This window comes from Talpa occidentalis, unplaced genomic scaffold, assembly GCF_014898055.3.
Source record: "Talpa occidentalis isolate TD23 unplaced genomic scaffold, MPIMG_talOcc4v2.1 talOcc4.11, whole genome shotgun sequence".
Lineage (NCBI taxonomy): Eukaryota > Metazoa > Chordata > Mammalia > Eulipotyphla > Talpidae > Talpa > Talpa occidentalis.
In genome coordinates, this window is record NW_023601104.1 from 22,470,388 (window position 1) to 22,606,521 (window position 136,134).

The 136,134-nt window shown below is 36.6% G+C and overlaps 1 protein-coding gene and 1 pseudogene across 4 annotated transcripts; both read right to left on the reverse strand.

Moving 5' to 3' along the window:
* Positions 1-598: 598 nt before the first annotated feature.
* NEDD4 (NEDD4 E3 ubiquitin protein ligase) lies at positions 599-106,032 on the reverse strand. Of its 4 annotated transcripts, XM_037502538.2 has the most exons (29): positions 105,879-106,032; positions 93,130-93,203; positions 91,613-91,691; positions 91,477-91,515; positions 74,109-74,162; positions 41,772-41,822; positions 40,401-40,462; positions 37,578-37,680; positions 33,184-33,350; positions 31,293-31,410; positions 31,035-31,202; positions 28,300-28,365; positions 25,328-25,447; positions 22,701-22,904; positions 19,837-19,917; positions 19,086-19,140; positions 18,931-18,989; positions 17,140-17,205; positions 13,291-13,520; positions 12,407-12,528; positions 12,239-12,309; positions 10,843-10,938; positions 10,460-10,533; positions 10,114-10,174; positions 7,531-7,590; positions 7,341-7,448; positions 6,620-6,716; positions 3,834-3,906; positions 599-3,349 (listed from the first exon to the last, which is right to left on the reverse strand). In XM_037502538.2, the coding sequence occupies exons 1-29, from the start codon at positions 105,921-105,923 to the stop codon at positions 3,247-3,249; spliced, it is 2,706 nt and encodes a 901-aa protein (XP_037358435.1). In that variant the 5' UTR covers positions 105,924-106,032; the 3' UTR covers positions 599-3,246. The 4 variants fall into 4 exon arrangements, with proteins under 4 accessions (XP_037358435.1, XP_037358439.1, XP_037358438.1 ...); XM_037502542.2 differs by lacking the exons at positions 74,109-74,162; positions 91,477-91,515; positions 91,613-91,691; positions 93,130-93,203; positions 105,879-106,032 and adding an exon at positions 64,778-66,526; XM_037502541.2 differs by lacking the exons at positions 74,109-74,162; positions 91,477-91,515; positions 91,613-91,691; positions 93,130-93,203; positions 105,879-106,032 and adding an exon at positions 51,574-51,602.
* Positions 68,760-69,626, reverse strand: LOC119238655 (60S ribosomal protein L19-like; annotated as a pseudogene).
* Positions 106,033-136,134: the final 30,102 nt, after the last annotated feature.

Consider the following 136,134-nt stretch of genomic DNA (forward strand, 5'->3'; position numbering starts at 1 on the left):
TAGGTTTGGGTGGGTTCCCTTCTAACTGGGAAACTTCCAGGTGCCTAAGAAGAAGGAGGAAAAAGTATTTAGTTAGTTCTGAATTAATACTTGGAACTCATTTTCTCATGAAAACAATGTTATAAACAGTGGTTAGTTTATAAGGCTGGCCTCCTCAATGAGCAATAATGTGCCTGAAATGCAGTCCATTTGTTAACTTTATGACTATTTTGCTATCTGGATTTTTCACTAACAGCCAGGCTTTTGGAACATGACCTGTTTGTAAAGTGGAGATTATCTGTGGTGAATGGTTCATAACTGTGGTTAAGGGTTTATGCTAGTTCATCAGATACACATTCAAGATTGTCTTGAGAATTCCGTAAGTTACTACAGACGACCAACCAGAAAACATCACCCGGAATACTGGCTTGGAAACTTTTCTATTTAAAAATGAAGCAGGTTTTATTTTTTAAATTAGAATAGAACTTTATTTGTGGCATCAAATTTTTAAACAATGATTTTATATTTTAAAGCATATAATAAATTTTAATACATTAATTTTGATATATATTTTACCATATCAGAAGATATTAAAAACAATGTAAAATAGTTGAAAACAAATTGTGGTTAACTTGATAATGATATGGAATAATTTCAGCCTTATAAATAAAAAATGAAACCAAATATTTAAATTTGAGATAGGATGAAATGCCTTTGTAATACAATTTGATATCGTTAAAATTTGATTAGAGAAAATATATAAAATTATATGCTTATAATTTCTAGAAAAATATTTTGTCTTTGCTTTTTGACCCTACTTACTCTCCAGCAAAATGCATTTGAGATACTGTGCTTTCTAGGGTAAGGGGTTATGTTGCTTAACAGAGGTTTCTTCTGGACAGTCAGCCCACAACCTGGGCAATGAGGGGGTGATGGTCTGTACTGAGGGCTGATAGAGTGAGTGTGGTCTCATTAAAGCCCTGTTTTATCTGAGTATTGGGACCATCCAGATATCAGCCAGCTGAAAAGCACGCTTTGTATTTCCTCAAGCTCTGATATTTCACATACGTGATATTTAAACAATCATGGTAAAAATTCTGTTTTAACAAAAACAGTTTTCATCTTCAGTTCTACATGATGAGGACATTCCAAAATGCATTGGCCCATATTAATATTACTTTGTTGATGTAGAGAAAATAAATTCTGATGTGTCCATGTATCTTTATCTTCTTTAACATCAGTGATCTTCCTACTTCCTGGTCTAGTAGCAGTCATTTTATTTTTAGAGGAAGAGATTCTTCTTTGGGAGTGTAGTTAGAGTGCACACTTGATTTGAAAAAACCTGGTGTTCAGTACAAAGCATCTTCTGATCGTCTGATACTTCGCAAAGGATCTCTGGAACTTACAACAATCTTACATGACAACAAGAGTGGGAACAAGTAATTTCACTTGACAGATGAAGATACCAGAGCCCAGAGAGGTTAAGTAAGTTGCTTCAGTTTAAACAGGTGGTAAGTGACAAAATTAGATTATACCTGGTGGTCTTGCCTGAATGAAGGTTAACACAGGTAAAGATACAATAGAATGCATTGATCTGTGAACTGTTTTCCTTAAACTGAACTGTTGATGTGGTACTTAGAAAATGGTTTTGTTATTGTCATAGTTGAGTCCTTTACCAGTACTGACAGGTATCCATGAGGTTTTACCCCAACCAATTTAACCAACTGTCAGAAGCACATTTTACAACTCTTGAGTATATACATACATACATATATATGCATTCAAGGACTGTAACATGTATTTACAATCATTCCCCAGTTACTAAGATACCATATTGAGAAATAGGTTTGATGTTTTGCACGAGTATTTTCTATATAACCATCCCAATACAGTTATGAAACATGGAAATGCAGTCTTGGCACACATTACTTTTACAGGTACACTGGAACACTTTTCCTTTTGCCTTATTCTGCTCACCGCTACTTCTGATTGTTTACAAATTCATTTACACATTTGTAAGTTCTTTGAGAATAAGAACTGAGCTATGTTTCTTCGAAGCTGTCAATTCTTAGACCTAGCACAGGCATTTAGTAAACATCTGTTAAATGTATGCACGTGGTTTTCCTGTATTTCCATTTGGTTAAAGTAGGATTCTACCTGCAGCATGTTACCTAAAGATATTTGGATTTATAGCAAAACATGTTTTTCATAGTAAACGGTATTTTTAAAAAGCATAAGAAACATGGTAATAAATTTAATACAAATTATGCATTATAACTATTCTTTGGTTATTTTTAACAAATTATTTGGTTTTATGACTAAAGTGAAATACTAAAAATATAAAAATGCAACTACAGAATTTAACTTGATCTGTAAACATAATCCCATAAACATATACTTACTACTTAATTGTGTGAGTGTAAAGAATGACTATAAAGGCATGTACTGTACATTTAACTTAATCCTTCAAGGCATATTTAGAAATACTGCTTTGTGGAACTTTAATGTTTGAAAGAGAAAATTTTTTAACTAAACTAAACATGAATAATGGCAATACCAATGAACCATAAGGATACACTGGCAAGAGGAAGGCATTAATACTTTCACCCTTTGCAAATTTGAATTGCTTCACATGTCTATGAACCACCTTATTTGGTAAAACTATATAGTAAGAAGAGTCCAATACTTTTGAAATGAAGTAAACAAGTGTTTGCAAGTAAGCCAGTTGACCAAAAATATAGGTAACATACTTTCCAAGGTTCTTCAAAAAAAATCTGGGCAGTAAGGTACATAAGGCAGGTCTTAAAAGTAAATAAATAGCTGCAGGCAGCACTAAAAATAGTGAAGTTTACTCAATATTAAAGTATTCTCTTCCAAATTTTAGTTTTCTTTTTCAAAAAGCATCATACTTTTCACACATGACACTTAGTACATATTTCACAGTTATAATTTCAGTAGTTTAAGAGAAAACTGCCTGGCAGATACTGTAAAAAGAGGTAATTGTTAAGGACAAAACCCACTATTTCAGGCACACAGGATTTATATCCTGTAGTATGAACTCTAAAGACAGAATGACTTAGGTGTGTAAATGCAACACATGATTTAAAAGTGAATGACATAATGGTGAAGTTGTCATACTATTTCTTCCAATGCTTTTACATGATCTTCTGGGAAGAAGCCATGGCCAAGTTTAGTAGTTCCTTGGAAAGTTTTAAGTTAATTGCTTATAAAAAAGTGGCAGTAAAACATGTCGATCAATATTTTAATCTAATCAACCCCATCAAAACCCTGAGTGTTCTCAATTGCCATCTGAAGTTTATCCCATAATTCTTCAAATGATTCATAGGGTGGTAAGTCCAAGCGATTAAAGCTGAAAGAGTAGAGAAGAACTCTTGTTATAAAAGACACGGACAAAGCAAGCGTCATCACAGCAAACACAGTAACCCTGCTATTCACGAGTATGTTCCAACAACACTAAATGACAGTTTGTCGACAATAGATAAGGATGATAAGGATTGGCATGAACTATTCCCATGACTTCTCAGTGGAGCGCTTTTAACCCTACCTTGACCTCCAAATGTCTGGGTTCTTCAATCATTCTAACCTCCACAAGAGAATGTTCTAGAGCTTCTCGGATTGGCCCATTATTTATGAGCTGGAGGCAACATATGGTCAAGCAGTTCAGATGGACTGCTTCAGTGTTTAGCTACCTGGACTTCAAGCCAAGGCCTGCCTGATAAAGAAACACCTGGGTTGGTGTTGCTACCTCCTCCTCCTCTTCCACCAAGGGTGCTAGAGCTTCTGTGCCTGCATTCTCAGAGACCTATCTTCTTAGGGTCTAAGAGCTCACTTACCACGTATGGGCTCTGGGCAGCTTTTCAGGGGTACCCCACTGTTCAACTGTAAATGACTGGGGTCCATTTGAGCCTGCAAGAAATAAGAGATGCTTTGGTTTCATGCACTCCTTACAGGAGTCCCTAGCCCTTTCAAAAGTCACTTTTTGTAAAGTTAAATATACAGGGAACTAATCTAGTTTCTTGGAAAGCTTGATGGCTTCATTGGCCAGCCACAAAATGAGGATTCCTCTTCTATCAGTTCATTTGTGACCATGATATCTGCCCCCGGGGGGTGGCACATCTGATGGTACTTTTACTGTTTCCTAGTCCTAGATACAGTCACATTTCCATATCCCATATGGAATATGATATCCCATCAAAGGAACACAAAAAAACAAGTCTTTTCTTTCTTTTTAAAGTCCCACTAAAAAAATAGCTTTATTTTTTTCTTATTGTATAACCTCACTGCAAAAAATTAGAATTAAAAAAACTATGCGAAATTCCAGTTTCTCAAAGTAGTAAAAATGAATCTATCATATAACTCAACAATTCTACTCCAGGTATCTATCCGATGTATATAAAAATATTGATACGAAAGGAAATATGCAGTCCTATGTTCACTGCAGCATTATTTACAAATAGACAAGCTAAAGAAATAACCTAAGTGCCCAATGACAGATGAGTGGATCAGGAAGATGTGATACATAAACAGAACGGAATACTACTCGGCTATTAAAAAAGATAAACTCTTGGGCCTCCCTGGTGGCGCAGGAGTTAAAGTTAGTGCTGTCAAGCTATCACCGGGCACTGCAGCATAAGTTCGATCCCCAGCCAGGGAGCTAACCCACATGATGCAGCAAACCTCTCTTGTCTCACCCACTGCTCCCCTCAGCAGTGTATATCGGTAGATCCGTCTGTTCTGTTCTCCACTCTGTCACTGGTGAATAGTTTCACCACCACCCCCAACACTTCTGGCCTGCACCCCAGTTGTTGTATGCATAAATAAATAAACCTTAAAAAAAAAGATAAACTCTTGTCATTTGTGACAACATGGACAGAACTGGAGGGGATTATGCTAAGTGAAATGTCCTACAAACATATCCAACTATGTGTGTGAGTATAACTGTCAGAAGCAGCACCAATAATATTTAACATTCATAAAGTGTTCTCAAAAAAAGGTTTAGTTTTCACACATCACCCCTCACAATTATGTCCACAGTTCAAATTTCAGTATTTTTGTCATTGTTTTCTATAACATGGAATCATATATATTTCCTTGCCTCTTTTCTCTCTATCAAACAATCCATTGCCAAAATTCCCTCAAGTCAACTGACATAAACTCAACATACTTTTCATTGGCTAGGTAACACTGCATTGTAATATTAACATTTGCAAGCAACTTCTACTTGTTTTTTTGCAGGTCAAGATTTTGAGTTTATATTCGAACACTGACAACTCTGGCTCTGTGTGCGATATTTCCCTTAAAGTTCAAACAGTTCAAGGAATCTGTGGATGGCTGCAGGTCTGGACTGTATGAAAGAGGGAAGTGGAGCTCGAGGGGGAAGGAGTATTTGTTGTCTCTGCCTTGATTTCTCTACTAAGTAACTGAAGAAGAGAAGGGGAGTCAGATGAAACCACCAAAAGGACAAATATTAAGAAACCCAAATAGGTAAGGATGAGCTTACTGCTTAGCTGCAAAGCTCCGGTCCCATTCTACTCAGTTAATTCTGGGTGGAGAAATTGACAAGTTCTGCAAATACAAATGAAGCTGAACAAGGAGACCGGGTTTGTCAAGGAGGAGATAGCAGGGCCTAGCAATCCATCAGATAGCAGCAGTTTTTATTGGCATGAAAAATTCAGCTTAGCAACGACCTATGCAGCAGTCCCTGACTTCTACTTTTCACAACAATTTTCACCTTCTTTGTTGCTCTGATTAGGGCACTCTGTTCTTCCTGGGATCTTTTAAAGCAAGTAAAGTCATTCCAATAAACAGAATATTAACTGACTGGAGAAAGCAGTTTTGCTCTACATCAGAAACAGTATTTTAAATCAAATACCCCTTTAGTATTATTAGATAAATCAACTATAAAATAGCTAGATAGGATCACAGAATTTTACTTTAGAGAAAATTACATTAATAGTAACTATACTGTTCACAAAATAAGTATTAATTTTAGGCTGTCCATTAAAAATAAACATGATGGATGTGACAAATAAAAAAAATAGTAACTATACTGAATATCAAGAGATATTTGCGGTCTGATTTCTACTCTTGTCATTTCCCATGAGGCTGAGGAAGAGTAGTCTAATGAGTTTTTCCACCCTCCAACTACCACCCCACCACCCACAGATTCCATGAGTAATTTTTGAAAACCACTTTTTCCCATAGCAACTCCCAAAGAAATCAGTTTAACTTTAGTCCACTATTTTGTCAAATGTATTCTATCATGATTTTTTTCTATTGTATGCATATTAACATTCTGTGGAACTTTACATGCTAAACTTTACATCCTAGCTAACACACTACAGGCAATGCTTTTTCTGCACTGGAATGCATAGTGGAAATCAAATTTAAGAATGGAAAGTAACTCAAGTCCTTTCTTGTTTCCAGTTTTCTCTTTTGCTATCTAATTAGGGATCATATATTTTGGCATACTTTAGTGTATCTAATTATATCATTTAAGCCTTAATTCTTTTTTATTATGCTAAATGTTCATATAAATGTTAGAAGCTTGAACACTAATCAGACATGAAAAAGACAACTGGCTAACTCTGTTTTTAAAGGATCTATGGAAAATCCTTACCATACAATTCAGCAAAACCATTCATAGGCACCCGGGATGTGCCAGTGACAAACTGAAGCAACCTTATTCTCTTCTCTGAATCCATCATTAAAACAGCCTGAATAAGTAAAAAAATATCATTTAAGAATATCATTGGAAAAATTTGCTATGAAAAATATGCTATCAGAATTTCGTTAGTTCATTAATGATCACTTATTAAATTTGCATGTTTCTTTTAATGAAATTTGTATTCATAGTTGTTTACAAACTTCTTGAAAACTTACAATGGGATTATAACTTAATAAAGTGACAGAAATTTTTTCTCAGATGTGAGAAATTAAAATTTCTTTAAAAAGTATAAAATATGTATTGATATTATTTTAACAATTATATTTGATATTATTGAATAGCACACACATTTCTCTATAGCATGGAAACTCACATCTAAAGGAGCCACGCAGGAGTCTCAGAAAATGCACAGCAGGTTATTATGAGTTCTCTTGAAGTGTCCCTACTGTGGTCAGGAACTAAGTGCCGATCTCAGCTGTCACTGCTGTTTACTACATTCTAAACATCTGTAAATACACATGGAGGTGGGACCATACCCAGAATGTAGACATATACAGTACAAAACCAAAGATTTTTTGCTGGATTATATATTTTTGTTTATCTTTGTTTAATACAATAGTATAGTTAAATATCCATCCAAAATGAATTTATGAAAATAGAAGTTTCCAATTACCTTCCAAAACCACTGTATGACTTGATGATTTACACTGTAGCCATTTTTATACTTTGTGTGTTCTCTCCAGTCATTCACATCCACATCTCCCAATCCACACATGAGAAGCTAAATAAGAAATGTCAAACTGTAAATAAGAAAAATGATGGGTACAAAAATCCTGTCTTAAAATAAAAGTGGTATTTCTTACCTCTAGTTCATTTTCATCAAAAATTTTGATGAGATCTTGTGGTATGAGTTCAAAAAATCCCTAGTAGAAAGAACATATTTTAGAACCAGTAAGTAGGGTCAACTTACTGAGTGCTGCTAGAGAAATTCCACATCCGCATAGATGACCTCAGCTGAGACTTCAATGCTGGCAAGAAAATGCATGAGCCCATAGTCTGTTCTTTCTCCCTGATATCTCAAAGTGATTTAAAATTTATAACTACCCTATAGGGCCTCCCCGGTGGCGCAGCAGTTGAGCGTTGGGTTGCGAAGCTGCCCGTGGCCTTTGTGGTGCCAGTTCAATCCCCCGCTGCTCCCCGGCCACCAGAGGAGGGTCCCACATGGTGCTCAGACCTCTCCTGCCGCCCGCTGCTCCCCTCAGCAGTGTGCTTCGGTCCTTCTGCCTGCTCTGCTCCCCGCTCTGGCTCTGGTGAATTCTCTCACCCTCCCGCGCTTCTGACTGTACCCAGTGCATGTATAAACAAAACAAACAAACAAATAAATAAAAATAAAAAAAAACATGCCTCTATTAAAAAAAATGTTAAAAAAAATAAAAAAAATAAAACTACCCTATATTCCTCTAGCTTCCTCCTCTTCATGTCTCCCCATTCTTTACAGCAGGTAATTTCTATTGAGAGGCAGAACAGAGGTAACTATGCAGGACAGAATTCACTCAACCTTCTGAATTTCTCACTATTCATCCAGGCCTCCTTCCTATGGCCTCGGAAGAGAGGTACCACAGCCACTCCTCTCCTCTTCTCCATTGAACCTCATTCTCTTTATCAGCTCACTCATAATGCATTTGAACTCATTAAAGTCATTTCTACCCCAAAACAAAAGAAACCCCTCTTTTTCCTTCTCTTTATGGCCAAGTTCTTGATAGTTCTGTATATCACCAAATTCACTTGTTCAGTTCCTATCTATCCCTCAAATGATTATAATCTGCCCCCTAAGCTGCTGCTTCTCTGAATCTGTGCTGGAAAAGTTGAAGACAGCTTTACAGCTAAATCTGAAAACTGTTTTCTATTTCTGTATCTTATTTGACTTCTCTGCAGTATGATAATGTTGAAAACATCTCTGTTCTTAAAATTTTTTCTGTTGTTGATGGTTTTCCTCTATGCCTGGCTGCCTTTGCTAATATCCTTTGAAGTCTCCTTTTGCACCATCCATTATTTCAATGTTGGTATCCCTTATCTCCATATGTGGTCATCCACTTTCACTATCTTATCATTCTTTGAATTTTCTATCTTATCTAGTCTACTGCTCCCCTCTACAAATACAGATGATCCCCAAATCCATACTGCAAATCCAGACCTCTATTCCTGAAGTCATCCTATAGCACACTACAGATCTCCTTTCCTGAATATCATTCAAACACACACACGGCTCTGTCTCACAATCATCATCTTAGTACTCGTCTGCACTATTTTCAGTCTGCATCACTCAGTACATTTCAACTGGCCTCTGCTGTTAGCCTTGCCCAACTCTAATTCACTACATATGACTTCCAGAATGATCTGACTAAAATGCAGATTGAATCCTGGCTTTTTATTGCTTAATAGCCTTGAATACCATTTTCCTCCCCTCACTGGACTTCAAAGAAAACTCCAATCAGGCCCTTCAGAATCTGGTTCTGTACAGCTCTCCAGGCTACTTTCCTGCTTGCCTCCTTTTATCAAGTATTTGAATAGCATGTATTTTCTCTAACATGTGCGCATTCTGTTTTACTGCCAGACATCACACATGCTGCTTCCTCTGCTTGGAATTGCATTTCCTTCTTCTCTGTGGCTGACCAATCCCTCCTGTCTCTTTTCTGGTCCTTTCTTCCACCTTCCTCTGCTCTGACTTCCACCTCTTCCGTGCTTACCTACCACATCAGGTCTGCCTCTGCCCATTGCACCCTTTGTAGTCTCTGCTCCTTGACAGAGTCAAATATCTTTTTGCTTCATTTACAACACCAGACACATGGTGTTTGGTACTGATATAATGAAAAGGTATGTGGTATTTAACAGAAGGCTTTAGGTTAGTTAAAAAATGAGTGCCCCAGTAAGAACCTAAATGTTTACCAACTGAGAAGTTTAAATAACTTATGAATTCATATAATGAATAAAATGAAGCAAAAAAGAAAGGTAGCTACATTATCTCCTGACATGTAAAGCTCGCCAATAATTATTTGATTAGAGGAGAAAACAAGTCACAGACCAACATATATAGTGTGATTCATTTAGGATAAGAAACAAATGGGGAATTCCACATTTGCTGTAGTACTTTGTGTCCTTTGCTCACCAGAGTTATGTATGGAGAGGGAGTGGCCTAGGAGAAGGGCAGGGGCAGTGACAATGTGAAGGGGGCCACCAATGCCTACTGGATGGGCTCACGGAATGATTGGACTTTAAAAGTGAATATCTACTCACCGAATGATATTACTATAAAAGTATAATGAAAACATTTTAAAAAGCAAGTCATATGCTAATTTTCTCAGATGTGATGAGCCCAGTGTTAGAAACTTACAGATAATATTCTGAAATTATTTAAAATAGCAGAACAAACGAAAGAAAGTGAATACCTCTTTAAAAGCAGCCATTTGCTTCTGGACTCGATTTACAAATCGCCATTGTATGACAAGACTATAAGAAACAAAACATTTCATTTTTTTTTTTACATGCACCAAGAAAAAAAAAATTAAGAAATATTTATTCCAGTTAGAAACAACAACAAAAAAGATTACCTAAGCCCAAGGAAAAACTGAATGTGAATGGTTAATGCAGCATTGTTATAAAAGGAGAAAAAGAACATTGAGACTCCAACAAAGAGGGAAAAGAAAGAGAGGAAGAGTCTTCCTGGAAAGAAATAACAAAATTCTCCCAATAAAGTATTTATTAAATATAGTAAAATACTAAGAAAATACTTACTAAATATATTCCTTTTTGTTCTTATTGGTGACAACTATTTCGGATCCACTATTTTTTAACTCGTGTTGATGTGTCTAAAACAAGATACCATGATATGTTATTTTAGTGACAAAAGTAAAGTATAATTATAAGTTATACCAGGATCTGGTGTTTTAGATTAAATCCATTCAAAAGCTATGAAAATTTATATTAGTTTTACTATAAGAAACATGAAAGGAGCTGAATGTCAAAGAAAGCATATATTTGTGCTGAGAGACATCTTGTGTTACTGGAAAATTTAAAAATAGAGCACAGAAATGGGTTGAAGATATGCATTAACATATAAACTTAAGTTATAATATGTTTCATAATTTATGTCATTTTAATTAATGAAAGTAACAAACCTGTCCAAAAAGTTCTTCATCTATGACAAACCTGAGGTCCAATTCTGTTGGATCATTTTCAAGAATCCATCTTAATGAATTATAATATTCACTATCCTAGATATAGGAAAAATTGCATATTAAAAATGCGTATATGTAAAGAAGATACCTGAATCTGCAAAGAAAGTACACTGAGGTCTGATTAACTGATCAAAAGATGAAAAGATAGTTGAATACTTTTTATGTACACATACAATATAATAAAAAGAGATGGATGACCAGTGATGTGAGTAAAAACACATCAAACAATAGAGCTGTGTCTGCTTAAAAGTGTAGAAATGCATCTCTTTTTGGAAGCAATGGAGATTCACATGTTATTACCCAATTAAAGGATTAAATATAGCTGTTTTCATATAGACTTAACTTCCATGGGTGCCAGGAGGACCTGATACCATTTTCATGTAGTCTAAGAAATATTTAGGTAACTATAAGGAGGTTATTTATACTTGGTTCAACTTAAAGTAATATCTCAAATGCAGAACTGCAATAAACCAACTCAAATAACTATAATCTTATGAATTGAGGCTACAAAAAGAGGGAGAGTACAGAGTGGGGAGCAAAGAGGGCTCGAGACCAATGGACTACTGTAGATGATTTCCGGGCTTTGGTGGTGGGTGTGGTATAGCAACACACGTTTGAAGACATGTGAATCTATACTTCTAGATCATATACAGTGTTGTAGACCAATGTTAGCACAATAAAAATTCATATAATTAAAAAAATTATGCTGTTCATACTGAAAATGTATCATAAGAAAGGAATTTAAAAAACATATTGGTACCAAGGAAGAGATCTTGAAATCCATGTGTTCACACATTGTATTCAGTAGAGGCAGCAACGTGATTAAAGTCAGGGATTTAATCCTCTAATTTCTGTTTCTTTCTATTATCTAACCTTAAGAATGTGCCTTTTGACTGCCATTTGGAAAACATACATCATTCATGATAAAAGATTACAATTCAAGTACTGATGCAAGAGATACATCAAATGCTGCACAGCTTATTGAAATACTCAGGGAGAAGCATAGGGATATCTGCAACTTATATTGAAATGCATCAAAAAACCAGATGGTCTGACGGGCAGAGATGAACAGGAGATAAATATGTGATAAGGTAATTATTAAAAAAAGTCAATTGTGGAATCTGGGTGGTAGATTTGCTTTATATGTCCACTATAAGATTTTTTTCAACCTTATTATATGTTAGAAATTTTCCTAATAAAATGTTGAGGAAAATGTTCATTTGTATTTTGGAATACTGAAATCTATTAATTTCTATATCATTCAAAGTTGACCTGCAAAACATTCCGTTTCCTGTTAAATTATGCTTCCTTTATTTTATAAGTGAAAACGACATACCACTGACTCCATATCATGAAGTGTTATTGGTTTGTGCAGCATCATCTTGTAAAAAGGGCGAATGAAAAAACCTTGCAAAAAATCAAATACATTTACAATGAATACCAAGTGAAAGAAATCAGATAATTACATTAAAAAAAAAAAAACTAGCTTCAAGCTGATACTAACCATCCAACAGTTTGCCATGATAAACTGCCATGCCAGCTACCCGGCCAATAAACTTGAAATAAGAGAGGTGATCTTCATTACATAATCCAGAGTTTGGATTTATCTGTAGAGTGTAATTATCCCTGAAAAGACAACCACATTTAAATGTTCCTCTCTATATTTCATATAAAAATTTTAATATGATATGTCATTATATATTACATTCCCCTTTTTGAGTTGTTTCCTTTTATTAGAACCACATTAGACTGCTGGATTTAATGGTTTAAAAAATATTTATTTCTGTCAAAGATGGAAACAACCCAAATGTCTGCTGACAGGTAAACAAAATGTGGTAATGGATAAACTGTGTACTGATGGATAAACAAAATGTGGTAAAATGGAGTATAATTCAGCCTTAAAAAAGGGAAGGAAATTCTGACACATGGATGTACTTGAATGACATTATGTTAAGTGAAAGAAATCAGTCACAGAAGGACAAATATTACATGATTCCACTTGTATGAGGTATACTCCGAGTACTCAAATTCAGAGAGACAGAAATTGGAATGATGCTTGCCAGGGAATGGGGAAGTCAGTGTTAAATGGGTACAGAACTTCAGTTAGGAATGCTGGAAAATTCTGGAGACGGATGATGATAGTAGTGAAAGTGAATGTACTTGGAATGTGAATGGACTTAATGCTACTGAACTGTATACTTACAGTGGTAAATTTTATATTAGATATATATTATCACAATTAAAAATTGTTATTTCTGAATTCCATCAACTAAAATCTCCCTTTTCTGGCACATTGTAAGATATATTTTCCTTATATCATACAACTCTGTTACTTTCAAAATACAGTGATTTTTTTTTTCTATATACAGTCATTGTAAAGGTACTTACGTGGCAGAATATTCAAACAACCCATAATAAGGGTTAAACATTTCCTTTGAGATGAGGAAGAACCACTCTCTGGCGACTCCTCCGTAATCTAATCCTTTCTCACCATCAAACTCGATCCACAGTCGAGCCTTAAGGAAGTCTGCTCTCTTGACCCCCATGATTCTTCTGTAAGAATCCTCAAGGACAGTTGCACGGCGAAGTTTCATTTCAAATTTGTTTGGAATGTCATTCTGAAAACCCAGAGAAGAGAGACTTAAGTTTTAAATCAATTCAATGTGATGGCAAATTTATCTACTGTGAAAGTTACAAAATTCACTGTACTTTACCTTGTGCCCAAAACCCTTTATTAGAGAAAACATGACTAGGCATATTGTCTGTATTTCCTCTAGGACATGAAATAATTTGTGCATTTTCTTTAATCATTTAATAGTACAGACTTATGATTTATTTCATATCTGAATAAGAACCTTTTAATGGTGATAAATAATGCTCATGAACAGTTTTTTCCATAGTAAATGCCAGTGAAGACCATAGTAACTTACAGTTAAGCCACTGCATACTGCCTGTTGGTCCAAATTTTTTTCCTTGAAAAAGCTTGAAACTTTTTTCAAGTTTCAAATACCCAAGAGAGGTCTTCCCTCTTAGGAACTTATCCTGGTTCATTCATTAATATGCATTAACAAATTCACAGGCAGTGCCATATACTGTTCCAAGCATTTTAATGGGTTAAGTAAGGTACTCCTCCAAACAACACTATGACGAAACTACTATTATCATTTCTAATTTATGGGATGATGAAAGTGAAGATAGAAGTTAAAAAAGTCTTAGCTCCAGAGTCTTTGCTCTTAACTCATGAGTTACATTGTCTCACTAATCTACTGTATGATCTTTGCAGATGTGACAAATGTGGATAACTATGCTTTTAAGCAGAATTTATTATAAATTTTATAAACAGATATATGAATATTCTTGAATGTTTCATATTTAACATTCAAGTGAACCAGTTAAGAGAAACCACCTTATCATTAATTTTTCACTTCAAGAAAGAGAAAAGAGGGTTAACTCTAGGGGGAAAAAATATCAATTCCACTCTCTACATTTAGGAAAAATGGAAAGCCCTAGAGAAACAGGATATAAGGAGTTTATATATGCTATATAAGCAGTTTTTGTTGCTGCTTATGCAAAATTTTAAAAAAAAGAGGCAAGATTAGAGAAAACCAATTTTAGACTAGACATGAGGCAAGCAGCATAGGTAAGTTACAAAGCATTCACTGAAGCCTGCTCTGGGCCAGGCCCCATGCTAGTTAGGCACTATGGTGGGGCTAGGGATATGAGGAGAGGGGAATAAAAACACCGCATAAGATATGGTCATGTCCTCAAGGAGCTGATGTGGATTTGAGAAACATTTGTAAACATGACTAATTCTGAGACTTTAAAGACCAGGAAAATTGCTCATACTAGAGATGTAAGCAATGCTTTGTGGGGAATAAAAACTGAGCTATTAGTTGCAAGTGGGGCAGTCAAGAGTTTTCAGGAGAAAGAAGTCCTGATAAGAGGGGAAGGCAGGCTAAGAAAACTAGCACCCAAGAGAGGTCTAACCTATTTAACAGCTAGAGAGAATAGAAGGAAGAGAGGAAGGGAAAGAGGAAGGAAGAGAGGAAGGGATTTTAGTGAGAGAAGAAAATGGAGAAAAGGACTCTGGGACCAGTACAGCAAGTGTGAATGTTGGCTAGAAAGAGAGTGGCTTTGTGGATCTGCGCAGACTGCTGTGCTCTCAGACACTGATGGGGAGTACAAAGGGTAGTTTTAAGCAGGAGAGACAAAAGACATGCTGGTAAGTTAAAAACCCCTGAAATAGACTGTGTAAGAGCAGATGAATGGATCTATGAGTGAGCAACAGCAATGGGAGGAAAACAATGGAGGGACAACTTTCACATTTGCACTGAGTAATGAAGCAAGGCAGGCATGGACTTTGGAGTCCAGTGGCTTTATGCTCAAATTCCAGCTCTATCTCACACATCTTTTCTGAGGCTTAGCTTTCTCATAAACACTATAGGGGAGTAACAATATCTACCCTCATAGAGCTGTTTCAGGAATTACTAGGAAATGTGTTTCATGCTTTACATGCCACATTGTTAAGTCATCATTATTCCTACCTAGTGAGATGTTGAGAATAAGGCAGAGGAAAAGGTTAGAAACAGTTTCAGCCTTTATTTATAGCACTGGTTTTAATTTTTTATCCATGTATTGGTGTTCTACTCTTTGTTGTGATATGTCTAGATATGGATTTAATTTTTTAAGATTGGGACTTTTTTTTAAACAGAAGATTTAGATTTTCAGCCTCTTTGACAGGCATTTGAGTCTCCAAATGAAATCCCTGTCTCTTAACCTTCCTTTACTATTTTTATTGAAAGATGCCTTTGTTGCATTCTGGATTACTTCCTCACAAATTGTCTCTCTTAATCATCAATATGACATGTAATGTTGGTTAAGAGTGTGGACTCTGAAGCTAGAGCACTTGGTTTGAACCTGGTCTAACCATTAGTAACCAAGGGACTTGACCACATTACCTAATGTCCTGTGCCTCAGTTTTCTCACCTGTAAAATGTCAGAGTAACAGTCCCTTTCTTTTAGTTATTGCAGAGATTACACAAATAATACATGCAATTTACCAAGAATGTTGGGATGTTCCAAGAGCTCAATAAAGATTATTTCTTTCATTATGATTTTTTTGTGTTCTGCAACCTGTTTATAAAGGCCTTGCTCCATATCGCCTGCCATTTGAAGATATCAGTAATTAGATATTGTAAAGTGTATGTATGTGTCCAGAGTGGCAAGTGAGGAAGCTAGAGTTTCTATTCCACCAGCACATTTTCATTAAGAATAAAAATGTTTACCAGAAAATTAATCAACAAAGATTTAAAATCCTAAAGCATGGAAACAGATGAACAAATCTCCAGAGCAATGTTGCCATAGTTATTTAAGATGAATTTAAGATGTTGCTGATATTTTAGAACGTCATTAAGGCATAAAATAATTGACAAAAACAACTACATTATTTCATTTTTGTTAAATTTTGGATGAAAACATATGTGCAGCAAACCCACCATCTTGAATCTTTGGAAAAGCAGGCATCCTGCTTAAAAGGCAAGAAAGTGTAACCCAATATAGCCACCTAGTGGTAACATTCCCAAACTACAGGGAAAGCATGAGCAATTAAGGCATTAAAAACAGCCTTCAAAAACAGAAATGAAATGCATGGGCAGAAGGTAAATTTCATTCCAAACCTTGAATTTGTGTTGTTGGAATAACCTGCAATGAACATATCTGATAAAAAAAAGACAAGTAAAAAGTACACTGTTTTGATCATTATTGTATTTCTTAATTATGCAGATATGTTATATTTGAAGCTGTAGAGAAAGAATGACTTGGTGGAAATGAGCAATTAAAGTAGAAAAGGAACCTAGAGAGTCCTCTTACACAAAGACTAGACAGAAAATAATCTCCTGAGTTACTTGCTCAGACTGTACAAAGCCCACACCCACAGATCTCATTAGGAAACTAGGTTAGAACTCTTAAAGGAAAACAATGCTACTTACATATATATATATATATATATATATATATATATATATATATATAAACAAGGTATCTTAAAAAATAAAGACATAAACTAATTGTGGTCTCCAATGACATAACAAATACCCAAAAGATAAGCATCCTTTTCCTGTAAGAAATGATACAACATTGTCATAAATATAGAAATCATTCTCTATTTTTAAAATGCATTTTCCATTCCTTTCAGTCTAAGTAACAATCATTCTAAGTACTTATTGTAGTATCACTGACCTGCTTCTTCAACTTTCTTCGGAAGAACTCATACTTTCTTTTGTAATCCCTGGAGTAGGGCACTGCCTTGAGTTGAAATTTTTGGAAAAATAAATAAGGTTTAGGTTGTTTTTACTCTGGAACAATTTAAAAAGTTCCCCTCTGTGTATTTTATGAACATAAGTTAAAGGCATTAAGAGAAACTATTTGGAAAGAAAAGTTCAATTTGAAGAAAAACAAATGCAAAACTTTAAAAATTATAATTTCTCTATTTAAGATAAATTTGTATCCAGCAATTCCTATGGCTGTAATTTTCATCACACAATATTCTTGAAATGCAAAATGCCAGAAACAGAAAATTTCTTCCAAGTAGAGAAATATTAGAAATGAAAATTTCCATTTCTAAAGAGACTTTCAAAGCGATTTCTCCATTATGGGAACAATTTGAAAAATGTACTTTTTCCGTGAACTTTAAAGGAGTAGCCTTTTTTATCCATTATTTAAAAAAAACTAGACATCGACACTAAAGAAAATCTAAAACTATACCTTCAATTTTACCTATTCTTGTGAATTAGAAATCAATTAAAATTTAGAAAGCTCACATAACAAAAAAACAAGCAACAACAAATGTTGATGAGCATGTGGTGAAAAAGGAACTCTCCTACATTGCTGGTGGGAGTGCAAACTGGTCCAATCTCTGGGGAAAGCTGTCTGGAGGTTCCTCAGTCTACTAAAAATGGAGCTACCACATGATGTGGCAATTCCATTACTAGGGATCTACCCAAAGGACACAAAAACAGTGATTCAAAAGAGCACCTGTACCCCTATGTTTATTGCAGCACTATTTACAATAGGTAAAACCTGAAAACAACACAAATGCCCAAAAATAGATGAATGGATCAAGAAGATGTGGTACATATACACAATGGAATATTATTCAGCAATCAAAAAAAAGATAAACTCATGCCATTCGCAGCAATGTGGATGGAGCTAGAAGGAATTATGCTCAGTGAAATAAGCCAGAAGGAAAAATAAAAATATTGAATGGTTTCACTCATAACAGGAATATAGGAGAACCAAATAAGACATCAGTATAAAAAAATAATAATAACAGTAAAAAAACACAACAAAGCAAAAACAGACAATTATAAATCAGAGACATACTGCAGGGGAAGAGGAGGGAGAGGGATCAGAGGAAGGGAGGGAGGAGCACAGGGGACTGTGGTGATGGTGCATGGATGCTTTGGGAAGGAAATTCTATGGGGACTCAATCTGAGGGGGTGGGGGAAAGCAAATATTGTCTAAAAAAATTTTTAAAATGATAAATGTTAAAAAAACAAATTTAGAAAGCTAAAAATGGGAAAAGTAGCTATGTAAATAAGAATGTTTTCCCTATCACTAACCTGACTCAAGAGTAGTGTAAATATCATACATGGCAATATTTATACTCATTACCAGTCATTTACACTAACTGCTAAGAAGTTCAAGACATGACCCTTATGCTTGATAGGGCACTGTCTGCTTCCTGACCAGATACACCCTTGGCTCCCCTCTGATCTGTTAAGGACTGCAAAGATCTTTTCAAACAATGGCAAGTACCAGGAGGAGGAGAGGGGGTAGCTGACTGGCCCACTATTACATAGGGTTAAGATAACTTCATATAATACTTTTCAAATTACTGGGGTGTGGGAGGGGAGAGACTTGCGAATGTGCTTTCCTCTCAATGACTGCAGGGTTATGCCCTTGACCATTCACCACTGAAGAGACACATGAGAGACAATTCCATCAGAGAAGACATACTAAGAGACTTACTGGTCCAGTTATTGCAACATTCTGCAAACGAGGATCTTCCCATTGTGTTCTTTTTATGTCTGGAAAGAGAGAGAAAGAGAAACTGATTCTTTATTCTCATGCACAATATTCAATATTGCAAAAAAATTGTGTAATGAAAATTCATATTCACATACTGTGATTTATGTAGAAGATTCTTCCATCTGTGTGAGTTCTCTCTTCCCACCCTGGCTATAATGAAGAAAGTATTTCAATTATTTTAGAAAAGGGTTCTAGAAGTATGGGTAGAAAAATGACATTGGTTATATGCCATTTTTAATTTGCAAAAATGCATAATTAAATTTGCAAGTTCCATTCTTTATAGAAGGTATCAACACAAATATTATAGTTTTAAAGAACTCGTGTTCTCACTGGAATACACAGCAATCAAAATAAGATAAACTCATGTCATTTGCAGCCACATGGAATGAGCTGGAAGGATTATGCTAAGTGGAATAAGCCAGAAAGAGAAAGACAAATATTGATGGTATTTACTTATTTATTTATTTGTACTGGTCACTTACATGTGGAATATAGAGAAATCAAAGGGTCAGACAAAGACAAACATTAAAACAAACTATTGAAAGAAGACCATAGATCTCAGATATCCAGAGGGATAAGAATGGAGGTGGGGGGGAGTGGAGGTTAGGTGGGGGAGAGGGAGGGAGGAGAGCACAAAGGACTACGGTGGAGGACTAAGGGTGCTTTGGTGGAGGAGTGCTATGGTGACAACACCTAAGGGGGGAAATCCTATACTATCAAAATACTAACAAGGATGTAAAATGATGGTTTCAGCCAAAAAAAAAAAAAGAACTAGTTTTTTTTTATTCCAAAATGCAAAATGTTTGAGATAGTCAAGTTAAATCACTATCCATTATATAAACTTACAGGTAATGGCCCTAGATCATTGGAAGTATCAAGCGATGTCTTTCCTCTCAGATGAACTGGAATTTTTAGTCTTGGATCTTCCTTTTTTTGTAGGAAAAAAAATTAAGAAAACAACATATACATTTTATCAGAAAGTCAGTATATTTTTTAATATGATAGCTATTTAAAATATTCTATTTCAAAAGTCCATTTTTATTTCATTTGCTTCATCTGTGAAATGCTAATTTCTTCTTCTGAAATCTATCATTTTCAGGCTATAAAATTCAGTTCTCAGTTTTCAGAGTAAGATCAGAATAACTTAATCTCTTTCACAGAAACCATTTACAGTATTTGCCCCACTCATTAGGGACTGAATTACTATATGAGGTTCTCCTACTCTAAATAAATACTGGTGAAAGAATGGGACATAAACTGGATCAAATGTTATTTCTGAGTTCATGAACATGCTTTCTGACACTTATCTATCAGAATGCTGATTTATTAATATTCTAAAAGAACTGTCAGGGGAAAAGTTTGGCCTGAATGAACTCCACAAACACAGGTTTGTGGAATCCACCCCCATCCCAGAGCAATGAGATCCTAGACACCAAGGACTACAAATCCCATAATGTCAACATCACCACCAAAGGGAGGACTGCTGTGTACTGAGGGTGAAGCTAAGCAGCCAGGCTTGGTATATAACCCAAGCATGTGGGCCTTGGGGGTGGCGCTTGGTTTTTTGCCAGCTTTCAGTGTGCTACTGGGATTCCAGTTTAGCAGAACTGGTAGGTACATTCACCAATTTATCTTTCTCTCTCTTTCTCCCTGAGTTATTCCTGTCTTCATTTCCCCTTTTTGTAAATAAACCCTTTATTAATCTTTTTGTGTGTGCCTGCAGTTGAGTCTCATTTTAAGTCCCTTTAAAGCCTATGCGGTTGGAGCAAAGAAAGTTTGTTCAATAAATGGTGTTTGGAAAACTGGTTTGCTACATGCAAAAGAATGAAGCTTGACCACTACCTCACCCCATACAAAAAAATCAACTCAAAATGGATTAAAGAACTAGACATAAGACCTGAAACCATAAAATACATAGAAGGAAATATAGGCAAAACACTACATGATATGCACCTCAAAGACATCTTTACAGACACATCACCCAAAGCAGTGATAGTGACGGCAAAGATCAACAGCTGGGACTACATCAAATTAAAGAGCTTCTGCACAGCAAAAGAGACAATAACAAAAACAAAGAGAAACCCCACCAACTGGGAGAACATTTTTGCACACAACACTAATGATAAAGGACTGATCACAAAAATCTGCAAAGAGCTGATGAGACTCAACAACAACAAAGAAAATAATCCTGTCAAAAAATGGGTAGAAGAGCTAAAAAGAAACTTCTTTGAAGAGGAAATGCAAATGGCCAACAGGCATATGAAAAAAATGTTCAACATCACTTGTCATCAGGGAAATGCAAATCAAAACTACCATGAGATACCATCTTACACCAGTGAGAATGGCACACATTAAAAAAACTAGCAACAACAAATGTTGGCGAGGATGTGGAGAAAAAGGAACTCTTCTACACTGTTGGTGGGAGTGCAAACTGGTCCAACCACTATGGAGAGCTGTGTGGAGATTTCTGGACCTACTAAACATAGAGCTTCCATATGACCCAGCAATTCCACTCCTAGGTATTTACCCAAAGGACACAGAAACATCAATGCCAAAGAGCACCTGCACCCCTATGTTTATAGCAGCAATGTTTACAATAGCTAAGCTTTGGAAACAACCCAAATGCCCCAAAATAGATGACTGGATCAAGAAGATGTGGTACATATACACCATGGAATATTACTCAGCATTCAAAAAAGATAAACACATGCCATTTGCAGCAACATGGATGGCACTGGAAGGGATCATGCTCAGCGAAATAAGCCAGAAAGAAAAAGAAAAATACCCGATGGTCTCACTCATAGCAGGACTCTAGAAAACTTAAATAAGGGACCAGGAAAATGAATAACTATAAGAAAGCGAAAATCAAAATCAACAAACAACTATGAACCAGAGACACTCTATGGGGGGTGGGGGGCGGGGAGGGGAGGGATTGGGGTTAAAATAAGGGGGTTGCAATTGTATGGGGAATATAAAAATAAAACTTATTTAAAAACAAAAAAATAAAACCTATGGAAAAAAAAATAAATAAAGCCTATGCGGGTAAGGATCCAAAGTCTGGCCAACCCATTTCACATTGGGGTTGCCCTACAACAGAATGAGAAGCTTAAAAAGGTTACTAAAGTCATTTCAAATTATTGAAAAAGAGAACAAAATTCAATTTATTTGGATTAAATTCCATGCCTAGTTACATTTTATTTTACTAAACTTTTTATTTAGGCATGCAGATCATTAAGTAATTAACTAAAATCTATTCATCTGCTGCTGATTTCAGTAATTCTTGAATTAATGATGAACCAACCATTAAATAATTTTAAGCCTTGTCTTGAAATAGAATTCTTATTCTGCCTAGTCTCACCAGGTTTTTTGGGGATTAAATGAGGTATGGACTCAAATGCGTTTTGAAATTATAAAGCCGAAGGAACTGCAAAGGATTATTACTAAATATCTTCTGAAGCAGTTATATTATGGAACTAGAAATAAGTAGTAAATGTGTCTCCATGACAATCACCCAAATTACTAAAAAATGACTAAACCATTTGAATAGAAATTATACTATTAAGAATTCAACATCTTTAAATGAGTATCAGGAAACACAAGCATGCTAATGTAGACTTTACATTTACATTTTTTTAAGATTATAAAAAACTACACAGAAGAGATTATTGAAGTTGTTTCTATAAATATAAACGGGAGAGTATTAAAATTACCCAGGTCGTGGTTTTAGTGTTGTGGTCAATAAAGAAAGGCCTCCCGTTTGGAGCATGCCGGACTTCCCAGCCACGAGGAAGGAAGCCTTGCTCGATTTCCGCTAGCTGGGCCACCAGCTGTGCTGAGTCCTTTATGGGGCCTTGTGGTTGATGGTGGGCAGAAGAGCTCTGGTTAGATGGTGGTGGATTGGTCTCCATCGCAGCCTATCAGGGTAAGCATGAAACCAAGTTGTAATGTTTGAGAGAGAACACACAAAGAGCTGTGGCCACATGTTAAGTTAACCTGAAAAAAGGAGGTATACTTATAACCAGGCCTAAACATTGAGGCTTCATTTTTCAAGAAACTGTTTTGTTAGACTTTGTTTTAAAAATAATTTAAGAAACAAACGAAACAGGCATGAGTCCTGACCAGTCGCACCAACCACCTCTTTGGGATTCCTCTGCAGGTGAGTGATTACAACTGGCAGCAGAAGAATATTGTGGTCATTATCTCTGTGCCTCTCTGAGGTGTCTGTGTTTCAGAGGCCCCGTTCTATTTTGTGTGGCAACTACCCAAAGGTCAACTGTCCATTTTTATTTGAGGTGCTGTGGTGTGTGAGACCCTTTCTGTGTCAGAGATGATGCAAAGAAAAGAATCTACAAGGACAAGTAAGTGCAAAAGAAGCAAAGGAAGCAAAAGCTGCTGCAAAGTGGGAAGACCAAAAATACTCATTCAATGTCATGATGAAGATTGAAGAAGAAAGGCAAAAGATAAAAGATATGAAATAAAATGAACTGATAAAAGCAACTAACAAATTGGAAGCCTGGAAGGAACATCAAAAAGAAGCTGAAAAGCAAAAAGAATAGTGAAAGGAAGAGGAATTTGTCTACAAGAAAAGCAAATTGAAGAATAGAAAAAATAATTGAAACAAAAATTTTACTAGATATTCAGCATCTAGAAATTTTGCCACAAAAGGTACAGTGATTGATATAGTCTAGAAAAGTGAGTCTTTCATTGGTGAAGAATATATATGTCGTTATTTTGGGTTTTTTTTTTGTAAATTATTTAAAATTTAGGTCATGGTTTTGTATATGGAGAATACAAATATAATACAAAGCTGAAACAAAAAAAAATGACTTATAATTTCTCAAGCAACTCTATAGTGGTTACAGTGGTAAGTCTGTGGTGGATACATGAGATTGAGGAAGCAGGTCAGGAGAACACTGTATCCCAGTTGCAAATGAAACTGTAACACCTACTAGAGGAGGAGAGAATGAGTTCAAATGCTAGGGAGACAAAATAAATAGCAAATATCCATTATGGAAACAGATGACTGAAATGTACCATGTTCAAATATGATGCTGTATTAGTACTTAAAAAAGATATCGTTAGGGCCTCCCCAGTGGCAGAGCGGTTGAGTGCTGGGTTGCGAAGCTGCCCACAGCCTCTGCAGCGCCGGTTCGATCCCTGGCTGCCGGGTGAGGGTCCCACATGGCGCGCAGACCTCTCCTGCCACCCGCTGCTCCCCTCAGCCGTGTACTTCATCACTCTGCCTGCTCTGCTCTCCCCTCTAGCTCTGGTGAATTCTCTCACCCTCCCGTGCTTCTGACTGTACCCAGTGCTTGTATAAATAAATAAATAAATAAATAAATAAATAATGATTAAAAAAAAAAAGATATCGTTATACAGCATAACATCTTTGCAAAACTTGAAACACAGATCTAAGCAATATTTTGTACTTTTTAGTTCTCTGTAAGTATAAAATCTAGGCTGGAAGAATACACAACAAATTTGAGATGGTGGGTCCCTCTGGGGAGTGGAACCAAGAGCTAGATTAAAAGGAGTATAGAATGAATATTTTAATTTCTTAATGGTGGTAAATTCTGAGTGTTAAGAAAATGGGTGGTTTGCTGCATTATTCCCTGCACTTTTCAGTGTTAAAAGAAATCTTTTTGGCAAGAGAAATGATGATAAGATAAAATAAACATTTTCCTAAACACAAGGAAATATTACAAAAGGCACTCACTGTTGGCCAGGGACATGTCATCACCACAAATTCTTTGATACTAATTACTCAGATTATCTTTTAGCAAAAAAATGACGCTGTTTTTTTTTTAAGATTTTATTTATTTATTTTTGCATAGAAGAACTAGGGTGTAGGCCAGAGGTGCAGGGGGAAAGAGGATTCACCAGAAATAGAATAGAGAGCAGAAGAGGTGGATCCACTGAAATACACTGCTGAGGGGAGCAGCAGGTGAGACAGGAGAGGTCTGCTGCACCATGTGGGTTAGGTCCCTGGCTGGGGATTGAACTCAGGTTGGGGCAGTAGAAACCCTGAGACTTAACCCCTAGGCCACCAGGGAGGCACCCAAAATAATAATCTTAACCATTTAAATTACAAAATCACTTAGTGGACCAGATAATTTTGCTCTCTGATTCCCATCTGAATTTATTTTATTTAATGAAAAGTAGAAATTCATGTGTATTAATGGTAACGATCTAATAGTAGATATTTAGCACCAATGTCAGAAAATGATTAGGTGAGAGAAGCATTCGGTGTATACTACAAGGTGATATAATTGCTTCCAAAGGGATGTGATGGTTTAAATACCAAGAGAAAATAATTTAATGGGTAGATTGTGGGTACCTGTACAATGGGCTTTGTCCAGGTAGTGGTTCTGGAATTGTGATCTACATAATATGATCTTCCTCTTTCATCTTGTTTTTCTTCCCAACCTGGTGGTAATCCAGATGAAGTAGGCAAAAGCTAAAGTAAAGAGTAAGAGAATTAAATGTTAGTAAGATAGACTCTTTTTAAAAGGACTATGCCATCCCTTCTTCACTACTAGCTCTCTTTAAAATGAATCATATTTGAAATCATTTAAAGAATACAGCTTTTCACTTTAAAAAAAAAACAGTAGAACAGACAATACTGATGAAGAGTAATAATGCTAATAAAACATGACAGTAGTAACAACTATATACTCTGTGCTTTAACATGGATCATGTCCTTTAACCCCCAACACAAATCTTAATGAGATAATTGCTTTATTTGTCCATTTTACTTTCAAGCAAACTGAAGTTTAAAAAGTTGCAGTTAATTTCCTATCAGATATGAAGCTAGTATGGAGCTAAGATATGAACCCAGGTAATCTAATTATAGAAATTATCACCCATATGTGCTGAATCAAAAATTGCCCCTGTATTCTTTCTGTGAGAGCTGAGAGGTACTGTTTATTCTAGCTTATTACTAATAAACCAAGAGGCCTAATTATTTCCAGGTTTACTTAAAATAGTCCAGAGCTGGCTTTCCTTTTGTTTTTTGAACCAGACACTTCAAGGTTAGGCTGGGTTCCCTAATGTGCCTTCCACATAAAGAGCACCACCATTAGTCTGTTCCCTGGCTAGACTGTTCCCTAGAAACACAGGCGGTAAATGTGCATTGCTGACAGTAATGGCAAGTTGTTAGTGTATAAAATAAAGGAGTTCAAAATTGCCCAGTTTGACAAATTTCTACCAGCTGATGGATAAATGGATAAACACAACATAGTATAAGTCTACAGAAAGGGCTATCATGATCTGAGACATGCAAAAATGAGGCTACATCTCAAAATCATCATATTGAGGGAAAGAGATGGAACACAAAGGCTATATATTGTATGATTCCATACATATGAAATTTCTTAAAAGTGCAGCAACAGAAAACAGCTGAACAAGGCTATCTGGGCTAACAGGAGGTGCTGGGATTAAGGAAATTTTGGGGGGGTGCTGGAAGGGTGCTTAAATTTGATTGTTGTGAAGTTTGTATGACTGTATAAATTTATTAAATTCACATTTATGTTTACTTAAAAGTCGATGGATTTCATGGTGTGTCGGTTAAACCTCAAGAAAGCTGTTTAAAAAAAAAAAAATCCCTAATCAAAATATTGAGAAGAAAAAGGATAGAAACAGCTTTTCAAGTACATAAAATATGAAAAATTCCTAGATTCTGCTGCTTTTCTTGTGCACTTAAACTTGTTTCTTAAGTGAATGTCAGTCAATCAGAAATTCAACATTCTCATTGTATGGAGGATGTAACAAGATGAGAGGAAGAAATACACCATCTTGGTAAGCAGGCTCCAGTCCAAGAAGAAGGGAAGACAAGTGACAGTAAGTGTAAGGAAGGCTGGTAGGGGTACATCTTCCAGTGGCATCTACCATCCTGATGATGTCAACAGTGACTGGGCCAACTGCATAAGTGGGTGTCCCCTCCTTCCTCAGCACAGGATCCGTGTTCTTCCTTTTTAGATCAGTGAGCTGCTTTGGATTAAGGAATTGTGAACCCCTGCATTCTTATGCTGGAACTTCCATAAGGACAAAAATCCCATAATCTACATTTTTCAAAATTAATATAGACTACCATTCACAGTTGCAAATAGTTGGTGAAACAAAATGAAAGGGCCAATCCAAGTGGGACATGGAAGGTTCACAGACCCAGGAGAGGGGGGAGAATTAGGACATGGGAGCAGCCTGCTAGAAGAGCAGAGAGAAGGACAAAAGCAGCATGGGATTACGATGGGTGGGTAAGGAGAAGGGGAGGTTAAAGGGGCAGGGAGTCTGGGAGTTTCCATTTCATTTGGAAAAAAAAAAAACAAGTGGGGAGCCAGGGAAGGGAAACTTGGAGTAATAGGAATTGAAACAGGAGGAAGACAGGAGATGAGGACAGGAAAGACAGGAAGTTTCTAAGGCCTAAGTTCTCAAGGCTGCAAATGCTGGGCTGCCTGGTAGACGCAACTGAAGGGAAGGCAAAGGGGGCTAATAAACTCCAACTGAACTAGCTGACAGCCATGCACACATGACTGAGTGACAGAACCCTGAGGTGACACTTCATCTATAGTGAAGGGTAGCTAGACTCCACAAGGACGATATGGAGCTGAGACTGCCAGGCACCACACCAGGAAGTGTGAGAGTAAGGTTGTCTGCAGCAGCTCACCTCTGGCAGCACAGCACTTCAACTGACAAGCCCAACTATCTGCTGTCCACAGTCACCAGTTCTCAGGACACTTTCTTATGATGGGAAAGCCAGATCTCCCTCTTTTATCTTAAAAGGGACTACAATGATATAAGGAAAAAATATATATCTATAGTATATCACATTCTTGGGTGTTCATTTTTAATTTAGGCTAACAATCTAACTTTGTCTAAGTGGTTGTTTTTAAAATATGAATAATGTTTAATCTTTTAAAAGTTCCAGATTAATGAATTCTGTCCTTGATTGCTTACTAGAAAAAAGTGGACCCTTCCCATACTCCATCATAGTGATTGTATAGAGGTTTCTGGTGGCCAGACTTGAGAGATTTTAGCAGATTCCAGAGGGGAGAGTGATGCTGGTATTAGGCCTGAAGAGCAGGCAACATAATATAGTGAACTGTGGTAAAGATACTGAACATGGACTAAATTTTTTAAAAAAATGAAAAAACAATTAAAAAGGATCTATTTAACATATTTCTTCTCATCACCCTTAAACCTCATCCAGTACAACCTATATTCTGTACTAGAATCAGTTCCCTGGTAAGCAAATTACAATACTCAGTGTTCCCAAGAAAGTTGTGGTGATTGAGGGGAGAGATTAAAACTTACCACAGGAAGGGCAGGCTGTTCCTCAAACGTATAGGTCACTAAGCTGCCTCTTCTGCTGGAATGATTCTTTTAGAGAAAGAAAGATAAGGTGCCCTTAATAACTTAAGGTTTGTATTTGTCTTTGAATGGCAGGTAAAGTAGTAGGGGCAAATATGACGGGGGAGAAGAAAGAACCCTGGCTGGGAAGTGGCTGTTGAAACCGCATGTGAAGGCACTTGGCCACTCTAAAAACCACCATCCTTGAGTCAGGGCCATGCTAGGAAAGTCATTTTCTTCTGTATAGCACACAACTCTGTAACAGAGAACACTGCTCAGTGAGCTTCATTTCCAGGCTCTTCCTGAGGTTCCAGTCACTTCCTGCCTCTCAATCTACCCTCTGGATAGTCCACATAACTTCTTTCCTGGAGATCACACATTCCTTCTTTTCTTGTGTTTTTATGTGCATGCTGTTGTTACTATCTGAAATAATTTGTTATTTGATGTCATCAAAATCTATACTATACATATAGATTAAGTTAGAATATCCACTATAGTACTATTTATAGTAACAAAGAACTAAACAATAAGACTGGTGAAATAACTTCACCATTAACTTGCACAATGGGTTGATTTTTTTTCTTTTTTGTTTCTGTTGTTGGTTTTATTTTTTTTTTTTATTTTTTTTATTTTTTTTAATAGAGGCATGTTTGTTTATTTATTTATTTATTTGTTTGTTTGTTTGTTTTGTTTATACATGCACTGGGTACAGTCAGAAGCGCGGGAGGGTGAGAGAATTCACCAGAGCCAGAGCGGGGAGCAGAGCAGGCAGAAGGACCGAAGTACACTGCTGAGGGGAGCAGCGGGCGGCAGGAGAGGTCTGCGCGCCATGTGGGACCCTCCTCCGGTGGCCGGGGAGCAGCCGGGGATCGAACCGGCGCCGCAGAGGCTGCGGGCAGCTTCGCAACCCAGCTCTCAACCGCTGCGCCACCGGGGAGGCCCTGTTGTTGGTTTTAAAAGAAGTACATTCCATGTCTATGTTGTAGTGAAAAGTATAAACAGGTGTATAAGGTGACCTTGGGTTAAAAAATGACATACAAATACATGTTCATTTTTCCAGAGCCCAGCAATGTTATCATTTCCTGTTTCAACTTCAAGAAATATCACACACATATTTGTTCTCCAGCATTTAAATAATTTACATAAAGAGTGTGGCATATCAACCACACTGTCCTGTTCTCATGGACCAGTACTCTTAGGGATTGTTCCACATAACATGTACATCCAAAGTCACTTTATTCTGTTCAGTGACTGCAGAGTTTGGATGCATTTCAACGCATAGGTGCCATACACTGCTCTTATAATTAAAAAAAAATAGTAACAGGATGAAAGGGAATAGAATCTTGTATTATTTATCATCAGAAAATCAATATAGTGTATCCTTTAAGTATTTAACAACTTTTCCTACTCCTTTGATAAAAAAAATATATAAAATAAATGGAAGACAGAATAGACAGATGGAGAAAGAAGGGGAAGGGGCAGGCAGGTACATCTGTTCTTGGAGAGTCACATAGTTATTTACATAGAACTATCTACATCTAAGCTTCTTGCAGAAGGTACTAGGACAGAAGTGAGTAAACTTTTTCTGGTAAGATGCTGATAGTAAGTATTTTTTGTGGGCCACATAGTCTCGGTTATAATTACTCAACTCTGTCAACATAGTGGGTATTCAGTCATCAGCAATCTTTAAACCAATGGCTGTATCCCAGTGACACTTTAACTATCATATAGTGCCTTGCACATAGTCAATCCTCGGTCAATATTTACTACAATGAAAAACAGGGTAACTCCAACTGGAAATGGCCTACCCTCCTTAGAATAAACTCTGTCGTCCACAGAAAGCTTTCCATTGATGACACAGGTTAAAAGCCAGTTCCACCTCCACATGGTAAGGTAGACTGGAATACTTCCTTCTGCACTCCAAAGATAGCAATTGTCATAAAGGTTGCTGGTATGAGAATGTCATCTACCTTTTTGCTTGGTAAGAACATATCAGTTTTCATTTCAGATATATCAGTTTTCATTTCAGATGGTATAAATGAGCAGGAGAAAAGCAACCCCTGGTTACCCGGCCTGGTACTCTTAGGTAGAATCAAGAAAAAATCAAGACCAGTAATCATGGCTGAACACAGACAAAACGTAAATATTGTCCAAGTCAAAAAATACCAAATAATCTCCCTATGCTGGCAAATATAAGTGACTGCTGCTTTTTGTTTAATTATAGTTTTTGTCTCTCCACAGATGAGAGATGAGATACCCAATCACAGCATGGCCCTTTGCACAGCATTTAATGCAGAGCAAAGATCCACTTCCTTCAGTACTCCTCAAACCTCCTTTAAGGAGCCCAAATCCTTTATGTCTTTTCTAACATACTCTGAGTCTCTCATCGTGTGTGTGCCCCTTGCTGAAATAATAACTCCAACTTTTTCAATTACAGATGAGTTTCTGGTGGTCTTTTGCTAGAGGACATTGACTTACACAATGGACATTTAGACTCCAGTGTCCACTTGGATTATCCACAATTTTGTTCCATATTAATCGCTGAAAAATCATCATGCTATAAATGTAAAGTCTTAAAGTCCCCAACACATTATTACATGCCACTTTGGACACAATTTTATGTAAAAATTAGTAATTGAATGGAACAATATGTGTAATATAAAATTCTGAAGCTACAGCAAAATCTAAGAGCATCTTACTGAGCTGGATACTGGTTGGCCAGTGGTTGAATTTCCACAAATAGTGAGTCTGGCATTTAATTCGTCTGTAAGGTAAGTCTGAACATCCAAGTTATTTGATGGTGGAGGTGATAGGAAGGCCTGATTACTAAACATGGTAGCTTCGTCTTCTCTTATAATCTCCCAGTTCTGAAATGAACAGAAAAGTTTAAGTCACACATACTTTAATCTCTTGCTATAACATGTATCTTTCAACAAGAACAATAAAAGCATTTCTACCTCAGAAGATTCTCGGTTGTCAGTACTTTCAGTTTCCTCAGATATCTGTCGCCTGGTGGTAAATGCACGTTGTGCTTGCAACTGAATGTTACCATTCTCGGCATCTGTTAGGTTGTCCCTGTATTAGGAGTGTTAAGAGTCATCACCCATGTCTGAAGGCAGTTAAAATAATAGTCAATGGTTCTGTGATCATTTGAAAAAATACCTACTTTAGATCAGATTTTACTGTCTTGAGCCAAGGGTTACTTCGGATGCATAGATTAAGCTGCAGTCACACTGACTGGTACTTTCAGAATACCTTATGCAGTTGAAAGCTTTGTGAAAATGTGATGTTTTAGTTCATCATTATTCCAAAGATAATGTCTGACATGTTTGGGCTCTCAAAAAATGTTTGCTGAATGAGTGAACATCTGAGAGTTTCATAAATAATTCCATTATTATTTTGCCTTTTTTTCTACAATAGTAAAATATAGAGTAGCACTAGAAAGATCATGAAAATTTTACTTATACATTTTCATGAATCAGTAACATTTCTAGAATTGGTCTTTACCCAGGAGTAGAGTTCCCCATACATGAATATACAAGACAGAATATTTTAATGATTATTGATTAAAGGACAAAAATATTTTAATGACTAATGATTAAATGGTATCTGCTTTTAAACATTTACAGTAATGGGCCTGGTCTAAGAAAGGATAATAATACAAAGGGGATACCTGAGTTTAGAAAAGGTACAATACGTCAGATTGAACATACTGCACAAGTCAAGTCTGTTACTCTAGCTATTTGTATTTAATATACTCAAACCTACAGATCAAAAATTTCATAAAAATATTTAATAACAAGGGATTGCTTCAGATTTTCCTCCTGTTCCAAACATTTGATTATGGCAAGCTGACAATAACCACCACCATGGTGAAAGAAAATGTGATTTGCTTAAATCAAGCTTGCCATACAGGTTAACAATAGTAATACTAAGGGATGGAATACTACTAGTAATACTACTAGTAACACTAATGCACGAATAGGGCAACTCTAGAATTTTAGTGTCTGCATGTTATTCTATAGTGATGAATGCTTCTGTGCCTTGTAGAACCTGGACCACTGATTTTCTCTGAAAGAATCAGAACTGAAAATATCTATGGAAGTACTTGGGCTATATTGGACACAAAATACAAAAGCCAAACATACAAGGTAATGAGAAAATAAGAAAAATTTGATGACTGTATCAAATGGCAGAAAACTTGAGAATGACTTATAGGCTACATGGTAGGAGAAGTGGAAGGAGATTTGGTAATAAATATAAATAATGGGAGAATTTGTTACTGTATGTACAGTCTGATGATAATAAAAGAAAAATGTCATTGAGAAGCTGTAATTAGAGTTCTAAAGTCATTCTGTCTTTGACTGGTACATACTGGAGGTTACCTGTATACATTGACCAGACTGGCAAACGATTATTTAACACAGACCTTTGTATTGAGTCATTTATATTTTAAAAATAGTATACTTTCAACATTAACATTTTAAAAATATTAATAATGAACTATAAATAATCTCTAAGCTTTCTAAAGCAATCTAAAGAGACTAATGTACCTCTGTGCTGCATGACAATTAAAAGCATAAATAATTGATAATTTATTGAAATAAAAAACCAATTAGAAGGGTGGTATTTGTGAGTGAAATAATTTTGAATATTTATCAAATCTTTTTTTAAAAGACAGCTAAATTAGCATTTTTTAAGTCAGGTATAAAAATGCTGGTATTCATTAGTTTATGGCTCCCTCTATTATTATGAATCCATAATAGATCTATTTGAAATATGATTTCAAAGTAAAAATTAATGATCAAAATATATTCAGGTAACAAGTGTGAAGCCATTAGCACATACTGGGGAGTTGGTCTTTTCCACTGCGTTCTTCTAGATTCATGGTTTACATAGTAGGTCCTTCCAAGAATATCCTGCCTCTCTTCCCATCCTGGAGGTAGAGGAGAAGGTTCTTGTTGCTGTTGCAAATGGCAAGCAGCATCTGGTTGGTCCAAAACAACCCAGCCAGGCTGAAAAGCAGAACAGTAACACTTAAGTTTAAGCTTGATTTATTAACCTTATAAATAATGCTATAGGAAATTTTGAAAGAGATTTAGTGTATCTAGGTGCAGAAATTACACAAAGGCAGAATTAGCACATCAACTTTTAAGACCATAATATAAATATTTTATGATAATGAAAACTTCTTTTTGCAAAATGATAACATTTAAATTTTGTTTGAAACTTTTCAAAATTTTCAAAAAAGGTCTAAACATATTGAAAAGAAACAAAGAGGGCAGAAAAAAAATTTAAGCAATGATGGAAAGCACTGAAAAACTAAGAAGCAAGTTTAAACTAGTATAAAAATAGGTTATTTTCTAAATTATAAATTAATGTAGGAAGGGTGGGGGTCTTATCAGCAGTTTTCTCTCCCAAAGAGAAAGTAGCTTGTACATGGAAATCAGTAACTATTTGAGACCTGAAAAAAAATCATTAGATGAAGATCAAATATTCACGAGGATCTTGATAAGAGATGGCAAATAATTTAGAAATAATTGCTATGGTAATCTCTCTAGTGACTGCAAGTCATGATGATTCTCTGGCTTGACTTTTCCTTCTCTTCTGGACCAATTAAGGGCATTTTGGTCAAGTGATAAAATAACCAAAGAAAGAGGTTTTGTTTTGTTTATAGTGCCAAGAAGGCACTGAAAATTTGGTTCCTCTGAGACTAGTGAGGGATAAATATACACAGACTTAGCTGGGGTGGTTAGAGCAAGGAATTAATTGAAAAGAGTAGCAACAGTTAATGGTACAAGAAACCTCATAACAGAAAATAGGTATAGTTAGGAAAGCAAGGTAAACTAATGAAAACTTTATAATTCTCTTAAAGGGACACCAAAGAAGACCTGAATGAATGAAAATACCTCTTGGCTAGGAACAGTCAATCTCACAAAGCTGTCCATTGCCCAGATTAAATTATAAAGTTGGTGAGATTTTGATAAAACTACATTATGGATTTTAAAAAATAAGACAATTCTCAAGTTAAAACAGAAACACATACAAGCAAGGATAATCAGCAAAATTCTATAAAACAACAACAAATGAAGTTTAACTCTACCAGATAAAATATATTACAAACCAAAATAATTAAGCTTTGTAGCACCAGTGCATGCATAGACAGGCAGTTTAATAGAAGGCCAGGAACATTAAGTTTACAGGAATTTAGTTTATGAAAAAGATATTTCCAATTTGTGGGGAAACAGGCAAATTACTTAGAAAGCAGGAAAGAAATTTGATTTGGATCACGACTTCATACCTTATACAGAATATATCACAGATTAAGCAATATTTAAATGTTAAAAAGTAAAAACTAAACTGTATTTATTCAGCTTTTTCTAGGTACTAGTATTCAGAGCTGAAGCACTATGGTGTGGCAGCCATGGATAGCTTAGAAGAGGGAAGAGATTTGGCCTATGGATCTGAAAATGAGGGGTCAGGGAGAAGAGCAGGAAGGACAGGAATGTTTTCTGGTAGCAGAAAGAAACAGAGGTGTCTACAGTAAGGTGGGTTTTTTCTGGCTAGTCCTGGTGGAAGGGTTATAGACTAAGGCAGAACAGAAGGTGAGGGTTAGGGAAAGAAGACAAAACTATTTTTGGGAAAAGGATCTGGAAAGGAAGCAAAACTGACTCCCTTTCTTTCTTGCTTTTGTTTTTCTTTTTTACCTCTTCTACGTGAACTGACATTTCATTTTTATTGCCCAACTTCCTTTTTTCTCTCTCCATTCACTTCCAGAATACAGGATCTAGCATACCTCAAAATTAGTCTTATGTATATTAAATCAGATTTTATTTCTCTGGCCTCAATCTCAAAAGCAAGTGAGTTAAGTTTTTATATTTAACTCTCTTGAAAAAAAGATTAACTTTTTTTGTTGTTTCTTAATGTGGTTATTGATTTTTTTTCCCTGAAGGTTAATGAAATTTACTAATAAAAGGGTCCTTACTACTGCTATCAAGGATTGCAGAAATATTCGGAGGTAAGAAAATGCTACTAACAAAATCTTTAAAAAAAAAAATCTTAAAGATTTCTCTCAAATCTTTAAGAGCAATCTTAATGGTTTCTCTCTCAAAGGTCTGCTTATTAAATTTATACAATCCAAATAAACTTGAGGAGGGAAAAAAAACTAAGGGCTTTTAAAAAGCAGTTTTAAGTTTGAGAAAAGAATGGTATATTTGAACATTATTTAGAAAGTATATTTTTATGTAGAATGCCTCTCTATAAAACATGTACCAATATTTATCACAAAATAATTCCAAGTACTAATGAATGTTACTTAATTCCTGCAACCAACAAATATAATATTATATGTTAATTTTTTAAAATACATACTACTAAGTCCAGAGTTGCAAAGGTTACAAAGATCAAATGTTTATCTAGTACACCCACTCTTTATTATACTAAGGACTACAAACTGCCTAACAGTGAGCCTTTTTTTGAAAGTTACAATTGTTTTCTTTAAATAGTAGAATTTTATATATTTAGTCACAAACTAGATGTCAAACTACTCACAAACTAGACTTCTCTAGTCATTAGCTACACAGAAGATAAACAGGCAAAGATTCATGTGTTTGAATTCCTTGGGCCTTTCATAAATAAACTCCTACATACCTACATCTACTGAAATTATAAGGTGCAATTCTGAGGGAATTCAAACATAGAGACATGAAACCACGAAATGAAGTGAAGCAGTTCTACCCACAGGAACTGAATTGTGAATAAGGTACCTGTGATAGACGCGTGTGGGCAAACCTTAGAACCTTATAACAAGTTTCTATATAATGAAGTGCTGTTAATTTTAAGATACTAAATAAAGAATTTTCTTTCTTTACAGTAGAAATACTTAACTTTAAACACAATTTCATTATGCAAGATACCCTGTGCACCAAAACACCAAATAGGAAGACTGTGACTTAATAAATACCTAAAGCTTTACTATATGTCAAATCAGAGAAAAATTAAAAAGTAACAAGACGATCAAATACAAAGTTAAGATACCAAGTTCTCTGTCACACTCTTAACTATATACTGTGATTTAAAGAAAAACATTCTTTCCATTATTACAGAGTCCCCTGCAAAGTAAAGTCTCATCAGAGCATTTAAAAATTCCCCAAAAGTTTTGTTGCTAAAGCACTGCTTCTTCCTGATTCTTCTTTCTCAATGCAAGTGTGTATGTGAGGTAGAGTCCAGCTGACGGGAGGTCCCCAAACTTAAAATTCTGGAGACCTACAAGACTATCAGTCCCAGAGGAGTGGCTTCAGAGGACAGCACACACCCAAGCCCTCCAAAGCAAAGTGGTGACAATACACTGTGTGGTCTCAGCACATGTTGAATGCTCTTGATGGTCCTTCAATGAAACTTCAAGGGCAGGTTTTTTTATCCCCACTTGAATCATGACTTTCTCTGTTGGAAGAAAATCAATAGGCCATCTGGTACAACCAGGTCACTATGCAAATGAAGAACCTATGGTTTAACAACACACATGACCATTCAGCTGGTTAGTAGCAGAGTTAGCAACTAGAGTTGCAGTCTCCAAATTCCTGTCCACTTCTATTTCAAATACATGCTTGCAGCCTCCCCTTTACTCAATGCAGATGCATGTGGCTTTGCCCAAATACTTGATTTGGGCTTCCTCTTTTCCTGTCATCCATGAAAATTGTTAAACTCTATTTGCCCCAAATAAGTGTGGCTTTTTATTAAATTACTTAACTTCTCTCTCCCCGTCTCATCCTCTCCTTTCTTATGAGGCCCCTTCCATCCCAACCTTAATAATAGGAAAACTAACAGAAACGACATTTCATGAAAGAGTTACTAATTAGTAGAGTTTCTGTATATTCAAATGACAAATATTAAATTGTGGTCTTACTTTAATGGAGGGGAACATAACATGGTTTTAGAAAACTTAAAAACTAGAAAGAGTTAATGACTTAATTACAACCAACATGTTCATTTGTCAACATTATATTCCCTATTAATAGCCTCACCTTTAAGAATGCCATCAGTGATGACCATTCATTCTACAGAAATACTGCTGAAGGAAAGAAATGGTTAATGAACTCTTGGATGAATAAACAAATGCCCAGGTAAATAATTTTTACTGTGCACATTAACTTCATTGAACAGTTGTTTTTTTCGTTCAGACCGGCAAAATAAGGAATTAGATCTTTCCTTTTTAGTCTAACCAAATATTTATAAAATCTCACCTCTAATTCCTCAGCCTGTTCTGTGTTATCTTCTTCTGAGCCGCTGGTTTTAGGTAGATAAGTCATTTTTAATCTCAGATAACCTTTAACTCTTGATTTGTGACTGCAGAAAAGAAAATAATTATTCACAAAACTTTAACACTAGGAAGAAAAGTATTCATTTAATGAGTCTATTGAACACTGACTAGTTAGTAGATGATACTCAAGGGCAAGTTCCAGTGCTGAGGATATTTAGGAAAGGAATAAATGGTAGAAAAAATAAGCATATGTAATAAATGTTATGAGATAAATAAGATACCAGGAGAATTTAAGTGAAAGATCAGAGATCTGGAATGAGAAGTTGGCATTTGAGTTGAGACTAGAAGACTGAGGAGGATTTTGATCTATGGCAATGAAGGTTACTTAAGGTCACTTAATGTATATAACTAAAGAGAAGGGCAAGAATGATTAAGTCAAAGGAAACCTGGGGTGCAATTAATTAAGGAAATAGCACAAGTTGAGTATAGGCTGTGTAAAGGAAGTAGGGATGTTCCAGATGATGAGGTCGATGTGAAATTAGAGAATTTACATTTTATTTTGCACATGCTGTGAGCAAGAGAATTTTTTTGGATAGGGAAAGATTCTCACAGGTGTGTTTTTTTTTTTCTTTAAATATTTTATTTTATGTAATTCTTACATCTTTTTTCATCTTTGCACAATGTATGCATTTTCATTTTGGTTATACTCCCCATACAATTGCACCTCCCCCCTTATTTTGACTCTAGGACTCTAGTTCTTCCTTTCCCCGCCCCTCCCTCCCTTCTTCCCCCTGTAGTGTGTCTCTGGTTTATAGTTGCTTGTTGATTTTGATTTTTACTTTGTATTGATTAGTCTTTTTCCTGGTCTCTTATTCAGGTTCTCTAAATTCCTGCTATGAGTGAGACCATCTGGTATTTTTCTTTTTCTTTCTGACTTATTTCGATGAGTATGATCCCTTCTAGCTCCATCCATGTTGCTGCAAACTGCATGTGTTTATCTTTTTTGATTGCTGAGTAATATTCCATTGTGTATATGTACCACATCTTCTTGATCCAGTCATCTATTTTTGGGCATTTGGGTTGCTTCCATAGCTTAGCTATTGTAAATAGTGCTGCTATAAACATAGGGGTGCAGGTGCCCTTTGGAATTAACTGTTTCCTCACAGGTGTGTTTTAAGGATACTAATCTAACCATGTCATACAGAATGACAGAAAAGTGGAGAGCAAGGATTGATGGATGTCTGAAACCCTACCATCTTTCTTTGGCAGCTTTTGGACCTGTCATATGGTAATTTACTTGATCTATTTTCACAGTGTATCACCTTTTTCAATGAGTTGTCTAAACTAAAGGTTGCTCCTTGTTGTATTAATAACACAAAAAATTTAAACCTATCTTTCTTAAGCTTCTAACTTAAGATTTAAATTTGTCTCTTGCCTCCACCAATTCTAGCAACCTACATAGTGTTGAAATTCTTGCTTATTCTCACTTTGTATATAGATGTCTCAGTGATTTTTATAGGTATTAGTTAAGTAACCAATTACCCTTTGGCTTTATAGACACACACAAAAAAGTCCTAATCGTTTTATTCTGTTTCACCCTATCCCAGGCCTTCGTCTGAATGTGGCCTGCGTCTGAATGTGGCCTGCATCTCCATATATGAGTGGGTGAATTCTCTGACTTGTTGCTTTAAAAAAGGGATACAGACACCTTGTTCAGATAATTTTTTATGAAGTAGTTTCTCTACAGTGATAAGTTTTATGTCTTTCTGACTAGATAATAAGCCAATGATTTTGGACTTAATGGTACTCCAAAAAAAACTAGAAATATAGTACACTATACATTTGAATAAAGTTCTTTCTGCACTTGCAATAATATCCAGGGCAGATGGAAGGTGTAAAATGCTGTATTTTTAAAAAATAAAGTTATTAGAAAGAATTTGACAAATTGATAAGTAGGTTTATTAGAGCAATCAAAGCAAAGAAAAACTGGTTACTTATTCTTGGGATGCATGTCACAATCATTTTAGAATTAAAGGAGGAAAAGAGATTTATATTCCAAGACGTCTGCAGAAATTAAATATGTGGTTTCTCTTACACAGAGTAAACATTAACACAAAGAGCACTGTCCTTTTGTTTTCTTGTTTGTATTTCAGAGTAATTAAATTTTTGTTAAATTAACAAATTTATTAAACTTCCATAGTATATTTTTCAAATCCATTTTCTATTTTTAAAAACAAGACAAATAATGTTGTTTTCACAGCTGTCCTTCCTCTGTTATACTTTGACCTTTTTGACAGTATATCCACACATAAATGTCTTGACTAGATTTTACTTGACTATGTGGTACAGAGATCATAGGAATATAATCTACAGCTTAAACTTAAATATTTTGATAAAAATCAAGTAACTTAGATTAGGAAATGGAATTATGAACATGTACTTTGGTTTTTAAATTCCAGTATTTGTTCATGTTATTGTCTCTAAGTATCTGAGTTGCATATTTTAAAATATGAAACATTTAGTTAGATTTTTCTGAAAGTGGTTGTGTGCATAGCAAATTGGATACTGATTTTACATGGTGATTTTTGTGAATTTTTTAAGGCTTATGTGACAAAATTTACATATCCTTTAAGATACAAGATAAACATAAATATAAAAAATGACAAATTTCAGCCTTCTAGTGTGATAAATATGGGGACAATGACTGAAACTTTGAATTTCCAAAGAGGCTACACAAAGAATTTCCAAAGAGCTATAACAAAGAATTTTGAAAAACTCAATATGTTATCATTTTATGTTTACTGACCTTCTTGGATGAAGAACAAAATCCTTAAAAGTATATGGTCTCTCCATTCTTGGATTTTCTGTCTAGAATAAAAGAGTGGGTTTTCAAGTTATATCTATAACACCAAAAAATATAGACTTTTCAAGAATATTCATGAACTATGTATGACCTTAGGCAAAGAAAAAAAGTAGCTTTAGTTTATTAAATGGTTACAGTTGGTAACTTGACAGTGCTTTCACTCTCTGCACCAGAGGAGTTGCAGCTGGCATCACAACTTAGTGTGAAACTCGCTGAGCAGGTATGTTGTGGAGCCAAAAGGAGGGTAGAAGTGCAACAGTAGAGTGGTTAGTATGTTGACACCCCAAATGGATATGGAATATGTACAATGTCAGCAAGGTAGCATGGTTAGAGCATTGAGACAATTCTAGCAGAACAAAAAGTATACAGCCTGGAAAATGAGACTGAGTTAAATCTATTATTATAAACTTGTGATCTCTAAAGACTAGAGGAAGCCAATAAAAATCTTAAAAGATAGCGATAAAACTATCACTTCCCTTTCTTATCAAGTTTAGCAGCCCTCTGTTATATTATCCTTTACTTTCTCACCTGCATTTTGTATTAACTACCCATTTAGTCCTGAAATGTTTTTGTAAATTCTCATGACATTATTTTACTTGGTTCTTTTCCTCTCTGTCTGTTCTTTCTCTTCTGACAGGTCTACACCAACTAAGGTTCAGTGTTTACCCTTCAATGCTCTCATTTCTTCTCTTCTTCTCTACATAATATATTTTCATATCTTTGTCAGCTGCCCACTCTAAGCTTTGATTTTTTCTGTTTTCTACTGAAATTCAATATGGTCAGGAATAAACTTATCATATTTCAAAACAAAAAGATTTTTTTTTTAACTTTTTTATTTGGGACACCAATTCTATCTCCCAAATTCAATGTTGCATTTTTACTTTTGCCCTACTGTTGTTTTCAACTTCCATGTCAGAAACCTGGTTCAATGATGATTTATTATAAGATATTTCCTGAGTCTGTCTTTCTCTACTGCCATAATCTTGGTTCAGATTCAGTTTCATGTCTATGTAGCAAACTAACATAGTTTCCTTCTTTCCTATCTTCAGTAGACTCTTTCTAACCAGTCTCCCTCAAACAATGCTTTCATGATTTCAACAAATAATGGTTCTATTTGTTACTAGAGTTTTTGTAATCTTGGAGACAAAATGGAAAATTAAGATAAGTTTTCAGAAAATAATGTGCTCAAAAATAATAGCAGTATATGTTTTATAAATCAACATTTATACTACCAATATTGTATAATTACAGTATTTATTAAATTAAAAAGAATAAATACAAAAAGTAAGTAAAATCATGGGCATCTATACCAACCGGTAATGGATAAAGAGGAACATCCACTTGACCTAGGAAATCATCTCTTGTCTATAAGAGAAAAAAGAAAAAAAATAAGATTTATAAGATGCTCAGTCATTTTAAGAGATTTTGATAACCTATTACCATCATTCGCAAAAATGTAGTTCTTTTTCCTAACCTATGCAATATCAGTATATTAATATTAAAAATCTATGGACAATAAATAAGGTAATATGGTACAATTTCTAATAATGGCAGAATTGATTACATTAGATTATTTGCAGATAACAGCAACATACTCTGAAAGAAATATAAAAAGCAACTATTTGAAAACACTATGTGACCAAAAGCAAGTAGAAACTGGACAGAACCCCAACTGTTGAAAGAAGGAACTATATTCAGTAAGATTCATATTTATATGGCTTTGCCTCTGGTACTACTGCACAATTCATATGGTGGAGTGATTAACACTTAAGCATAAATCTGAAATCATATTTATTTAGGAGTGTAACTCCTAGTTAGAGGTTAAAAGAATAACTGAAAAATGAAGAGGACAATCCTTGAAATGAACAAGTCACAAGAGTTACTACAAATCTCTATAAACTCTACCCAAATTCCTAGCTGATCTCTGAACTACACATATGAAAGATAATAGCTGAGAGGCTGAAAAGACAGCGCACAGATTTCAGTGGATGTTTACCTGAAGAGAGAGCATTTGGAACTCAGATAAATTAACTTGCTACAACAAAAATCAATACTCTTCAGGAAAAGATAACAAAATTTGTTGCTACAGACTTTTCAATAGAATATTTTCAGTATTTTCAGTAGAAGTATTCATTGCTCCATCATGTACTAAACATACTGCCCAATGTACAATAAAAATTTACTAAATGTGTATGCTTGGGAGAAAAATATTATAAAATTAATGTTTGTGCTCTTCTCAGAGCATTATATCTGAAGGCAATAAAGACTAGAGCCAAATATTATAGAGTGTTAAGAACCACTAAATATTTGATAAAAGTATATAACATGAAAAACAGAAACCTAATCCAAAAAACAAACTGAAAGAAGTTGGATGAGGCCTCCCCTGGTGGTGCAGGTGGTTGAGAGCAGTGCTGTGAAGCTGTCCGCAGCCTCTGCAGCATGGGTTCCATCCCAGCCAGATGGTGAGAATCCCACATTGCGCAGCAGACCTCTCCTGTCTCGCCTGCTACTCCCCTCAGCAGTGTATTTCAGTCTGCCTGTTCTGTTCCCTGCTGTCTCTGGTGAATCCTCTCACCCTCCCACGCATCTTGCCTGTACCCCAGTTATTGTATGCATGAATAAATAAATCTTTAAAAAAAAGAAGTTGGATGAATAAGAATCAAGTCATATTTCAGGAGAAGTAGTTCAGAAAAACTATAATATTCTCAGAGATAGCAGAAGATGAAACATTTGGCATATAGAATGAGGCTATAAAAAGAAACAATTAGAAAGCTATTTTAAATTTAAAATATAATTTAAATTAAAAGTAAGATAGAGTTAAATTCCTGAGAAAGTAGAACTGAAAGCAAAAGGAAAAGACTAGGATTTCCCTAAATAAGGAAACTAAAAAGTAAATTTTAAAACTGAACAACTAAATAATAGATAATCCATTCCTTTCAGCCTTTTGGCTAAGATAAAGTATAACAGACAATCCAGAAAGCAAAAAAAAAATGGAAGGAATTATCAGAGAACATTTTAAGAAACTTTCACTGAACTCAAGAAAATGAATTTTGAGAGTGAATGGATGCCACTGAGTATTAGGCAAATACATGAAAAAAAAAAAAAAAAGACTGACAGTAAGGCACATCACCATGATACTCAGCAGCCAGGAAAAAATCTGTAAGACTTGAGAGGCACAAAAGAGATCATACACAAAACTGAAATACATGACAGTAATGGCTCATGTAAATAAAATTGTGATAGAAAAATATTTCCTATATAGAATTCTATACCCAGTCAAACTATCTTTTCAATCATGAAGATAGAATGACACTTTCAGATAGTGGCATTCTTAGGAAGGTAACGAAGGCATACTTCTTCAAAGAGTAGGAGCGTAACACTGTAAGGGAAGATGCAGGGGGTTGAAGACAGGAGAGAAACCAAGATGATTCCCAGAATGAGGAAGGGAACTCTCAGAATGCTACAGTGCCAAAGCCATAGAGGAACCAGTGCATACTGGAGCAAGACTACAACAGGGATGCTTCCAGAAGAAGAGGAATAAGAATATCTTCTTCATAGGGTTTCTGAGAATTAAATGAGACAATATACATGAAGTGCTTTGCAATATACTCTTCATACAGTGAAAATTCAATAAATGTTAGCTACTGTTAACATGTGAAATGTTGGCATCTATAATGAAAGACGTACCCCCTTTCCTTTGGATTATCTGTGGACATTTCATACAGGTATGTTCAAAAATGAATTCCTTTTTATTGTGTCAAAGTCTAGTAAATTTGCATAGTTCCTATTCCTGAACATGAGTTCATAAAAATTGTGAAATGGACCAAACTGTGCTATGGTGTAGTACATAATTCCTGCTTTTGTTACATGATTTTCTACTCCATACATCTTATTTTTAAGAAGCTCTAAGTAAAATGCAACAAAATACAGTGAAATCTCAACTAGGAGAACTAAGGAATAAATATTTTAGTTAATCAATTATTCAATTTAGGTTTAACCAGATAAAGAAATAAAACTTATTTTGGGGGGAGCAGTTCAGTCTTACTGAATAGCCTTGCTCTTTTTAATTGAATACACTGAATATCTTTTTGATGATTCATGACCTTGCAGTGCTTAAAAAAATATGGCCATAATCAATTATCACGAGAGAAACACAAGTATGTAACAGGATTTCTCAACTTGAGAACTACTGTCAATTTGAGCCAGACATTTTGTTGTTGTTGAGGGGACTGTCTCATGCATGGAAGGATGTTTAGCAATATCCCTAGGCTTTGCCCACTAGATGCCAGTAGCATTCCTCCTCCAGTTGTAGTGACCAAAAATTTCTCTGACATTGCTAATGTCCCCTGAGTAGCAACATTATCCCTGATTGAGAATCACTGTTAAAGAAGATATAAAACAGGGACCTCCCTGGTGGTGCAAAGGGTTAAGCACTGCACTATGAAGCAATCTGCAGCCTGTGCAGCAGGAGTTTGACCCTGGCCTGGCCAGGGAGAAACCCACATTGCAAGACAGACCTCTCCTGTCTCGCCCACCGCTCCCCTCACCAATGTATTTCTGTCAATCTGCCTGTTTTGTTCTCTACTCGGTCTCTGGTGGATCCTCTCACCCTCAGCATCTCTGGCCTGTACCCCAGCTCTTATATACATAAATAAATCTTTTTTTTTTTTAAAAAAGAAAGTATAAAATATAATGTCTCAATAGTAAGCAAGACTTCCCACCTCCTTTAAAGTAAAAGCTTTACTGAGATAATTTACTACTATACAATTCACCCACTTAAAGTGTTCAATTTTAGGAAATTTTCATCACCCCCAAAAGAAATAATCTATTAGCAGTCACTCCCCATTTTCTCCCTTTCACCATGACTAGGAAACTACTATTCTACTTCTATGAATTTGCCAATTCTGAACATTTCATATAAATGAAATCATATAATGTGTTCCTTTATAACTAGCTGCTCTAACTTACCAAGATCTTTTTAAGGTTCATTCATGTTGCAGCAAGTATTAGTACTTCAGTCTTTTTTTCATCACTGAATATACCATATTTTATTTAAGACTATACCATATTTCATTTAGTTGACTGATATTTACACTATTTCCATTTTTGGCTATTGTAAATAATGCTGCTAAATTCTGTTACAAGATTTCGTGCTGTTATATGTTTCTCATTTCTCTTCAATTTATACTTAGGTGTGGAATTGCAAGGTCATATGGTAGCTCTATTTAACCCTTTGTGGAATTGTCAGGCTATTTAAAGTGGCTGCACCACTTTATACTCCCACCAGCACTGTAGGAGAATTTCAATTTTGTCACATCCACATCACCACTTCTTTGTTTCCTGGAATTTTGATAGTCTTCCAAGGAGTGAAGTATATCTCAGTGTGGTTCTGTTTGTGTTTTCCTGATGAACAATGATGTTGAGCATCTTTTCATGTGCTTCTTGGCTCCTTATTTCTAAGAAGTTCTTAATTAATAAATCTCTCGAGATTCAGTCTCCTTTGTAGAAACAGTGCCTTGTCACTGCAGAACTGAAAGAAAACATCTTATCCCATACATTCTCTGGTTCTTTGATTACATTTTGTGAACAGAAACATAGAACAAAAATCCCACATCATGAAGATCTCCTTTCTCCAGTAACTGTGGCATATAAAAATGCACTTTGGAAATCTTACATCTTCTTGCTTTAAAACAAGTTACCAGAAATGAATTTCTTTTTCAGGTAACTTCTACTAAAATAAAACAATCCCAAAGAACTATATGGCTAATATTAGAAAAATGAACAAATTTTCCAAACTACAAATCAATATGGTTAGTTTGAGGAGAGGGAGACTATGAAACTGGGAACTATCCTGGAAAGTCTGGGACATATGGCTGCTATAAATATAGGACAATTAGAGGTTATTTTTCCAGTTGCAAAGAAAAAGTAATAGTCTTAAATTCATTCCTATGAAAGCAAGTCAGTCTGTGATGTTCATTAGTATTTCCCTAGCCAACCAATTGTTCCAAATTCTGAATATCATGCATTTCTTCAGAAGAGTTATTTCCTATATTTGAATGCATGAAGCTTACTTTATAAAGCAAATTTGCATTTGGTAAAACAGAAGTAATTTAAGAGTGGTTAAAAATCTGAGAAAGAATTCAGAACAGCAGGTGATTTTAAATAGGACCATCTGTAGTGGGCACAGTTTAGTCAGAAAATAATTTTCAAAAATATTTTAAAGATATGAATTTCAGTTTCTTAAAATAATTTTTAGAATATGAAAAGCGAAAAATCCAAATTGCTGTTTTCATAAAACTTAAATTAGAACTATAGGTGGTTCTAAGTTTAGGGGGACTATTATGAACTTTGATAATGCTGAATAGTGGCTGAGTGTTCTGCTTCAAGAGAACCCAGTATTACCACAGCACACCTACCACCAAGGCCGTGAAAGTCCTCCACCATAGTCCATTGTGCTCCCTCCCCAGTTTGTCCTCCTCTCTTTCTCCCTCTCTCTCTGGTAACCTCAATTCTACAGTTAGATCTCTAGGGTTTTTTATTGATTTGGTTTTGTCTGACCCTTTGTTTTGTTTCTTGATATTCCACATATACATCGCTCCATCTGGTATTTGTCCTTCTTTTTCTGACTTACTTTATTTAGCATAATGCCCTTCATTTCCATCAAACATAACCCGAATGGTGTGATCCTGTACCACTAAGTCATATAAAATGTTGTAGACCAATGTTATATTAATAAAAGAATTTGTTCTACAAGCACAAAGAGAGAACCCAATGTTAAAAAAATAGAATTTTTAAAAGTTAAATTGTCATATTTATAAAGAATACTTAGCTTTAAAAAAGAGCTCCATTTAATGTGAGTTACAAATAATTTGCCAGGGCAAATCTATATGTAACAAAATATTAAAGGAAGAATCACTTCCTCATAACCAGAGTCAAATAGTATAGCCAGTTTTCCGTATAATATCCAAGTTATAATTTTAATCATGCTTTTTAATCAGTAAAAATTAATTCAATGCATGAATGTTAAATACAGTATAGTTTGTTTTCAGAATTAGCTATTTTTCTTTTCTTTTATTTTTTAAAATATTTATTTATTTATGCATACAAGAACTGGGGTACAGGCCTGAGGTATAGGGCATGAGAGGATTCACCAGAGACAGAGTGGGGAAGAGAAGAGGCAGATTGATTGAAATACACTGCTGAGGAGAGCAGCAGGCAAGTCAGGAGAGGTCTGCTGCGCCATGTGGGTTGCTCCCTGGCCAAGGATCGAACTTGTGCTGCAGTGGCTACTGACAGCCTCATAGGTTGTGTCTTAACCCCTTGTGCCACCAGGGAGGCCCAGAATTAGCTATTTTTCTAATCAAGATGATTTTTTAAAGTCATTTTAGAAAACACAGGTAACAGACTCAGAGTTAAAAATTAAAGTGGCTTCTACTCTCTAGCTATCTAACCCTGCCCTCAGTCCTTCCAAAAGGTAACAGATGTTATTTTGGTTGGTTGGTACCACTTCAGAGTGTTTGTTGACATTCTTGTGTGCATCACTTCTCTTTCCCTTCAACAATATTGCTAGGACCTCTTCCAATATCCCTTCATGTAGTGATCCTTTTCATCTTTATGGTTATATAGTGTGTCAGTGCATGGAATACCAAAATTTTTTTAACATGTTCCCTATAATAGACAGTTTGTTGTTTCTAATTCTTTGTTATTACAAGCAATGCCTCTGTGAATGAACTTGTATTTATCATTTTGCATATATATACCAAAAGTAATTTTTCTTTTATGTAATAAAAAAAGACTACAATGAACTATATGAAGTAATCTGAAATGAAAATAGATCTCATGGACTGATTGGATGTTAAAGAAGGAAACAGTGTCCTAAGGATGCCAAAAAGCACATAAAATTTTCAAAGACAAAAATAACAAAGATTCATGATTAAGAAGTTTTATATGAATTTATATCTTACACAGATCTGTGTTCACATAGTTGTATTAAAATTCTTTATGTGCAAATGCCATGGTTATTTTGTATAAATCACTCATTCTAAAAAAAATTAATTAGGGCAGGCAATAAAAAAAGAAACTGGATAAATTTATAACTATAAAAATTTTCGGTAGGAAAAATATAGGAAAGCCCTTGTAAATCATATCATTTAAATCAAGACAAGAAATTCAGAGATATTTCATAAAAGACCAGAGAAGAGTTAGAAACTCTCAAGTTGAGATACTAAAAGGAAAATTACATAGAAGCCTTTTTTTGTGTTTGGTAGAATTTAAACTCTCATTCTACTACTTACAGTTAGGTTAAACATTTCTTAAACACATTAAATGTTGACACTTTGACATAGCAAATATTAGCACATGTGAATCTCTGAGAAAAATAAACAATACTTATATGAATGAACTCACTTATAGTATTTTTTTTAAAATAAGGAATCATATTTTTGGCTTCTCAAATGTTATAAAAACCTTTAATGAACCACCCCCTTCTCCAAATCTGTATTAATGTATTTATACTATATCCTAGATATAAATAAAAAAGGATTATGAAAACTACTCTAAATTTAACTTAACTATTTTCTAACATATGTAAATTTTATTAAGTAAAATTCTATTTGCAATAGCTTCTACCTTTCTACTTACATTCTGACTCACATTATACTATGGCCTTTATGCTTTAAATATTTTTCAGGAAGTTCAAGATTTACTGATTCAGTCATTTCGTGTGTTGACGGAGAAATGGTGTTAGTTAAACAAATAGTATAATCTAGTCCACACTACAAAATCATAGTTCTATGGAAACTGGATGTCTTCGCTGAAAGCAAACATTCACAGATCCAAGTTCGTGATTCTCGTAGCCAGCCAGCCTGTCTGGTAGACTCAACTGTAAGATACAGACTGTACTTGTTCTTTGACAAAAGCTTCATGCTGCTTAAAAAGCTAGGTACAGGCATTCTACAGCTCTTAAAAACCCTCACATTTTAAAAGTGATTTTTACCTAATTTTACAGGGCTGGGTAGAGAGTCAGGAGAAACCAACATCCTAAAGCAGTTTCAGTTTGTTATCTTCTGATTTCTGTTTCCTTGGAGGTCTCTGATTTATAATCATCACAAATTTGTGGGAACTGAAATTTTATCTTGACACGTTCCTCTACATTTACATGCTTTAAAGTTTTGCTATAATTTCCAGTGAAGAATTTCAAATATAAATCTTTTACAAATATGTTACAAAAGATAAGCAATCTACAGCAGACAAGGAACAACAGGAATTCAGTTGTATTATACTAAACACGAACAGAATTTTATCATTATTTTTAAAGCTAAAATTGAATCCTTCCAACATGCTTTTAGAAGCAATTTATACTGCATACCTCTAAACTGGAGGACTCCAGTGAAGAGAAAGTTTTGCATTTGTTACAGCTTTCTTCCTCCCTCAAGAAAGGTAGAGAGGCCTCAACAACTTCTCCCATTGTTCCAAATTTTTATTTCTAAACAAAGGAAAATAGCAAGAGGGCTAAAAGTATAAATTTTAATTTAACCAGGAAATGCCCTCAGCTAGATAACTGATAAAAGGGATAGGGCTCTTCCTTTTAGAAAGGAAAATATTCATTCTTCATTGAAATAGACAGAAGGAGGTGGTAGCTGAAGAAAGCAGCCTACAGGTTACTACTCCCTATCTAATTTAAAAGTTTTAAAAGATTTAGGTTGAGGTGGTTCACTCAAGTGGTTTTCAAATTTCAGCGTGTATCAGAATCACATGGAGGGTTTTTGAAAGACAGTTTACTTGGCTCCACCCCCAGAACTTCCAAGTCAGTAGGGACCTGAGAATCTGCAGGTCTTACAAGTTACTAGAAAATACTCCAGCAGCAGATCCGGTCGGTAGTCACTGAGAGAACCAGATCTCTATTCAATACAATTTCTGGAGAAAACCAGGAAGGAGACAATGACGGGTGATAACTGAGGTAATAAGTAGTGCATCTAAATTTATCTGTTTTTACCATGCCTACTTCCAAAAGGACTTGATGGTTTAATGATAACAGACAATGTAAATTAAAACAGGTAAAGATGGACCTCCCTGGTGGCACAAGGGTTTGAGATGCAACCTATGAGGCTGTCCGCAGCCACTGCAGCACCAGTTCAATCCCCGCACGGGTACAGACCAGAGGTACATACAAACTGTACCCCGGTTTATATGACGGATCTTACAAGCTGGTAAGGAACACTTTTCAAAAATACTGACCCAGAGGAAAAAATGTAAATTCCCTACCATGGGATTTTCAGTTCTTTACTTCTAATCTATTTTGCAGCCTTATCTGTCAATAGAAGTGTTTTTGGTATAGTACTATGCCTTTACTGAACAAATCCTACTACTTTGCCCGCCCAAACTCACTTCAGCTTCTTGAAAAGTTTCTTTCTCATCTTTACCTGTCTAAATTCTATCGCTTTATAAGGCTCAGCTCAATGCCATTTTAATGAAACTTTTTTGATGAGACTAAATTTTTGATGAGACTAAATTCTTGATGAGACCTAATTGCTAATTTTCTCCTCTGTAATTATGCTTTACCTTGCATTTATTTTAACATCTGCAGAATGGTTCTCTTCTATTCCAGACTTTATAAGACTATAAATTTCATGAGTGCTGAAAATATTAGTGATTGGCTTTCATAGCTGGGTTCTGCGCTATGTGTGATAATAACATGAAGTATCTATTTCTGCATGGTTGACATATATCCACATGTAATTGAATATAATTATATAGTAAACACTAAGGAAAAGTACAGAATTCTAAGGATGTATATTGGAGAGAGGTTAGGGACAATTTTTATTGTTTAAAACCCAGTATGCCCTGTCTTTTTAGGTATTTAAATACATAGAGATAAATTATAATTTATCAAATGGTTTTTTAAAATTAAAAGTCTAATGTACTAGAAAAGCATACTTTATCATCTTATCTCAATTAATCCCATCTTTGTAAAAATTAACTCTTTAGACCTGAAGTACTCTATGATGTGAAGAGAATTTACCAGGAAGAAAATAATAATCATTCTAAAATTATGAAAACAAATCAGCAATGTGATAGGAAATGCTACAATATCAAATGAAGATGGTATCAGACTTCCCTTGTCTTCCCAGGCACTAGCTTCAAGTTCTGCCTGCACATATCAAGAGTCAGTGGCCCACAATGGTTGCTATGGAAACGGCAAAGTTCATGAAGCCTGGGAAGGTAGTGCCAGTTCTGGTCAATACTACTCCAGACACAAAGTGTCACTGTGAAGAACATTGATGATGACACCTCAAACTGCCCATACAGCCATTCTCTGGTGGCTGGAATTGATCGCTATCCCCACAAAAAGATAGCCATCATAGGCAAGAAGAAAACTGCCAAAAGGTCAAAGATCAAGGCTTTTGTGAAATTTTATAACTACAATAACTTTATGCCCACAAAGTACTCTGCTGATATCCCCTTGGACAAAACTGTCATCAATGAGGATGTCTGCAGAGTTCCCGCTCTTAAGCCCACTGTAAATAATGCTGTAATAAACACAGGGGTGCAAATATCTCTTAATTAGTATTTTCATATTTTTAGGTAAATACTCAGAAGTGAAATGACTGGATCATATGTAATTTCTACCTTTAATTTCTTGAAGAGTTTCCATATTGCTTTCCATAATGGCCACACCAATCAAAATTTACATTTACATTCTCATGAACAATGTACAAAGGTTTTCTTCTCTCCACATCTTCTCCAATATGTTGTTTCTTTTCATTTGGATAATAGCCGTTCTCACAGCCATGAGGTGATACCTCACTGTTGTTTTACTTTGCATTTCTCTAATAATAAGGGATGAAGAACATCTTTTCGTGTGCCTATTGGCCATCTGTATATCTTCTTTGGAGAAGTATCCATTTAGAGTTTCTGCCCATTTTTAAATTGGGTTGTTTTCTTATGTGTGTTGAGTTTTATACATCTTTTATATAATTTGGATATTAATTCTTTGTCAGACATATGATTTGCAAATATCTTCTCCCATTCAGTAGGACATCAGTTTGTTTTAAATCAAGTTTCTTTTATTGTGCAGAGGCTTTTTAGTTTGATTTCTTTGTTTTGCTTTTTTATTCCCTACTGTTGGAGTCAAGTCCCCAAATACATCTCTAAGGCTGATGTCAAGAAGCCTATCACATATGTGTTCTTCTACATAGTTTATCGTTTCAGATCTTACTGGGTTCTTAAATGTATATATGACTCAGTTTCTACATATATAAAACAACAATTAGTATTGTTACATATTATAGCACTTTATAGTTTATATTGAGCACTTTATAGTTTATATTGAGCCTTCATATATTTTCACATTGTAACTAGATAGTAAAAGCTACTTTTTATTGAGCACTAACTATCTGCCAAATAAATATATTATTTCTTGTCATCAAAACAACTCTGCCAAGTTTGATACAGTGCATATTTCATAAATATGAAATTAAAACTCAAAGAAACTGTAAAAGGAATTAATACAGCTAATTCATCACAAACTACATTTTCACTCTTCTTAGGAATAAGGAGACAGGTAACCCAGATGTCTGAATTCTAAATGCAGATTTGTGATGAGACTTAAGCAAGGTGTAGGTAGGTCATAAATTCCAAGTCTTACTTCTTCTCCCTTAGTGTTAAGTTCCAAAGGAAAACTTCAATTACAGTGGTTATACATTATCAAAAATAATCTGATTAAGAGAAACAGAGTCCTGTGGTGAATAATTAGCATGCTAAATTATAAATTGGAGATATTCAGCAGAAAGGGGATAGGGAGAGGGATTAAAACAGGGCAGAAAGAGCATAACAGACTATGGCGATAGTTCATGGATGACTTAGTAGTGGGAATTTTATGGGGACTATACCTGAAAGGAGAAATTAAACATTGTACAAAAATGAACAATGATGTGAAATATATCTATATTTTAAAAATTAGCATGCTTATCCTCAAAGTGAAATGAACATGATAAAATAGATGAAGAATTTCCACAAGAAAGGGAGAGGTATCTATCTTGAGCTACACTGATACTAAAATAACCTAGATACCTTGTAGTTCTAGTAAGTTTAGACCTGTTGCTAATTTGAAGTTTGATAACTACATTATAGTTTTATATATTCCAATGTACTTATCCATTATGGATATACTCCAAAGTGTTTATGGGTAAAATATATGCTGCATGGGATCCATTACAAAAAAAAGTTTCAGGGGTGGGGGTGGAAAGGAGAGGAGACAGACTATATGATTGGCAAAATGATAAGAGTTGACACTACGGTTTCACTGAGGGCACACATGTGGACTCATTGCATTATTCTTTCTACTTCTGCATGTTTGAAATGTCCCATAATAAAGAGTTTTAAAATATTTATTAAAAAAATAGGCATTTAGGGCCTCCCCGGTGGCGCAGCGGTTGAGCGCTGGGTTGCGAAGCTGCCCACAGCCTCTGCAGCACCAGTTCTATCCCCGGCTGCTCCCCGGCCACCAGAGGAGGGTCCCACATGGCACGCAGACCTCTCCTGCCGCCCGCTGCTCCCCTCAGCAGTGTACTTCGGTCCTTCTGCCTGCTCTGCTCCCCGCTCTGGCTCTGGTGAATTCTCTCACCCTCCCGCGCTTCTGCCTGTACCCAGTGCTTGTATAAATAAATAAATAAATAAATAAATAAATAAATAAATAAATAAATAAATAAATATTAAAAAATAGGCATTTATAATCATTTAGGTTGTTTATTACAGTTACTAAAGAAAAACTAAGGTGAAAATTCAGAAAGTGTTATGGGGTAGAAAGAGTCTGCTATTTGATCAATAAAAACAGTCAGAACAAAGTAATTTATAAATGTTCAGCAGAGAATAGGAAAAATAAATATTTGAAATCTAAACTGGTTCTCACATAATGTGCTTAAATAATAACACCTGAACTTAGTTTTCACTTAACAATGGCAATAAATAAAGGACGTGTTCTGTACTGTATATTCTCCAGAGTGTTAAAGTTATTTATCAGATTGTAGTAAGCCCAAGCAGAAATTTTCCTTTAGACAAATCTTTTTTTTTTTCTCTTCCTGATGCTATTTTTACCAGAAAGAACCTTTTTCAAGCATCTTATTCTATAGATGCCTCATTGCAGGGTAAGGTAAAAGTCCTCTTGGCTAGCAATGTAGTAAAAGAATGCTTCAGAATACACAGACATTTCAGCATACACAGAACAGACAAGCACGGCTCACCAAACACCATAAACATCATTTATAAGATTTATGATCTTCAGTAAGTTATTTTAACTTTTCTGAGCTTTTCCCCTTATTTCTAACATGGAGATGATAACTATCTCAGAGAGGCTTTTTTTAATGTGGTATATAATACGATATTAACTGATTTCAACTTTTACAGAATCAGAGTTAAGAATTGAAAAAATAAAAAGAACATATCAGGATTTTCTCCCCATTTAAAAAGTCACAATGAGGTTTCAAGTTTGAGTGAGTGAATACTCACTATTCCATTAGGAGGCCATTAAGTCTTTTCTTTCTCGTCCTATATCCAAACACATTTAAAAAAAATTTTTTTTCAAAGATTTATTTATTTTTACACAAGAGCTGGGGAACAGGCCAGAGGCGCCAGAGGGTGAGAGGATTCACTAGAGGCAGAGCAGGGAGCAGAACAGGCAGATGACAGAAATACACTGCTGAGGGGAGCAGCAGGCGCGACAGGAGAGGTCTGCAGCGCCATGTGGGACCCTTGTCGCCAGCCGGGATCCAATCCACACTGTGGAGGTTGTGGACAGCTGCGCCACCGGGGAGGCCCTCCAAACACATTTTTAACAGGTCTATTTTCTTCCTCAGAGTGACAGGCATGTATAATTACATTTAAATATATTGCCAAGAATGTAAAAGATTGGGAAATATGTAAAGGAAATCACATTTTCTAATATTAACAATATTTAATATCACCTTTGTAGCAGTACATTCATTTCTAGAATATGTACAATGCATTACAGATAACAGGTATGAAAAGCAGATACCTCATTTACTGTAAATTATATTATCATCAGTCATTTAAGAATTTGGTATGTAAATATTACTTGTAAGGTATGGGTCAACCTGAATTAACTCAAGTTTCAGAATCTACAGACAGAAATCACTACACCTCTGAATCACACACAGTGTAATACATGATACATGTTACTGCATATACATATGTATGCATGTGTGTATGTGTGTGTGTACATGTGTGTGTGTGTGGACAGAGAGACAGAGACAGCGACAGAAAGGAGAATGTTTCTTCTCTAAAGTAAACAAACTGACTTCAGCAAAAAGACCTTCAGATACTGGCAGTTAGAGGCTTCACTCAACAATAAAGCCTACCAGTTGAAAAGCAGCACACAACTACAGAGCCTCCAGATAACTTCATAACTTAATAGTGACTCACTTTCAAATATGGACAGGCACAGCTCACCAAGCACCAGGAGGAAAATGTCCAATAACCAGGAGATACAAGCAACAATAACAGCAAAGTGACCCACAGAAACCAGAGAGATATTCTCAGAGAAATTAGAGACTGTATTTATAAGAGAAGGATGAGAACAGACAATCATCATAAAATAAGACAGGCCCTTAGAAAGTGAAATAATCAAAATTTTAAGATCAAAGAGAAGGGGAACCTGAGGGAAATTTTCCAGGAAGTAGAATAAGGAGGCAAAGAACAGAATGCAGGAGGGAAAAGATCAAATCTAAGTGATGAAAACTTTGGCTAATAGGAATTCTAGAAAGAAAGAACAGAGAAAAAGGCAAAAAGGGAATCTTCAAAGAAATAAAATCTCAGTTTTAAAACAGACATGAATCTTGATAAAACTTAAAATTATTTAAATATGATATGTCAAACATGTATCTTAGAGATTAGGTGTTCACCTGCCTGCAGCAAGCAGGTATATGAATATTATTATATATTTTACTGTGCTATAATAGTTTTTAATAGTTACATTGTCTTCTCATTTGAATTATAAACTCTTCAAAGCTAGGAATATTTGTCACTTACAGCAGGCACATATTCTATTTCCGATAAATACTTGTTAAATTCATTTGCTTTGAAGATGACTTGAGTTTCCATTAAGCTCTGTGACTCCTTAAGAGGTTTCAGTTTTTCAGGCTTGGTACAAAAGGTAAAGGTCATTCTTAGCTAAAACAGTTACTTGAAACTCCAGGAACAACTCCGAGAATCTGGCTCTTACATCAAGACTAGAATGAAGTCTTTTTATTAAACAATGATAAATTTAAAGCTAGGCAAAATACCTTTGTTTAAATGTCCTTAAACATTTGGCCCATTCAATCCTCTTTATAGAAAACTTGATCTAAGTTTCTATCCAGACACATAGTTCTATGGTACCAGTTTGTGGAATATGTAGGCTATGAATCAGACTGCACTGTGGAAACTAATCCTTGAGTCACGATCATAATATTCCACTGGCATCCACCCCAGGGACAAGGTATTCATTTAAGAGTGCCACTCTTTCATGCGAAGGATGAAGCATCAAGTAGCTCCCACTCATCACTACAGTCATCAGTTAAATATCCTGGTTTGATTGTCTGTTTGTGCAAGGCTGTCTGGTCAACCTCATTTATTAGGCTTTTATAGTCATTTCTACCTCAATCCTAAGGTCCCTAATTTTGGTCATTAATTTAACAAATATTTATTGAGCGTCTATTTTGAGCTAGATACTGTTTTAGGTACTGGGATACAGCAGGGAGTATGACAAAAGGTCCCTGAGTTAAGGAATTAGATTCTAGCAAATTGAAGCCCAGGAAAGATAATCCATTCATAATATCCCTTCTCTGGAATTCTTCTCTGATTAATTCTAGAAAAGTTACAGTTGTTTGCCTGCTAGCATGCCTATTTCTATCTCATCTCTAGCTTTTCTTGCTATACCCCTTTTACTCTTACCTGAAGTGTTTAATATCTATGAGACTCCCTGAAATTAGGCTAACCCCCTAGAAAGACTAAAAAATTAGTCTTATATATATATAAGACTATATAATACCTTATATATATAATATCTTATATATAATCTTATATATATAAGATTTTAAACTTTTCTCCTTACACAGTTATCAAAAAGACAGCTCATAACTAAGCATTGATTATATATGGCATTTTATTGCATAAGTCAATGTCAGATCTAAACATTCTTAGTCATACCCTAACTGGTACTGCTAGAGAAAAGTATGTTAAAAAGATGAAACTGTTTACAAAGAAGATAGATACTGCTTAAATAAACCAGAATAGTTAAGAAAAATGTAACATTTCTACTGCATGTCTTTCAAATCTCATGCTGAGAGGGGAAAAATGCAAGCAACGATTTTAAAAGTAACATAAACCAGAATTGCAGCCATAACAAATTCAAGAGGTTTCTTTAAGTAGAACTGCATGCTTTGCAGACCAATATTTTCAAGTTCTTAAATGAAACTAAATTGTAATTCTGTAAAATTTAACTGAGTTCTGTGCCAGTCATGCTAAAGTTCTCTTATAAGGCAGATAGGCAGATTTGCTCTTGAATTCTTATAGGTCCAAACACTATCTTTTATTTTACATGGTCTCAATCAACAGTTAATCTAAATACTTAAGTGGATGTAAAGCTCTGTAAATTATTTTGGTTATGGTTGCAGCATGTGTATGGCTCTCCTTTACGTAAAAGGGGACTCATACTTCAATTATGAACTGGATTACTGTTCTCAAAAAAGAATGGTCATAAACTTTGCTTATCAAAGAGTTTGGGGAATTAACAGCATGACCTGGGATGACCTGGGAGCTTGTTAGAAACACAGAAATCTCAGGCCACACTCCAAACCTACTGAACCAGAATCTGTACTTAACAAGATCACCAAGTGATGTACACACACATAAAAATATAAAAAGTTCTCATACAACTAACAACTAATAAACCATCTCCAATTGTAGACCTCAAAGCTTTAGACGGCAATACCTACCAAACATAAATTTGAGAGAAAAAGGAACAAAACAGGAGGTAGTCGTAGATAATATCATTTTACCTATATCATAAACTATGATACCACCAGTTTTTGTAAGGGAGACATATGATAAAAATTTTGTAAGAATGTTTCTGTACTTAATGAACAACTGAATTTGAATACAATGTCCACTGTTTATCAACATCCTTGATGTAAATGTCTTTTTGCTTGGCAATATTTTTTTCCTGTTAAGGTAAATCATATGTTTCACAGTGTTATGGAAACCATTAACACTGTTTAATTTTGTAATATATCTAAGTCAAGAGAACGCCTGATTTCTTTTTTCTCCCACAGATAATCCAACTAGAAATGTTTTGATCAAGGTGTCTTTATTGTGACTGGACTTTGAATTGAGCTACAAGATACATATTCATGCTAGCTGCTTCCAAGTCCTCCTATCTGCTCTAGGTATACCTAAGCAGTTTGATTAAATCTCAGTGAGGGTAAAATTGCTTTCCAACAACTGCTCCCTTGTTGAGAGACTCCCCTCAAACATCTTACTGAATCAGAATATTAAACTGCTCACTTCTTGTTTTGAAAGGATATCTTATATCTCTAAATATCTATCTTCATCTGACAATAGTCTTCCAACCTCCTGCAGGGGCAATGAGTACAGAACCACACAGTTAAGCAATACTTCAGGTATTTCCTGGATGTGCTAACAAGATCACTGGTTGCCTTTCTTAGCACTCATTCACTCCTGTTAACCAGCCTCTAGACTTCAACACATTGGCTAGCCACACCAAGTGACTCTGCCAGGCCCCTTCTGCCCAAATAGGCTCCTGGTCCTGGCTTCTCCTGGCCTATCCAGGGTCGTCCATATTGTAAATGGAGAGAAGGTCCAAAAGGATGAAGCCTCATGACAGCCAGCACATGTGGGCTCTGTATCCTGGAAGAAGCAAGTGACAGAGAGAAAGAGATGCCTATTCTCCAAGTAGTCTCTAGAACTAGGTCTTAAATTCTGACTTGTTTACTACATGGAAGCTCTATTTTATCTTATTTTTGGCAGTAGGGAGGGGGTTAAGAAAGTGAAGAGTAATACAGCTCAAAATAAGTTGTGACTATTCACAGACAAGTTTTCACTTCCATTTTTCTGTTTCCTTCATTTAATATTGTTGACTCTCCATTTCAGTTTTCAGAGCCCATACTCAGATCTACAGTGAAAGAACAGAGAGATACAGTCTCCACCCTTCCCTGCAAAAAACAGACTATAATATTCTTAGAGATAATTTATCTTATGCTTCTAATATACACCCAGTACCATGTCTTCTATATTGCAGTAACTAAATGTGTACCTTGCCTATACTATCTCATGCCTATTATATCACATTTAGCCTATTACATGACATGTCTCTCATATGCTTACCATATGTACCTGTTTCATTCTTACGTAAACTGGGCTTTTACACTATTCTCCTGAGCCTGCTCTTGCTATCACTACCAAGGAATTCCTAACTCCATATTCAATGGATACATAAATTCTCTGTTGGTATCCTGGAATTTTCCCTTCCTTTGACTTCCATGCCTCCATGTTCTCCTGGCCTCTCTGGCCCTTTGGTGGCTTCTTGTTTCTTCTTGATCTCCAGTTTATCTTCCACCATCTTCCTGAAGTTGGTGGCCCCTAGAATTTTTATTTATTGTCTCCTTTTTTCTCCCTTTTATGGCTTTTTCACTTCATTCTCACTTAAGACTTTGGTTATGAACAAAACGCCTAAGCTACTTTTTCAATTCTACTTTTCTCCTTAGGCCTGGTCCTCTATCTCCACCTGCCCTGTATATTTGACAGCAGTGCTATACTACCAGGGCAGCCTCCTAGTACATAAACTTAACAATGGATGGCTTATTTGTATCCTTCTAATCTGACCCCTTCTTCTGAATTTCTTATCTTAGCTCACATCATCTCCATACACCCAGTCAATCAAGTTAAGAAAAATTTGGTTCACCAATAATCCAAGGCATTATAAAAAATGTATCACTCAAGGTATAAAAACAAGCATGTTACACTCTCAAAGACTTCCATTGCCTAACTATTGTCTGTTATCTGAAGACAGACTGCTTTCTCTTCAGCATGAGGTACTCCCCCAACCCACTTCTAATGTCTTATCTTTTTTGATATCCCTGGGTTCCCAATGCTTGATTTTTATAGTGTGATTTTTTCCTACCGCTCTAGCCTTGCTTGTATTGCAGCTTCAGCCTAGAGCAGCAAATCTCAACTGGGATCAGTTTTAGCCCCAGGGGTCATTTGGAAATGTCTGGAGACATTTTTTTTTTAAAGATTTATTTTATTTATCTATGCATACAAGAACTGGGGTACAGGCCAGAGGTGTCGGGGGGGGGGGGTGAGAGGATTTACCAGAGACAGAGCAGGAAACAGAACAGGTGGACTGACTGAAATGCACTGCTGAGGGGAGCAGTGGGCAAGACAGGAGAGGTCTGCTGCACCATGTGGGTTAGCTCCCTGGCCAGGGATTGAACTTGTGCTACAGTGGTTGCAGATAGCTTCACAGTGCTGAGACTTAACCTCTTGTGCCACCTGGGAGGCCAGATGTCTGGAGATATTTTTTGATGGTCAAAAGTGGGGCAGACAGGTGCTACTGACATCTAGTAGGGGTAGGACAGAGATACTACTAAATATCCTACCAGGCACAAAAGCCTACTAAATATCCTATTCAGTCCCCACATAACAAAACATATTCAAAATGTGAATAGTGTTGGGACTGAAAATCCCTGTCCTAGAATATCCTCTCTGATTTCTCCACCTAGACAATTCCAACTTACCTACCTGACTTAGCTCAAGGTCACCTCCGCTGTGAAAACTTCCTTTACAAACCAGGTACTCTCCTCCAGATAAATACTGTTATTCTCACTGTCTCATACACACCTCTATTTTAGCAGATCATATTGAACATTTTTGTTTGTTGTTTATCAGTGCATCTCTATTACCAGAATGGGAGTTCCCCCAAGTAGAGACTGTACTTTATCTTTTATTACCAAGACTTGGGTCAGTGCCTGGCAATTGGTAGGCACTCAAAAGTATGCTAGATAAATGCATTAAAGAAGACACATCCATAGAGAAATACAAAGTATTTCTGAAGCAAATATTTCAGCTAACTGAACGTCCTTGTAATTAATATTATAATTTTCATTTCCAAGGAATAAACATATACAAGTATAAGATACTGTTGCATCACAGTTTTAGAGTCAATATTTATAAATTATATTGTTTTTATAGGAGACTCAAAGTGTTGCTCAAAATAAATTTAAGCAAATGTCTCTAAGTATTCTGCTACAGTTAATAAAAATAAGGATTTAGAAAATAATGCAACAATAATATAAAGATATTCTAAAACATTTGTTTTAGAATGCACGAAGACATTATAATGTATAATCTTCAGATTAAAGGCTTCTGGAGTAATTGAGACATTAATTTATTAAAGTTCTATGCTAGACTTAAGTAATATAGCTACTCAGTGACAATGAACAAAAAAAAGTGTATTTCTAAAAAAAAAAAAGTAAGGCCAAATTTTCTAATAAAAACATGCTTATATATGAAGAATGAAAGATATGTAAAAGTGTGGAAAAATACTAAGGTATTTTAAATAATAGGGTAATGAAATCTCTGAGCATCCAAACACAAAATGTAAGTGATCTAGAAAATAGGAAAAAACAAAAATAGTGCAAACACAGGTTTTAGAAATCTGAACAGCAATTTTATAACTGGTTAAAAGGACCTTAACTACTTCTTGATGGTGCTAATAAAATATTACATACAATGTTAAAACTTCTAATATCTACTTTCTGATAAAAAAAATCACTATCTAGCATTTACAAAAGTAATACTGTATTTCAGAAAGTACATACAGTAAACATACGCCAGTTATTATCATGTTCTTTGATATGCTTGAAATAAACAACATTATGCAGACTACAAAGCCCCATCTTTTTTTTTTCTTTTTTAGAAAGCCCCATCTTCACTCTTAAGTTGTAAACACAGAACAGAATCTGTGTCGTAGACTGAGGTAAAAGTTCTCATTAATTTAAAAAAAAAGTAGCCTTTAATGAACTGTTAATAATAGAGAGCTGGAAACTCAATATTATACTGCTAGAGAGTGGTAGCTAAACACATAGGAAAAGAATCTGTAGACATCCCAGTGCTTTAGAAATCGGGTCCCTGACCAAAGCAGTGATTTAATTTCATGGCTGCTGGGTACAGATAGCTGACATTACTAAATGCTACTCTAATATCAACTTGTTAAATGCAAATCCAGACTCAGCATATCAGAATACTACCCTAGACTAACTGGAGTCATGGGAAATATTTTGGGAGCTGTTTATTTATAAAGGAGTTACAATACACCACTATAATTAGATTAATATATAATTATTGATAAACACAGGATTATTTCTAAAACCCCGTTATTGTTGTCATTACTATCTTTAGAAAAAGCAACATTAGTATTTTCCACTTAAAACAAGACCTTGATTTACTATGAGTCAATTAGATTAACCTAGATCTAATATATATTGAACTGAATGGTCACTATAATATTTATAATACTTCTGTAAAGAGAAGTTGTTTAATAAATATTAAAAAGAGGAATAATTTAAAGCTCTCCCATCAAATTACACACTTCTAAGCTATTTTATAATACAATAATCTAAAAAAAATTTAACATCTGGTTGTCAGAAAAAAATTAAATTAGTTTAAGTTTAAATAAAATGTATATTTTTAGTCATGCAAAAGGCATTTAATCATATCCTATTAAAATATTAAAGAAACCATTTTCACGAGCATCCACAACAAACTATATTAACACAAAGTCAACTATTTTAGGGATAGCCCTATAAATATTTCTAGGTTAATTATTCCTTTCAAATTATTTCATTAAAAGTAAAATAAAATTACAAAGTACAGGTAATTCAATTAGCAAACTATTAATGTTTCTTTATAGTAATTACTTCACTGCCTTCTGTTAGAGGGCAAAACAGCTGAATGGATTATAATCTTCTAAAAAGCTGGTTTTGTAAATGGAACTAACAATTCTAAAATTTCAAATATAGATCAGAATTTGAAATCTGATCTTTTTTCCATACTCAATAAGCCATTTGCATATATTAAAATCTAGGCATTAGGTAACAATGATTATATGTTATATACCAGATTTCAAAAGAGAAAAACAAACTAACAATGACTTAATATTTTATTTACCTAAAGCTGCTGGTCCTGAAGTTTGTTTTAAAAACTTTGGTGTAGATATTGAGTGTTATGCAAACACAAATAAACAGATAAGTTTTATTTTCCTAAACTGTTATGTACTGACATCTAGATCTGCGTTAATCAGAAAAGCTTTTTAATTTCTCAGAGTCTGGCAAGATCTTTTAAATATTGAAACTTAAGAAGAAATCTCTTTGAGTTCAAAACTCTTAAAATGCCTTGGAAAAGAAAAATTACATAAAGAACTGTTTTGGTTAACTCATTAGCATTAAATTACTAATATAATAAAGTAATTTATCAAAATAAATTAATAAAGTAACTAGAAAATTATGGGAAATGCCTAGCAATTTAAACCAACTTCAAAAAAAGTTTAGAATTCAATATTGCTGAAAAGAGTGAGTTACATTTTAGAAGGCAGTCTTAGCTAGTAGCTAAAGAAAAATAGGGTGGAAACAAAATTCCTGTGGTTGAGGGTATATACAAATGCAAATGACATTTATTTTTCCTCTTCTTTAAATATACAGTGTAATAATTTATATAATGATCTAATAAATACATGTAGTTTAGAGAAATACTTTACCTAATTTCATTTATTGCAAGATTTTCACATTTTTATATGGGCTTTTTATTGTTTAATATTTTATTTCACAATGATTAAGAAAGAAAAAAAACTGAATGAGCAATTTTGGAAGTAGGCATAAAATATGAAGTTAGACATAAAATACTATGCTGCTTGAGGGACACACAGACCAAGGTAAATGGTATAGTATAAATTATTATTTAAAGCTTGTTTTTATACTACAGAAATGTTTTATTGCTTAAATCACTTTGGAAAGTTTTTCCTTAATGCATTTTTCTACATCAGTAAAAAAACAAATAAAATAAAATAAAGTAACACTGTGAGTACTTCAGATTTACATATATAAAGTTCACAACTACAAAATATATGCTGGTTAAGGACCAAGAAAGTATATAAAACTGCTAAGTAATAATAAATTTTAACCAAATATTAAGGTATTCTAAATTCACATTTACATATAAATTTACATTTACAAAAACCAAAGGAAACTTACCTTCTTACAAGAATGCTTCAAACAATTAGATAGTTTATTTGTGAAATCTTTGTTGTTGTCTCTTGGTAAATTATCAACTGTACCTTCTTTTACAGATGCAAACTTTATGAGTAATTGAGATGGTCCCCCCTTAGAACAATTGTGCTTAAGGCTGGATAAACAGGAAACATTTGGGTAAGTTCCTCCCAAAGAAATACTTCTTTGTAAAACAGCATGGTTTTTGTTTATCTGTGAATTTGGTCTCTCCAACTGTCCAGTGATATTTATTTCATAATCTACATTTGGGGAGGATGGTAAACATGCAGATGTCCTATGCACGTGTTTAATATACTCTGATTTAGAATTAAGCTTAACTTCTGACATCTCTGGTTTACTATCACCATTTGCTGTTTTACAATCTAACGTAGTTGCTTTTTGTTGGGTGAAATGCACTGAAACACAAGAATAGCCTTCAGATGATTTTTCACAGACAGTCTGATTTGAACTATTATTTGCAATAACAATTTTCTTTTGTAAAGAGCCCTTCCTGTGAAGTGGCCGTATATCTCTTACTTCTCCAGGAGTACAGGTTGTTTTAGATAACCGAAGTCCATTGACAGCTGTTGAAAGAAATCCCTTAGCACTAGTACCGTCCTCGTTGTGGGCAATTTCACCAGGAGAAATAATAAACTGGTGTGAGGTTTGATAGGATCCTTTGCTTGGAAGAGTATCTGTACTTGTTGGAGAAGTTGGTGGGGTGTTTGAAGGACTCCTAGGAAAAATGACTAAGGATGAACAACGTTTTAGTGGAATTTTCGAGTTCCTGCTCACTGGCAATTTTATAATCTCTAGTCCATGCTCCAAGTCATCCTGGGCAAATGGAACTGCACTTGTACTTCTTGAAAAAAATTCACATGGGGTAGTATTCCTGTTTGGCACACTTCCAGTGGAAGCATTGTCAGAGAACAAATTTCCACCAAAAAAAGTATCATCAGATGGTGGGAAAGTATAACCACTACTGTCACTAATGATACTGTTGGTGTATGAACCTCCACTTGTGATACTTGTGCATGACCCATAATCACTACCATTGCTACTGTAAGACCCATTCTCACTGGTCAAAAAGTTACTAAGGCTATCATTGCAAATGGCAGAACTGCTTAAAAGGTTACCATCAGTCACAGCATTCAGTTCATCCTCAACCACAGCACTACTGTAAATGCCATCCTTCAAGGCAGAAGTAAATGAAGCATCATCACCATCAGCTAAGACATTGCTAGACTGAAGACATCCACTGTACCTTGTCGGTTGTAGTGAAATCTGGAGACAGCTGCTCTTTTTATTAACATTTTCAGGTGAAGGAACAGATGCTCTTTCCTGAGATTTAACGTTTTCTTTTATTAACGGAGTTAGTGCAGTCTGTCTGGGCGTCAGCTTCATTTGAACAACATTAGACGCTGAAATCCGTGTTGGTCTTTTGAAACACATGTGAGCACTGCTATCCAAATCACCTCCGGAGTTTTCTGACAAAGGATAAGTATTACTTCTTCTGGCTGCAAAGTGCAATCGTAAGCTTTGTGCCATTTGTTCTCATTTCCAAACATGTTAAGGGCTGAAAGTCATAACAAAGATCTCTGTCGGTAGACAGGGTAGAAGCAGCTGTACTGCATCGAAAGAAAAAATCATTTGTGGTGCCTGAAAGAGTTTATAAGTAGTAGTCTTTATCCTAAGTTAGACATCAGATAACAGATATCACAGAAAGAAAAAGACGACCCATTCCTGAGACTGACGTTTCCAAAATGTCTTGAATTGCTTGTAGTCAAAATGCCTTCACTTACAAAGCACTTGATTTCCAGCGACCTTTAAAGCTGAGCTCAGCTGCAGCACACTGCCTCAAACACTGCCAACCTTGTTTCAATTATACCTTCTCCAATTTGCATGAATGAGTAACACAAGAACAACAATCTTCTAGCATTTCAAGTTGAAACAGTATTTTTTCACTCCAGCTCTACTAAATGAACATTTAACTATGTGAATCAAGGTTCCTATACTTTTCTCCAGCAGAGTTTGACCACTAATATTTTTACCCATAGGGATAGAATTACAGGAAGTTGGTAGGAATGAAGCCCCATGTAATTGAGTATCAAATCAAAGATTGAATTTCCAAATAGTGGCTATACTAGGAATTTAGTCAAGTTAGTTAATGTAGAAATATAGTTAAATTTTTAAAAAATGAGTAAGTTCAAACAGCTGTATATATTTGAAAATACCAGAACTTTGGGGTGAAATAAAACGTTAGCATTAAATCAAATAAAGCATTTAGTTTCCAAAATACTACTTACAAAAAGTGAAAGCTGAAGGATAGAAAGACAAAATTAGCCTAGTAATGCTAATGCAAAAACTGAGCATACATCTGAGGAAAAAAGTTTAAGAGAAGCTGTCACCAAGCATTTTCTCTTGTAATTTTAAGGTCTTTTGCAGCCAAGTAGTACAGTCTTTAAATGATGCCATTTATATTTTGACTATTAAAACTCTGCCAAGAAATAGCCTAAGCAAACATTCCATTAAAAATATATGCAGATTAGACTGAAAAACTATACCCAATATAGTTTGAGCACACAAGATATTTTATTCCACTGTCTCTGCAATTCATTCACTTAAGAGAGTGTTGTGGTAAGTAAAGAAGTCTAAAAAGGATTTAACACATCAAATAAACACATCTCAATGCCAATTCTGCTCTGAAAAACTCTTAAGAGCTCTTTGCTGGCCCCTACTGGTAGTTTGAAAGAATCCATTTAGCTGTTTCATATCTATAAAGAAATACAAACCAGCCTGCATATTTCTTTATATAAACAAAGTACATACTTGTTTACATTTTTGGGTACTAGCACTGCCCTAGAGGTGGAATTACTTACTACTGCTGATAAAGCTCTCACAGAAGAGAACAGCAAACTGTTTGTCCTTTTAGAGATTGTGATTTTGTACATATATATTTTTTTTCTGCTTTGTATTTATTTAACCTTTACTTTATTTTCAGTTTACTAGGTAATAAAAGTTTAATATTTTAATTTCTCCCCTAAATGTCACAGACCAAGGTTGGTATTCTATTTGAAAGAGGCGAATTTATTTTTGAATAATACTCTAGGGTATATTTAAACCCCTTACCTGAATTTTATAGCTGGAACTGCAGTAATAAATATATACTGGCTCATTCATAGGAAAGTAAAAAGTAAAATAGTTCAGTTGTTTACACCACATGGTACTACACCCAAGTTGTATTTTCCTAAGTAATTTTTTTTCCTAAGTAAAAGCAAATATGTAAAACATGTACTTTGTTAAAAAAACAAAAACAAAAACAACTTCTTAGTATAGATCTGTTTTCAATTATACCTTTCCAACAGTATTTTTAATCAAGACATGACAAAATAAAAATATGGAATTTATTAAAACTATATTTCTGATTAGAAAGATAGTAATGTTTCAGAACGTGTACAAATATGAACTTAATAAAATTGTTACTTTGGTTTTGTATAACTGTTTCCTTTATTATTTTACAAACTTCAGTGAATATCCTCTTATCCCTTTACAGAAGAGAGTATTAATTTTTTCACTTTGCCTCGCAACTTTCCTTCTTTACTTAAGGTAGGGTTCTGATTACTCAAAGAAGGGGCCATTTGTAAGAAGCTGATCCATGAACTCTAAGTGCTCACGCCTCTGGCCTAAAACTACTTAAAAAGCAAATCTCTTCTGGTTGTTAATACAAGAAAATGAACCCAAGATATTTGGTTATATATCTTTGGGAAGTTTCACTATACATATCCTCTGAGTAGATTTTAAGCTTCCAGCTTGTGAGGACTATGACCAGACATTTCTTCTCAACCTCCAGAACTCATTTTGAGCACAAAGTAAGCACTAAGAGGAGTTGGTTGGATGAATCAGTTGTACTCTGCCTGCTGCTTTCTTTCAAAACTTTTCTGTAAAGTGGGTCAACCTATTACTTTTTTTTTTTTTTGACAGTTAACGCCTTATTTTATTGAACAAATGATCAATGTAATTGCTAAGGCCATGAAGTACACACAAGGGAAGGAAGGAGCTTTATTTTTCTGTCTCTTCCTCCTCAGATTCTTGATGATCTCATCCTTCCTGGGCTGGGGCCACTCCTCAGGGCGCTTCAGTGCTTCCTTAGTTTTAAACCTGTAGACCTTAGACTGAATGTGTTCGACGAGAATCCGCTTGTTTTTGAACACATTCCCCTTCACTTTCAGGTACAGGCTGTGATGCATGTGATGGCCAATCTTATTAGATTCTCAGTATCTTCTGAGCAGCTGCACAGAATTCTCAACTTCCTCATCCAGGATACCGTCTCCGCATTCCACCACTGGCAGTACCCTCTTGCTTACCTCTTCTGATATGTCTGTCCTTTCAGTAGCCCAAGGTGTTTTTCTGGCAGATGATCAGTCTATCTTTGAACAGCTTCAGCATCTGCTGACGGAAATTGGCATTGACGTTTTCATTGGTCTCACTGGGGTCCAACCAGACTTTCTTTTTGCCACAGTGGAGGACACTGGAGGTGAGCATCTTCTGAAGCCTGAGCATATTCATGGTTATAGCCGCAGTGACAAAAGCGAAGAATTCTTGAACTACTACTTCTAAGAAAATATCAACAGGCACTGCAGCTAGATGAGAAGGAATGGTGTTTGCAAAATTTGCAAAGAAGGCCTCAGTCAAGGAAACGTAAGGTAAGAGAATCACATGCTACTCACTATAAAAAATGATGAATTTTTGCCATTTGCAGCAAAATGGAAGGAATTTAAGAGGATTATGATAAGTGAAATAAATCAGAGAAGAAAGATAAGCAAAATAAATCAGAGAAGAAATCTCAGATGTTCTCACCTACAAGTGGACTATGAGAAAACAAAGCAAATGAATGGACACAACAAAATAATAATAAACTAGTGGACCTGGAAAACAGAACTGATGTTACCAGAGGAGAAAAGGGTGGGATGGGCTCCAAGGGTAGAGGGGGATCTAACAGATGATGGTGGTTTTTTAAAAATGTTGTTTAACTAAAAAAAGAAATTAACAGAGACTCAAATGCACTTCCTAACACTACTGTCTGAGATTAAAATCTTTTGTGTCTTATGCTTTTTAAATTATGTTTTTTGAGGTAATGTTGAGTGACAACACTATGATTTAAGGGTACAAGTTCACAACTCTACAAATGTTACAACACTATGATTTAGGGGTACAGGTTCACAACTCTACAAATGTATGTTACCACACCACACCCACCACCAAAGCACCAATAATTATCTACCATAATCCACTAGGCACCCTCCCCCCTTTGCTCCCTTGAGTTTAAATTCCAGAGAGGCTGAACAGTTTGCACTGCTGACTCTGGTTTGAGGTTGCACAGATCTGTCCACTGTTATAATAGTTATGCATAGAATCTGGGGAACCCAGGCTAAAACAGCCCTTTAGTCAAACATATGCCAAAAGAGGGGCATCAACCCTAACCTCAAGTGAAAAACAGTTTGGACTGGTTGTAGTCCTCATCTGGGAGGAATCCTATGGAATTTCATATTCTGGAATGAAGCAGATAATGTTTTGGGATTATACTGAAGCATAATACCCTATATTCTAAGATGTTTGGTTTCTGATTATCTACACAGAGGATGTGATTATCTACATGCCATGGGTAGGTTCTGGATAATGCTAATTGTTGACTAGAATTTTAAAGTTAATGTCCACTGGGATGACTATCTGTACATGTCAACTTGGCTGGGTTGCTTTTGCCCAGGTGTTTGGTCAAAAACCCATCTAGATGGTGCTATGTAGGTATTTTTTAGATGTGATTAACTTTTTAATCAACAGATTTTGAGTAAAGCAGATTACCTTCTGTAATGGAGCAGGGCTCACCCAAACCTTTAAATGCTCTAGAGTAAGTGGAAAAACTGAGGCTTCCCAAAAAATAGGCAATTCTACCTCAAGGCTACAATACAGAAACCCTGTCTGAGTTTCCAGCTTAGGCTCAATTCTTTGCATGCCAGCCTTTCCCAGACTTCAGACTTGCCAGCTTCCACAATCAAATGAACCAATTCCTTAAAACAAATTATACTCTTTCCTTCAACCCATCTCCCTACCTCCTCTCTCTATATATCTACTATTGGTTCTGTTTCTCTGGAGATCACTGACTGATATTAGCACTAAATCTAAGAAGTACAGCATCTTCACCCCCAACACAGAATACATATGTCTCCAATAACTGCAGAGGCTGGATGTATGTGGATGTTATCTCTTATGAGGTCAGTGACACAGAAACACTGCTGTTACACTGGTGGGTAGAATTCTTTTAAAGGTACATCATTCTGAAATGTCCCAGCACTACCATACCACCACCACTATTGCCATCACCAAACTACTATAGTTTATAAACCTTAGGTCTTAAAATTGAAGAAAAGAAATAAGCCTACTCCTCTTCTAAAACTAGTATCACTTATATTGAGAAAGTTTTTCAGAATAAAATTGAAACTGTCTTTGCTTGAAATTATTTGCCCTCTTTGCCCTATATTTCCAAAGCAAATTTGCTAGGAAAAGGATGTGTTCTTAATTTAGTTATGATTGTTGCAGGAAGATAAAGATTAAATGTCATGTACAGTACACAGGTCATTTGCTGCCATAAAACCAAGTCTGTTATTCCACCAAGGGCAACAGTTTCTATCATCTCAGGTAGTCTGGACACTTCAATTATCTGATGGTAAAGCAACAAATCAGGTGATCAAAATGATGCACACCACCCTGTTCTAATTATCTTCTGTTTGCTAGTAAAGGGAGCATCTTGAGAAAAGCCATATTTAGAATGTAAGCAAAAAATTTAACACAGTAGATAATCTAAATGGCATACCTGAGTAACACAACAATATGATATTAGAGAGAAGTAAATACAAGAGTCCATGAATGTTAAAAAGCACTGTATTTGTAACACAAAGAATATTTTTCAGAGTGCTTTGATAGCACTGTCTCACTTTATCCTTACAATATATTTATGAGATGAACAGGGCAAATATTGTTATTCTCACTTATTAAACATGAGAAAATATCTTCAGAAAGTTGAAAGCTAATGTACCAACCACAGGAATAGAACAGAATTTCTGACTCCTTGATGTGGGGATCTATATGTCCTGATCAATGCACAATTTTTTCTTTGCTTTTAGTTTTAAAGGTTTAAAACATATTTATATATCATATTTATAACCCTACTACAAGTATCATTTTGTAAATCACAGAGGCAATGCTTTTTCCTTTTGTCATGACACCCTATACAGGATATATGCACACACACTGTAGATACACACACACACAGAGAGAGTAGGTGCTCAGGGATGTGAATGCACTGATCAAATTTGGGCAATAAAGAATCACAACATATTAAAGTTACTGGCAAACAACTAAGCGGGCTTGAAAGCAAAATAGGAGCTATTCCTCCTGGTGGACAATAAGCAAATAACTCCAATATAATAGTTCACAAGCAGAGCTCCCAAGAGCAAGAGGAGATTCACATCAGTGTCAGTAACAACAGGAAAAGTAACACAGTAATAGCATGACTCAGCACTTCAACCCCAAACACATATATTAAGTCACACTCATCTCTGTAGTCAAGAGATATAGCAAAAATGTTTATTAGTTGGTAAAAGCAAAAAACTGGAAACACTAATTATCAATGAAAGAGGATAAATGCATAAAACACATATCTTCCTATGAAAGATAAATTAAGGTAGTCTGGCATTTGTAGATGATGGAAAAATGTTATGTGAAAATCTCTCCTTATGGATTAATTTTACAAATGTAACATTAAACAAAAGGCATGTTACAAAGGAATATATTCAAAATTAGATTATTTTTATAAATTCAAAAAATGCAAAAGAGAACTATGTTTTTTCATCGATACATATATACACAATAAAAATTTTTTAAAAAAGCAAAGAAATGATAAGTACAATATTTGGGATAGTTTTCTCTAGGAAGAAAAAAATTTATATGGTGGGAGAAAAGGAGATGCTTTTGGGGGAGAGGTACAAGGGGATTTTGAAGAATTTGGTAATGTTCTAATTCTTAAGTTGAGTACTAAGTGTATAAATATTTGTCTTACTATTTAAAATATAATTTATATTATAAATACTTTTGTACATATATTTCATGATTAAAATAAACACCAGGGCTAAATTTCCTCTGGTCCCCTCCAGAAGGAAACCATCTGTAGAGACAAAGGGAACAAATGAAAACATTTCCTATTCAAAAGAAAAAGCAAAAATACAGAAAACAAAAAGTTCTGCAACTGACCATAGTGGACAACCAAATCATCAACACCTATCATTTAGCCTTAAACAATCAGAATGCAAGTAGTGATGATTATTCTCTTTTTGCAGCAAAAGAGAACCTTTGCTTATTATGCTAATAGATATTACTTGCAATAACTTCTGTTATTAGTATAGCTATCATTTCTTGAGGGGAAAAATCATGTTGTGTAATCACACACTGAAAACAGCTTCCAAAAAAATCCAGTTTCTTTGTTAGCAAAAAATGAATACAACTGTTTAATGTCAATTTTAGTGCTTTTGTTTAATAACTGATATGCTTTGAACATATGGCACTGTTTTTATACTTTCAGTTTAATCTTTAAGTTTAAAAATATAAATGTAAAATGTTAAGGAGGAGGTTTGAATTAGAAGTCCAGAGAGACAAATTTAGGAAAAGGGCGGGACTTTGAGGTAGTCTTGAGGAAATCAGGAATCAGAACTATCCTTTTATAAAAATAAAATCAGATTTAACTTTGTTTTTGGTTTCTGTAAGAGCTGGTAATGCTTTAGAGAACTGTATCAGTTGAAGGGGGTTTTCATTGTAGCAGAGTGGGGCTAAAAGAGTACACTGGAGTTTGCAACTGGATAGAAGGATCCAGTGGAGTGACAAGGCATAAATGAAGACACTTTAGAAGCTTCCCTGGGTCTGGGACAGCTGACCAGGGTACTTGACCAGGGCAGGCCATCAAGCCTGCTATCTCCAGTCACAACTGGTCTTGAATAAGGTCAGATAATCTGTTCAAAATTGACAACCAGGAGGGATTCCTAAGAGAAGAGAAAGGTAGAAAGCAGCACCTAGCAGGGGCAAAACAACTGTCTCCACTTCACCATTTTACTCAGAGTCTCCATAACTATTCCAAATCATTTCTCATCATATCCACTTTTCCTTCCTGTTCTACTGAAATATACTTTCATCTTATAAAATATTTTTATATTATATACTAAATATTTAGTATATTTAGTGTGAAAATATATTTCACACTAATATAACTCACCAATCGATTTTCATCAAATACTTCAAAAAGAAGACGGTGCTGCTGAGGATGAACCTAAGTGAGAAAAACAGAACTTCCTTTAAAATCAAGTGATCAACAATACAAATATTGAGAAATAAATGCTTAGAAAATGCTGCCATTTTCAACTCCTATTATTTTCACATATTTTAAGTTATAAGAGATATTTAGTATAAACTCAGACCTGTTACACGTCACTCATTTCCTAGTATAATAGTTCAATTGTAAGAACAAAGTAGATTTCCTCCCTATTTTTTCTAAAATAGAATGAAAGTAAAATAAAATTATAAAAAAAATATTTAAGAACTTAAAAACACAGGTTAGATAGATTAGACTTCAAATTTTTCTTTATAATTTTTCTCTCAAATTTTTATGATTTACAAGTTGCTTACATAACTATATAATTTTGGGAATACATCTTCACACCTCAAAACGTGCACATGCTCCATTCACCCTCCACCTAAGCCCCAGTGCATCCCCTTTTCTCCTCCTTTCTTCTCCCCACCCATTCCCTCAGGGAACCATGATAGTTTTCAGAGTCTGGGAGATATTTCTGTTATATTTTGACAGTTTGTTTACTTTGCTTATTGATATTTGCAAATGAGTGAAACCGTCTGATAACTGTCTTGTACTTTCTGACTTATTTTACTTAGCATGATCACCTTAAGTCCATCCCAAAAAGCATTGTCCCAAAACACACTCTCATCTTTTTTAATGGCTGAGTAGTATTCTTTATCTTTCTTTATCCAGATGTCCATGGATGAGCATTCAGGCTGGTTCCATGTCTTCACTATTGTGAATAATGCTACTGTGAAAAAAGGTGTGTGCAAGTCTTCTTGTATTAGTGTTCTCATATTCTTTGGATAAATACCTGGAAGTGGCATTGTTAGATCATATCATGTTTCCATTTTTATTTATTGGAGGAATTGCCATATTATTTTCCAGATTGGTTGCACCAAACTATATTCCCACCAAAGTGGATGAGCATTCATTTTTCTCTACCTCCTCACCATTTTTTATTTCCAGTCTTTTTTGATTTTTGCCATGTTCACAGGGTGAGCTGGTAACTCGTTCTGGTTTTGATTGACATTTTCCTTATGTGATACATGATGCTGTATATCCCTTTTTTTGAGAGGTGATTATTTAGGTCTTCTGCCAATTTTTCAATTGGATTGCTTTTTCTGTCATTGAGTTGTATGAAATTTTTAAATGTATTTTAGAAATGAAGCCCTTGTTGGACATGTGATGTGCAAATATTTCCTCCCAGTCCACAGGCTGCTTTTTTGTTCATGTGGGGGTTCCTTTTGAAATACAAAAGCTTTTTAGTTTGATATAGTCCCATCTGTTTATTTTTGCTTTTGTTTTCCTTAGCGTTGAAGTTCTGTCCTCAACTATATGTGCACTTGAGGCCTAGGAGTATTTTGCTTATGTTATCTTTTCAACTCTAATATCCAAGTCTTTAATCATTTTGAATTAATTTTTGTGTACAGGGTTGAACAATGATCTACTTTTTCTTTTCCTTTTTCTTGCAGTTGTCCAAGTGTCTCAATATCACTTGTTAAAGCAGCTTTTTTTCCCTCCATTGTATGGTCATTCTAAAATAGGACCATATTTCTAAACGGTCATTCTAAAATATGACCATTCTTGTTAAAGATGAACTGTCCATAAGTTTTATTTCCTTCCTCCTACTGATTTGTTTACTTATTTATTTGGTTCCTTCAGTTATAAAGTTTGCTTATTTGAGAGTTTTCTTGTTTACTGGAGTGTGTTTGTATTGCTACATACTTCCCTCCTAATATCACTTTTTATGCATCCTAGAGGATTTTGTAGCTGTTCTCTTCATGTTCATTGATCATCAGGTAATTTTTAATTTCCTCTTTAATTTCTTAATTGACCCAGGAATTATTCAAGTGGATACTTATTTAGTGTCCACAAATCTGGGGTTTTTCCAGGTTACTTTTTAGGTTGATTTCTAAGCTTATATCTAAATTTCTATCATTGATCAGAAAAGATGCTTTATCTAATTTCAACTTTGGTAAAATTTTTGAGACGTGTGTCCCAGCATATGATCTATCCTTTAGAATCTTCCATGTACACTTAAATTAAAAAAAAAAAAAATTTACATGCGCAGCCCAACTGGAAAAAAAAAAAAAGAATGCGTATTCATTTCTTTAGCGATGGGAGGCTCTATAAATGTACAATAAGTCCTTCTGATCCATTACTTCATTTAAGGCCATTCTTTCCTTGTAAACTTTCTATGTGGATGATTTATTCATGATGTAATTGATGTGTTGAAATCCCCTATTATTATTGTATTGCTGTCAATGTGTTGCTTTAGGTCTGTTAACAGTTGTTTTATATCTTTGGGTGTATCTGTGCTGGGTGTGTAACCATTGATGACAGTTACATCTTCTTGATGAACTGTTCCATCAATCATTATATAGTGCTATCTTTATCATGAATTAGCATTTGGGGCTGAAAGTCTAATTTGAGAATAGCATTTGCTGCTTTTTTTCTGTGTTACTAGGCAAATTATGGCTGTGAGCCAAATTTAGTCAACCACCACTTTTTTATTACCCAGGAGATAAGAATATTTTACATTTTTTAAATGGTTATACTTAAAATGGATATATAAGTACCTACATACTAGCCTTGATTTTTGTCTCCTGGCTTGTGATACCTAAAAAATTTACTACTTAGCCATTTAAGAAAAAGTTTGCTGACCCATATCCTAAGTCATTCACTGTATTTTAACTGCTAAATTTTCTCCTATGTATCTAGCAGGGTATTGCATAATACCACCTGACAGATGAGAGAAAATAGTCACTCAAATCATTTTTTGTGTTCTGTAGTTTACATAAGGAACTCTGATTTAGAGTCTAGGGGACCTAAGTAGTTGAAATCCCCAAACAATAATATAAACAAAGGTAAGAAAATTATTAAAAATAATTCACACAAAAAGTTTTCAGAATTGAAGAGAAATTGAAATACTTTAAATTTCAATGCATATCAAAGGCCAAGCACAATTAATTTTTAAATTTTTAAAACTCTACACACATGGCATGGCATATCATTGTGAAATCTTAAAACACTAAGATAATCATCAAATTTCCCTGAAACACAGGATCATCCACAAATGAACAAGAACCAGATTTCTCAATAGCTATACAGTGCTCAAAGGTTAATAAAGCAATGCCTCAAGTTTCTGAAGAAAAAATATTTTCAACCTAGAATCCTATTATGGGTCAAACTATAGTCAAACCAGCTATAACTAGAAGTCAATTGGCTTGTATCAGCTGTTCAGCAATACAGGAATAATGACCAGAATAACAAATGGAAACTGTTAAAAAGTGGTTCCTTCTGGGAAGTGAGAACAAAAGACAAGAGGATAGGGCATTAGAAACCTCTGCTTTTCATTATAAATTATACTATCTCATTTGTCAGCTATATGTATATTTTCTTAATGAGGTAATTTTTAAATTTTTTCTAAAAATAAGAGTAAAGTTATGGTCACAAAAATAGTTTACAGTGTTCATTTTTTACAGGAAAAATGAAAGCAGAAAAAACAAAAATTGAAATGCTGGTGATAGATTTTCTGACAGAAAAATAAATATGCAAGTCTAGAAAGATATAAAGGAGTAGAAAAAAAATTGACAGAGGAGTAATCCAATTTTCAAAGAACAAATGTATTGCTAAGTGCCAATCTATTTTACAGTGTTCATAAAGAGCTTAAAAGCAATATTCCTAGAAATTTTGCTGTTGGGCGAAGGGAAAAACACTGCAGGCACATTAAAACAAAAAGCACTATTAAAATATCATTCACATACCATACAATGGACTTAAATTGTATAATTCAATGATTTTTAGTATATTCACAGAATTTGCAACGGTTATCACAATGTTAGAACATTTTCATCACCTCAGAAAGAAACCCTTCAGCAATCACTACTAATATCCCCCCTCAACTTCCTGAGTTTTAGGCCACCTGTAATCCACAGATTTGCATCTCTACAGATTTGCCTATTTTGAATGATTAAAATAAATGGCAGCATACAGTGTATGATCTTTTGTAATTGGCTTCTTTCACTTAGCATGTTTTCAAGGTTCATTTGTATTGTAGCATGTTGGCAGTACTAATTTCTTACATGACTGAAAGATATCCCAATATAAGAATATACCCCATGTTGTTTATCTATTCATCTGTTGATAGACATTTGGGTGTTTTCTACTTTTAGACTATAAAGCATAACGACATTATGACCTTTAATATGTAGGTTTTTGAGTGGACATATGTTGTAAATACAATTTTAGAAAATTGTGTAAAAAGTTAAATGAATATTTACAAGCATAAAACATTATATAAATAGAAAGTGTCTTGGCATTTTTATTACATGTTTTATTTTTTTTTAAGATTTATTTATTTATACAAGAACTGGGGTACAGGCCAGAGGTGCAGGAGGGTGAGAGGATTCACCAGAGACAGAGTGGGGAGCAGAACAGGCAGACTGACTGAAATACACTGTTGAGGGGAAGAGCAGGCAAGACAGGAGAGGTCTGCTGCGCCATGTGGGTTGCTCCGCAGCTGGCAGGGATCCAACCAGCACTGCAGAGGCTTTGGACAGCTTCACAGCGCAGTGCTCAACTGCCTGCACCACCAGGGAGGCCCTGTGTTTTTAAACAAGTAGGTGCATCATATACACAATATATTGTTATATTGTTCCTTCACTTAATATTTTGAAACTACTGCTCTATCAATACATATACATCTGTCTCTTTTTAAATAGTTGATGAGGATTTCATGGCCTGGGTGTACCATAATTTAGTACCTTATTAATGGGGTATACCTCTTCATCCTGGCTAACAGAATTCTGATTTTATTCAAGTATTGGATGACAATGTGTGTCAGGATTGTATGATCACTTGTCAACCCCACAGCTGAATCCTGATTCTTCTAAGCCTCACCATAATGCCACTCATCTTACCAATGATCAGATCAGAAATGACCACACATCATAATTCTGGTCCAAGAGATGTGAATCAGTCTCCCAGAAGGGAAGAGGTGCTTTCACTTAGGAAAGGGGTTTTTCACTTTTTAAAAGAAACTTAAGGGAAAACTCCCCCTTTTCTGCCTCTGGACATCATCGTGTGAAGATAAGACATTTGGAACTGTTGCAGGCATCTTGAGACCATGGACAGAAAGCCAAAAGAATTCCAAAGAGACTAGTCAGACAGGATACTTCAACAGCTACAGTAACCAACCTTCTTGTGCTTCTTGGTATTACAGGTAATAAATGTGCTTATTATTTGTGCCAATATTTGTTGTTACTTCAAGACTGTTCCTTGAAGCTGGAAGCATCCTAAACAATGTTCTTCCTCAGAGGAGTCTTCCCCAAATGCTTTAGATTTAGGGATTCCTCTAAGTGCCCTATTATGCCCTTGATATTCACTCCCTAGCACATAGTGTTTTTCCTTCATAATGCTCTCAGCATACTGGTAGCTATTTTGAGAAATATTTTCTTAGTTGTTCACAGTAAGTTTCATCGAGGGTGGGGATGTGGCCATCTAATTAACAAGCATTAGCAGAGTGTCTGGGAAACAAGTATAGAAAAATATCACTGGCCCCTTTTTTTGTGGAGGTGGTAGAGTATAAATATATGGATAAAAATATATAGGGGGAAAAAACCAGAAGATCACAAAATTGGTGGTTTATATATGTTAAATTATGGCTGATTTTTATTCTCTTTTAAAAAATACCATGTACAAGTTACATTGCTCTGTAGCATAATACAAACTTACCCATGAACACTATGTAATTATAATATGATGAGGTTTCATACTGAAATACAAATGAAAACCATAGGACATTAGGGAATGAAGTGGTGCGGTCTCCTTCAGATGTTCACTGTGCTGCTTGTGGAAAGAGAACATAATGTGTACATTGTAGCCAATGCCTAACTTTCTTTCCTCCTGTAACTTCTTTCTTAGTCCCATCTGAGTAACTACAGGTGCAGCTATTACAATAATTTACTATTGAGCACTAACTTTAATTTGAAAACTCCCCTATTTATTAATCTACCAATAACAGTTTTCCACAAAAACCTTCTTTGAACTTTGTTTTCTCAAAGATATAAAAGCTCCCTTCAACTCCTGACCACAATTTCCATTTGGACAAATGCCCAAAAACCAAGCTTTTACTGTAATATATCATCTCAATAGACATTTTTATGTGAATACATTCAGTTGAAAACATTTTGTACTATCTATAAATAATGATACCAATGACAAAGGAAAATAGGGGACTGCAGAAAGTACTAAATCACTGTGTATTTTCAGTTATTTTTCTAGCTTTGATGAATTAGCATTGATCTACACCAATTTATCTAGCTATCCTTGCAATATATTTGCAAGGTCTCTGACAAAAATAAATGTGCAGCTTATGATCCCAGAATAAAGTAATGCCAGCAAGAACACTATGAGATTATGGTAAAAGGAACAATGAATAAAAGGCAGTAGCGTCCTGACCCTGATTAATCATTTACAAATGGCATCTTTCCTTATTTTATTTTTGTGATAACATCTGTAATTCAAGAGCAGTATCAACTTTCAGGCATCCTTTCTAATAGGAAATCAAGATCATCAAAAATAAAGGAAGATTATTTTAATTACAATTTTTTAAAATTAAACTTTAGGGCCTCCTTGGTGGTGCAGGGGTTAAAGACACAGTGTTGTCATGCTATTGGCAGCCACTGCAACATTAGTTCCATCCCCAGCCAGGGGGCCGACCCACATGGCACAGATAAATCTTTAAAAAAATTAACTTTAATGACAATTTTAATTCCTTTGACAAATATCCCTATTTTTTTATTTCTACTCATAATGGCTTTCATATATTTTTGGCTTTTTGTTTTTATCTCATTTATAAGTCTTTTTAAAATTAAGGTAACAATCGTTTACAAGAATGCAGATGATTCAGAAATGTAAGATGCCCCTGCTTCAGGTGTACTACCACACAATATTCATTACCCACAGTCCTCATCAAATGTATCCACTTTAGCTAAGTTGCTGAAATTATTATGACACAAAATTGTTCATATTACCTTATTTTTTTAATGTCTGAATGATGTGTCTTTCATTCTTGACATGGGCTATTCGAAATTTCTTTCTTGCTTATTTTGGCTAGTTGTGGCATATCAATTGAATTACTTTGTTCAAAGAATCACATTGATTTAACTTATTTTTTCTACTTCTAATTCATTTATTTTCATTTTTCCTTTTTATTTTTACTTAAGGTAGAAATTTGCATATGAGCACTTAAACGTATACATTTCTTTATAAACACTGAATTAGCTCACCCCATATTTTGATGTCATAATGTTTTCTAATTTTCCTTATTATTACTTTTTTGATCCGTGGCTTATTTAAAAGCATGCTGCTTGGTTTCCAAGTATTTGTGGGTTTTCCAGAAATATCTGTGTTACTGAATTCTATTTTAAGTCTGCTGTTGTCAGAGAACATATTTTGTTGAATGTCAAACCTTTTAAACATATCCAGACTTGTTTTAAAGCCCATCTATTGTCTATCTTAGTGATCCTCCATGGGCATAGGAAGAACGTATACCATTTGGGTATAAGATTAGAGTTCTTTTTATTTTTTTTAGATTTATTTTTATTTATTTATGCATACAAGAACTGGGGTATAGGTCAGAGGTGCAGGGGTGGGGAGGTGAGAGGATTCACCAGAGACAAAGTGGTGAGCAGAACAGGCATATCTACTGAAATACACTACTGAGGGGAGCATCAGGCAAGAGAGGAGAGGTCTGCTGCAGCATGTGGGTCACCTCCCTGGCTGGGGATAGAACTCATGCTGCAGTGACTGGTGATAGCTTGATAGCACTGAGACTTTAACCACTGTGCCACCACGGAGGCCCCGAGATATAGCGTTCTATACACACCAGTGGGTTATGTGGATTTACAGTACTATTCAAATTTTTTATGTACTTACTCTTATTGTCACTTTTATCAATTACTGAGAAAGAAATGATAAAATCAACTATTCCGGATTTATTTTTCTAGTAAGTTCTGTCAACATTTGTTTAATAATTTTGAAGATCTATTATTAGATATGTATATTTGATACACGTCAAGTCTTCTTGATGGTCATGAGATGCTCCTCTTTATCTACGGCAATGATCTCTGTCCTGAAGGCTACTTCATCCAATGTTAATGCAGTGAGTTCAGAGTTGTTTTGATTTGTTTTTGGCTTATTGTTTGCATGATCTTTTCCTGCACTTTTACTTTCAAACTCCTTCATTATTCTCAAATCATGTCTCCTGTTAATAGTAACGAGTTGAATTTTATTTTTTAATTATTGAGATGGTTATCTTTACTACTATCATCTTTCTGTTTCTTTCCTATTTGTCTTTATTCCTTTTCTTTCCCTTTGTCTTAAAAAATTAAGTATTTCTGGATATTTCATTTTATTTCCTTTATTGGATTTTTATCTATAATGTTCTGTTTTAATTTCTTAGTGGGTGCTCTAAGGATAACAATAGACATCCATAAAACTCAGAATCCTAGTGGCCAGAGTACAACCACTCAACTTTCTTTCACAAGAACTGGTGTGAGACACACAGGTGGCTGACAAATTCTAGCTGACCAAGCCCCTCTGAATCAACCCTGATTATATTTTCCTTGCTTGTTCCCCAATATTGGGTACAGTGGGGGTTCAACGCTAGCCTTTCTTTCCCAAGATTGAACTTCCCTAATAGACAACCTTCACTTGGAGTCTCCCCTTCAGCCTGGATAATCCCCTTCAGGGATTTTGTCAGAACGGAGCTGCAGTGTGAGGCTCCTTCTACCCTAGCCTGCTGTTCCCACACAGGTATTAGACCTGCTGTTAGACGAGAAGGCTCTCCCCATCTGCTCATTCTCCCACTTTAACCCTCAGCTGCATCTTGTATATCTAATGCCATCTTGGTATCTATTTCTTAGAGATGGTATGGGTAGTGGAGTTTGAGGACTAACCCATGCCCATCTTTTTGGCAAGTAGTCCTCCATCCTGAGCAGAATGTGGGACACACACAATACTTGGCACAATGTGGTGGCCCAAATCCTAAAAATCCCTCCAGTGGTGTGTTGGAGGAAAGTCCTGGTAGAGGGGAAAACCCTTTCCATTGTGATGTTTAAGGTGTTTTGAAATATGGGGAGAACAAGGTATATGGAGGTGATTAGTTAGCACTACATTGTATTGATGATGTTAACAGAGATAATGAGAAAAAAAGGGCTAACGATTAAATAGGAGAGACAAAAGTCCTCTTTGGTGGCTTAAAAAGACACCTGTATCTCTGGAAATGGAAAAGAGAACACAACCAAGGAGCAGACTTAGGTAGAGTTGATAGACTTGCAGAGCTCAGAGACAGTTAATGCTCAAACACTCCAGGTCTGGTATGTTAAAGTCAGGGTCCTGGCTGGGGAAACCTGGGACCTTGACATGGAGGATGGGAGGACTTGGGGGATCTCCTAAGGATTTGGACTCCATAGATCCCTGAATTCTCACAGCTGGCAGGGTAGAATAGGCCATTCCTCTGTATATAAGAACTAGTAATCTACCGTTGGAGGATGCAGAGGAATACCCCCAAAATACAATGCTTGATCAAACAGGCAAAAACATAAACAAGAATTCACTGACTTGGAGCACTTTCTCATGACATCATCTGCTTGTCAAGGATCCCCTGAGATGAAATAAATTTGCTGCTAGGGTGTTCTAGAAGCTTGAAAAAATAATGATCTAGTGCAAATGCATGACTTGTCCTTCCAGATGGCTGGGGAAAAAATAAATAGGCCAAGGGAAGTGTGTGTGCTGGAATGTAATGTGTGTGCGCACACAAAAGACTTACAAAATACCTTCTATGTCCCATGGAAAGGCCCAAAGGACATACCACTAACCACAATCATAGGGCTGTGTTAGTGAAAAGGGAAGCAGCATCACCAAGAACTGCAGTGGTGGCTCTCTCCTGTAGGCCAGGACTCAGGTAAGAGACAGTCACAGAGCTGAGTTTAACAGCCATGCATAGGGATGATCCTCCCCTTCTCCAATAATAGAGGCCAGCTGGTGGCATTTAACTGCCAGGACCAATGGGCTACAGTTGTCTTAAAGACTGGCCAGTTTGGGGGGGGGTAGTGAAACCGTCTTGATCTGCAGAGAATAAAGCATGACACCGCAGGTTAAAACTGGCAGGTGGCCAACAAAGGTGCTTCTTATTATTGACAGTCAATAGAAGGCAATAGTGGAGAAGAAGGAGGCCAAGGACAGTTGCCCCATTAAAAAAATTCAAGCCCTGTCCACGTCCCCATCCTGAGCAATTTTCAGGTCCAAAGTCCACTGACGAAAGAAGTGACCTTGTCCCTAGGAGGAAGGATTCGGCATCACTGCAGGAAGTATTTGTTTTAATTACTCCCCCCACCCCTTCCACCTCCAGAGACAGTATGGCCATTTATTTGAGTGATTATATATTGAGAAAAATGAATACTCAGATATATTGAGGACTGTCGGAATAGGGTCTGTGTAGATGCCCAGAAACACAAAGCATTATCATGGCTTCCATATGAGAGTAAGGACTTATGTGCACTAGATAACAGATGGAGTGCTGGTTAAAGTTAAGCTGAGTACATTGGTTCTGTGGATCACCCAGGAGGGATTTCCCAGGTTTTCAAGTCTAAATTTGCAATTCACATTTCACAAGCTAAATCTCCTCACCACCACAATTGCCACCACTTTGAACCCTTGGTTTAAAAGATAAGGGCCATGATAGTTAGAAGCCTAAGTGGAAGCCTCTGAAATTGTCCTTCCCTTTGGTTACTATAGCATATTTAAAACAATAGTATATTTAAAACAACAATATTAATTGGATATGACAAAAGCACAAGCAACAAAAGGTAAAACAGTTAACACCATCAAAATTTAAAACTTCTGTGCTTCAGAGAATAATATCAATAAAGTTAAAGGACAATTTATAGAATGAACGAAAATTTTTGCAAATCATGTATTTGACAAAAGACTTGTATTTAGAAATAGAAAGAACTATGACAAGTCAATAATAAACAAATAATTATAAACTGGGCAAAGAATCTGAATAGACTTTTCTCCAAAGAAACATATACAAATAGCTAATAAGCTCATGAAAAGATGCTCAACATTGTTAGCCATCAAGGAAATGCAAATAAAAACCATCTCACACCCACTAGGAGAGTTACAATAACAAGAGCTGGTGATGATGTGGGGAAATCAGAATGTTGGTGCAATGTGAAATGGTATAACCACTTGGGAAAACAGTTTGGCTTTTGCATTTCCTATCCAGCAATTCCACTTCTAGCTACATACCCTCAAAATAAAAATACACATCCACACAAAAACTTGTACACAGGGCCTCCCCGGTGGCGCAGAGGTTGAGCGCTGGGTTGCGAAGGTGCCTGTAGCCTCTGCAGCGCTGGTTCAATCCCCGGCTGCCGGGCGAGGGTCCCACATGGCGCACAGACCTCTCCTGCCTCCCGCTGCTCCCCTCAGCAGTGTACTTTGTCACTCTGCCTGTTTCTGCTCTCCACTCTGGCTCTGGTGAATTCTCTCACCCTCCCGCGCCTCTGATTGTACCAGTGCTTGTATATATAAATAAATAAATAAATCTTAAAAAAAAAAAAAACTTGTACACAGATTTCACAGTGCCATTATTCATCATAGTTAAAAAGTAGAAACAACTCAATTGTCCATCAACTGATGCACGGATAAGTAAAGTGGAGCAATATAATACGGCAACAAAAAGAAGTACTAATGCAAGCTACATACAACATGGTTGAACCTTGAAAACAGTATGCAAAGTGAAAGAGGCCAGACACAAAGTACCACATACTGTATGCAACCATTTATAAGAAATGTCAAAAATAGGCAAATCTAAAAGACAGAAACTAGACTGGTCATGGTCTGGGGAGAGGGACAAGCATTGGGGAAAAATGGAAAGTGACAGCTAGTAGGTTTTTTTTTGTGTGGTGATGAAAATGTAAAATTGACTTTGGAGATGGTTGCACAATTTTATAAATATGCTAAAAAAGCACTGAAGTGTATACTTTGGGTGATTTGTATGTTATGTGAATTATAGGTTTATAATAAATTATGCCCATTATATAATTTATATAAATTATATTTGCATCTTAATAATGCCATTTGAAAAAACAAATCAAACAAATAAAAATATTGCAATATGATGGGAATGTCAAATACAAGTACTACCACCAAAGACATAAAGGATACAAGGACGGTTCCTATAATATGTTCATTTAATTATCTAGTATGGTTCCTGTGGAAATCAAATAGACCTTGGAGAATGACAATACACACAAGCTCCACTAAATAGTAGGTTCAATTGCCTGCTGCTCCCTGTATGCAGGAGTCTGAAGTGCCCTAACGGGACCTTTGCTGTGTCTCCTGGAAAAAGTGTGCTTCTTTGGGGACTTGGACCTCTAACTCAGCAGGAGCCCAAAGTTTTGGGGAAAAGGAAGAACACAGGCTTCCTATGGGTCTTTGGCTATGATGATAAATGAGGCCATGCTCACTTCTCCTCTGTTCCAGGCATCATGTATATTTTCTGTTAAGAAAACAGCCTTTGTTGGGGTTTCTGATAAATGACCTGGCACCCCATCATTGCAGAGTATTGCCTTCAAAGTGGTGTTTCTATTGTGCCTTCAGCAGGCCATTCCAGTGCTCCAAAGAGGCTTTCTCCTTCTGCATGGTGCAGTAGTTGAGGTGATCAAGGGATCCCAGGGACTCATTCCTGCACCTCCTTCTCTATGAAGTGGGTCCCCTAAAAAGATGAAATGTTGCATGGATTTCTATCCTTATGGAAGACACGTGTTATAAGTCCCCAGATAGTTGTGCTCACTGAAGTTCTGCAGACCTGTATTTATAAGTAATCGGAGGACAAATTAATGGCTCTTTCAGAATGGAAGGAGCACAATTTAGTAAACTTATCACAAAATGGCAATGATTAGGAGAGCTAAAAGTCTGCAGTTATATTTTCTTAGAAAGTCTTTGTGTGGCTTTAGTATTAGGGTAGTCTGGCATCCTGAATGAATCAGGGTATGATCCCTCATTTCTATTTTCACTAAGACATTATATAGAATTGAAATTTATTCCTTAAATATAGAATTCAACATTTAAGCCTCAAGTGTTCTTTATTGGTTGGTTTTTAACTTCAAATGCAATTTCTTTAATAAATAGAGAACTTTCAGGTAATTTATTTCTTCTTAAAGTTTTGGTAGTATGTGCTTTAAATTAATTGGTACTTTTTAATCTAAGTTAACAAATTTATGGGCACACACTTATTCATAGTATCCCTCATTACCCATTTAGTGTGTGTAAGTTCTATAATGGTGTTAGTTTCTACCTAATTAAGGTGGAAGCTTAGATAAATGATTTAAGACTGTTCTCCTTTCATGTACATTTTATGCTATACGTAAGCCCTGCTTTAACTGCATCCTACAAATTTCCCCTGAGAATTCTTATTTGCCCCATGAGCTATCTATAAGTGTGTTGTTTAACTTATTTTTAAAAACTATTTTAAAACTGCTAAGGTTTGGTTTTTGACCCACTATAAAATAAGTACAATTGAAAGATTTGAAAGTGCTGTTCAGGGCGTCTGTATCTTTATCAATTTTTTTGGTCTACTTGTTCTATCAACTAAGAAAAAAGGAGTCCAATTCTCCAAGTCTAAACTACAATTGTATTTAATACATTTGTTTATTTCTCTTTTCAGTTTTATCATTTATTGCTTTGTATATTTTGAAGCACTATTATCATGTGCACAAAATGAATTGTTATTGCTTTTTGATGGACTTGATCTTGTCATTTCTCAGGGATATTCTGTTAGATATAGAAATTCTGACTTGAGCGTTTTGTTTTTTTTTTAAGTTGGTACTCTGATCATCACAGATTCTGAGAAATTTATAGTAATTTGAATCATTGTTTCCTTATGTATAACATGTCTTTTTCCTTGGCCACTTTCAGGATTTCTTCTTTATCTTTGATTTCAAAAATTCGATTTTGATGTGTCTGAGCACGGTTTTCTTCACATGTGCTCTGTTTGGGTTGCAGTGAATTTTTTTAGGCTATATATTTGGGGAATCATTGGCCATTATTTCTTCAAATGTCTTTCTCCACTAAAGACTTTTCCTCAAATTCTAAGATGTCAGTGACTCAAATATTAGACTCTTAATATTGTCCACAGGTCATGTCAGCTCTACTGATTTTTTTTTAAGTCTTAATTTTCTATTCCTCAGATTAGATAATTTGTACTCACCTATTTTCAAGTTCACTGATTCTTTTCATTATAATCTCCATTCTGGTATGCAGCTTGTACAGTGATTTTTAAAATTTCAGATATTATATTCCTAAGTTTTAGTATTTCTATTTCACCCATTTTTATTAGTTTCTATTTCTTTACTGACAATGTCTATCTTCCTATTCATTTCAAGAATTTTTACTTTTATGTCATGAAACATAGTTATATCACATTAATAGCTGCTGTAAAGATTTTTGCATATAAATGAACAATGATGTAAGAAAAAATTTTTTTTCAGATTTTTACAGATATTGCCAAAATATGGATCATGTTAGGATTGGGATCTGTTGATTGTCTTTTTTTTGAAAAATAGTCATATTTTAATGGTTTAGTTCATATAAAAGAATTTTGGATACATTTTTAATATTATGTTGTGAGATTCTGGGTACTGCTAAAAATCCATTACATATTTGTTCCAACTTTATAGCTGTACAGCAGCAGGTTAGGTTCAATGCCCTTTTATTGCATCATGACAGTAAAATTGGAAATATCGTTTTGTTTTTAACTATTGAAAAAAAAAACTGAATACCTCTGAAGCTATATTTGATGGACAAAGGTTAGATGTAACATTAAAATTGGGAACAAAACAAATAAACATCTATCTCTATTATAATTAAACATTATTTGATATGTACAAGCTAATTGTATCAGAAAAGCAAACGAGTACCAAACACTCCAATAAACTGAAAATGCAATATTCCTAAGAAAAATGCAGTAAAATAAATAAAACAATAACAAAAGTGTAAATAAATTTTAAAAAACCCTCAACCATTTGGGAATTTACAAACTCTCCTAAGTTTTGTGTCAAAAAACCAATCAAAACCAGAGATTATTAAATCTAGAATTTATTCTAGTGAAAGCCAGAAACTTAGCTTTATTTTTCTCTTTTTGTCAACTTGAGACTCCAAAAATTCCAAACTTATTTAAAATATTGTTTCTATGACATGCTAAAGATTAGGGAAGATACTTCTCCAAGCAAGAAAAACAGAAGCACGGTTGATGCTGATTGTTGGATCTTTAGTAATTTCTTTCTTTCCAATTCATGCTATTAAAACAAAACAACAAAATGTCCTTGAATTTGGAATACAAGAGTGGCTTCTGTTGTCCTGGAAATCAAGTGTGGCACATAAGCCACCAGAGAAGCTGGTGTTTCAGGAAAGGTCCTACATCAAATGCTACTAAGAGCATGAATAAAGATGAGATTAGATGAACATGCAACATGGAGGTCACTGGTGAGCTTAAAAAATACAGTTTCATTTCAGTGATGTGGGTGTAGTTAGGATGGGTTAGGGAAGGCATTAAAGAAGGAGAAATGATAGGGGCAGACAACTCTTTCGAGAATGTTGATTAGGGGCCTCCCTGCTAGTGCAAGAGGTTAAGCATCAGCACTATGAAGCTATCTGCAACTACCCAGATGGAGCGGCAGACCTCTCCTGACTTGCCCACTGTTCCCCTCAGCAGTGTATTTCAGTCGATCTGCCTGTTCTGCTCCCCACTCTGTCTCTGGTGAATCCTCTCACCCCCCCACACTCTGGCCTGTACCCCAGTTCCTGTATGCATAAATAAATAAATCTTTTTTAAAAAAGAAGTTGATTATTTAGTTTAACAGAGAAATGTATCAATAGCTAAAGGGAAATATGAGGTCAAAGAACATTTTAAGGATGTGATGCACAAATGGGAAAAAGCTAGCAGAGAAGAAGGTACATCTGCCTTTACTGCTGCTAGTAGGGTTTTGATTCTGGCATCAATAGGAACCCTGACAGATAGGCCCAAGAAGATGTTGTCAGTTTGAGGGCCCTCAAAAGAGCCTGAAATAACTGCTGACTGGAGTTTGCTCTTATGGTATAGTGAGGCAGGATGAAAAGGGAAGGTAGGAATGTGAATAAAGGTACATGAGAAAAAAAGTACCCATTTATTAACCGGCTCACATCATCTCTTATCTAGATCAGTCTATTTAACAAGTGACTAGAAAGACATAAACATTGCATCATCTTAAAGGAAAAACACCAAAATCTGCTACATTAGGATAAGACTATCATACTGTATCTAAATCAGTTTTTGCTTTATTAAAATAATTCCAGGTTTATAATCATCTTTTACCTCTTCATTACCTTACATTTATTTTTTTCACAAGATGACACATTCATCATGGGGAAATACCTAGATTTATTTATTTTTTTTAAAGTTTTACAGTTTTACATTTAAATCTATGATCTACTTTATTTATTTATTTATTTTTAAGATTTCTTTATTTATTTTATACAAGCACTGGATACAGTCAGAAGCACGGGAGGGTGAGAGAATTCACCAGAGCCAGAACAGGGAGCAGAACAGGCAGAAGGACCTAAGTACACTGCTGAGGGGAGCAGCGGGCGGCAGGAGAGGTCTGTGCGCCATGTGGGACTCTCCTCTGGTGGCCAGGGAGCTGCCGGGGATGGAACTGGCGCTGCAGAGGCTGCCGGGCAGCTTCGCAACCCAGCGCTCAACCACTGCACCACCGGGGAGGCCTGGGAAATACCTAGATTTAATAATTTAAAAATATTTTTTTAAATCTAGGCAAATTCTTATAAGTTACATTTAAAATACTATAAGTGAGAATTTATAATTCTAACTCTCAAAATTATTTTTTGCTATTTTAATGAAACAAAATGCATACTGGGGCCTCCCCGGTGGCGCAGCGGTTGAGCGCTGGGTTGCGAAGCTGCCCGCAGCCTCTGCACCGCCGGTTCGATCCCCGGCTGCACCCTGGCCACCAGAGGCGGGTCCCACATGGCGCGCAGACTTCTCCTGCCGCCCGCTGCTTCCCTCAGCACTGTACATTGGTCCTTCTGCCTGCTCTGCTCCCCGCTTTGGCTCTGGTGAATTCTCTCACCCTCCCGCGCTTCTGACTGTACCCAGTGCTTGCATAAATAAATAAAAATAAATAAATAAATAAATCTTTAAAAAAAAAAATTGCATACTTACTCTGAACATTATCTCTTCATTCCATTTTGGATTCAAAGTCTAAAAGAAAATAAGCATAGTATAACTAAATTTTTTATATTTGTCACATAAAAATAAAATAAAATGTATCTAAAATGTTAATACTGCTAAATCTAACCTTTTTAATGGTTTTTGTTTGCACACTTGTAAAAACTCCATGCATTGGGTCATATAACGTCACTCTCACATAAGGATCACTGTTAAAATAAAATAAATAAATTTAATAAATGCTTATCTCAAACTCAGATTATTCAAACTATAAAATCACAGAATTTTTTTTTGTTAACAATTCCAACAATAATTTTCTACATTTAAAAGTAAGGATTCCTTTGACAGGATAAGTAATTACATTAATTTTTGCATCCTTTAAAAAAGCTAAGTATCATGTTAGTGAAACAAAAATTAGAAAACCTTTTAATGACAACCTAATGATTCCCAACCTTCTTAGATTTTGAAATTTTGTTTAACTTTTATTACATTCTTTCTTTTTTGAATTAAGATAGTTAAATCAAAAGATTAGTTTTGAAAAACCAAGTTGTTTCATTACCTATATATAGGTATAAAATCTCTTTTATATAGAATAAAGGCAAAGTACTTTCAGTTCTAAATAATTCTGTGTCAAGTAACACCTTCTACAAAGAGACATGAAAAAGGAAAATCTAGTGATATTTATGTTTGCAGTGCAAACACTTGTCCATAGTCAAATTTCTCCCATTTCCCTTGTGTATCCCAAGTATTCACCATTCCCCACCACCAAATCTCTCCTCCCTTTGCTTATAGAACCTTACCTCCTACTTAATTGGAAAAACTCAAAGCCATCAGACCACTTTCAACATACTGGTATTTACCAGAACCCAACCTCAACCCTAACCTCGAGGATTCAGGAGTTCGTCGTCCCCATATGAGGTCAGTCCCCCATATCCAGTTTCCTCTCACCCCCTCTGGAAGCTTACATCATCTATTTCCCTTCTCAGCTTTTCCTTTGATCTAGTTTTTCTAGCCATATATTTACATATTTTTTTAAACTCCCCCTTCCTAGAGGCTCCTTCCCTTTTCCAGCAAACTATATTTTTTTCTTCCCTTCAAACTTTTCAAGACAATCATCCAAAGTAATAATATTAACAACTACTACTGCTATTACTAACATTTTTATAGCAATTCTGTGTGCTAGTTACTGTTCTTAGCAGTTTCATATATTACCTTTCTGAATCCTTATAACTATGAGATAGTTATAATTCTTATAGTAACTACAAGGTTGGTACTATTATTATCTCTACTTAGTGCAGAGGGATGTCAACTCATCAAAGGTCAAAAACTAGCAAGTAAAGGGGCCAGGATTGAAAGTCTAGCACTTGGCTCTGGAGGCCAAGCTGTCAACCACTATTACATACCACCTCCCTTCCTTCTTTTCCTAACTTCCCATTGCTCTTCAAAAACAAGGTAATCTTGTTTTTATCTTTTCCTTTCAGGTCCTTCCTCAGAAAATGGTCTCAGATATTTAATGAATTTAGTAAACCACCCATTGTAAATATTATTTCTACCTCACATAACAATTTACTATTATTCCATTTTTCCTCTAATCAAATTTTAGAAAAATTAACAACTGCAAAGTTTCAAAATTGTATCCCAACTTACCTAGCTCCCAAGATATCCTTCTTGGCAAGGCCTATTCCAGCTATAACTTTCACTCGTACAATTCGAGAATTTTCCTGAAAGACAAAAATTTGTATTTTATTTCCTTATACTTTATATGTGATTTAAGACACATACCTTTTCAAATTCATACATAAAATCAGGATACTAAAATATACCGAAGTAGTCTTTCAAGAATGAATTTGATGAAAAGCTATATAAGAAGAAAATGAAAGCATATGCTATTTGTAGATAACCTGATTACCTACAAAGAAAAACCAAAACAAAAAAATCTGTTAAATTATTACACTGAGCAAGAATTTATCATTGCTTCCACGAAAACCTACACCCAAATTATTAGAGCTAATATGAGTTTATTAATGCTGTGCACACAATACAAAATCAAGAGTTCATCATCATTTGTAAAGACTATTTGGAAAAGTAATTATTTTTTAAATCCCATTCAATGAATTACATATGAAATGAAAGTATAATAGATTGATACTATGATGTAGCAAATATTAAATTCCTGAGACATCATAATATTGTAGTATTATGTTTTATATAAGAATTTCTTAGTTCTGGGCCTCCCCTGGTGGCGCATCGGTTGAACACTGGGCTGCGAAGCTGCCCGCAGCCTCTGCAGCACCGGTTTGATCCCTGGCCACCAGGTGAGGGTCCCACATGGTATGCAGACCTCTCCTGCTGCCCGCTGCTCCCCTCAGCAGTGTACTTTGGTCCTCTGCCTGTTCTGCTTCCCGCTCTGGCTCTAGTGAATTCTCTCACCCTCCTGCACTTCTGACTGTACCCAGTGCTTGTATAAATAAATAAATCTTTAAAAAAAAATCACTTTAATCTTAAGCCTTTACCTTTAAAAAAAAAAAGAGTATCTTAGTTTTAAGAGATACATATTTAAATATTTAGGCATAAAATGTGATAAAGTTGGCAACTTACTCTCAAATGGATCAGCCCATAAAAATTTAAATGTGACTTTGTGTGTGTGTGTGTGTGCGCACGCATGAACGCGTAAGCATGCTCAAATAATAGGAATAGACAAGATGTACCAATTAGTGAATCTACCTGACAGGTATACAGGTACTTAGTGTACTCTTTTAACTGTCCTGTATATTTGGAATTGTTAAAATTAAAAGGTAATAAAATCTTATACAACTGAATGCATATTAAAAAATCAGCAAGTAAGCAAAACTGATAGGCATAGAGAAATAAAATGAATAATGTAAAAAATCTTTATGAATAAAATTATTAAAAATTATTGAGAACCTAAGACAAATAAATGGAGGAATTTATTGTTCATTAATGGAACTATTTAATATTATTATGTTTTCTCCAAAGTAACTTATAAATCCAATATAATTCCAATACTCCCCACCTTGAATTTTTCATGGACTTTAACAAAAAACTCTAAAATTCATAGGGGAGAGTAAAAAAGTAAAAAAGAACATTCAACCACATCTTAAACTCTACACACAAAAAAAAATCTGATATAGTAAAATCTAAAATGAAAAAGAAAACTTTTAAATTTTCATAAGAAAGATTATAATATTCTATAATATTGGGGTAGGAAAGGATTAGAGAAGTACACACATTCATAAGAAAAGTTGTTAGATTTGATATTAAAAGTCTATACCTTTTGCATGAGAAAAAATGCCATGAGCAACATGAAAGTCAAGTGGAGGAAACAGTGGAAGTATCTAAAATATGTATCACTAACAAATTAGGATTATCCAGAAGATATAAAGAACTTCTAAAAACCAGTGATACATACAAAAAAACCTAGTACAAGAAATCATAGAGAACAGCCAATAAAGACATGAAAAGATCTTCAATTTCACCAGCAATCAGGGAGAACCCCACTACCTTAGTGATGGTAGTGTAAACTGATGAATCCTTTTGAAAAGATATTTGGCATTTTCTACGAAAGTCCTAAATCAATGACCCAGTAATCCCACTTTTAGATATATCCCCCATATAAACTATTGTACACAAGGACATAAAGCTCAACAATCATGATAGCATTTTTATGAACAACTATGAAATAAAAGTTGCCAACAAATAGCAACATTATTGATTCTATTCTATTCTAAATGTATTCCAATGGCAAGCAGTAAGTCTTATTTCTTTCTGAGTAAAGGTCTGGGTGGGAAAAAATACACATACAGTATCTATTGAAATTTTCTTCCACCTCTAAGAACTTACAACTACCATCTTTCCTGAATATATATGACTTTCACTGAACAAATATAACTGAAATATTCTATTAGCTCCAAAACTCAGATGATAAAGTCAAATAACACAAAAATCCTTAACTAGAGATATCAGGTAAAATATAATTTTCCTCTTTCGCCAAATCACACAGCTGATGATGCAAGATGGAGGGAAATCCTCAGATAGCAACATAAAGATAGAACTGAAAACAGAAAGGAAAACATAATAAAGTGAAATTTCAGTCTTCTGTGTAAATTGATTGCCAAAAAATCTGAAGAGATCTACTGATTATTCTTTTTTCCTAAAAAGTCAATGACAAATAGGCCAATTAAAGTATTCTATTAGTCATAACAGTCAGAATCTCACTAAACTATTTGACTGGAAAGACCCTACACTTATTACATAGGTCTTCAAGATTGAATTTTGAAAGCTAGAAAATTTTTTTGAAATGATTTAATTAAAAAATGCAACTTTTTCAAGTGGCAAAATACAACGAAAAATGCAATCATCAATTATTTGATAATCTTATATTTTCTACACTCCAAGTTTTATAAATTTATAAATTTCATTGAGAAAAGAGATTACCTACCCATCTTAAAAACTTAATCCATGTTTGTGGAAACTCTATTGAAACTATTCCTCTCCAGAAATCTCTTAAAGAAAACTGTAATGTTAATTTAAAATAATTCCAGGACAAGTTCTTCACTGTCACAGACATATTTAACTTTTAAACTTTCTCCTTTTATTTTCCACCTTGAAAATCAGAACTAGTTAATTTTAGACTCTGTGGTTAACTGAGGTAAAACTTCTTTCACAAACTTAAATAAGAAATATTATTTATTTTCACATTTCATTTTACAAATATATGTGACAAAACTGGCCTCTGCAGTCACATCCATAACCAGAAAGCATAATATCTCACATCATCTTTGAATACAAAGGAGCAGAGCATAAATGCTGCCACTAAAGATCAAACTCCTCAGTATATTTAGAATTTTGATGCTAAAAGTACTATTAACAGAAATATGAACAGTGCTCAGATGGGCGAAAAAGAAACAAAAATTAAGCATCTTTTCCTTAATAAGCACAGGGCCATTATCCCCAAGGACACCATAGCTCCTCACTACAGCTTGCATCTTCCCTTTCAGCCCATAATGCAATTCTATGGATTTTGAAAGTGAAATGGAAAAGTTACAAATTGTAGGCAAATAAATGAAGCTTCTCTTAATGCTGGGGAGGAACACAAAGGTAATGTGTTATCTATGCAATAATTAAAAGCAGCTTTCTAGGGCTGAGATTCTTCTCCATAATTTATGAAAATAGCTACTAACTGCTCTATAATCAACAGTCCCTCTCTCCTCCCTTCACGCAAAAAAAAAAAAAAAAAAAAAAAAAAAAAACAGATACAGGAAATAGAGAGCATTAGGTCTTTTCATATATTATAGGCAATTTTATTGTCACTCTCTTTTCCCTTCTCCCATCCTTCTGTTGCCCCACATCATTCCACCAGTCTACTTTTTTAAAAAGATGAACCCTTTGTTTATATATCTCTGAGTTTTCATGCAAGTTGGGTTACCTCTGCCTGGGGTATTCTTCCCCTTCATTGTTAAAGTGCTGAACCATCTGAGAAGATTCATTTGAAGTCTTTGAGAAATGTGATTATTAATATTATTTAATGACAAATAATTGTAAGTTCATGGGAAAAATCAGGATGCAGAATATCTACTCTATGATAACTGTTAAAATATACATGCATATGAATAAAGATTGGAAGGAAATATACAACAGAACTAGCTATTAAAATACTGAAATGATAAAGGCTCTGCTTTACTTCTTCAACTTTTTATAAATTTTATTATCTTTCTTTTAAAAAGCCCTGTCCTTTCTTCATAGTCCAAACGTCATTGTTTCTAAAAAGCCATCATAGTTGACATTAATCTTCCCTTCTCATTGTTAGAGGCTCATTTATATAATACCTATCACATAATTTCTTGGATCTGAGGCAATAAACTACAAGTCTTTCTTCACTATTGAAACTGAGATGTTGAAAACCAAGAAACTTGTCTTTTTGTTATCTCTATATTCTCTACAGAACCCAGGAGAATTATCTGGCACATCGTGGGGCTAATAAGTTCTTGATTAACAACAAAACTTTTCTGAAGTAGCTGAAAATAGGAATAAAGTATGTTTATCAAAAGGAAAAGTTTGCACAATGAGCCTCCCCCCACTTCTGGTACATGGATCCAAGAACACTGGCTACCAGACCAATACCCATCAAACAGAAGATAGGAAGACTTCCCTCCAAGGAAAGTGAGTGATTCAAGAGAGGGGAGAGGTAACAAACACTATACATTTATAAGTGACAATCCCACAATGAAATGAATGGTAGGCCCATAGAACCCTATTGCAAAATACTGCAGTCAGTAGTACCTGGCCCCTCACACAGGGGATCTATGTCAGTAATTAAGGGAATAAATTAGGGGAAAGGAAGAGAAGCAATAAAGGAAACAGTGGGTCCAACAGAGAAAAGAGATTAAGGGAATCCTCACAATGATGGCTATACCCAGGCGGAGAGTGCTAGCAGTTCATACGGAACACAAGGTAGCAAGAGGCTGTCTTCAACAAGAATGAAGAAGAGGGAATGGATGGCATTCATTTTATACCCATCTGAAACTTTAGTAGGTGGTTTTAAAGTTCTGAGTTTGCAATTTAATTTAATTTGTGATAGGTGTACAGAAAACTAGAGCAAATAAAAGTTTGATACTTATAAACATGGTGAAATGATACAGATGTGAATACTGTATATACATAGTACAATAATACTGAATATTTAACAAAAATATTGCTAGACTGCTAGGGAGGGATATAAATTTTTCATCTTTTTTTTTTTTTAAGGATAATATGCTATAGAACTTCCGTGGATCACATTCTCCAAGCTGAAAATGGACTGACAGCAGTAATGATCCTCTGGTATATAAACTTATTTGAAACATTTTACAAAAATATAAGTGCTAGTTTACCCTTATTGGACAATAAATGAAAGAAAAATTATCCCAGTAGGGCCTCCCTGGTGGCACAAGGGGTTAAGACATAACCTATGAAGCAATCCACAGCCACTGCAGTACGAGTTCCATCCCCGGCCAGGAAGCTACCCACATGGCGCAGCAGACCTCTCCTGACTTGCCCATTGCTCCCCTCAGCAGTGTATTTCAGTCAGTCTGCCTGTTCTTTTCCCCACTCTGTCTCTGACAAATCCTCTCACCATGACCACCACCTCACACCTCTGGCCTGTACCCCAGTTCTTGTATGCATAAATAAATCTTTAAAAAAAAAAAAAAAAGAAAATTATCCCAGTAAAGATAAGTATATGATTGCTACATATTTGCTATGTCTGTTCAAAGTTCTTCAGGAGATTTTGGCAGTAAGAACTATGATAAACAAGAATATCCAGAATACTTACATATCACAGAAAGCAGTGGTTCTCAAAGTGTATTCCCTGGACCAGTGATAAGACCATCTCACGGGAATTTTACAGAAACTTACATTTTTAGGCCCTACACATACTGAATCAGACATTGTGTGTGGGGCTAGTATCTAGGTATTAACAAACACTCCAGGTGATTCTGATGGACACTAGAGATAAGCAGCACAGGCAAAGAGCATGATGGTAAGTGCTGTGTTTGATATAATTGCAGGAGTATTCCTCATTTAGAAAACTACAACTTTTGGGCCTCCCTGGTGGCACAGGGGGTTGAGCACTGCACTATGAGGAGATCTGCAGCCTCTGCAGCACGAGTTCGATCCCCGGCGAGCCAGAGAGAGCCCCACATGGTGAAGCAGACCTCTCCTGTCTCGCCTGCTGCTCCCCTTGGCAGTGTACTTCGGTCAGTCTACCTGCTTTGTTCCCCACTCTGTCTCTGGTGAATCCTCCCACCCCCTGCGCTTCTGGCCTGTGCCCCAGCTCTTGTATGCATAAATAGATAAATCTTTTAAAAAAAAACAAAAAACTACAACTTTATTCAATCAGCATTAGATCATTTCCAAAAAAGGACAGTTCATATCTTTACATCTCGGCACTACTTTTGAATGTGATAGCACCGACATGCTTATTTATACGTAAAATACCTCTGAAAGGAAACACATCAAACTAATAACTAATATCTGTGGAAAATGTATTTCCCAAAAGATTATAGATGAATCGTTACAATGGGTTTATTTTTATTGATAGTAGCGAAAACTGAAGTGGTCATCAAAAGAAGAATGGATAGGGCCTCCTGGTGGCACAAGGGATTAAGACGCAACCTATGAAGCTATCTGCAGCCACCGCAGCACAAGTTCGATTCCTGGCCAGGGAAGTGACCCATAAGGCACAGCAGACCTCTCCTGACTTGCGCGCTGCTCCCCTCAGCAGTGTATTTCAGTCAGTCTGCCAGTTCCGTTCCCCACTCTGTCTCTGGTGAATCCTCTCACCGCCCCGCCCCCCACACCTCTGGCCTGTACCCCAGTTCTTAGTTCTAGAACAGGCAAAAAGTAATCATGGTGATAAAAGGTTGCCTATGGGGAACAAAGATGAAAAGCTGACTGAAGAGGGCCCAAGGGAACATTCTGGGCTCCTGGAAGTATTCTATATCTTAATTGGGTAGTCGCATACACATATTGTTGAAAATCACTGCACATCCAATTGTACATTTCACTGTAATTTTACTCCCCCTCTCCCTGCCTCATATAAAAGTAAAATAGACAATTCTAGGCCAAAAAAAACCCCTAAAAATAGTAAAGTTCATTACTAGCAAATACACACTAAAAGAAATTCTAGAGAATGTACTTCACATAGGAAAGATGATCCTAGATGGAAAGCAGAGATTCAAGAAGAAATGATGCAATGACAAGCAAAAGTAATGTTAAATACATCAAGAACAAACAGCATAAAAAATAATAACAATATTAATGATGAGGATGACTCTGTGTGTGTGCGCGCACATGTGTGTGCACACACATGTGTGTGCCTGAGTCAGCATTCAGTGAATTTCCACTCCATTTGAGATCCAATTCAAACTCTTTAATAAATGGCCTTCAAGCCCTGCCTAATGGTGCACTCCTCTCCTCTCCACAATCATCTCATGACCTTGTCCCTCTTGCTTCATCACTCCAACCTTCTTTATGTTCCCCTCCATTTCTTTTGCACAAGCACTTCTTTTAACCTGACAGGATTTAGCACTACTCTTCACCTGGCTAACTCCTATTCATTCTTTGTTTCAGTTTAAAGGTGACTTCCTCAGCCTTCCCTTCCCTACTCCATACCATATAAGGTTAATTTCTTTCCTGTTATAGACTTTGATTTTATAGTACTCCTTTTCCTTCCTAACATTTATAAAACATTGATGTGTGATTATGTATTTAATATAATTCTTTCCCTCTGAGCTATAAATTTAGTAAATTTTGCTATCCATCATCTACCTCAAGGCCTGAGTGAAATACCTTACATGTGATAAGTGTTCAATAATTTTTTGTTAAATACAGAATTCAAGGAATTCAGAGGTCCACCTAATAGCTACCATCAGAAAAGACAGAAGATATGAAAATAAGAACATATAAACAATTGTAAGTTTTGCACTTAATTCTGCTGAGATGGTCAAAAAAGCAATGGCATTCAGTAGTAAATGAGCACACTAAGCCTCAGATCTTGGCTCTAAAAGTCATCTTGTACTTAGTGGAACTAGTGTTCCTAAGAGAAATGGCTGATTCCAGATAGTGCCAGGCCAGGAAAAATACAAGAAGAACCTGAAACATCTTCTTCCAGAAAGCAATGAAGTCATCAAAGAAAGATGGGGACTTGTCACAAAGACCTAAGGTCCTCCTTGAGACAGACGTCACTGGCCAAATTGGGATAATTTCAGCAACAAAATACTTAATCAGTCTTTAATTACTCATTGAGTAAGGTGGGAATCTACAAGCCCATGCCTACATACATAAATAAATGGAGAAAGGCAAAGTTCTTCGTACAAGGAATGCCACCTACTAAAGAAGGAAATTAAAAATAATGGTTGATTCAGGTGCAAGTCATCATCAAAGGAGGATGTAAAACCAGTCAATGGAGAGCTGATAGATAAGAGAGCATAAACTGTGACTCTATTCCCACAAAACCAATCATAAATGGTGACATCACAAAGAAGAAATCTGTCAGGCAAGAAAATGATGTGATTTTATCACTGATAGTGATGGAACAAGTTAACATCACGTACCCTCTCTGTGATACACTACAAAGAACACAGCATTATCTCTGATTTCTGCCAAAAAAGCAGACCTTGACATGGTCATGAGGAAACAGTAAACAGATTTGGACTGAGAAACATCCTACAGGTTGTACAGCCTATATACCTTAAGACTGTCAGGTATAAGACAGAGAAATTGATACATTAGAAGAGACTGCAAAGACACAAGAACCAGGCAACATAGGCTCCCAGATGGGATCCTGGGTCAGAAAGGAAAAAAAAGAAAATTATAAGACCACTTGCCAAAGATTGAATGGAATCTATGGATTGGATAGTAGTATTGTAGCAATGTTGATTACTCTGGAGTATTTAGTGGTGATGGGACATTGTGCCTGCAATTTGCCCTCAGGTTGTTCTGAAAAGGAACAATGAAAATGGCAAATATAGGTTATGAAGCCATTGTGCTGAAATGGCAACAGATGTAGAAGCTGCATGAGGAGGATTTGGGAGTTTTTCATACTTTACTTCCAACATTTCTGTTGATTTAAAATAATTAAAAATTAATTACTAAAAAATAAGCTGTTTATTTTCACTTCTTTGGTACCAAGGAATGCCACAAAAAATGATTTAGAATGATGTTGGAATTAAAGATTGCAAAAAAGAAAAAAAATGGTGAAAACAATACATGAGAGATCAGGGTGGATGCTAACGCAGCTGCTGCTTAAACTGTGTTTCTATTCTTTATGTGCAATGAATAAAGGTTTGGGAGTCTTGTTCCCAGACTCAGTATGATGCCACAGCAGGCAGAGTCTGCTTCTGTTTGGTGTTAGTGGGTCTAGAAGTGTCAGAATATGCACTTCTTAATTACCCTGCAGCTTACGCATTGCTGTACCTGTCACCATCAAAGGCATCCATTCTTCTGTATGTGCAAACTGTACTCCCAAACTGGAGTGGAGACTCTCAACTCTTTCCTCTTTATTTCCTTCCTTCTTTTCCTTGTTGCAGTCAGGTTTCAGTTGTGGGGAACAGAAATCACTACAGGTGTTTTAAGCACAAAGAAGTTAATATGGGAAATTAAGGTCCACAAAAATGAAAAAGCTGGGGGGCAGGCTGTAGGCTGTGCCTCCGGAGGATCCAAAATCCCTCCAAACTGGGCCACCCTGAGATGCTACCTCTACGTCAGAAAAGTAGATAATCAGGAGCCCACCAGACCTGTCAACTTTAAGAAAGGAAACAAAGCAGACATCAGGAAGTCACCATCACCACCACTACTTCTGCAACTTCCTATCGATGCACACAAGTTAGCAGCTACTAGAACACTTTTAGAGAAAAACTCAAAGTCTATATGACTATGTTTGTCAGCAGAAAAATTCAGTGGAGTTTTGTTCCATTTCATTTTCACTTCCTAAATCTCAAGTAAGTGCTTCTAACTGAGAAACCTATTTCACAGATTGTACCTATTTACAGGATGCTAAGTGCAAGGGAGTCTGAGAAACACAGAGTTTAGCTTTCAAGTCTCGGCATAACACAGAAGTCCACTGAAATGAGATAGGAAGGGATGCTGAATTGCAATTCCCATATGTACCATACTCCTCAACAAAGATTACTGGCAGATCTGCCCTACTGTTAAATCCCAAGAAATTGTCAGACCAATTAGGTATAAATTATATTTCACTACTTCCTTAGTTTGCTATGCTTTAATAGCAAAAGTCTGCCCATGGATCCATCTTTTACTGAAAGAGCTAAACCTTACTAAAGAGTGAAAAGAAAGGAATTACGATGTAAACTTTGGCAGCCTTCAATACTAACATGCTCATACGGTATGACTCAGCGGCTTTTCTGTACATACTGGTTGTTACGATTCTCTCACTGTCTTCTATATCATGTTTATTCATTTTTCTCCTTGTTTTAGTTTCAAATTAAAAACCAGAATCATCTTTTTTCTGTAATAGGAAAACTACCTTACTCCTAATCAACAGCAGAGGGCTGCCTATTCCCAGACTAGCCTGAAAATGAAATAAAATGACACAGCTGCAATGTCTTTCTTCTACAAAGGGTGGGGAGGCTTTTCTAAGCCCTCTTTTACTTTCCTGATGGGCCAGGAAATACAGAGCAAATAAGAGTGATGAGATAGCCACTCTACGAGAAAGCAAGAGGGCTTTTGTCTTTCTCACCAGACTGAGCTCCTTATAAAAGAGATGGAGATTGTTTTTTCTCCGAATATCCTGGGTGCCTAGCACACTGCAAGACACAGCACAGAAAGAGCAGTTAATAAATGTCTGTCAAATGAATAACCCAAATTACACTGTAAGAATTGGAAGCTGGAAGCTGACACTTCATATTATGCCTCTTACCTTCCTATGTCACAAAGTACACAAAAAGGAGCTGGTACAAAATTTGAGTCACATAACTGAAAATAGGACCTTCATTAGGAGAAAACAGTGGGCCCCACGCCACAAAGTTTCCCAGAAGTATAAATCCTTCAGTAAGTTCAGAAAAAAGTCATTTCAAAAGGGTGGAGTTCCAGGTCTTTAGCCTCAGGTGCTTATCTCCAACTAACTGCCATCATTCATTTTACTCCAGTTGAGCAGAGGGGCAAAGAGGTGATGTGAGAAGCAAATAACTGAAAACACAGCTTTTGTACTAGGAAGGGAAGAACAGACAGGGCTGTGGAATATTTTGCCTATGATCAATTGGCTCTGCTGGAAGGGAGTGAGAAGTTTAGAGATGAGAAATCTGGACTGGCAGAACAATCTAAGAAACAATAATGACAGGGAAAGAAAGTCCAAGGCCAGCCTGGTTGAGTTTGTTGCCAAGTTTGAGATTATCTGCATTGCACAGTTTATACAACAAGCAGGGAGACCTGACTGATAAGAAGAAAGCTATCATAGCTTCCACACATCATTATATCCCTCTCATCTCTTCTAAAGAACAATAATGGGACACTAGCTGTAATATTATTCTTATCCATAACATATTGACTTGTTTCTGAGGAATACCGAGCTGCCAACATCTGTCCCCTCCACTTTGCTTCTCTTCTAGCAAAAACTAAGAAATTAATTTCTTATAGCATCACATAATTAATTCTCAAATTAATGAGAATGCCTCCACAAGCTGCCCTCTGTTCATAAACAAAGAGCCTTCAAAAGAAATGTAAAAGAAGTTTGAAGACACTAAATTACTACGAGAAGGCACTATTACACACTGTTAGAAGATACTTAAGCAACCATTCTAAATTACACAGACGGACTTACAAATAATTGGATCCAATCTTGATAACAGGTACATGTGACTGCTTAGTCAATCACCAAGAATGTTTAAATCTGAATTTTTTTTCCAAACAGAACTAGTCACTGTTAGACTAGATCGCTTGTTCATCTCTCATTCATTCCCATTTTTCAGACAATCACCCAAAACACAGAGAAGTCATATCTCATTTAACAAGTAACAACTCGTTCCAAATGGCTCATTTTCAATAAGCATGAAGCATCGCCAACTTAAGTCCTTTAGTTAGGAAAAAACACAGATTTGCCTTTTCAAGTCACAAAATTTAATTTATTGTTCAGAGTGAACAGTTCTAATAAGTTCTTTAAAATATTTACACTTTTCCCACTTTAAAAAAAATATTACTTAAGAACTTCCTTTCCATACTTGACACTTGTTGCTAAATATGAGGAAGGGAAAACCTATCCGCCTGCTTTCCCATAACCAAATGCAGTTAGGGTGTTTAAACAAAAAAAAAAGATTTCAGATAAAAAAATAAAAAACCAAATCAGGTAAAGACAATCCATGTGTAAGTCTTCAGGTCAAGGTCCATAAAATTAAATCCAGCGGGCCACTGATTGCCACAGCAGTCTAATGGACAAGGGAGATGCTCGGCTCCAGAAAAATTCGCCCAGCACTGCTCACCCCGACCCCCGGGAGCTCAAGCACCTGGGCTGGGGCGACAGGAGCCCGCGGGCAGCGTCTCCCCAGCTCCCACCCAAACAAAACCTACCCCCCGTCCCCGTAGCTGCCTAGGCCCCCCTCCTCAACACTTCCTGAAGGAAACTCCCTGGGAAGGCGCGGCTCCAAGGAGGGTGTGCAGTCTGCAGGCTTGCAAAGACCTGGCGGCTCCTCCAGCATCCCCCGCCCCCCAGAGGCCGCTAGCTCGGCCGCCCCCACAGTCGGTCCCCAAGGCACCTCCCGCGCTCCCGGGGCTCCGGAGGAAGCAGGGGGAGCCTGACAGCTGAACGCCCGGGCGCCGCGCCTCCCCGGGTCCCGGTGCTGGGCGCGCGCCTGGAAGCCCGCCCCGCCGCCCCGCGGCCCCCGCACCTCGTCTTCCGGGAGCCCGAACACCTCCACCGCGCAAGTTGCCATTTCCGAACGGTCCCAGCAAACCGGACGAGCTCGACCCGCCCAAGGAGTGGGAACTGCAGCGAGGAGGAGGAAAAGGGGGAGGAGGCTGCCGGAGTCGGAGGAAGAGGAGGCGGGGCTCCCCGGCAGCAGCAGCGCCGCCCCCGGCCGCGCGCCGCACGGGCAGGCGCGGCGGGAAAGGCCGGGCGCGCCGCGGCCGCCTGAGGCGCGGTGGGCCCGGAGGGCGCGTGCGTAAAGGCGCGCGGGGGCGCGAAGCCTGCCGGGCGCCTGGAGGTGGGGGCCCGCGGGCCGCCGCCGGTCGTCGGGCGGCCTCGAGGGGCGAGCCGAGCCGGCGGCGGGGGCCCGGAGAACGTCAGTCCTTCCCCTGGGAAACAAAGCTGCGTTTTTCCTCAGCAACAAGTCTAAGATCCGCTCCAGAGCTCGGTCTCTGAAGACACCCGGGATCCCCCGGGCCAAGTCTTGGGCGCACCACAAGCTGAACCCAAGAGTCCTTTCCTGTCGGTTAAGCCTGAGGATTCCAACAGAAGCTGGATCCTGGGTTCTCAGTCAAAGTCCAGCCTGAGTGTGACAGCACAGGGGGAGGCCTGAAGAGGTTTCATCCCTCGTGGACTCAGGATTTGGAATTTTCTTGCTGTGCCAATTCATAATTTTCTTGCTGTGCCAATTTCCTGTCATATGAGCTTTCCATCTTTAAAGCCACTGATAACGTCCCACCTACAGACTTAACCCTCTAAATCTGTTTAGATAAGCCCTGATCTCCAGCACTACTGGGAGATTGGGAAGAAGGGGAAAAATAAAATGAACTCAGAACTGCTGCTGTGCTGGAAGTAACCATGCTATTTCATAGTTTAATGGATTTTATAGTCACATAACCGCAGGAAGACCCTCACCAAATACAGCACGCGTAAAAGAGAATGGGGGCAAATATAAGCACTCATTGTCTAAGTCAGAATTAGTATATTGTCGTTTTCCTACAGTTGCAGAAACTTACAAAACTCCAGACTCAAAAATGTAATGTGAAATTTCCCTAAGAAGTCCAGAATAAATAGTTAAATTTAAGTGCTGAAAGGTGGGGAAAAGATTAGAGCACATATTATTGATTTGTTATATAAGATTTTTGTTGTATTTTAATTATGTTTGGCAGGGTCCATTTTACTTATACCAAAATTCTATTAAATCTCTTACTACATCATTCACATTTTAATGTCTGTAGTAGGGGGAAAGAGGTGTAAATGACTAAACCTGAGAGCAAAATTCCAAAATAGTCAAGACTTAAGATTTGTTGGCTTAACTAAAACTTAAAAGCCAGAATGGCAGTAATTTCTTTGATTTATAACTGTCACAGACTTGTGTTTCTTAGTGTGATAGAAATAAAATAAACTGAAAATATTTTGTTTGCTCTTTTATCTTGGAAATACTACTTTCCCTTAATCTCTCTGATACACATATTTACATTTAATTTAAAGTAGGACACATCATTTCAGGGCATAGGTACATAGGTATCAAAACATTTGCCATTACTACTAAAAACTCATGCATGGATCAGAATGGACCAGTTATTATAAACCTAAAATCAGTAATATAATCAACCAGAAACCCCTGAGGGTTATAAAGTAAAGCATCAGTTGATAGGCAGTACTGAAGATAATTCCAAGTACCATTGATTTGATTCATGATATCTTATTTTTTCTGTATATATCCAAGGTCATAATGAAGAATCAAGCTGACGGCTATTGATAAGCAAAAAGCTGAAGTAATTGTTCCCAGCTGAAATCCAGGAGAGGCCTGTGCAGCTGGTATCTGAAGTTAAGAGGAAGATTAAATGGAGAAGGTGGTGCAACTGGTGTTCCTGTAACAACCACTACCGTCAAGAAATCTGTGTGTAATGAAAAACTCCTCTCCATACATTTCTTAACTGCATGCTACTCTTGTACTTATAAAGTCTTCTTGTGAACCATCTTGTTATGCCAGTAAATAATGACAGTAACAACGACATGTCAAAATGCTAGAACCAGCTTGAAGAGGTTCCAGTGGGTAAAACACCAGCTATCTTTAGCAGCAAAATACATTATGATAACAACAGATATTATAGTCCAGTGTATAAGCTGAGTACTTTGAGTCCATATTGATATAAATGGTAATAAATAGGTAAATTCAAAGTTTAACAAGTAAACTTTCTTACAGATTTGGATATATCGTTCCACAAAATGATTATTAATTACAAAGAAGGAAAGAATACATAGAGGGGGTCAAGCTAAAAGATATCACTGTAGTCTAGTGAGCAAAGCAAACATTAGTAATGGGACAAATTATTATCTTATAACCTGATGGGATACAATAAAAAGAATAGAGCATGACATCAGAGCTATTCTTGCCTAACCTGAATCTAATCATGAGGAAACAGACATTTTAAGGGACATAACTTTAAAATTACGGGCCTTTAAACTTCAAAAGTGTGAAAGACATAGAAGTCAAACAAGTTTGAAGAACTATTGCAGACTGACAAATTAAAGAGATTAAATGGCTCTCCAAGAGAAACAAAATTAATAGAGTGTGTGTGTGTGTATAGATGAAGTTTATCATTAAGAATTGACTCTTAGGGCCTCCCCGGTGGCGCAGCAGTTGAGTGCTGGGTTGCGAAGCTGCCCAGCAGCCTCTGCGGTGCCGGTTTGATCCCCGGCTGCTCCCCGGCCACTGGAGGAGGGTCCCGCATGGCACGCAGACCTCTCCTGCCGCCTGCTGCTCCCCTCAGCAGTGTACTTCAGTCCTTCTGCCTGCTCTGCTCCCCGCTCTGACTCTGGAGAATTCTCTCACCCTTCCGTGCTTCTGACTGTACCCTGTGCTTGTATAAATAAGTAAATAAATCTTAAAAAATATATATATATTAAAAAAAAAAAGAATTGACTCTCACAATTAGCAGCCTGGAGACCCAGGATAGCTGATGGTATAGATGAAGTCCAAAGACTAGCTGCTGAAGAATTTCTACTTGCTCAGGGGAGAGCTGTCTTCTGTTCAGGTCTCCCACTGATTGGATGAGGCCCACCCATGTTATGGAAGGTATCTGCTTTACACAAAGTTGGCTAATTTCAGTGTTAATCACACCCCAAAATGCCTTCCGTGTTGGCACATAAAATTCATCATTATAGAGATATGACATATAAAGGCAATTCGTGATTTTGACCCCTATTGTTATAAAGACATTGGGGCATTGCTGAAACATGAGTGTATATAAGGACTAGATGGCTGTCATGTATGAGTGTGTTAATTCCTAGATTTTAAATATTCTATTGTGCTATGTTACAAAGAATGACCTTGTTTGTAAGAAGTACACACTAATGTATAAGGTAATAGGGCAACAAATTGGCAAAGTACTCACAAATGGTACAGGAAACTATTTCTTTAAATCATACTTTCAACTTTTCTATTCATTTGAGATTGTTTCAAATTTTTAAAAAGTGAAATTGTGCTGGTTGAAAGTAAATAAGTATCTCTAATAAAAGGAACTGGACTCCTTGGAGAATGACTGATTGTTGGACTAGGACAGAAAAGGTACAAAGATAAACCTGAAATTTTCTCTAGTCCCAGGGCCTCCCCTGGTGGCGCAGCGGTTGAGCGCTGGGCTGCGAGGCTGCCCGCAGCCTCTGCGGCGCCGGTTCAATCCCCACCAGCGGGCGAGGGTCCCACATGGCGCGCAGACCTCTCCTGCCATGCCCGGTGCTCCCCTCAGCAGTGTACTTCGGTCCTTCTGCCTGTTCTGCTCCCTGCTCTGGCTCTGGTGAGTTCTCTCACCCTCCCGTGCTTCTGACAGTACCCAGTGCTTGTATAAATAAATAAATAAATCTTTAAAAAAAAAAAAAAAAAAATTTCTCTAGTCCCAGAAAATAAAGAAGTGCTCAAAAAGTCAAACCCGGACCTCCCTGGTGGCGCAAGGGGTTAAGACGCAAACTATGAAGCAATCAGCAGCCTCTGCAGCACGAGTTCAATTCCCTGGCCAGCCAGGGAGCAACCCACATGGCGCAGCAGATGTCTCATGACTCACCTGCTGCTCCCCTCAGCAGTGTATTTGAGTCAATCTGCCTGTTCTGTTCCCCACTCTGTCTCTGGTGAATCCTCTTACCCCCCACACCTCTGGCCTGTACCCCAGCTCTTGTATGCACAAATAAATAAATCTTTAAAAAAAAAAGTCAAACCCACCTTGTTGGGGTTTTGTCGAAGATCTCCCAATGGCCAAGGCTAAACAATTTGAGTTACAAAATACATAAAGTAGTATTGGAATATAATCCAAAGTATCAAATAAGTATATATGCCTGCATACTGATTTTAGCAAATAATTATATTAATAGGGAGAAGAAACAAATCTTATGTAGAATTTTAAATAATTTATATAACTACTCCTTCTTCACTTTCTGCTGCTACAGTGTGGACTGAGCACAGTGACTTTCTCCCAAGGAGAACAGCATGAAAGAGGAAGAAAGAGTATCTTTAGAGAAAAGAAAACTGACAAACACTGTCTCAGCCAACAAGGTCAACATCATTAGTGATCAGTTATATTGATAGTGTATTCCCTTGATGTGATGGACTGATATTGGCACTCAAACCCTCTTGAGACCAAAAACCTCTAACTCTGTTCTGGTCATGGGAAAAACATCACAAAACCCAATGGAGAGAGAAAGAATTTACGAAATATCTGGTCAGCATACTTCAATACTGTCAAAAACAAAGTCACAGCCATTGTCTTCACTGTGTCTAAAATGATTCTTTTCCCTTTCACGTGGACTTTATTAACATCGTTAAATGATAATTTTCTTTCTTTCCAGTACTTTCAATTTGCATTTCTTTTTCCTCTCTTTGTATTCTCTGTAATACTTAAATAGACTTGGTAGTAACAGACATAATTGTCATGTTCCTGTATTTTTTTTTTATTTTTCATGTTGCTGGTTTTAAAAAGGATGATGTTTGCTGTGCGGTTTGGGGTTTTGTTTTGCTATCCTTTATTTGGTTAAGAAGTTTACTTCTATTCCTATTTCTCTAAGATTATTGGTCATAAATAGGCATTGGATTTTATTTAACATTACCTTCTTCTATATCTCTTGAGATCATCTTTTTCTTCTCTCCTTTTACAGTAATAGATTTGCTAAGTTATGATAATTAGTAACTATTTGGGAGGGAGAAATCCTAGGGGCTGGACTCCAGCACACTGCCAAATCACAGCATGTGGTCACTTTTATCTGCTATAGCTACTGTCTGCCCCTCCACTCCTGCAGAAGAGGAAGAATTGTCTGAGGGCAATTGCCTTAGGCAATGTCCTAAGGGCTCCCCTTAAGAACTAGGGCACACCACATTTTCTCCTAGATCTCCACCACTATTGGGGAATTCTATAATTGTCTCCTATTGATAGCTCAGCAGCAAGGATATAGGTAGAGTAGGGTCCTTTGGCAGAGACACTCATCTATGTCTTATTTTCATCTTCAATGCTCTTGAGAGTAGGAAAACTGGCCCTTTTGTCATCATTCATTCTACCTAATTTTGGTGTTAATGGCGTCTATTTTGGCTCTTGCTACTCTAAAATCCAGGTTTCTGAGACTGGAATTTTTCTTGACCTATTTCTCTCTACTAGGAGGTTCAAAGCTCTATTTTAAAACTTATAAATTGAGGATTGACTCATCTTTCTCTTTTCATTCCTGTAGTAATAGCCCTCTCCCAAGAGCATAAAGAAAATGTTCACTGCTGCCTGGGGCAGGGGTGAGGAAGGGAGGCAGGATATGCCAGGAATAAGCAGTTATCAACAATAAAATTTCACAGTAACATTGTGCTACAGCTTCCACACCCTTAGCTCTTTCCTAAGCTTCACACATGTATTTCTCACTAACTCTGCCTGAATAACATGAAGAAACCAAAAACATAATAGATCCCAAACTAAACTCAATGACATCACCCTACATTCTGTCTCCAGAAATAGCATCACTATCTATCTAGTTTCAAAAGCTAGTAACTCTTGAGAATCCTCAAATTCTTACCCCCAGCACTTTTCCCACTGCATATTTGTCATATAATAGAAATTATTCTCCCTCAAGCTCAGAGTGTGCCTCCCCCCCATCTTATTGCTATCCATGGCTAACGTCAGTATACCCTTCATTCTCTGGTTATTGACCCTTTCAGGTAGGTACCCTATGTACCTTTCCTGAGCTGCCCTATGTCCTCTCAGACTATGGTTTGCATGCAGGGACATGCTCCCAAATGGTGTGCAAGACTTGGCTCTGACTGGACCCTGAGGACCACTGTGCACATCTCTACACAACTACAGATTTGGTGAGGTCATGTTGGTCACCTAAAACTAACCACAAGGTGAGTATACTGTAGAAATTGGCAAATTCTACAAACCAGGGTAAGTTTTTTCCTGAAGAACCAGTTATTATTTACCATTATACTACTAACCCTAGAAACACAAGAGAGGGCCTAAGAAGAGTGAAATCAGGAAAGGGGTAAAACAAAGCAGTGGTTTTTGTGTTGTTGAGTTTATAATTATTATTGAGTTAATTTGGGGTTCAACCTACCTAAAGACACCCCTGCAAAGCCTAAACAATACACTCCTTATAGAAGGAATATATATCTGCTGGTGCCCATTCCTTATTGGACAGGGTTTATCTCAGAGTGTATTAAGGCCCCTACATTTCCAAATTCTCTGGCATTTAGAATGACTTTGTCAGTTCCTGCAGGCATCTCAAGCAGCAATACAATGAAGCCCACGTACAGAGAGTGAGAGATATGCTGAACAACTGAAGTGAGCGGCTGTCTGATTATATCTCTATATGGCTGGTTGCTGCAACAAGGACTGAAGTAAAGGTTAGTTGAGAGGATATGAAATGGGGTGGAAGAGAAATCCAATATACTCTCAGGTCGGCTCCACACTTAGTCAAAGCACTAAATCTAAGAAGCAAATCTCCACAGAATATGGATGTCTCCTAAGACTGCATAGTCTAGTGTGCGTGGGTGTCACAGAGCTGTCAACATGCATGGTGGCCAGCTTTTATCTCTCTCCAAAAACCTAAATGACAAGAGTTGGTAGGATAAGCTTGCAGCATCCACTGCAGTGACTGGTCTTTGGCAACAATTTTAGTGCAACATGTTTCATAATGTTCCCTTAAAGACATTGTATCTATAGGTTCTTCACTGTTCTTAGGTCTGAATTAGGGACCCAATGCATAGAAGTGATTTTGAGTTAAACATTTAAGAAGTTGTTTCCATTTTATTGTATGTAGAGTGAAAGTATTATAAATGAAGGTTTTTACACTGCTATTTGTTTAATTTAATTTATATATTTTTTAAATCATTTTTATTTTTGCACAACAATGTATGCATTTTCATCTTGGCTATATTCTCCATACAATTCCCACCCCCCTTATTTTGACCCTCCTACCTCCTCCCCCGCCCCCCCCCATAGTGTGTCTCTGGTTTATAGTTGCTTGTTGATTTTGATTTTTACTGTAATTAGTCTTTTTCCTGGTCCCTTATTTAGGTTTTCTAAATTTCTGCTATGAGAGAGACCATCTGGTATTTTTCTTTTTCTTACACTGCTATTTGAAATGACAAACACACATTAATATCATACTGAAAGCATTATCATCTTTTCTAAGATCTCATACCATATGCAAAAAAAATAACTTCAAATGGATTAAAGACTTGGATATAATACCTGAAACTACTAAATCCATGGAAGAAAACATTGGCAAAATACTCTACAATACTGGTTACAGGAATGTCTTTGGGAACTCAACAAGGGAAACAAAAGCAAAATGTAATGATCCTTTTAAAATGTAAGTTAAATTATGCTCCTTCTCTGCCCAACACTTAACAATAATTTCCCATTCTCCCCAGAGTAAACACTGCAGTCCCTTCAGCTGCCCGTATCACCTGCAACTCTCTCTTCCTCCTATCTGAATCAGTCCCACTGGTTTTCATGCTGTACCTTGAGAAACTCAGGTCCCTATCTCAGGAGCTTTGCACTTGGCTCTGCCTGGGCAACTCCCAAAAATGTGTACATATCCTCGTGCATGTGTGTGTGTGTGTGTGTGTGTGTGGTCTACATATATAATAATAGATATCTACATATAGATGTGCCTGCACATGGATGTCTATGTACATGCATGCCTACCTATAGGTCTCACTATATACCTAAGCCTACAAATATCCTTCAACTCTCAATTATTTATCCAAATGTCACCTCCTGAGTAAGATGTTTCTGATAACATTATGGAAAACTGCAATCATGTGCCCCTATTCCTTCACCTCCTTCCCTGCTTTTTATTCCCCCACAGCAGTGAACAGCATATGATATACTGTGTATTTTGCTTATTTGTTTCTCCTCCATTAGAATATTAGCTTCATGGGCCTCCCTGGTGGCGCAGTGGTTGAGCACTGGGTTGCGAAGCTGCCCCGCAGCCTCAGCAGCGCCAGTTTGATCCCCGGCCACCGGTGAGGATCCCACATGGCGCGCAGACCTCTCCTGCCGCGCCCACTGCTCCCCTCAGCAGTGTACTTCTTCGTCAGTCTGTTGTTCTGCTCCCCGCTCTGGCTCTGGTGAATTCTCTCACCCTCCCGCGCTTCTGACTGTACCCAGTGCTTGTATAAATAAATAAATCTTTTTTTTTTTAAAAAAAAAAAGAATATTAGCTTCATGATGATGGGATCTTTTCCTGCTCTGTTCCTTGTTATATCCCTAGTGCTTATAACAGTGTCTGACACACATCAGTCACTCAGTAAATATGTATTAAATGAATTAATGTATTATGTATTTTCCACCTCAAAATATGGCTTCATCTTTCCTCTTTGTAGCATTCAGTTTATTATTATTGGAACACAATTGAGCCCATAACATGTCCCAAGCCCTGGATTAGCAAATACTAAATTATTGCTCTTAGAGGAAATACAGTTTAGGTTATAACATTTTCATTAATTGCTCAATGTACAACCATGGTTTATGTATTTTTCTATTTAGAGACACCTTATTTAGAATATATGGTTTATTCATTAACATTGAATTCACTGCCAACAGCACAATAATTCATGCCCAAATGAAGTTTATCCAACACACACTTCTCTTCCTTAACTCTCTACTGACTGTTTCATCTGAATTTCTGAGTATCATCTCAGCATTAGTACCATTCGGTTTTTAGGGAGTTTTTGGACAGGAAATGAATCAAATCAAATCACACCATTACTCGAAATTAAATTAGTGGGTCTATACAGGCCCTTTCAACCCTACAATTAGATGGTCTGTTGGAGTACCTTCCCCCCAGTTGCTGTCACATGCATAATCACATCAGAAATTTCACCTTAGTGGTTACTTTACTGACTCTATTTAGCGTAATTTTGGAGACAGAATACTGGTTCATAAACAATTTCTTCAGCATTACTAATAGAGAAATTCAACTAAAGCAATAATAATTGGTTTCAATCAATCAGACAGACATTAATAATACCAATAATTTCCAGGGTGGACAAGTTGGTGGGATAATACTTTGACACAATCTTTCTGGAAAAGAATCAGGAAACATATTTTAATGTTTTAAATGTGCACAGTCCACATTATTAGGAATTTATCCTGAGGACAAGTAAATAAACATGTATAAAAAACGTTAATTGCACCACTGCATATAGTAGAAAAAATTCAAAGCCACCTAAGTGTCCATCAATAGGAGTGTTTGGACCATTGTATGTATAATACTATGCATATTTTTTTAAAGATTTATTTATTTAAATCTTAAAGGCCAGAGGTGTGGAGGGTGAGAGGATTCACCAGAGACAGAATGGGGAGCAGAACAGGCAGATCCACTGAAATACACTGCTGAGGGGAGAAGCCGATGAGACAGAAGAGATCTGCTGAGCTGTATGGGTCATCTCCCTGGCCATGGATCAAACTCATGCTGCAGTAGCTGGGGATTGCTTCATAGTACTACGTCTTAACCCCATGCATCACCAGGAAGGCCCCTGCAGATTTGTTTTTATTTTTAATAAGATTGACCAGTGATTCTCAATGCTAGCTGCACACTTGAGTCATCAGAAACACTTTGAAAAAAATCTATGATTCCAGGGCCTACCCTCAGGGGTTCTGATTATTTGGTTTGGAGGGAAACCCAGCCTTAGAAATTTTCAACTGTGCTTCAGTTGAATTCTCGTGTGCAGTCAGGTTTGAGAACCATTCAAGCCTTGTAACCATTTGAGGTTTTTATATTATTCCTAACAGGAAAGGCATCCAGGATACACTGCAAATGAAAAAAAAAATTCCATTACTTACATATAGACTATGTTTATACTTAATGACAAATTACATATTCATTAAAATCTAAAAGTTTACATACAAAGTTATTTTTTAGAAGCTATAGCACTTTTTCCAACCATAGTTATATGTATTTTTTATAGTAAAACTATGTTTTAAAATTTTTCATTCTTTTCTAAAATATATTTTTATTGAGGTTACATTTGTTTATAACATTATAGGTTTTAGGGATATAGCATTGTAATTCAATCTCTGTATGCACCCCTTTACCCATTTCATCCACCCCCAACCTGCTTTGCCTCTAGTATCCACCCATCTGCTCTTTGTATCTAAGAGTTTTGTTTTGTTTCATGTAGTAAAACTGTTTCAAAATAACAACAAAAGAAGTACAGGCTGAAAATACAAATAAAAAATGAAAAACAGGCCTTGGGGTCTTTTCTAAATGGGAGGACAAACTTCTATCTTAACCCCAACTTTCAACAGTGAATAACAGAAAAGTATAAATTTATTATTTTAATTAATTAATATTATTGAGGCAACTTTAAAACACTGTATAGGTTCCAGGAGTACATTTTCTCACCACACCCACCATCAAACATTCAGGTACTATCAACCACCAACCAAAAGGCTTCGTCTACATCTTCATAACTTACGTATTTTGTAACTGGAAGGTTGGACCGTTTGACCATCTTCACCCATTTTCACCTTCCCTCACTTGCTTCTGGCAACTGTCAATCTGTTCTCTTTATGCATTTGATTTTTTTAAGATTCCATAAATGAGTGAGAGCATATGGTGTTTGTATTTGTCTGACTCACCTGGCAGCTAAGATGATCCATTGATGTTGGTCTCAAATGGCAATATTTACTTTTATGATGGAATAATATTCCACTGTTTGTATATATCTCTCACATTTTCTTTATCCATTTCTCCATCAATAGATACTGAGGTTGCTCCTTTTTTTTTTTTTCCTTAACTCATCCCACCAAGCAGTTTGCATAGGGCTAGTTTACCAAAGAGCTGATTTCTACATATTGCATAAACTATACTATTCGTGCATTAAAAAAATTAAACTCCCAGATGGTTAATTACATTCTTTGTTAGCGCTTTCTATCACATGTAATCTTCCAGAATGATGAAAAGATTGAGGCTCTATTCACAATTAAGTTCAGTTGTCAAGAATGATTGACTCCTCTTTCTGATCCCCAGTAAGGGTATGAACTGAACATGGAACAGCCATGCAAGTTGGCTGCTGGTTTCCTCCATTCAAATGCTTTGGTGAAGCAGTGATAGTGAAGGCAAAGATAAACAGCTGGGACTACATCAAATTAAAGAGCTTCTGCACAGCAAAAGAGACAATAACCAAAACAAAGAGAAACCCCACCGACTGGGAGAACATTTTTGTACACAACACTAATGATAAAGGACTGATCACAAAAATCTACAAAGAGCTGATGAGACTCAACAAAAACAAAGAAAATAATCCAGTAAAAAAATGGGCAGAAGAGCTAAAAAGAAACTTCCCTGAAGAGGAAATGCAAATGGCCAACAGGCATATGAGAAAATGTTCAACATCACTTGTAATCAGGGAAATGCAAATCAAAACTACAATGAGATACCATCTCACACCAGTGAGAATGGCACATATTAAAAAAACTAGCAACAACAAATGTTGTCGAGGTTGTGGAGAAAAAGGAACTCTTCTGAACTGCTGGTGGGAGTGCAAATTGGTCCAACCACTGTGGAGAGCTGTGTGGAGATTCCTCAACCTACTAAAGATAGAGCTTCCATATGATCCAGCAATTCCACTCCTAGGTATTTACCCAAATGACACGGAAACATTAATTCCTAAGGGCACCTGCACCTTAGTATTTATAGCAGCACTGTTTACAACAATAGCTAAGCTATGGAAACAACCCAAATGCCCAAAAATAGATGACTGGATCAAGAAGATGTGGTACATATACACAATGGAATATTACTCAGCAATCAAAAAAGATAAACACATGCAGTTTGTAGCAACATGGATGGAGCTAGAAGGGATCATGTTCAGCAAAATAAGTCAAAAAGAAAAAGAAAAATACCGGATGGTCTCACTCATAGCAGGAATTTAGAAAACCTAAATAAGGGACCAGGAAAAAGACTAATTAATACAAAGTAAAAATCAAAATCAACAAGCAACTATAAACCAGAGACACACTACATGGAGGCAGGGGCAGGGAGAGGAAGGATTAGGGTCAAAATAAGGGGGGGTGCAATTGTATGGGGAATATAACCAAAATGAAAATGCATACATTGTGCAAAAATGAAAAATGATGCAAGAATTATATAAAATAAAACATTAAAAAAACAAAAAAACAAATGCTTTGGTGCCTCCTCATTCAGAAGAGGAAACCAGCTTTAAGGGATGGAAAATGGGATACCTTTTTCTGACTTCTCTGAGGTCAGTTTTCCAGCAAGTTATTTTGCTTGAAGTTTTGTTTCCAGAATACTTCGACACAAAACTATTAAATTACAAGGGATTTGTAGCATTCATTCTTTACAACCAGCTGTGTCTTTCTTTCCCTAGATTCGCATAGATAATTTGGAGTTAATGTAGAGTTAAAGCTTAGGAAATGTTTCCACATGATTTTCAGGTTAAAGGTGAGAAAAAAGGAGAAAGGGCAGTTCCTGTACCTTGATGAGGCACTTTATTCCATCTGCAGAAATAGCTGTAGCTCATGTTGAAACAGCAGGCTAATGCAGTGGGAGCATCACATGCTGGCAAGCAGTGTGGACCTATTGGTCGGCTATCTCATCAGGCTGATGAAATCCTGGAATTTCCTGAACTGAAATACAATTTAGAGCTAGAGGGAGAGGCCCTGGGCTGTTTGGCTTTGAACTAATTCTGCCCTTTTATTCCCCCAAAGATAATTTGTTTCCTTCTTTTCTTATCTGTGAGGTGATAATTGCTAATATTACTGCACTATGCCAGAGACTCATCTAAATTCTTTTAACCTTCACAAAACTATTCTGAGGTGGGCATCCCATTTTACAGCAGTCAGATTTCCAAGTTGCCATTCACATCCCAAATAGTCAGGCCCCCACCCTTCTCCATCAAGTGCAGCAGAGGGAATGATATTTCAGAGAAATTAGAACCAAGGGTCTGGATTTTATGATGACAGGAATAGAGAACATGAATAAGACAACAGATTTAAAACAAGGTGAGTGATAGTCTGCATACTGCCAGGCAAACTTCTTTTTCCTTCCCTTACTGAGTTTCAGAATAACAATAACCATTCCTATAAATATTGTCAGGAGGTGGAAAGATGAGCAGTCTCAGGAAAAAATATCTACAGATGCAGATATTAGGGTTACATGAAGAAAAAAGGCAGTTGGTCACCTGATCACCCTAAAGTAAAGAGAACCAACAAACAGGAACCAATTCATTTATACTGTTTGGGCCTGATATAAGAAAGGGGAAAAAAAGGTGTCTATATTAGTGTGTGTGTGTGTGTGTGTGTGTGTGTGTAAGTGAGTGTGTATGTGTGTATCATAGTCATAGAAATGAAAAACACTGAACATGGATTTAACTAAGATTTGTGGTTAAACTACTAGAGTGATGGATTAAGAGACTCTTCACTAATATTAAGTCATTCCTCAGACAGAAATCAACATGAGCCACAGACACTAGTGGAGAAAACCTACAGAATCAGGAGACATAGGTCTGACGTAACTATCTGGTTCTTCAGTACAAAGGGCTCTCTTTTAAAGAGGAACTAACACTTTTTTCCAGAATATTTATCTTAAGAAGAAAGATAATTATTATATTACCAAAGTGAAGCTCTTAAGAAATAGGCTGCTAAGGAAATGAAAATCTTAAATTTAGTCTATTTCCTCATAAATTTATAAGTTTTAGGGCCTCCCCGGTGGCGCAGCGGTTGAGCGCTGGGTTGCAAAGCTGCCCGCGGCCTCTGCGGCGCAGGTTCGATCCCCGGCTGCTCCCCGGCCACCAGAGGAGGGTCCTACATGGCGCACAGACCTCTCCTGCCGCCCGCTGCTCCCCTCAGCAGTGTACCTCGGTCCTTCTGCCTGCTCTGCTCCCCGCTCTGGCTCTGGTGAATTCTCTCACCCTCCCGCGCTTCTGACTGTACCCAGTGCTTGTATAAATAAATAAATAAATCTTCAAAAAATAAATAAATAAATAAATAAATAAATTTATAAGTTTTAGTTCAGTGACTAATTCATGTCTTTCCTTATAAAAATGATTCCTCAGTTTGAGAAGGATTCTTTTTATTAAGTACCAGATTTTATAGAGATGTTTAAAAAAAAAAAGAAGAAATAACCAAATGTTGTGATGCAATCTTTAAGTCCAGAAATGTGGATAAAAGCTTTAAACTGGGTCCCTGTTTACAGTCATCTTTCCATGGTGGCTTTGTAGGATTTGTCGGTAAAGAAGTAGTTCATCAAATATTTTTAGTGTCCTAATGGCATTCTTGAAGAAATAGAAAGGGTTAAAATAAAACAATGCACTCAGCGGTAATTTCAAAGTGTATCAACGTCTCAGCATTTCTCTAAAGGTGTCCTAAGATAGTCTTTAGAAATTTTAGGCTTGTACTTTTTTTTGGCTTCTAAAATTGCTCTGCAGTTTCTCTCTGGCTGGATAATGATATTTATTGTTCAATAATGGCAGATACTGCCTACAAAGAAATAATTCAAATATTTTAACTTCAGGGTAAATACATTTTTAAATTCATACCTGGCAAAAGAGTCTGACATTACAGCATTCTGAATTTGTAGGAGCCAAGCCTTTGACAGAGAAATGGTTTTATTTTGAATTAAAGAGGGCTTGCTTCCAAAGTTTAAACCAGATTGGAGGATCAGAATTGAGGCTTTACAAAAAGGAACCATATAGAAGAGAACAGTACACTTTATGACTCATGGGCAGTTCCCGCCCCCAGACAGGAAAGTTAAAGAAACTATTCCAGGGTTGAGAGAGGATCAGAGGAAGAGGATGAGGAGAACAGAGAACAAGTGCTCAGGTGGGTCCTGCTCATGATCCCTTCTGGGAGCAAACCTACACAAGGTGGAGGGGTGTAGGGTGATGGGCTTGTTTCAGTGGTCAGAGCATGAGGAGGCTATGCTCCACTTCCCACATGGAACTCTGGGAAGACAGCTCAGTAGAGGAGCCCACTCCACCATGGATGACAGAAATGATACCATGTGTTTGATAGATGAAGAGAAACCAAGTCAGCACCTCGTTGGTTCCCTATGACCTGGGCTGGATCTGTGAGGCCTAAAACAGGCCTGTAACAGGGAGGAGATATGGGTTGAGAACCAACCCATATTTAAGAAAAGACAGAGGCTTACCTTGTTGATATGAAACAAGGGTCACCCACTTATGAGGGTGTCACACATGCAGACTATGATAAGGATAGTGTCCCAGGGCAATAGGGCAATGCACATTCTATCCTATTCTCCTTGCCTCCCTTCCCCCAAGATTATTCCCATTAAGGGAGGCTCTGTCTACATCATGGCTAAGGTCAGTGACAGATAAAGGAAAACCACTACAGAAGGCCCATGAAGGTTTTAGTTAAGACCAAAGCCATATAGGTAAAGCTAAAGGGCTTAAGGCGAGATATAAAACAAATTCTATACTCACTGAAGCTGCTGGAAGTGGGGATATCTAGATGAGAGTAAATGTCTTTGTGGGGACCATAGGTATAATTCACTAGATGCAATGGACTTGGAACTTTGAGTGCTATTTGGAAATGTTAACTCAAGATTTGTTTTCTTTCCAAAAATGATACTCTTGTTCAGTGATTCTTCACCACTGGAATGACATTCATTGCTTCAGGAAAAGGCCAATTCAGTTAGAACAAAGACTATTGGAGGGTTAAAAAAGTAGTGTGTGTTTTGTGTTTGTGTGTGCGTGTGTGTGTGTGTGTGTGTGTTTAACCTCAGAGCAGGCCCAATTGTCTTAAATGTTGCACATGCAATAGGTTTTCAAGTTTATGGTCATAATAACTCAGATGCAAGGAAAGTTTTTTTGTCAATAAAAAATAGAAACGTTCCCTCATTTCCACAAATGGTGGGAAGTATTTTCTCCTGCCCCTCTAAAGTAATAGACATCTCCAGTTCAAAATCTCATGTTTTGGAAAAATAAATAAAGGGTGGCAGAATATGCCACCTCTAAATACACCACCTTGGCATGAGGATTATTTAGGGTTTACAGGCTTTGAGAAGTAGCAAATACAAGGAAAGCTCTGTCCTCCTGTTTGCCTAAATGAAAGCAGGACATTGATTTACAAAGGGATACTCCTACTTCCTGGTAGAGGACAAAGTTAATCATCAGAATCTTTAGATTAGAGGATCACCTGAAGAATCTGCATAAATTTTATACCTAGCCTTTATTTACCATCTGTTGCCATATATTTTGCTTTCTTACAATTTGCCACTCTAGAAACTGAAGCATCCTTTCCTTTGTCACTTCTCTAAAGTGTAATGTTCCTTTGTTAAGATGCTATGTAAACTCAAATTCTAACTAAACCTGTGAGTTACTTATCCCTGGGTTATCCCTGGTGTGTGTGTGAGTTTTTAATCCAAAAAAGTAGGTTTATTATTAAAAAAGGGAAGGGAGAAGAAAATGCTTGCACAGACACAAAACAGGTAGAAAGAACTGCCTCTGAAAGGGACAGGTTTATAAAAGAGACACCTGCTTAGATATAGCTGGGCAGGAGGCTGCCGCCTGCCAGTGCAGAAATTCTCTCCCATGTCTTTCATGCATGATATACACGTTAAAAAATGTCTATTTTTTTTCTATTCATCTGTATTCTGGTCCAGTGTTCCAGTTAAGAACTTAGAAGGGTTTAAAAGGAAAAAAAAAAAATTTCCCTCCCCTACATAATCAATTCAGGAGTCAAATTTAGTTAAAATTCAAAGCCAATTTTTAAATCTCCCACCCTTTGCCCCCAGATCATGCAGCTACCCCTGTTCGGGGACAGGAGTGTCTGGTTCTGGAGATATGCTAAGCTCTGTGCATTGCTTAGCGCCAGTCCCCTCATCTCTGCTGTGTACACCACAGGCCATCACCTGCTTGGATCCTTGCTGTGCAGTCCTGCCATCATTTGCCTCAGGAGCTCCAGGTGTAAATTCTTCTCAATGGGAATCAGGTCCTTCCCCAGAAAAAATGCTCTCAGCAGTGGTGCACCCTACAAGTAGGCAAGTAGCTTTGGATCTTGTCCAGGATACACATAACCCTAGAAAACCTGGAAACTACAATCATGGACAGCTTCTCAGCCTAAATACCCACCCCAGCATTGCCACTCTATTATTGGTGTGAGACATTTTAAAGACAGTGTCCTTCTGATTTCCCGACAGAAAACAGTATATGACCCCTTGATTGCCCCACCCACCAGGGAGTCTCAAGTCATCCCCATTCTCTGAGTTCCCCTTCCAGAATCCTGCTTCCCACCCCCGCCTCCGTCTTTTCTTCAGTCTCCTCCAAGCCAGGAAGGGATTTTATTGCCCTTCTTGTGTGACAGGAAATTGCCATGACCTCATGTCCTATACCCTATGGTTTATATTAAAACTCTAAACTTAGCCCTCTATGCTTTGGATCTATCAAGAGCTTTTTTTTTTTTTTTTAAGATTTATTTATTTATGCACACAAGTGCTAGGGTACAGGCCAGAGATGCAGGGGGGTGAGAGGACTCACCAGAGACAGAGTGGGGAGCAGAACAGGCAGATGGACTGAAACACTGCTGAGGGGAGCGCGGGCGAGTCAGGAGAGGTCTGCTGCGCCATGTGGATTACTCCTTGGCCAGCCAGGGATCGAATTTGTGCTGCAGAGGCTGCGGATTGCTTCACAGTGCGGCGCTTAACCCCTTGTACCACCAGGGAGGCCCTCTATCAAGAGCATTAAAAATAAAGTTTTAGAAGTTAAAAACGAAACAGAACAGAACCAAGCCCTGCTCTAACTCACATGGCTGACCTTTGTAATTGGTGTGCAGGTCCTGGCCTATTTGCCTAAGTTCTCTCCTGCCCTGCCTCCTACTCAATTACCTGGTCTGGGCGCTCCCAGGCCTGCTGGCCCTCATGGTGGGGGAAACGAGAAGGAGATGGCGCCAGGGTGGAATGGAGAAGTCTGAGTATTTCCGCCCAAATGGCCATAATTCTGGTGGGAGCTGCCTGATTCCATTGTGGATCCAGTTTCCTCCAGTAGTAGGTTCTTCCCGTCTCTGCAGCATCACTGCTGTTGTTAATCTCTGGGTGATTCCCTGCCCACTCTTTAGTTTCCCATTCAGCTCCATCTTTTGTGAATCCAATTACCTATGTTTATTTTTCCTCTGTTATAAGTACATGAAGTACCTTTTGTTCCCTGGTTAGAAGCTGACTGCGCACCTGGCTTCCTGAAATGGACTTCAAGAGTTGAATAATAACTGCATCACTGCTGTAAAAATTCTAATCCTTTATAAGGCAATGGAAGTTAAATTATGGTGAAAGTCATGATCAGGGAAATACAAGAATAAAACACATCATTATACTTCTAAAAAGATCTCAGAGTTATTTTATATATATATAAAATCATGGGGTACAGTTCTCAAATATCCTAATTATCATGTAATGTTTCCTGCATCCTACACTATGTCTTTTACCTCTTACCCCATTTGATAGTAAATCATACAACCTTCCCAACTTATTTTTCAAAATATTTCATGGGTATTTTTTTTCTGATTTTATTTTATTTTGTGTAGAAGAACTGGGGTGTAGGCCTGAGGTGCAATGGGTAAGAGGATTCACCAGAGACAGTGGGGAGCAGAACAGGTGGATTTACTGAAATGCACTGCTAAGGGGAGCAGCGGCCAGGGATCAAACTCAGGCAATAGATGAGATAGCCTTCAGACTTAATCCCTAGGCCACTAGGGAGGCCCCAACCTACCCAACTTCATGAAGAAGTGGCATATATATTCAGTTGTGACAATCAATTTTCTACCCTGACCAAATGTGGCCGAAGGAAAGAGATTTTGATTATCAGTGTGTAATGACAGGAGAGACCCACTCAACAAGGATCTGCAGTTCCAAATGAGCAGACAAGGGGATCACACAGATCAGGTGTCTGTGGGGCCAACAGGTTACATTAAAGGGAAAGCACCTTGTATATTACAAATGGGAGCAATGGCATTGTGGAAATTACAGAGTGAGTGTGTTATCAAATGGGGAGGTGGTCTTTTTGCAACTCCAACCAATGAAGCTATGTGAGAATGGGGATCTCTTGCTGTGAAATTCTATAATATTTAAGGAGAAGCCAGAAATCTAGCTTGCATGTGAAAATCTCAAGATTTCTGATGCTAACTAAAAGAAAACATTTCATTTAACAAAATATATCCCAGGCTACATAGGCCCCATGTCATCAGTTTGTTATCTCTGTTCTAAATGGGCATTCTACATGGGAACAATATAAATTATGTGTTTAAATAATATTGCCTCAACTCAGTAACTTTTGTGAATATTTTTGAATTTCCTCTATAACATCATCCATTCTTTTGAATATTCTAATACGCTTGAAATATACCTACCATTCTTTAGTGGTAGGTCAAATTTTTAAAAAATAATCAAAATAATAATAACACAAGTGCCTTATATGAACAGAGAAAAGTGGGGAAGGCCTCCCCTGGTGGCGCAGGCGGTTGAGTGCAGCGCTGTGAAGCTGTCTGCAGCCTCTGCAGCGCTGGTTCGATCCCGGCCGGCCGGTGAGAGTCCCGCATGGCATGGCAGACCTCTCCTGTCTCACCCGCTGCTCCCCTCAGCAGTGTATTTCTTCAGTCGGTTCCCCGTTCTGGCTCTGGTGAATCCTCTCACGCTCCCGCACATCTGGCCTGTACCCCAGTTCTTGTACAAATAAATAAATAAATCTTAAAAAAAAAAGAAAAAGTGGGGAAACTGAACTTGGATTTAATTTTTATCTCTCATTTTCACATCCCTTACCCCCCACATTTCTGTGTCACATCTTTGAACTTTGAGACTATCTCTAGCATTCCAGTTTAAGCAATCATTAATTGACTCCCTCTAGTAAAACACAACAGCCCATTTTTCAGGGCTGCCAAGCTATGCTATATGCATCTTCTAATGGAGCCGCTAGCATACACTTAACACAGTGCTAGAGATTCAAAGATACACTGGAAAACAATCTCAGTCCTTGAGAAATTCTTTTCTAGACAACTTAGTAGGTATGAGGGCGATGGCTGTGGGAGGAGGGAGCTGCAACACTGCCTGAAAAAGTGAATGTGGAGATGCAGAGCCTGGTTCACTGGTGAACCTTCACTACATGCATTAATAGTAATGTCTTCATCTCTGCCTTCAACGCAGTATAGCACTACGGTACCTCGCAATGCTCTCTGCCCAGGAGATGGCACAATCTGGTGTTCTGTGAACAGGTCATCATGCTTTTCTGCTTTGGTGTTTATGCAGAACGCGCCACCTCAGCATGTTGAAATGCTACTTTAAAACTCAATTGCTACCTCTTCCAAAAATCTACTGTTTGGATTTATTCTTTCTTTGAGTTTCCATACTTGTCAGTATGCTAATATTTATAATTTGCTTTGAAATAGAGATTATTGAATTTTTATCTTACCCCCACTAGATTGCAAGGGCATTTAGAGCATTATATACATTTTACTTTTGATCACCTGCATTGCCTAACATTAAGTTTTGCACCAAGTAGGCACGTTAAAGTTTCTCTTATTTGGTGTGAAGATGTGTTCTCCACCTAGTGGTAAAACTAAAAAACTGCATGCAACTTTTGCCTTATCAAATATGTAAAATAAAATGATACCCCAAATTAATTGATACTTCAACATTAATTTATACTGAGAAATGTACTGTGTTACTTCTCAAGCAGATATAAATGTCTCACAGCATTTAAAAAATTTATTTATTTATGCATACAAGAACTGGGTTACAGTCCAGAGGTGTGGGGGTGAGAGGATTCACCAGAGACAGAGTGGGGAACAGAACAGGCAGATTGACAGAAATACACTGCTGAGGGGAGCAGTGGGCAAGTCAGGAGAGGTCTGCTGCGCCATGAGGGTAGCTCCCTGGTCAAGGATTGAACTTGTGCTGCAGAGGCTGCAGATAGCTTCATAGTCTGCATTTTAACCCCTTGCACCACCAGGGAGGCCTCTCACAGCATTTTGATCAAAACTCTTTCGAAGAAGTTCCTCCAGCTGATGATAGATGAGATAAACATGGATTCCTTTAGGTAAGTTTACTTATGTTACACTTAGATGACTGATTTATTACCACTGATTTCTGCATCATAGTTAAGTGCAAATATACTCAGACTCTTCCAGTTCAGCAATCTTGTAGTTATGGAATTCATGAGCAAAGGATTCTCTACAATATTTGGTTCTAAGCATAATTCTAATTATCAACCTCTCAAGGACAGGACCAGAAAAGTTGAAGTTAACATTCTAAAATGTGTTTTTTAATAGAAGTTTTTAGAGCAAGTTTTATATTAAAGCAGAACATACCCAGTGATGTAGAGGTCTTAACTAACATGGTTCCAAGTCCTTGTTGCTTTCATAATCCTCTTTCTGTTTCCTCTCTTTTCTCAGGTTTCACAGGATTTCAGGGACGATCAGCTCTTACCAGCAATGATATCCACATGGGATGATCTCAAGATCTGAAAATGTTTGGTAATTCATAAAACAGTTTGGACATCCTACTTTTGGTAACTTCATTTAAACAAACTTTCTAAAATTACAGAGAAAAGAAAGTTAAGGTAGTCTTGATATTAGGGCTAAAATAAAATGATTCTATAATATTCTCATGAGATTAATTTTTAAATGTTGTATTTTTTTATGTAGACAGTCATTCAGTTCTACTCTATTTAGCATTTACATTTCTAAGCGAAGGGCCTCCCCGGTGGCACAGCGGGTTGAGTGCAGTGCTGTGAGGCTATCCACAGCCTCTGCAGTGCCCGTAAGATTCCCAGTCAGCCAGGGAGCAGCCCATATGGTTTAGCAGACCTCTCCTGTCTCACCCGCTGCTCCCCTGAGCAGTGTACTTCAGTCATTCTGCCTGTTCTGCTCCCCACTCTGTCTCTGGTGAATCCTCTCACCCTCCTGTGCCTCTGGCCTGTACCCCAGTTCTTGTATAAAAATAGGTAAATCTTAAAAAAAAACCTGGCATTTGACTATAATTTGGGGGGCGGGTATTGTGATAGATCAAAAAATATAGCCACAATATTTTGCAGGTCTCCTCATAACTAGATGGAGAAATGCTCCATCTCTTGAATCTGGGTTCTTTGACTAATTGAATGTGGTAGAAGTGATACTGAACAAGTTCTAGAGATTCAACTTCAAGGAAACTTGCTGTTCCTGCCCTTTCTTTTTGGGAATGCTGTCCTAAGACCACTGTGTAAGGAAACTAGCCTAGCCTATGGAAAGGTGAGGATATATGGAGGAAAACTAAGATGGCCTAGCCTATAGCTAGTGCTGCCACCTGCTAGCTCTGTGAGTGAGCCCATTGTGGACAGTCCAGTCCAGCAAACACTCCAGCTGAGTGCAACCCTGGGAACAAGTCCAGTCAAAGGCAGCAAAGGAAATGCACAGAGCTCATGTACAGATCCTGGCAAGTAATACATCAATCAAAGGAAGTCAAAGAGCAGCCCAGACTCCAGGGAAGAGGGAATAGTCTTCCTTTTGATAGGTGGTACTTCTTGCAGCTATCTTTAATCCACCACAGTAAGTCGGCTTCCTTTATCTATTGCTTTGTAATTAGCTAGCTCAAAACTTAGTGTTTTAAATGACTACTTTCTCATCATCCTGCAATTTGGGTTTGCTGGACTTAGAAGGACAGATTTTTGCCTGCATCTGGGAACTCAAGATAAGTTTACCCAGATGTCTGGTGTCTCACTGTGATGAATGGAACATCTGGGGCTTGGCTGTGTGACACTGATATAATAAGACACATATATTTGGTCTTCACTCCCAGATCCTGTCACAGAGCAACTAACACATAATTTCCTGTGTGATGGGGTGAGAGGGGTGTCTTTTTTTTTTTGGGGGGGGTGTCTTTTTTTAATTGTAATAAGTCCTTTTCAACTGTACCTGAGTTTATGTTGATGAGTTATGTCTCCTAGTGGCCCAAAGCCTCTAGATAGCTTCAGGATAGGGGATGGTTACAAAAGGAACTAACCATGTGATTAGAGAGTTGGAACTACCAACCCCTTCCCCCTTCATCTCTAGGGAGGGTAAAGGGGCTGGAGACTGTTAATCACTAATGGCCAATGATTTCATCAATCATGACTTCATAACAAAACTTCTATAAGTTCTTTAAACTGTGGAATTCAGTGAGCTTCCAAGTTGGTGAACACATCACCCTATTGGGAGAGTGAATCACCCCAACTAAATGGGACAGAAAGTCCTCTGTTTAGGACCCTTACAGACCTTACTCCATGCACCTCTTCCTCTTGGCTGCGCTTCTATTTCCTTTATAACAAGCTGACAATAGTGAGTAATTGTAGCAAATTATCTAACTTGGGAAGATCTTAAAAACCACTGATTTGTAGCTAGGTTGGACAAAATTGTGGGTAACCTGGAAACCCACAACATATGATTGACATCAGAAGTGGGGGCAGTCTTGTGGGATTGAGCCCTTAAACTGTGGTGCTATGTGCTAGCACCAGGTAATTAGTGCCAGAATTTAATTAAATTGTAGGTCACCCAGTTGGAGAATGATTTGGTGTTGAAAGTGAAAGCCTACACATTTGGTGTCAGAGTGTTATGAGTAAAGAAACAGGCATTTTTCATTTCCATTTGGGTGGCTGAACTTTTTTCCAGGTGGCTTGGGGCTCCAAGAGGGTATAAGTGGAAGTGACACACAGCCTCTTAAGATCTAGACTTACAACTGGCACTGCATCATTTCTGCTGCATTCTATTTTCAAAACAAGTCTTAAGACCTGCCAGATTCCAGGGGAGAGCAAGACTCCATGTTATGAGGCAGGAGTAGAACAAATTTTGTGGCTATCTTTAACTTACCATAGACATCCTTTGCCAAAATGATTAATGTTTTTCCCCATGCAAAAATACATTCATCTACTCATAAGGTAATTCAATATGGCTGCAACTCAGTGTTCAGCATTGCATCACCTGCATCAGGTCTAGGTGTGGATAAGGGTGTTTGAGTGTGACTTTTCTCAGTCTGCAAATCTGTGAACTAAAAATTGAAGTTTTGCCACTATCACCACCACCACTCAAGCCCACATACAATGGAGAGCAAAGGATAGGATAATGACAACTGATGCTCCTCTCCTCAGGGGAGGAGACTGAAGGCCCATTGCTGGCACAGGTCCTCAGCAGTTCTGAAATCCAGCCAGTACATGTTGCAGTTTCCCTGGCTGCAGATGTAGGGACTTTTTCTTTCTCTCTTTCTTTTTAAAAATTTATTTATTTATGCATACAAAACTGGGGTTCAGGCCAGAGGTGTAGGGGGGTGAGAGGATTCACCAGCGACATAGTGGGGAGCAGAACAGGCAGACTGACTGAAATACACTGCTGAGGGCAGCAGTGGGCAAGATAGGAAAGGTCTGCTGTGCCATGTGGGTAGCTCCCTGGCCAGCTGGCCAGGGATCAACTTGTGCTGCAGAGGCTTCAGATGCCTTCACAGTGCCCTTGCACCACCTAGGAGGCCCCAGGGACTGTTTCTTGAGGGCCTGTCTCTGCTCCTTAGAAATGGTTCCTGAATCAGTTAGTTTTTTTTGTTTGTTTTCTGACTCTGTCCACTGATCTTTCTCCTTTTCTATAAGAAATGGTCTATGTTTGCAGCTGAGTAGTTTCTCAGTTTGTTTCTTGTTCATGCAAAACTTGGAATCCAGAGGTTTGGTTTTGTTTGTTTTTGAACTGTTTTTGTTCCTTTAGTCTAAGTGTGCACCATTCCTTTTAAAAGGTAGCAGATTTTCTGTATATTAAGTTATAAGCTACTTCATTAGACAAAAGTCACATGTCTATCTAAACATCTCTTGGAGAGTTTCTCTATTTTGTGACATAACTTCTTAAAATTGAGGTCTTACCTTCATATCCTCAATTTGATCTCAACTAAGGACACCTTTTGCTGGCAGCCTCCTGAGTCAATTTCTTATGTTGGGAATCCCATGGAGGGCAGGAGGGTCTGGGAAAGAGAAAGAGTTACATTTTCCAGCTCAGGAAGCCCTAAGGGGCAAATATTTTCTCTAAATTCCAATTGAAAACGGAAATACTCCTTCTCTGGTTAATCTTGCCTTCACAAGCTTTATCATAGGGCAATTAAAAGAAACAAATTGATCCCTTCAACATTCCACTTGGAAATTGCCTTTGACCAGGTCCATAACTTCTTTAAGTAAATTTTCTATTTTTCAGGTACCACAGTCATCAGCTTTACTAATTGTTCCCCTACTTTAAAATACAGATGACCCAGCAAAGATTTCTTCTCTGCCTTTGCCTTATGGCCTTCCACCATGGTTCAGTCTCAAAATCACCAGTTTTAGGTTTCTTTTACAATACTACCCCATTTCCAGGCACTAATTTCTGTATCCGTTATTATTGCTGTGTAATAAACATCCCCAAATGTAATGGCTAAAAACAATTACCCTTTCTCATAAATCTGTGGTTGATTGCCTAGTGTGGCTGCTTTCATCTAGGAAGTTGTTTAGGTGGGACTCTCCGAGATTCATTCTCATCTTTCAGACGACAGCTTCACACAATCTCTCAGTGGTCCAGACTAAGTCACTTTCAGCATGGTGGCTACCTTCCAGAGAGCATGACCAAGAGGACAAACCTCAGTGAGCAAGTGCTTATTGACCAATGAAAATCACATGATAAAGTTGCAGATCAATGTGGAAGGGAATACCAACAGCAGAACACCTGAGGGCATGATTTATTGGGGGTCACTGTCTGCTGCATTCAACTTCATGTCTTAACATTGTCCCTCTCGTTCACGGTGCTGAATTTACACTGTGTTCCTTGCTGTTCCCTGACACACATCACTTCCTCGCCTCAGACTTTGTTTCTGATTTTCTCTGCCTCGATCACTGTATTTCCAGTCTTCAAATTGCAGCTCCTTTTATTTTCTGTTATAAGCTGAAATACCACACCTCTTACCCAACAGTTACTGTCACACATTACATTGTTTCTGTCTTTTTTGCCATCTGAAATGATCTTACCAGTTTTCTGACTTGTTTATATTATTCCTTTTCCTATAAGAATGAAAGATTAAGGTGTTTCATCTACTTGTTCACAGTTGTATTTCCAGCTGTATTCTAAATAGGTCCAGAACATAGTAAAGACTTAAAAAATGTTTCTGAATTTTATAAGTAAATGTCTTTATTTTTAATGAAACCATGTTTAACAAAGTTTAGATTGATTGTTGAGTATTGAAAACCAGGAGTGATACTAAAAAGTTTGTTGGCTTAACATTGGTTAGAACTTGTTAAAATATATAAAATAAATGATATATATTGGATAAAATAAATGATATATATTGGATTAGAACTTGTTAAAAATATATAAAATAAATGATATATATTGGATTTGCCTCAAAATAATCTGGAGGACATAGGGATGAAATGAGATTGGCTGTGAATGGATACTTGTTTAAACATACATAAAAGTGCATTAGACTCTGCTCAAATATTTATTTGAAATTTAAAATTACATGGAGATTATCAAGAAACTGAGGAAAGATTGTGGACATTTTCCACAACTATGAACTATAAATGTATTAATATTTATACTTTTTCTACTTAGGAATTTCTACCTTTATGTGATTATGTGATATAAAGGAGACCTTTTTTTTTTTTAGATTTTTTTATTTATTTACACAAGAGCTGGGGTACAGGCCAGAGATGTGGGAGGGTGAGGGGTTTCACCAGTGACAGAGCGGGGATCAGAACAGGCAGATGGACCAAAAGCACTGCTGAGGGGAGCAGCGGGGGAGACAGGAGAGGTCTGCCACACCATGTGGGTTTCTCCCTCACTGGCTGGGAATTGAACCCGCGCTGCAGAGGCTGCGGACAGCTTCACAGCACTGAGCTCAACCCACTGTGGCACCTGGGAGGCCCGGGAAGGAGACCTTTTTAAAGACCATCTAGAAGCATCATTGGCTCTATAGATGATCTGAGGTTTATTTAGATATTGCAATTAAGCTGTGGTAGATTTCATTTAAAGATATTCCTGGAATTTTGCATGCAGAACAAATTACTGTAAAGCAAATCATTTCCCCATTGATTTCCATTCAATTTTGAAGACAGCTTTCATGCTGATTTCCCTATCTGCTAATTATAGCTCAAGGAAGGTGATGGGAAGTACAGAAACTCATGTAAGTTCTGGCATTTTGCCTTCATCTGGGGTCCATGGCAGATCTCTGATGAAACAAGTTTTTATATTCTCGCTAGGATAGGGGAGAAGCCAGGGAGAGCAGGAGTTTGTTCCAACAGATGCCATTCTCAAGTTGTTAGCCGTTTTGCCTGCCTCTGATAACAGTCCAGGGAGTTGCTCATCTGTTGGCAGAATTCAATTAGTAAGGGTCTTTACATTATTCTATATCTTCCATGAGTATTCACTTAGGGGGATATGAAAGAAACAAGGCTTTGTCCCTGGTATCAAGGAGGAATTGATGTGGTTGCTTGGGTAGAAGACCTGGTGACTGGTCTCCAGGATTGTGTTGTTCTCCTATTCCCAAAGACTTCCGGATTTATTTTATTTTTATTTAATTAATTAATCAATCGATCAATTAATTAATTAATTTATGTACACAAGAACTGGGGTACAGGCCATAGGTTCAGGAGCGTGAGGATCCACCAGAGAGAGAGTAGGGAACAGAACAGGCAGACTGACTGAAATACACTGCTGAGGGGAGCAACGGGTGAGTCAGGAGAGGTCTGCTGCGCCATGTGAGTAGCTCCCTGGCCAGCAGTGGTTCTAACTCGAGCCGCAGAGGCCAAGGACAGCTTCACAGTGCTGTGCTTAACCCCTTGCGCCAGCCACCGGGGAGGCTTGACTCCCGATTTAATAACAAGGTAAATCCATTCAGGAAGACCATTCTGCTGTACATGTCGCCTCTGGTATAGTGACAAGGAATCAAATGTGAATTTATTTTAGTGGAAGTCTCTTTGCTGGGAGATTTATCCTCAGTCACAACTCAAACACCCTCATCACATGATGTTATCTGATTTTCCAGGTGGTTGGAGAAAGAAATGGAGAGAAACAGCTTAGGGTGTGAGGGGCATATCAGCATAGGGTGTTTTTAGTTGAAGTAACAGTGAACTGTGTGATTTCCTTCATCTAGTCTAACCTCCTCAGGCAGTTGTGCATTTTCAGGAAGGCTCTGAATTTATAGTGGAAAAATCACTGGACCAAGCGCTGGATAGCCTGAATACTGATCTGAACTCATTGCTTTCCTCACATTTCCAACTCCCATTTTCCCTTCTGGATTAGGAGGGAGTTGGTCTAACTTCTCAGCTATATGGGGTTCTGAAAGATCCAGGAGTCAATAAATAAAAAGTGATGATGTAAAAAACTTGTGGATTATTGGAGAGGGACAAACCTAGACGTGGCTTGTATCTAGGACCTATAGACAACTGGGACTTCCTGTCATATGGTACTAGATCAGAGAAATGGCAGCAACTAGTTCCATGCTTTGTGTATATGTTGAAGACCCCAAACTGACCTTGGCATTTTGGAATAAGTTAAATAAAGGTAAATACCATAGTGCTCAATGAATGTTATTCTCCTGTTCTCTTCCTAATGGTGAAGACCACCTCACCGAGATGAAAGAGAAGCACTTCTGATTCACAAATGAAAATACAGGCCTACATTAAGCCTTCCTTTAAAGAGAGTTATTGAAATTTTTTTGGATAATAAATTTGCATAGCATAATTTCAAAGACTCCATTCACCAAATTAAGAATAAAATATAAAAATATTATATTCTTATTGGGAATTCAGCTGGATTTGAGGATATTCTCATTTACAGACTCACAGAAATGAAAGAACTTAATCAAATATTCCTTTAATGCAAATACTTGGCGTTTAAGCAGAAAGACCATAAGGCTATTGTCAAATCAGCTAAATTTCTGTTACAAGCAGTACGGGTGGCCATCTGCTGTGGTTGGCAAAGAAATTAATGTATTTCAAGATGCAAACATCTCAGGCTCCTCTACAGGTCTCAAAAGCAGGCATATTGACAGTAGGCAACTTGGATCTATTATCTGGTATTTCAATTAAAATATCCACTGTCTTTAAATAGGCAAGAGATATTAGATAATAAGTGTTCCATTTATTTGCTAATATGAAGACTAAACAATTTCTTAGCTTAATACTTTGTGCCTTCTTGAGAAACTATCTGAAAATCAGTGTCAGTTCAATTCAGGAACAAGGTTACTGCCTCAGCTATGCGCTCTATCTATTCTTTGAGGCATAGAGTGAAATGGGCCTTTCAGGAGCTCGCAGTTTAATGGGGGTTATAGATACACACACATTTGTCCACACAAAGCAGAAGACTTTCACAGAGCCCCTAAACCAGTGCCACAGGAATCTTTTTGATATAGGTAGTGATGGCAAAGGCTCTTCTGCAGATGGCAATTATTTCTACACTTATTTCACTAAAGAAAATTTTTTCCTGTGTCAAGTAGGGCTATATGATTATCCTAAAAACAGTTACAGAAAAAAATTCCTTTGTGATTGTCAATTTTCAGCATACTACTTAAAAATAAACTATTAAACTGCAAAACATAGCACATATATAGAAACTCACATGAACAAACATCTTAACAAATACCTGCAAACATCCTTGTAACTAACATGTAGGTGAGGAAACAGAACTTTGTAGTCATCCCAGAGATCCGCTTATTTTGATTTTCATGGTAATCATTTTCTTTCTTCTCTTTATATTTTATCATCCAAATGTGCATCCCTAAACACTAAT

What these genes read in the sequence shown, in the direction of transcription:
- NEDD4 (XM_037502542.2), bottom strand. Translation starts at nt 66,340, where the DNA reads ATGGCACAAAGCTTACGATTGCACTTTGCAGCCAGAAGAAGTAATACT. An exon ending in GGACAAAGCCCATTGTACAG is followed by an intron (nt 22,905 to 25,327) that starts GTACCCACAATC and finishes TTACCCTGATAG; the next exon opens with GCTGCGATGGAGACCAATCC. An exon ending in ACACTAAAACCACGACCTGG is followed by an intron (nt 19,918 to 22,700) that starts GTAATTTTAATA and finishes CTACAAAAAAAG; the next exon opens with GAAGATCCAAGACTAAAAAT.